The sequence below is a fragment of the Chrysemys picta genome, chromosome 17 (assembly GCF_011386835.1).
Source record: "Chrysemys picta bellii isolate R12L10 chromosome 17, ASM1138683v2, whole genome shotgun sequence".
Taxonomy (NCBI): Eukaryota; Metazoa; Chordata; order Testudines; family Emydidae; genus Chrysemys; species Chrysemys picta.
Genome location: NC_088807.1, coordinates 23504814 through 23629525, shown reverse-complemented (window position 1 = coordinate 23629525; position 124712 = coordinate 23504814). Strand labels below are relative to the sequence as shown.

Here is a 124712-nt window from a genome sequence, read left to right as displayed (position 1 = left end):
AACAGCCCCCCCCCCACCCCAGAGCCAGCCGCATCCCAGCGCCGGGCGAGGGGGTCCCCGTATACCCAGCCCCCGCGCTCCACCCCAGAGCCAGCCGCATCCCACGCCAGGCGAGGGGTCCCAGTATACCCAGCCCCCGCGCCCCACCCCAGAGCCAGCCGCATCCCAGCGCCAGGGCGAGGGGTCCCCGTATACCCAGCCCCCGCGCCCCACCCCAGAGCCAGCCGCATCCCAGCGCCGGGCGAGGGGTCCCCGTATACCCAGCCCCCGCGCCCCACCCCAGAACCAGCCGCATCCCAGCGCCGGGCGAGGGGTCCCCCGTATACCCAGCCCCCGCGCCCCCACCCCCAGAGCCAGCCGCATCCCAGCGCCGGGCGAGGGGTCCCCGTATACCCAGCCCCCGCGCCCCACCCCAGAGCCAGCCGCATCCCAGCGCCGGGCGAGGGGTCCCCGTATACCCAGCCCCCGCGCCCCACCCCAGAGCCAGCCGCATCCCACGCCAGGCGAGGGGTCCCAGTATACCCAGCCCCCGCGCCCCACCCCAGAGCCAGCCGCATCCCAGCGCCGGGCGAGGGGTCCCCGTATACCCAGCCCCCGCGCCCCACCCCAGAGCCAGCCGCATCCCAGCGCCGGGCGAGGGGTCCCCGTATACCCAGCCCCCGCGCCCCACCCCAGAGCCAGCCGCATCCCAGCGCCGGGCGAGGGGTCCCCGTATACCCAGCCCCCGCGCCCCCACCCCAGAGCCAGCCGCATCCCAGCGCCGGGCGAGGGGTCCCCGTATACCCAGCCCCCGCGCCCCACCCCAGAGCCAGCCGCATCCCAGCGCCGGGCGAGGGGTCCCCGTATACCCAGCCCCCGCGCCCCACCCCAGAGCCAGCCGCATCCCAGCGCCGGGCGAGGGGTCCCCGTATACCCAGCCCCCGCGCCCCACCCCAGAGCCAGCCGCATCCCAGCGCCGGGCGAGGGGTCCCCGTATACCCAGCCCCCGCGCCCCACCCCAGAGCCAGCCGCATCGCAGCGCCGGGCGAGGGGTCCCCGTATACCCAGCCCCCCCGCCCCACCCCAGAGCCAGCCGCATCCCAGCGCCGGGCGAGGGGTCCCCGTATACCCAGCCCCCCCGCCCCACCCCAGAGCCAGCCGCATCCCAGCGCGGGCGAGGGGTCCCCGTATACCCAGCCCCCCGCGCCCCACCCCAGAGCCAACCGCATCCCAGCGGCGGGCGAGGGGTCCCCGTATACCCAGCCCCCCCCCATCCCAGAGCCAGCCGCATCCCAGCGCCGGGCGAGGGGTCCCCGTATACCCCAGCCCCCCGCGCCCCACCCCAGAGCCAGCCGCATCCCAGCGCCGGGCGAGGGGTCCCCGTATACCCAGCCCCCGCGCCCCACCCCAGAGCCAGCCGCATCCCAGCGCCGGGCGAGGGGTCCCCGTATACCCAGCCCCCGCGCCCCACCCCAGAGCCAGCCGCATCGCAGCGCCGGGCGAGGGGTCCCCGTATACCCAGCCCCCCCGCCCCACCCCAGAGCCAGCCGCATCCCAGCGCCGGGCGAGGGGTCCCCGTATACCCAGCCCCCCCGCCCCACCCCAGAGCCAGCCGCATCCCAGCGGCGGGCGAGGGGTCCCCGTATACCCAGCCCCCGCGCCCCACCCCAGAGCCAACCGCATCCCAGCGGCGGGCGAGGGGTCCCCGTATACCCAGCCCCCCCCATCCCAGAGCCAGCCGCATCCCAGCGCCGGGCGAGGGGTCCCCGTATACCCAGCCCCCGCGCCCCACCCCAGAGCCAGCCGCATCCCAGCGCCGGGCGAGGGGTCCCCGTATACCCAGCCCCCCCGCCCCACCCCAGAGCCAGCCGCATCCCAGCGGCGGGCGAGGGGTCCCCGTATACCCAGCCCCCGCGCCCCACCCCAGAGCCAGCCGCATCCCCCGCGCTCGCAAACCCCCCCCCTCGAGCCGGGGAGAGAACCCAGGAGTCCGGGGTCCCACGCACTAGTCACCCCCTGAGCGAGGGGGGGCCGATCGGGGGGCAGCGGGGGCGGTTGTACCCACCGGCCCCAACCCCTGGCAGCCCCCCCCCCAACGCCCCCCCCGCGCGGGTCCCACCTGCCGCCGGGCGGGGGGCGCGGGGCCACCGTGGCCGGTCGGGCGCCTTGCATCAGCCGGGGGCGGGGCCGGGACAGGGACAGCGTCACCCCCGGCTCCGCCCCCCCGGGCTGCCCCGCCCCCCAGGCTCCCGGCTCCGCCCCCCCCGCCCCCCGGGCTGCTCTAACCGGCACTGGGCGGGGCGGACGCTCGGTCGCGAGGCGGGTGTAGCCGGGCCCGGCTGCGGGAGCCGTTGGAGCTTCCCGGGGCTACGGGGTCTCCCGGCGGCCCCTCCCCCCTCACACCCCCGCCCCTCCCTAGCCCCCCACTGCCCCCCAGCGCCTCCCCGCCCCCTTCCCTGCCCCCCACTGCCTCCCAGCCCCTCCCCCCCCTCACGTCCCCTTCCCTGCCCCCTTCTGCCTCCCAGCGCCCCCTCCTCTCCCTAGCCCCCCACTGCCCCCAGCGCCTCCCCCGCCCCCTTCCCTGCCCCCCACTGCCTCCCAGCGCCTCCCCCGCCCCCTTCGCTGCCCCCTTCTGCCTCCCAGCGCCCCCCGCCCCTCCCTAGCTCCCCACTGCCCCCCAGCGCCTCCCCCGCCCCCTTCCCTACCCCCTTCTGCCCCCCAGCGCCCCCCGCCCCTCCCTAGCCCCCCACTGCCCCCCAGCGCCTCCCCCACCCCCCTTCCCTGTCCCCTTCTGCCTCCCAGCCCCTCCCCTAACGCTCCCTTCCCTGCCCCCTTCTGCCTCCCAGCGCCCTCGCCCCTCCCTAGCACCCCACTGCCTCCCATTGCCCCTCTCCCCCTAACGCCCCTTCCCTGCCCCCTTCTGCCTCCCAGCCCCTCCCCCCTTCCCTGCCCCCTTCTGCCTCCCAGCCCCTTCCCCCTTCCCTGCCCCCTTCTGCCTCCCAGCGCCCTCGCCCCTCCCTAGCACCCCACTGCCTCCCATTGCCCCTCTCCCCCTAACGCCCCTTCCCTGCCCCCTTCTGCCTCCCAGCCCCTCCCCCCTTCCCTGCCCCCTTCTGCCTCCCAGCCCCTTCCCCCTTCCCTGCCCCCTTCTGCCTCCCAGCGCCCCGTCCCTCCCTAGCACCCCACTGCCTCCCATTGCCCCCTCCCCCTAACGCCCCTTCCCTGCCCCCTTCTGCCTCCCAGCACCCCCCGCCCCTCCCTAGCCCCCCACTGCCTCCCAGCCCCTCCCCCTCACGCCCCCCCTTCCCTGCCCCCTTCTGCCTCCCAGCCCCTCCCCTGCCTACTGCCCTCCCAGTACCCCCCGCTCCCCTGCCCCCTTACGTCCCCTCCCTAGCGCCCCCTACTGCTTCCCAGCGTCCCCAGTCTCTCCCTCTGCTCCCCAGCGCTCCCAGTCCCCCTCCCTCTAACCCCTTCAAGTCCCCCAGCCCCTCCCACTGCCCCCTGCTGCCCCGCCTCCCAGCGCCTTCCCCCCACTGCCTCCCCCGCGCCCTTCTCTGCCCCCTTCTGCCTCCCCACACAAGGCGACGCGAATCCACCTTAAGCGGATCCACCTTAAATCTAGGGTTGTGGGGGGGGGCAAGGAAATTTCGGAGGGCGGGGGCGATTATTAATTTTTAACGCCCAGGCATCGCCTGGACCAATCAGCTGCGAGCGGGGGCGGCGACGAGTCCAAGTTTTCAAACTTTGCTGGGGGGGGGAGAGCAGACAGAGCCCGAGCCTTTGCCCGACCCCGACCCTGCTCCTCCTGGGGGGCTCGATCCCGACACGCCAGGGCCCCCCAGTCCCCCATCTCGGTGAGTGACCCCCCCCCACACACACATGGGGGGGTTAAGGGACTGGCGGGGGGGCAGATGGAGTTGGGGGCCTGCAAGTGGGTTGGGGTTGGGGGGCGAATGATCAGGCAGGGATGGAGAATCGGGGGGTGCGTGGCCGGGGGGGGCCCATGGCACTGGGGTGAGGGCAGGAGGGAGGGGCCCGGTGCCCACCCGTGCCAGGGGCGTGCGAAGAGCGGGGGGCCCTGGGGCAGGCAGGGGGGGCCCTGGGGCAGGCAGGGGGGGCCCTGGGGCGCAAGGGAGGGGGAGGGGGGGCAGGCAGGAGGGCGAGGGGAGAAGCTGGGGGGAAAGGAGGGGGGAGCAGGCCAAATGAGTAAAGCCATCATCTTCCCCTCCCCCAACAGAATCCCCCCCCCAACCTCCAGCCGGGGGGACTGGGGGATCCCAGCAGATGGTGGGGGGGCTGGCCCTGGCCCATATCAGGAGGGTTTGGGGACTTTTGGCCATGGGGAGTTTGGGGGGGGGGGCGGCACTAGCTCGCCCCCATCTGGCCCCGGGTTCAGGTGTCGCTGCTGTCTGGGGAGGGGGGGGTGGGGACACTGAGCCATGAAACCTGCGCCCTGGAGTCCTCCCCCTTCCCCCCGCCACGCCCGGACGCCTGGGTTCGCCTGGTGCTGCAGGGCTGGGCAGGGTCCAGAGAGACGGGAAACCAGAACCAGATCGTTCCTGGAAGCGCCAGGGGGTGAGGGGCACCACCAGGGCTGGGAGGGGGCAGGGGCTGTGGGTCGGGAGTGAGGGGCACTGGCAGGGCTGGGGTGGGCAGGGGTGGGCGATCGGGGGCCTGCGGGTCGGGAGTGAGGGGCACCGGCAGGGCTGGGCTGGGCGATCGGGGGCTGCGGGTCGGGAGTGAGGGGCACCGGCAGGGCAGGGGTGGACGATCGGGGGCTGCGGGTCGGGAGTGAGGGGCACCGGCAGGGCAGGGCTGGGCGATCGGGGGCTGCGGGTCGGGAGTGAGGGGCACCGGCAGGGCAGGGCTGGGCGATCGGGGGGCTGCGGGTCGGGAGTGAGGGGCACCGGCAGGGCTGGGGTGGGCTGGGGTGGGCGATCGGGGGGCTGCGGGTCGGGAGTGAGGGGCACCGGCAGGGCTGGGGTGGGCAGGGGTGGGCGATCGGGTGGCTGCGGGTCGGGAGTGAGGGGCACCGGCAGGGCAGGGCTAGGCGATCAGGGGGCTGCGGGTCGGGAGTGAGGGGCACCGGCAGGGCAGGGCTGGGCGATCGGGGGGCTGCGGGTTGGGAGTGAGGGGCACCGGCAGGGCAGGGCTGGGCGATCGGGGGCTGCGGGTCGGGAGTGAGGGGCACCGGCAGGGCAGGGCTGGGCGATCGGGGGCTGCGGGTTGGGAGTGAGGGGCACCGGCAGGGCAGGGCTGGGCGATCGGGGGCTGCGGGTTGGGAGTGAGGGGCACCGGCAGGGCAGGGCTGGGCGATCGGGGGCTGCGGGTCGGGAGTGAGGGGCACCGGCAGGGCAGGGGTGGGCAGGGCTGGGCGATCGGGGGCTGCGGGTTGGGAGTGAGGGGCACCGGCAGGGCAGGGCTGGGCGATCGGGGGGCTGCGGGTCGGGAGTGAGGGGCACCGGCAGGGCAGGGCTGGGCGATCGGGGGCTGCGGGTCGGGAGTGAGGGGCACCGGCAGGGCAGGGGTGGGCAGGGCTGGGCGATCGGGGGCTGCGGGTCGGGAGTGAGGGGCACCGGCAGGGCAGGGCTGGGCGATCGAGGGCTGCGGGTCGGGAGTGAGGGGCACCGGCAGGGCAGCCCAGGGGAGTTAGGCGCACAGGGGTCCGGGCGGTTTCCTGTGTGGGGAGCGACAGAGGATGTGGGGATGGGGGATGGGGGGAGGGGAAGTTGCCTTATCAGCCTGAACCAGCAACTGCTGCGTATCAGCCCTTCCCCCCCCCACCCACCCCCCCCAGCTGGATGGGCTCCGGGAACCCGGGGGCTGCCTGGGGGGAAGGCCCCGTGTCCCATCCCCCGCATTGTGACATCACCCCCAGAATCCTGGGGTCTCCGTGGGGCTGGGCTGGCAGCAGCTGCCTCCGCCCCAAGGTACAGGGGGGGTCCATGTCTGGGGGGGCTGGGGTCCGTCCGACTGAGCAGTAACCCCCCCGCCTGCCCCCTCCCCCACAGGTCCAGCCATGTCTCCCCAGGGGTGTCTGAGCGTCACCAAATATTTCCTCTTCCTCTTCAACCTCCTCTTCTTTGTGAGTATGGGGGGGGCTGGGCCCGTACTTTGGGGGGGGGGGGGCCCGTACTTGGGGGGGGGGGCTGGGCCTGTGGGGCTGATGGGCGGCCGGGGGTGGGATTTGCTCTCACCTGCCCCTCCCTAGATGGGACCTGCATTAAGTGGGGGGAGCCTGCAGCTGGGGGCCGGTGGGGGGGGAGACATCTGTGTCTTGGGGCAACCACCAACTAGCCCATTAACCCCTCGTGCCCCGGGCTGGGGGGGGCTGTGCCAGGGTGAACCCCCCCACTCCAGTGTAACCCCCCTTTACTCCCCTCCCCCCCCAGATCCTGGGCGCCATCATCCTCGGCTTCGGCCTCTGGATCCTAATCGACCAGCAAAGCTTCGCCGCTGTCCTGGGTGAGCCCTCGCTCCCGACCCGCGGCGCCCCCCTCGCTCTCCCCCCGCGGCGCCCCTCACTCCCGACCCGCAGCCCCACGCTCCCCCCGCGGCGCCCCCCTCGCTCCTGACCCGTGCCCCCCTCTCCCCCCGCGGCGCCCCCCCTCGCTCCCGACCCGCGGCCCCCCCTCGCTCCCGACCCGCAGACCCACACTCCCCCTGTGGCGCCCCTCGCTCCCAACCCGCAACCCCCTCCCCCGCGGCGCCCCTCGCTCCCAACCCGCAGCCCCCCGCGGTGCCCCTCGCTCCCGACCCGCAGCCTTGCTCCCGACCCGCAGACCCACACTCCCCCCGCGGCGCCCCTCGCTCCCGACCCGCAACCCCCTCCCCCCGCGGCGCCCCTCGCTCCCGACCCGCAGAGCCACACTCCCCCCGCGGCGCCCCTCGCTCCCGACCCGCAGACCCACACTCCCCCCCCGCGGCGCCCCTCGCTCCCGACCCGCAACCCCCTCCCCCGCGGCGCCCCTCGCTCCCGACCCATGCCCCCCTCTCCCCCCGCGGCGCCCCTCGCTCCCGACCCGCAGACCCACACTCCCCCCGCGGCGCCCCTCGCTCCCGACCCGCAGACCCACACTCCCCCCGCGGCGCCCCTCGCTCCCGACCCGCAGACCCACACTCCCCCCGCGGCGCCCCTCGCTCCCGACCCGCAACCCCCTCCCCCCCCGCGGCGCCCCTCGCTCCCGACCCGCAACCCCCCTCCCCCCCGCGGCGCCCCTCGCTCCCGACCCGCAGACCCACACTCCCCCCGCGGCGCCCCTCGCTCCCGACCCATGCCCCCCTCTCCCCCCGCAGCGCCCCTCGCTCCCGACCCGCAGACCCACACTCCCCCCGCGGCGCCCCTCGCTCCCGACCCGCAGACCCACACTCCCCCCGCGGCCCCCCTCGCTCCTGACCCGCGGCCCCCCTCCCCCCGCGGCCCCCCTCGCTCCCGACCCGCGGCCCCCCTCGCTCCCGACCCGCGGCGCCCCTCGCTCCTGACCCGCAGACCCACACTCCCCCCGCGGCGCCCCTCGCTCCCGACCCATGCCCCCCTCTCCCCCCGCGGCACCCCTCGCTCCCGACCCACAGACCCACACTCCCCCCGCGGAGCCCCTCGCTCCCGACCCGCAACCCCCTCCCCCGCGGCGCCCCTCGCTCCCGACCCGCAGACCCACACTCCCCCCGCGGCGCCCCTCGCTCCCGACCCGCAAACCCCTCCCCCCGCGGCGCCCCTCGCTCCCGACCCGCAGACCCACACTCCCCCCGCGGCGCCCCTCGCTCCCGACCCATGCCCCCCTCTCCCCCCGCGGCGCCCCTCGCTCCCGACCCGCAGACCACACTCCCCCCGCGGCCCCCTCGCTCCCGACCCGCGGCCCCCCTCGCTCCCGACCCGCAGACCCACACTCCCCCCGCGGCGCCCCTCGCTCCTGACCCGCAGCCCCCTGCCGGCCCCACGGCGCCCCTCGCTCCCGACCCGCAGACCCCTGCGGTGCCCCTCGCTCCCAACCCGCAGCCCCCCGTCGGCCCAGCCCTGCTCTGAGCTCTGCCCGTGCCCCTTCCAGGTTCCTCCCTGTACGCCCTGAAGGTCTGGTCCTACATCCTGTCCGGAGTTGGTATCATCACCATGCTGCTGGGTTTCCTCGGATGCCTGGGTTCCCTGAAGGAGATCAAGTGTATGCTGGGATTTGTAAGTACACGGGAGAGCCCGGACTCCTGGGTTCTCTCCCTGGCTCCCGGAGGGGAGTGGGGTCTAGTGGTTAGACTGGGGGGGCGCTGGGAGCCCGGACTCCTGGGTTCTCTCGCTGGCTCCAGGAGGGGAGTGGGGTCCAGTGGTTACAGCGGGAGGGGCTGGGAGCCTGGGGTCACCGGGGGGTTGATGCGGGAAGTTTCTCTCTCCCTCATGAGCTCAGGGCCTGGTGCAATTTCCCATCTCAGCTGGCACCACGTGACCCCCCCCCCAGCGGCCACATCCTGCCAGGCTCTGCCCCCCGCCCGCGGATGGTGCCCGGCCCAGGCTGCTGCGGGGAGGAAAAGTGCAAAAGGAAAACGAGAAAAGCAGAAGTGCTGCAGCTGTTTCTGGTGGGGGAGGTCTGGGGGGGTCCCAGCCTGGCTGGGGGGGTGAGGGGATGTTGATCTCCCCAGGGTGGGGGGGCAGAGCTGGGGGTCACCCCCATCAGTTCTGGGGTGTCAGTGTCTGATGGTCTGTCTATGGGTGGCGAGGTGGGCGGGGGAGCAGGGGGTGGGGGTCAGAGAAGAGAGCTGGGGGGGCCCTGAGGCTGAGAAAATTCACTGACCCCCTTTCTCTCCCCCCCCCCCACACAGTATTTCGGTTTCCTCTTTCTCCTCTTCGCCGCCCAGATCACCATTGGGGTCCTGCTGTACACGCAGCGTGTCACGGTGAGTGGGGCGTGCCGGGGGCACTGCCGGGGGGAAGCTCACAGCACCCGGGGAGGCTCGGCCGGGGGCACTGCCGGGGGGAAGTGCGCGGTGCCAGGACCTTGGCTGGGGGAAGTCACCTCTCCTCTCCTCTCCTCTTCCCCTCCCAGCTCAGTGGCAAGGTGGGGGTGTTCGTGGAAGACGCCATCCGGACCTATCCGCTGGCAGGACCCCCCGGCGAGAAGCACCAGAGCTGGGACTTCATTCAGGGGCAGGTGAGAGCCCTGGGACCCGGCCCTGCGGGGACCCGGCCCTGCGGGGACCCGGCCCAGCCCCCCTGCAACCGGCCCCGAGTTCTGCCCTTCTCCTGGCAGTGACGCCTGGCTCCCGAGCCAAGCCCCGGCGTCGCTGGGCTCCCCCCAGGAGGGGCCGCGGCCCTTTTTCCCAGCGGGACGCCCCATTGACCGGCCTCCCCCGGTCCCTCCTCCCGGAGCCGTTAGCCGGGCCCTCGACCGGATCCATTTCTCGTCCCTCCCGCCCCTAGCCTGGGACCGACCCGGCTACGAGACACCAGCCTCCGGCCAGACCACGCTAGCAGGGCGGCTCCCAGGGACCCACACGCCGAGGGGCAGGCCCCTGGCCTCCCAGATGGGGCTGTTGGCACCAGAGACCCTGTCTCGTGACCGGTGGCCCGGCCAGACCCTGCAGGCTGGTACTGGGGTGTTACCAGATTTGCCCTTTACTTTGGGGTGCGCTCATTGATTAGGGTTACTCTTCGAGGGGGGGGGGGTCTGTACTTCTGTCAATGTGCTGCTTGTGTCACGTGTGTTTTCATATGGAGCTGTACTTCTCCCTGCTGCAAGTCCCCTCCCAATGGCGCGACGCGGCAGGACCTCGGTTCCCCAGGGCTGGGTTCCTCCAGCCCCAGAACTGGACGCACGCGCACACGCACACGCACACACACACACATTAACAGAGCAAGTCTGAGCAGACCGGGACAATCAGCCCTTTCAAGCTGACCCCTTATCTGCCCCTGGGCCGAGCAGCACTGCCAAGCTGCCCCCCTCGTCTGTCCCAGGTTCACACGTCCCTGTCCCCACGCTCCCGTCACAGTGGTACTGGCTGAGCAAACCCCACAGGATTTGGGGCGCTGCCGGGATCTTTAGCTTAGGTAAGAGGAGCGTTGCTGCAGAGCAAATGGGGGAAGCTAAAGCCACCAAAGAGTAAAGTTCAGAGAGGGGCAACCAGCTTCACCATACAAGTTATTTACTAGTTTTAATACTAGTGCTACCCACACAAGGAGGCTAAGTCAACATAACAGTCGCACTATTCAAGGTTACAAAAGTCAGCTATAGAAAACTCTCCCCGATCGAACAAGTCAGGGTTAGAAAGTCGGCCCTGAGGTAGAAAAGAAAACGGAGGGAGGGCGGGGGGATCTCACTGCTCCCTGAGGCTTGAACTGGTCGGGGTTCCCAGGGGATGGTGGGAGCTGGGGGCCTGAGAGCTGGAGCCGGGCAGAGCCCCCAGCACGACCAGGCAGGAGAAGATGGAGTCCCGGGAGAACGGATGCGGGTTCGGGTCCAGGCATCGGAACACACTGGAACCCAGGTCGGGGTTTTTGTCGAGACACTGCAATGGTGGAAGGGAGAACACTAGATTGGTTTATGGGTAAACTGATGACTCCAGGGTTTTCTTTAGGCTATGGGTGGTGTTAACCCTTTCTCCCCCGCAGGGTGGCAATGCACCGCCTGGGGGGAAACTGAGGCCGCACAAAATCGTTACCAACAATTCCCGCTTCGCCACTGACAGGCCTGCTTAAATCTGGCCCCTGCGGCCACCTTGCGCTGTGGGGAGAGACCCCACAGGCCGCCCCTTGGTGCCTAGCTATGTAGACATCAGGCCCCGGGGGCCCGCGAAACCAGGGTGGATTTGATTTAAATCTCGATTTAATCACGGTTTTCTACATAAAAGTGCATTCTTGTTGGCTGTTATTAATACGTATCCTTCACAACTCCGAGATAGATGTGGGTTTCATTTTTAGAAGGTGCACGCTATACATTTTTAAACAGTGATTAATTTTGAAAACTTTTCCGATGAGTTTTACAGCTGTATCAGAAAATGAATGAGTGTTCGGTTATTTCATTTACCAAAGGGAATTGAATCAGATATTTGTGAAGCCATTGGGAGGTGAAGTATCTCCAATTCAACAGGTTAATCATTAATATTTGGAGGATTTTCTTGCCAGGCTGTATTAGGAGGAGAACATCACCAGACAGACATTTCAGTTGTTTTATGTAACTAAAACAACATTAAGTGTTCTGGATTTTTTTTCTTCAACAGCAAACATATAATATTTGACCAAAACAAGCGTATGTCCCTTGCTTCTCACATTTACCTCCAGACTTCTTCTCCTGTCCAGATCTAGTCCGCCCCCAACAATCTTCGATTCACTGAACTTTTTGAAACTTTGCACTTTTAGAGAGAGGTCAGGGATTGACTCTGTGGACACAAATCTGCAGAGGGACAATAGGGTTGGGGTCTGTTATTTCACACCTCTATATATTATTTATTTATTTAAAACCATGTTTGCTGTTAACAAGCATGTTACCCCTGGAGACATGAATCCACAGTCTGAGAACTGCAACACAAAGCGTCGCCGATGGTCTCTTCTAGACTGAGCCCTGAGCCCCGCTGGGTCGATAGAAAGATTAGCCTCCGTAATCTCGACAGAAGCCCCTGGAGCCCCATAAGATCGGGGTCCCTAATCCACAAACTGTTGGAACTCAGTTACAAAACTTTCCTTAACCATGACATGAATATATTGTCTCACACTGTAGAATTAGGATTTATAATCCCTATTCCATGACGAGGTATCTTTGAGCTATAATGTGTTTTAAGTAAAACGATCTTTAGATAGTTTTTCCCCTCAAAAAGCATTTTGTCAAAAAAATCCAATTTAAATAAAAAAAATCCAATTTTTATCCACCCTGCTGGAAACCCCTGTGCACCCCCTCGCCCCCGGTGCCTCTGCTGGTTGGCACAAGGCACCTGGCTCACACATGCCCTCCCACTGTCTCCCCCCCTCCCCGGCAGCTCCAGTGCTGCGGCTGGAGCTCGTACATGGACTGGCACCAGAACCCCGTCGTGGACAACTCGTCTCGCAAACTGTACCCCTGTTCCTGTCACAACAGCTCCAGCCCTGGTGAGCGCGGCACCGGCACCAACACCACCGAGGTCCCGGCCGTGCAGGGGGCCACCGGGTTCTGCACCGCTCAGGGGGAGTGGCCGGTCTACAGGCAGGTGAGTGCTGCCTGGGGCACTGCTGCGGGGGAAGCTCGCAGCGCCGGAGTCCCCGGCTGGGGGCACTGCTGTGGGGGAAGCTCGCAGCTGGCGGCGGTGGTGAGAGAGGATTTTGTAGCAGGTGCCAGTGTTCTGACCCCACCTCCTCTCCCTGCTGTCATCCAATCAGGGCTGCGCGAACAGCGTCCAGGGCTGGCTGGCCAATAACATCATCAGCATCGTGGGCATCTGCCTGGGCATCGCCCTGATGGAGGTAATGGGGGGGCGAGGGCAGGGCTGGGGAGCAGGGGCCACCCCCAGGGATGGGGGGGTGCTGGGGTGGGGATGTGGGATCTCCCCCCCCTTGTGACTCAGTTTCCCCCCCCCCCCCCCGCCCAGTTCCTGCAGCTGCTGTGCCTGGCACTGGCCGGCACCCTGGAGTGCAGGAGACTCACCAGTGGCTCCCAGGAAATCCTGACCTTCCCCAGCAGGTGGTGCCAGTGTGCACGTGTGGCTGCAGTGCGTGGCTTGTGCATGTTTGCACACGCGCGTGTGTCGTTCTGCATGCGTCTTGGGGCCTGTATTCCTGCCCACTCCATGTCCTCACGTGTGTCGGTGCGTGCCTGTTCCCACACATGTTCCTGCAGCTGGGGGTTGTGAATGTGTGTTGGTGCATGTGTGTGAGGGGCTTGTGCACGTGTTTCCACGTGTGTCGGTGTGTGGGCCATGCATGTTCCTCCCTGTGTGTCCCTGCACACCTGTGTTACCTCACCCGCATGTGGTTCACAGGGCTAACACGTGTCTGAGCGTGTCCCGGGCCGTCCCCTCCCCGTGCTGCCCCCGCCCCCCTGCCATGTCTCTGCCCCACACTAACCCCGTTAACCCTTTCCCTCCTGCCGCACCAGCCCCATGTATCAGGAGTACTGGCAAGGTAACTTACCTTGGGGGTGGGGGCAGGGAGGAGGGAACCCGGGGGGGGGAGCTCAGATCCCCCCATCAGCCCCGTCTCCTCCCCCCAGATCCACGCCATGTCCATGGTGTGCTCCCTGCTCCGAGAGGAATCGTTCGGCGCCCCCCAGGGGCCAGAGCAGGAGACGCAGCAGCTCCCGGGCAGACCCCAGCCCAGGGGCTTGGCCCATCGCTGGGGGGGTCGGCAGCCCATCGCCTGAGAGCCCTGCGGGGGGCCCCCCCCCAGCATCCCCTGATAATAAAGTATCTGTGGAAAGAATGAGGGAGTTAGGAGCAGTGATTATTCCAGTGGAGGGCGCTCTCCCATGGGACAGGGCTGGCCCCAAAGCCCCAGGGTGGCACTAGGGGGCGCTGTGCTGCAGGGAGTGGGGCTGGGGGAGACAGACGGATTTCAGGGAATCAACACACCTGTGGGATTGAGGGGATTGACCCCTGAATGACTCCGCCCCCGATCATCTACCCCATCACCCTCTTCACCCCCAACCTCTTCCCATTCCCCATCAGACACTATCAGACCCCCCAGCTCCATCACAGCATTGATTTCAGGGGTGTGTGGCTACATTCTTGGGGGGGGGGGGCCTGACCCCACTCACACAGAGCTGCTGGCGTGGAGGGGGCAGGCTATGCTTGGGATGGTTGGTAGGACCTCTTATCTCCCCCCACAGTTCTATGGGGGTGGTTGGTAATAGCAGTGGGAACCCTCAATTAACTCTCCCAGCTGTGTGGGGGATGATTGGTGGGGGAAATGGGATCCCTCCATTAACTCTCCCTCCCCCTGACACCAGCTTGTCAGGGGCTGGTTGGTGTCAGGAGTGGGATCCCTTCAGTAACTCTTTCCCCCACCCCCAGCTTGTCAGGGGGTGGTTGGTGTCAGGAGTGGGATCCCTTCAGTAACTCTCTTCCCCCCACCCCCAGCTTGTCAGGGGCTGGTTGGTGTCAGGAGTGGGATCCCTTCAGTAACTCTCTTCCCCCCCGCACCCCCAGCTTGTCAGGGGGTGGTTGGTGTGAGGAGTGGGATCCCTTCAGTAACTCTCTTCCCCCCACCCCCAGCTTGTCAGGGGCTGGTTGGTGTCAGGAGTGGGATCCCTTCAGTAACTCTCTTCCCCCCCGCACCCCCAGCTTGTCAGGGGGGTGGTTGATGGGAGTGGTGGGCTGGTTGGTGTGAGAAGTGGGATCCCTCCAGTAACTAACTCTCTCTCTCTCCCCCCAGCTCTGTCTCATGATGTTATCGATGTTTCTGTTTAGAAACATGGGCCAGAACTACGACAAGCTGACCCGATACTCCTAGGAAGCCCCTCCCGCCCCAGGGGGTGGAGGGGGAGCAGATGGGCATGAGCCACCGCCCCCCAACTGGGACCATCCAACATGGGCTGAAGCAGCTTTCTTTCTCTGTCTGTCTGTTCCTGAGTGTTCTTGGCAGGGGGCAGGGCCCCTGGTCCATTTCCCCCCAACCCCAGTGTGTCGACCCCCGCCCTGTCCCTGGCCTGAGCTGTGCTCACCCTTTGGGGCAGTGGCGTAGGGATGGGGCAGCTATTTTGTTCTGTCTCTGGGTATCTATTAGTGGGGTTTGCTGCAGTAGGGAGGGGAAGGGTGGGGTGGGGGTGGGGGAGAGAGGTCCTGGTACCTTGGGGCAGGGGGGGCAATCGGGAAGGGGCAGGAGGTTGGGACGTGTGAATATGTCTGTGTGCCATTGAATGTGTTCTCCACGGGGGACCCCCGGTTCCCCGCTCCCCAGGAATTCACAACTTTTGTAAAATCCACTTTGTAAATAAAATAAAAATGTGGGGTCCCAGCCCTGAAAAATTGGTCAGTTTTGTTATTTGCAAAGGATGCTGGGAGCAAATTAACCAGGAGGGCGTGTCCCCTCCCCTCTCCCTGCCCCAGTGCCCCCTCCCACTCCCCCAATGCTGGGGACCCTATTGTAAATGCTGCCCCCAGTGGGGCTATTTGGTACTGCTAAATGCTCATTGCAAATGTGATAGTGCCCCTCGCCCTACCTGGGCAGGTGGCCGGGCGTGTACCTGGCGCGGTTCACACCTGTGCCCGAGCCCTGCCCCTTTTGCGGCGTGAGGGAGAACCTGGCGCAGCCCCTATTCCGGCTCCTCCAGAACCTCTTGGTGAGGTTCTGTCTGCACTTTTCCCCTGTTCCTCTTCGCACACCCCATCCGTGACCCCACGAAGTCACGAGACCTCCCCGACAACCTCCTCCTGGCCCCGGCCAAACACTCCATGGACACCACCAGGAGGAGGATGCTGTACGGGGGGGAGCTCTGCGATCGGGGGGCCTATTTCCGGTCCTCCCTCGTCTCCCGCATCCGGGCAGAGTTCCACTGGGCAGCCTCCGCTGGCTCCGACACCTCCCAGGAGCAGTGGGCGCTGTCTGGGGTTCTCGGCTCGGTGTCCCCATCGGTACCCTCATTTTGAACCTATGACCTTCACCTTGTCCCCTGTACTCATTTGGTCCATGGGTCTAGTGGTCCCTCCTGCTAGGCTGGGGGAGGGGCCTTTAGAAGTGGGCAGGCGCACCGCCCATCTCCTGGGTTTTCCAATAAGACAGGTTGGGGGGCAGTGGGTCCCCAAATAACCAGCCCCCGCACCCCACCCCAGAGGTGCTGCGTCCCAGTGCCGGACAAGGGGTCCCTGTAGGACCAGCCCCCACACCCTACCCCAGAGGGGCCGCGTCCCAGCGAGGGGTCCCCTTATAACCAGCCCCCGCACCCCATCCCAGAGGTGCTGCGTCCCAGCGAGGGGTCCCCTTATAACCAGCCCCCATACCCCACCCCAGAGGTGCTGCGTCCCAGTGCCGGACAAGGGGTCCCTGTAGGACCAGCCCCCACACCCTACCCCAGAGGGGCTGTGTCCCAGCGAGGGGTCCCCTTATAACCAGCCCCCGTACCCCATCCCAGAGGGGCCGCGTCCCAGCGAGGGGTCCCCTTATAACCAGCCCCCGTACCCCATCCCAGAGGGGCTGCGTCCCAGCGAGGGGTCCCCTTATAACCAGCCCCCGTACCCCACCCCAGAGGGGCCGCGTCCCAGCGCCGGGCGAGGGGTCCCCGTCTAAGCAGACAGGTGCCGGCCTGAGCAGCGCTGGCTCCCGCCGGTGTCTTTGCGACGTCGCTCTGCGGGCGGATTTCGCCTGGCCAGGGCTAGAGTCTCATCGGTTGCTAGCGGCAAATGTCAGTTTCAGGGGGTTGTGACCCTGGGGGGCCTGACCCAAAAGAGGATTGTGGTGGGGGGGGGTCACAAACCTGTTGGGAGTCGCGGGGTTGCCACCCTCACTTCGGTGCTGCTTTCGGAGCTGGGCCGTGGCGCTTCCTGCAGCCAGGGGAGGCTCCCGGGGCGGGGAGGTGAGTCTGATCGCCCCAGCCAGTGGTGGATTAATGCCCGGGGGCCTCAGCCAATTTTGGGGCTCCCTGAAGAAACGGGCGCCTTGTCCCGGCAGGAGCCAAGGGGGTGGAAATGCCGAGCCCAGCTCTAGGGCTGCTCCAGCCCAGAAGTGGGGGTGTTTCACCCTCCTTTCTGCGCTGCCTCTGGGGGTGGGACTGATCTCCCCACTGAGGGCGGCCGTGCAGGGAAAGACGAGTCCTGCCCCGCCCGGCCCACCAGCCGCACTCCTGGCAACGCGGGGAGATCGGATTTCCCAGTGAAGGGCTTATTTCACGGTCCGTGACACGTTTTTCACAGTTGTGAAATTGATAGGGCCCAATGCTTCATCATACCTCTGGATCGTTCTCGGTCAAAGTTATAAAATATAAACCGTATTCGCCCTCACACACCACCCCGTGAGGCAGGGCAGGGCCGTCCCCACCGCTCTGCAGATGGGGAAACTGAGGTCCTGAGGAAGTCTGCAACGGAGCTGGGTGTTGCTCTACGCACAGCTTCACCCCGCTGCCCGAGCCGCCGCCCTGCCCAGCCGCTGACGCAGAGGGGGGAGGCCGTGGGCATCTCCCGGCGAGTGCCCAGGTGGGGTGGGGCACCCTGTGACAGGGCCCCTCCATGCTGGCCGGTAGCTGGTTCTGGAATCAGAACCCCGTTCGAATCAGCGCCCCGGGTGAAACGGACCAGTGCGGGTCCCAGGGAGGTGGCTGGTCGGTGCTGGGGGAGGGACCCTGGGGCAGTGGGGGGAAGGTCCGGATGGGGGAAGGCGGGTGGGTTGGGGGGTTCTGGGAGGACTGAAGGACTGGGGTAGTTTTGGGGGGAGGGAAGGGAGTTCAAGAGGTTGCTGGGGTCACAGTGCTATGGGGCAGGATTTCATGGGGGTGCAGAGATTGGGGAAGTGTTGGTCAGAAGGGGGATAAGCTGGGGTAATTATGGGGGGAGGGCTGGTCAAAGATGGGGGCAACTACATGGGGAGCAATGGAGAGAGGTCGATGCAGGGGGAGAGGGACCCCCAAGGGGCAGTTGCAGGGAGAGAAAGGTGTATATGGGGGTGGAGGGATGTGGGGTGGCTAGAGGGAGGGGCGTGGGGAGAAGGGCTGGGGGATGGAGGAGGGTGCAGGTGTCTGGGGATGTAGAAACGGAGGAAGAGAGGGGTGTGGGGGAGGAATGGAGGAACGAGTGTGCGGGGGAGGGAGGGATGGGTTATGAGGGGAGGGGGCTGGAGGGAGGGATGGAAGGATGGGTTGTGGGGGAGAGGGATGGAGGAAGGGGTGTGGGGGAGGGAGGGAGGGATGGGTTGTGGGGGGAGAGGGATGGAGGGAGGGATGGGTTACGAGGGGAGGGGGCTGGAGGGAGGGATGGAAGGATGGGTTGTGGGAGGAAGGGGGACGGAGGAAGGAGTGGGGGAGGGAGGGAGGGATGGGTTGTGGAGGGAGAGGGATGGAGGGAGGGATGGGTTATGAGGGGAGGGGGCTGGAGGGAGGGATGGAAGGATGGCTTGTGGGAGGAAGGGGGACGGAGGAAGGGGTTTGGGGGAGGGAGGGAGGGAGGGAGGGATGGGGTGTGGGGGGAGAGGGATGGAGGGAGGGATGGGTTGTGAAGGGATGGATGGGGGAGGGGGCCGGGGGGACAGAGGGAAGGGGGGCAGGGGTGGAGCGGCGCCCCCCACCCACCCACCCACTCTGTCCCCCCGCAGACCCGCTCAGACGCCGCTGGCCGGGCCGGGCGCGATGTGGGCGCGGTGGTTGCTGCTCGGCGTCCTGGGCGTGCTGGCCGGGGTTGAGGGGCTCCTTCCTGCCGCTCGTCGCCCGTCGCCTGCTGGGCCGCTTCCAGCACCTGCTGGGGGGCAGCCGGGTGAGACTGAGTGACCCCCCGCCCCCCAGGGATCCCCCACCCTTCCCCTGGGGGTCCCCGGGGCCCCCAGCCATCCCCATTCCCCAGCGACCCTCAGCCACCCCATCCCCTGGCGGCCCCAGGGACCTCAGCCATCCCCATCCCCCACAGGGACCCCCACAACAACCCATCCCCACCCATAGGCACCCCCACCTGCCCCTCTGTCCCTCCCCAGACACCCTCAGCCATCCCCACCACCCCTCCCTGCAGCCCCTGGGACTCCCACCCTGCCCATCCCCTGGCGCCACCAGGGACCCCCACACCCTTCCCTGACAGCCTCAGCCGTCCCCGCTACCTGGGACGGGACTCCTGGGTTCTCTCCCTGGCTCTGGGAGGGGCGTGGGGCCTAGTGGTTAGAGCGGGAGGCTGGGAGCCAGGACTCCTGGGCTCTGGGAGGGGCGTGGAGCCTAGTGGTTAGAGCCGGGGGCTAGGAGCCGGGGCGGAGGCGACGGACTGTAACTCCCAGGACTCAGTCCATGTGGGTTGTTGCAGGCGGTGTTGGGGAAGGAGGAGAGGCGCTTTGAGGCCCCCATTGATTTCCGCAAGCTCCCCCCCAACTACCACACCGAGGAGAAGGAGCAGCGCAGGGTGGGGAACGCCACGGTGTACAGCCACCACGAGATCAACAAGGTGAGCAGGAGCAGGGGGGTGGCGCCCCCACCCGCAGGGCTCCCCCAGGGACGCCCGGGTCAAGAGGGGACCTGAAATCTCCATGTGGATCTTCACCTAGGAACGAACCCCCCTGACCCCAGCTCCCTGGCTAGTGGCGGGGGGAAGTAATGTCCCCCCCAGGGCCCAACGGGGGCATGGCCGGAGTGCCCTGTGCTGTGGCTGTTCCCTGCTCGGACCCAAGTTCCTTCCCCAGCCCCCTTCCTTGGGCTGAGCCGGTCCTGGTCCTGGTCCCGTGCAGGTGACGGACAACGAGACGGGCGCGATGCTGTTCTCCGACAGGACGGTGACCTCCGTGGAGCAAGGGGAGCGGGGCCTGGCGGAGAGATGGCAGGTGAGTGCGGAGGGGCTGGGACAGGCAGACACATGAGGGCACGGCTGGAGCCCAGAGCCGGCTGGGGATGGATGTGGGGTTGGGGGTGGGGACCCCGCATTTGCGTCATTGACGCGAGCCCTGAGTGACCTCCGCTGGGGGGTTGGCAGCGGGACTGCACCTCTAGGGACTTCTGGGAAGATGCTCGCAAGCCAGGACTCCTGGGTTCTGCTCTGGCTTGGGGAGGGGAGTGGGGTCTAGTGGTTAGAGCCGGGGCATGGGGGGCTGGGATCCAGGACTCCTGGGTTCTCCCCAGCTCTGGGAGGGGAGTGGGGTCTAGTGGTTAGAGCCGGGGCATGGGGGGCTGGGATCCAGGACTCCTGGGTTCTCTCCCCAGCTCTGGGAGAGGAGTGGGGTTTAGTGGTTAGAGTGGGAGGGGGGCTGGGAGCCAGGACTCCTGGGCTCTGGGAGGGGAGTGGGGTCTAGTGGTTAGAGCGGGGGGGGGGGGGGCCGGGAGCCAGGACTCCCGGGTTCTCTCCAGCTCTGTCAGTTACTATACACAACCCCCCCGCCCCGACGTGGACCCCCCTCCTTCCCTGGCTGGCTCCTTTAACACCCTGTCTCCTGATTCCCTGGTGCCTGCAGACTTGTGACGCTCTGTTGCGAGGCTGCGTGCAGGGCACCTGCCGCCTGTATCTCCCGGAAAACAGGGCGTTGGGGCTGCAGCCAGGGGGGAAAGAAGAGTCAGTGGCAGAAACTTATCAACTCCCTCCCCCCACCCCACCTCTTGGACTCCCCTCTCCCCGCCTGCCAGACCTTCGGAACCAGGTTCCGGGCCAGGGGACAGTGTAACAGACCAAAGGAGTCTGACGCTGGCCCCATGGCTACGCTCCTCGCTGTCATCACTCATTCATTGGTAACAAGCGGAGTCAGGATCACCAACTGCCTTGTATGGGAGGGGAAACTGAGGCACGGAGCGAGGAAAGGCCTGCCCATGCCCAAAGGGCACCCAGAGAGTCAGGGACACAACTGGAAACAGAACCCAGGAGTCCTGGCTTGCAGCCCCCCTGCTTGGACCGACTCCCCTCCCAGAGCCAGGGATGGAACCCAGGAGTCCTGACTCCCAGCTCCCCTGTTCTAACCACTCCCCTCCCTCTGAGGGATAGAACCCAGGATTCCTGACTCCAGCCCCCGCTCTAGACTCCTCTCCTCCCAGAGCCGGGGAAAGAACCCAGGAGTCCTGGCTCCCAGCCCCTGCTGCTCTAACCTCCTTCTCCTCCTAGGGGCATCTCCTCACCAGTCTGGGCCCAGGTACCATGTCCCACATTCCCCATTTACCTGTGTCTCTTCCAGGGAAGCCAGGCAGAGTCTAGCAAGGAAGGAGCAGGTGATGGGGCAGAAGCAGACCCTGTCCTAGGGAGACACGTCCTGCTGATCCCCCGCCCTGGGCTGACCTTCCTCATCATCCACTTACGGCGCAGAGCCAGGCCCGGGAAGGCCTCTGACACCAGCTGGCCGGACGGCGCATCCCTTAGCGACAGGAGGCACAGGCTGCTAGCGATCCGGGATGGGCTGATGGAAGCCCCCCGCCCTCTGAAAAAAGCTCCCCCCATTACTCAGGCCTGGCACAAAGCTGTAGCACGGAGGCCCCATTTTTTCTTCTTCTTCAGGAAGCTGTAGCAAAAAGGGAGAGAGAGATTTGAGTCGGCGATGGAGAGGATGCTGGCGGATCTGTGTATAAAGTCCTGATCCTTGGTTTTTCTTGCAATAAAAGTTCTCTCTCTGGCAGGGGGTAAATTGGAGAAATGAAATTCTAAACTCAGCTGCTTTTACGTAGGCATCACCCCACTAGATCTGTCCAGGACCCCAGTGCCCCAAGCTGCTTACATTGGCCAGTCCACTCAGCAGTTGGCCTCAAGAATGAGCCAGTGGCAATGAGTTCCGCAGGCTCAGGGTGGATTTTCTCTGCTCAGTTTTCAGTTCGCCCTGTTCAGCTTAGCTGAAGGTCCCTGCGGTTCAGGATCAGAAGGCAGGCGACTGCACCGCTAAGCCTTACAGCGTCCCACTCTGGTCTCAGGCCCCCAGCCCTCCCCATTTTTGGGGCAGGCACCTGTGATACTCTCCCGTCACAGCGGGGTTCAGGCTGATTCTCAGTAGATCTGACGTTAGCTTGGCACCAGCGATGCCAGTGAGCGCCAGCTTCATAAAGCAAAGTATCACTTATGCGGAACAAAAGCATTCCAGAGAAAATAGAGCTAACCAATCGACAGCTTCTATGCCACCCCGGCTTAGCCGGGGACACCCATGTTCCACACAGGGACCCTGGCAGGTTTGAAGGGTGCTTCGGGGTCTACTGCTCTGGTCTCACGGGGGGATCAAAGTTACTGATCTACCTTCTCCATCCCATTTGTTGCTGGCTGTAGCCTCTAGCGGCTGCCCGCATGTTCGTCTCTCCGTTTTTTCCAACGCTCTTCATCAGAAAGATTTCCCAGTCCCCTTGTAGTTGTCACCCGTCATCGAACCCCCTTATAAGGGTGTGTCTACATGACCGCCTCTGCCAGTGGGGGTATGAAGAAGGGTGATCCCTGACTGTGCCAGCAGAAGCCCCGAGTGTTGACACAGTTAGGCTGCCAAATTGCACTGGTTTCACTCGGTAGGGGTGGAATAAGCTACACCGGTAAAAGGCCAGCTTTGCTAGTGTAGCTGCAGCCAGCGTAGTATACCAGTACAATGCTCCTAGTGTAGACCTGGCCTGTTTGTACTAGATCCCTTTTAGGATGAGGTGATCAGAAGGAAACTCAGTGGGACTGGGACATATCCCCAGCTGGTGTCAATCAGCCATCGCTCCACTGGAGTCAATGGGGCTAGCTCCCTGCACCCACACCGAATTTTGGAGCCGCTGTGGGAAGGGGTGTTGGGAGTGGGGGGAATTGCAAGTTATTTAAACACAAGGCAGGTTTCCTCCGGTGCTCAGACACCTGTGGCAGACAGAATTCTTCACCCAAGTGGCAGCAGGATTGGGTAGCTTGGCATGTGGCATGTCAGTGATGGAGACGAAGCTGCTACAGGGAACAGGTCTCCACTGGATCGGCTGAACTTGTGTGAATGCTCTGCAGTCGGTATCAGCTTCTCAGATAACCCCAGTCGCTTGAGTTCTGCTCAACTCTGCAGAATATTCCCAGTGGTACTGAATGCAAAATCATTTTTCTTAGGTGTATGCCCCCCCCACGGAGTTTGGGGCCCCCTGCTGGGCCAGGTGCTGCACAGACACCCCCTCCCAAGCGAGATCAGGGCGCCCCTTGTGCCAGATATTACCCAGACACACCAGTTCACGTGATGGGAACACCAAGCCAGTCTTAGGTAAAATTGCAAGAGCAGCGTGATGAAGTGACACGCCCGAGGTCACACAGGGAGTTTGTAGCAGATCTGGGAACTGAGTCCAGCTCTCCAGAGTGCCAGGCCAGTATTGTGGCTACTACCCCTTTCCTCCTCTCCAGATGTTCTGACACCTCCTTTGTCATCAAAGGCGAATCGTTAGGGGCGCAGATTCATAGATTCTAAGACTAGGAGCCATTAGATCATCTAGTGGCCTCCTGCAGAGCACAGGCCAGAGAATTTCACCGTTACCCCTGCTCTGAGCTCACAACTTGTGTTTGGCTGACACATCTCCTCCAGAAAGGCAGCCAGTGTGAATCGGAGGACAGCCAACGATGGAAACTCCACCACTTCCCGGGGGGGAGTTTGTTCCAAGGCTGAATCACCCGCACTGGAAGACGTGTGGGCCTTACTGGACAAATTGGAATTTGTCTAGTTTTAACTGCTGGTCACCGGTTCTCGTTCTGCCTGTCTCTGCTAGATCAAATAGTCCTTCCACACCCAGGATTTCCTTCCCATCAAACATAGTCAAATCACCTCTTGATCTTTTTGATGAGCTGAACATATCAAGCTCCTTAAATCTCTCACTGTGAGGCATTTTTTCCCGCCCTCGTATCATTTTTGTGGCTCTTCTCTGCACCCTCTCTGGTTTTTCAGCATTGTTTTTAAAATGTGGACACCAGGACTGGCTCCGGGATTCCAGTATTGTCTCACCAACGCCGAATACAGAGGTAAAATCACCTCCCAGCTTCTACCCACTACTCCCCAGTTTGTTCATCCAGGGACGCGTGAGCCCTTTTTGATGAGATGGTTGGTGTTCTAACAGAAGTGAGAAATGGGGAGCAATCCTTCTGGGGCAGGGGACCATGCTGACAGGATCTCCCCAGCCGCCTTCCCCCCTTCACTCAGGCATGGTCCGTGGGATGATATAGATACCGGGGTGTCTGGATTAGGAAGGGCGTGGAGTCCTTGCAGCTGCTGCTGAAATACACCCTTCTCCCCAGGGCTGCCTGAGTGACCATGGTTGCCGGACGGCCCAGTTCTGCTCCTCTTCCCTCCTTGCCAGCCAGTGCCGGGAGTGAAAAGCTAAGGACACAGTGAGTGTGGGTGATGCATTGGGGCATCTTCTGTGCCAGAACGGGACTGGCTGGCTCAAGGGGATGGGGAATACAACACGGGGCCTATCCCCTCTAGGGGCCACCTGCTCCGATCCGGCCCCAGCGCAGGGGACTGGCTGTCTCAAGGGGATGATGAATAGGACACGGGGCCTTTCCCCTATAGGGGGCACCTGCTCCAATCCGGCCCCAGGGTGCGGGAGTGGCTGGCTTAGGGGGGCAGGGAATAATGGGCGCCCCTCCCCCCACACACACACCATGGCTTGCACAAAATTCAGGACAGACAGAAGCCAAGGCTGCTAAAAGATGGGCTTGCTGCAGGACCAACTGGGTGAATTGATCCAGCCTGTGTTACGCCAGAGGTCAGACTAGACCCTTCTGGCCTTGAAATCTGTGCCAGATTTACTTCTGCCTCCAGCTGCAATCAGGGGCTCCCACTGGGCCGAGGGACACACACCGTGCTAGCTCTGAAGAACTTACAGTCCCTATATTGAACAGAAGAGTTCATATCCCCTGTTTTACAGATGGGGGAGCTGAGGCTGGGTAGGTTGCTCGACTGGGAGGCACAGGTTTGAGTCCCTGCTCAGCTACAGACTTGGGCAAGTCATTAAGGCCTAGGTCCAGCAGGGGATTTAGGGGTCTAACTCCCATGGGATCCTTGGAGGATCTGGGCCTTAGCCTCTCTGTGCCCCACTTCTCAGCCTCAGAGGGGTGCTGTGAGGGATAAATGCGTTAAAGAGTGAGGTGCTCGGATGCTGTGGACCACAGAGTTGCCCTTAGATGGAGATAAAATGACTCACCCAAGGAGCTGGGAATCGAACTCAGAGCTCCTGGGTCCCTGACCCCACAACCAACCTTCTTCTCCAAGGATCTCCTGGATGTTTGATCACGTCCCTCCTCTCTATGTAGCTCTCCCATTCCCAGTCTGCCCCCTACCTGACAGAAGGAGAGACATGTCTGAGCCTGGATGGCAGCCTATTGAACCTGATGGCTTGGGGGATACATGGGAGGTCTAGGCGATCCTGTCCGTGCAGGCAAGAGCGATGGGTAAGGAAGGTTTGGGGGTCACCTCAACTGCATTGGAAGCAGGGAACCTTGTGATGTTTCGATGTGCTTCAGCTCTAATGCATGTGGTACAGGGCCCCAGGTTGTCACTTGCAAATGGAGACCGAACTTCCAGTCTGCCTTCAGGGCGTGGGCGTAGGTGGGGTGTCTTTTCCTTCGGGTCATGGCAGAAGAGCTGTGGATAGATGGATGGAGGGGTATGTGTGGGGAGGAAGGGATGGAGAGTTGTATGTGAGGAGGGATGGATGGATAGACAGTTGTGTGTGGGAAAGAAGGAATAGAGTGGGATGGATGGAGGGGAATGGATGCAGATTAACCTGAACCAGTTTAACACATCAACAAGAAACCAAAATCTGTGCTAGATTTACAGATTGCCTTTCAGACGTCCGGACATTGTTCACTCCTAGTTATCTGACTGGCTCCCCATTATTAGCTGACCGCTGTGACTCCAGAGTCCCTGAGCACACTTAGGGTTTGCAGTGAGGCATTCCTGTCAAGCAGCGGATATTATAGGAGGCTTGGGAAGTAGCCTCCATTCACTCTTTGCCACCATTTTGTTTCCCTCCAGATTCAGCACAATGTCCATACGCCACAGGCCAGAGGGCAACATGGATTTGAGGGGTTTGGGCCGACAGCTGTCTTTCCTCCAGCCAAGCCTGGTGCTCTGGGATGAGGAGGATTGGCAATTGGCCAATCAGCTGGGACAGTACTTTGGGCCTGGCTTTTACTGAGGACTCACGCTCAGCCACGGCTGTTAATGACTGACGTGGCTCATCCCTCCCTTCTCTCTTTCTCCTTCCCCTTTTCCACCTAAATCAGTAGCTTTTGCAGACAAATAGCCTGACAGTGACCGATCTCCGGCCGCTTTGCAGCAAATCAATTTCAACTATTTGATTGACATTAAACACGCAGCAGATGTATATTACCCCTGGGCAATGGCTTCTCAGTGCATGCAGTAATTGTGGTTTTTATTGCTTCAGGGGGCTTGAATCCAGTTTTGTACAGCAATCTATATAAAATCCTGGGTTGCTTTAATTAATCTGCACAACGTCCTATTGGATCTAGCTCTGTTTGGGGCCTATATTCACGTTTTTTGTATTGTCAGTGACAGCTTTACTGTAATGTGTTTTTGCGTGAGATCAGATGGTGTGTGTACGTGTCAGAGAGAGGGAATGCATGTGGGTTTTGTGGGAGAGAAAGATCAGGCACCTGCTGCTCCTACTTGTAGGAGATCTGTAATCAAGGCTGTATTTTGGGACTTCTGTTTCATTGTGTGTGCAGTTGTGGTTGGATTCATTATGGTGCCACTTCTGCCTGCCACCTGCTGTTCAGATGCACAAGCTACACAAAGAGTGTGTGGGAACGAGGGGAGCAGAACGACACATAAAACTGAAGCGCTGATGCTCGTTAGAGATTTCATGACACTTTTTGCAAGAGTAAATCTAGGCTGCTGGTGCAATTTCAGCTGTGGGCAATTCCATTCAGCTTCTTGTAAATGTGCTCATTGCTATTGCGTCAAAAGTGGGAGTGTTACTCTCCACTTCCTGTCCTAAACCACTGTCTACGGAAATGATTATTATCCACCTCAGAGTTTGGATTGTGAGGCCTTTTGCCCTAGATCAGAGAAGTGACCCAACTCTCTGATCGCTAGGGGCAGTTCTCAGCGCAGATCTGAGGACCGACTGGCTCCCACCACAAAAACTAGTGGTACTGTTAATCTGTCACCAGGCCCTGTTTGAAATCCCCCCCCACACACACTTGGAAGAGGTCTCCACAGAGTGTGAAATGTATTGGTGAAGGGACAGCTGTTGTTCATGCCTGTCTTGTTTGTGCAAGTATGTCAGGTGCGCAGGCCTTGAATGGTTACACATCTCCATGCCCATTACATGTCTTGGCATCCCATCCTGTCCGTTCTTCCAGAACTAGGCCGAGGTCATATAGAACCCCCCCACACCCCAAGACACCCCCTTTTACAGCCACTTTCCATTGAGGTGTGCCCCTTGGAAGTGTGGAAGCAGTTGGGGATTGGCTGGTCTCCTGGGGCACAAAGCTAACCATTTTCAGGGTTTTTTGGGGAAGTGTGTGTGTGTGGGGGGAATAGAGGGCATAATTGGACCCGTGTCATGGGTGGTGGGGAGAATTAATTTTACCAGGGAAAGCATTATGAGAGGATGGGCCGCCCGTGTGGGCAGAGGTCATGTTGGCGTAATGGCACTCCTTGCCTTGCTATTTACGGCCCGTAATATGGAAAGATTATTTCAGGTATGTAGCAGAATGAATTCACTTTGTTCTCAGGGGGGAGCTGCCTGAAGGGTCAAAGGTCATGATGCCACAGCAACGCCATATTGTGCACCCTATGGCGCAAAGTACAGCACACTGACTTTATTTATGTGGGGAAAGTTAATCCCCTTTAGTTTGGGGGAGCCCCTCATTTGGGGGTGTCCATGGGTCATCAGTCACAGTGGCATGACAGCTCCTTGCCCCACATGACCCATTTATTTCATGTGGATGAGGGGAATGAATTCATCTTCTTTTGGGGGAGATGCTAATTTAGGAGGAGGCCAGTCATTCATGGGCTCTGAAGGGGTCATTTTGTTCTGTGACCTCTGACCTCACCCTAAATTGCCACTGTGATTTCTGCTCCTGCGGGTAGCCCCCCAACCCTCAAAGGAGAAAGCCCCCCCTCTCAAGATGGCTGAAATAAGCATCTTCAAGAGGCAGCTAGTGGATAGATCCTCAGGAGAGCTGGGCTCTGTTTGAGCCAGGGCAAGTCATTTTGCCAAACCGTGCCTCAGTTTCCCCATCGGTGAGGCTCCCGATACGGCTCATTGGTAACATGCTTTGAGAACCGCAGGGGAAAAGCCCCAGAGCTGGCCCTCAGCCCCAGCTCGTTTTAAGGTCCCCGTCTCATTTGAAGGGGTGCTGCCCGCTTGCCACACGGCTTGCAACCTGTCAGTCAGTGTTTATTTCACCTGTGTGGGGGCACTCACTTTTTTGGGGGGTCCCTCATTGGGGGTGCCCTGCTCATGAGGGGGGGCAGCCTCTCACCCCTCCTCTATTTAACACATGTGGGGGTGATTAGCCCGGTTTATTTGGGGGACCCCCCCACCCCATAAGCCACTGGTGACATAGACCCGCCCCTCCCCCACCGAGCCGAAGGGGCTCGAGCCGCGACCGTTGCTCCCGCCCCCAACCGCCCCAGGTTTGAATGTTCCCGCCTTTCTCGTGGAGGGGCTGCAGCGTTCTGAGGCGCGCGCGCCGGCTGCTGCAAGTGCCGCGCTCCGCCCCCGCCCCCTCCCTGGGTCTCCGCCCCTCCCCCTCCGAGGGCAGCCTGCCCCTCAGCCACCAGGGAGATGGCTGCCCTGGGTTAAAGGGGGGGAGGGAGTGATGATGAGGTACTCCCCAAATCCCCCCCCCAGCTAATTTGTGTGTGTGGGGGGAGTAAATGTTGGGGGAACTTTAAATATCCCCCCCCAATAAACCCACAAGGAGCATCCCACGGCAAAGTGCCCGCGCCAACAGCCACCCAGACAGAGCCCTTGGTGCCAATCGCTCTCCCTCAAGGAGCCTGTGCCCAGCCACAGATATGATTTACACACACACACACACCCTGCGGTCCCTGCCTTGCCCCCTAACAGTCACGCCAACCCCAGAGAACCCCACAGACTAACTGCCCCCGTAAACCACCCAACCCCAAATCCCCAGCTTGCCCCCTAACTGTCACGCCAACCCCAGAGAACCCCACAGACCAACTGCCCCCGTAAACCACCCAACCCCAAATCCCCAGCTTGCCCCCTAACAGTCACGCCAACCCCAGAGAACCCCACAGACCAACTGCCCCCGTAAACCACCCAACCCCAAATCCCCAGCTTGCCCCCTAACAGTCACGCCAACCCCAGAGAACCCCACAGACCAACTGCCCCCGTAAACCACCCAACCCCAAATCCCCAGCTTGCCCCCTAACTGTCACGCCAACCCCAGAGAACCCCACAGACCAACTGCCCCCGTAAACCACCCAACCCCAAATCCCCAGCTTGCCCCCTAACAGTCACGCCAACCCCAGAGAACCCCACAGACCAACTGCCCCCGTAAACCACCCAACCCCAAATCCCCAGCTTGCCCCCTAACAGTCACGCCAACCCCAGAGAACCCCACAGACCAACTGCCCCCGTAAACCACCCAACCCCAAATCCCCAGCTTGCCCCCTAACTGTCACGCCAACCCCAGAGAACCCCACAGACCAACTGCCCCCGTAAACCACCCAACCCCAAATCCCCAGCTTGCCCCCTAACAGTCACGCCAACCCCAGAGAACCCCACAGACCAACTGCCCCCGTAAACCACCCAACCCCAAATCCCCAGCTTGCCCCCTAACTGTCACGCCAACCCCAGAGAACCCCACAGACCAACTGCCCCCGTAAACCACCCAACCCCAAATCCCCAGCTTGCCCCCTAACAGTCATGCCAACCCCAGAGAACCCCACAGACCAACTGCCCCCGTAAACCACCCAACCCCAAATCCCCAGCTTGCCCCCTAACAGTCACACCAACCCCAGAGAATGCCACAGACCAACTTCCCCCCCTAAACCACAAAAGAGGTTGGTATCACTAGCCCCACATGGGGAAACCGAGGCACGAGCTGAGGCAGGGATGTGCTGAAGCTCACCCAGCAGGCCAGTGGCCAAGTCAGAATAAAACCCATTCTCCCTAAATACACCCTCATGTAGGCCAGACATCCCAGATAACACCCCCCAAGTTACCTGGCCCATTGGTTCATCATGTCCCATTTCACCCCATTTTTACAGACTTTTGGGGGCTGCCTTGAGCTCAGGGCCCTGGTACAATTGTCCCCCCTTCTCTTTCTTTCGGCACTGCTCCCAAATACTCCTCTCAGATAAGCTGTCTACCCTAAATCCACCCCCTCGGGTAGGGAGGGTAGCCCTGGATAACCCCACAAATAAGCTTTAAATGGGCACGGGGGGGGGTGTGACTTGACCTCCACATTGCCCTCCCTTTGCTCTGTTTGATGGATGTCCCATTTGATTAGACAAGACGGTTTCCATTCTGAGAACGGGTCGGGTTCCCCTAGGACCTCTTCCAAAAGCGAACACAGTTTGGGGCCAAGTTCTGATGGCACCACTGGGACAAAACCCTCTCCTAGATACACCCGCACGTAATCTGAGGGTCTGGCTGTACTGGTGTAAATACATCAATTCAGCTAACCCAGTGGCTACCCCTGTACAGCTAGCCCGTCAGTCTAGGGAGTCCCTCGCTACCCGTTCTAACCTCTCTTCTCGTCTAATTTAATTAGATCAATCAATCTGCTGCAGTTTACCCCATTCCCAACAGAGAGCTTGCTTGGAGGGCATCACCTGTCTGTTTTATTGCAGGGCCAGCTAAGGTGATGGGAGACATGGCCTCGGGAGACATGCTTTCCCCGCAGGGGGACGCTTCCCCCTGGATCTCGGATGAAGTCAGCTGCTGTGGAGAAACAGGTCAGCCGGTGAACATGGAGACCACGTCTAACCCTGCAGCAGTTGCAGAATTGCCCATGGTCCAGTCGTCAGAGGGTATGTAGCGCCCTTTATGGGGTCTGTCTATCTACTCTATGTAATTGAGCACCTCACATTCTTTAACACTACCTTATGAGCTGAGGAAATGGCACCCAGAGGGTGCTTAAGTGCTTTGCTGAATGGGGGCCCACGTGTCTAACCCACACCGTTGCAGATACGACCTTGAAAACGTGACCCAAGTCGTCGAGTGAGCAGTACGGTCTGCCTGAGTCTGCAGCGATAGCTCTGAGAGATTCCTCCAAATGGGTTGTTGTTCTCTGAAACCTACGGATGACAAATTCACCGTCAACACTGTTAACGTGCCCACGGTCAAACAGCAAGACGGGGTTAGAACCCAGGTGTTCAGAAGGCCTAGCCTGGTGCTCTGCCTGCTAGACCATGGTGCCTCCCAGGTTAGGCCCTGATTCTGCAATCAGATCTGTACAGGAGCCCCAGTGGTGCAGACTAGATTTCAGGACCGGGTCCTTTCTGTGTGAGCTTACGGGTGAAGAGGAAAAGCAAGGAGCACATTTGCTATAATGCTGGGAGAGTTCATATAAGGTGCTCTGTACCTTGACTAGCACTAAATGCTGTGTTCTCACGCCAGAGGGACTCTTTTAAAAGAGATCGGTCCTGCTTTGAGCAGGGGGTTGGACTAGATGACCTCCTGAGGTCCCTTCTAACCCTGATATTCTATGATTCTATGAACGCTGATGCTGTCTTTGTAGGGTGCATGCAGGGCCGGCTCCAGCATTTCTGCCGCCCCAAGCCAAAAAAAAAAAAAAAAGCCGCGATCGGCGGCAGCGGCAGTTCGGCAGCAGGTCCTTCGCTCCTACAGGGAGTGAGGGACCTGCCGCCCCCGAATTGCCGCAGGTGCCACCCCTCTCCCTTGGCTGCCCCAAGCACCTGCTTGTTAAGCTGGTGCCTGGAGCCGGCCCTGGGTGCATGGGGGAGCAGCCTGGGTTTTATTTGAATTGAGGTAAGTCACAGAGGTGGATGAATCATCCTGTCCCACACAGCTGCCTCCCACCACGCTGCTCAGTAGGGCTTGCTTTAGTATGGAGTATGGACGCTGACTTGGTTATTCCAAGTTGTCAGGGTAAGAGATCAAAGAATGCTTGGGTACCGTGGTGGTTGCTGCATCACAGATAGATGGGGTGTGGGGGAGTGTATGGAGATGGAAAGATACATACCTACATATTTACTGTGGTTACGCGTATCAGCCTTTGTGAACTCAATTCTCCCCTGACTCACGTCCTGTGATTTGACCTGTCAGGCCAAGTTCTGCCCTCAGTTACGTCAACATAAATCCCGAGTAACTCAATTTAAGTCTGAGGAATTAGTCCAGATGTGGGCTGCTATAAGCAGAATCTGGTCTGTTGATATCCCTGGGCATAAGCATGGGATTTTTGTGGTGTGTGTCTGAATCATGGCATCTTAAAAGTTAGTGCAGGGGAAAAACCTATAGTATTAGATTCCTGGGAGACCATTCCCCACCTTTCTGCCCCCTCAGACAGGTCAGGATTGTTCCTTATAGTGTAATCGCAAAGGCAAGTTGTCCACTATCCCACAGCACAGTAATGGGATCATAGGACAGTCCAGAAGGGGGGTGAGTTTGCTTACGGGTAATTAGGTCTGGAACCAGACATGCAGTTCTCCGGAAACATTCACTCCATGTGCAGCAGCTCACGGTGTGTTAGAAACCATTAGGGAAGGGATTGATAGTAAGACAGAAAATATCATAGTGCCACTATGTGACGAACTGGGCCTGTTCTCACTGTGGTCTGTGAATGCTGACAGGGGAGTGTGCTGGGATAGTCTGCATTGGAGGATGGGATCGGCCCGGGGGCGCATTCCTGGGAGTGTAACATGAGAACCCAGGAAGGGGTTGAAGGCCAGGTGACTCCTTAGCCCGGGAAACTGGACAAAGGCTGTGGGAGGGGTCGCTGAAGGTAGTGTGCTGGAAGCGAGCTGGAGAGATGGCTGGGAGACAGAGATGGCTCTGACCCCCCCGAAGGGGGGCGGGCTGGGATGCCCTGGGACCCCAAGCTGGACTTAACCGAGGGGGTCCTGTTGTCTGTGCCTGCAAGACCTGTCTTGGACTGTATTCCTGTCATCCAAATAAACCTTCTGCTTTACTGGCTGGCTGAGAGTCATGGTGAATCGCAGGAAGCCGGGGGTGCAGGGCCCTGAGTCCCCCAATACTCCGTGACAACTCCCCCCTTCGAGACCGAACTGAGCAGGGTCACTTTAGCCAGTGACCCGGGGAAGTTCGAACCTACCCCCGTTCCCATGGATGCCCCCGCATCCCTCCCATTCCTTGGTGAGAATTACACCAGGCCCCTCCAGTTTCACGCCCCCCCTTAGGTTGGGGTGCTTGATGGCACTCGCAGTTCGCATGTGGGAAGGTTTATGCGGCCTGTGCCCTTTTCCCACCCCCATACCTCTGGGGCTCCAACTGGGCTGTGGTCTTCTCCCAGCGCCCCAGTCTGGAGGTCTGTGCTTTGGGCTCTCTTGGTTTAGAGCCGCCCTTTTTACCTTGGCCACCCTCCGGAAAGGCTCCTCTATGCTGGGCAAGGGTCCTAAAGCCGTTTTCCCCTTGTCCCAGGCCTTCCTCCCCCTCTGACAGAGGTCACAGGATCCGCAGTACTGTCGGACAGTAACAAAGACCCCAGGCCAGTAAAAGCTCCGTAGCAGCCTCTGCTGGGTACGCCAGGTTCCCTGGTGCCCTGAGAGAGGAATGTCATGGGCCCGGCACAGCAGCTGGCGGCGATACTTCTGGGGTACCACCAGCTGCCTCCTGATCCCCCCTGACTCCATTTTCCCTGGGGGAGCCCATTCTCGGTACAGGAACCCCTTCTCCCACAGGAACCTTTTCCGGCCACCTCGTCCCATGGTCTGTACCGCATTGAGGTCGGCCAGGTCCCTTATCTTCTGCAAGGAGGGATCTCTCTGTAACTCGGCCTGGAACTCAGCAGCTGGGACGGGGATGGCCACCTGCTCTTTCTCGCCCGCTGGGTCCGAAGCTGCAGCCTCCCTGAGCCGCGTCCCTGGGCGTTCCCTCCCCACCAGGTTAGGGTCCTGCGCCTCAGGCAAGGCACCCCCCTCAAGGCCAGGGCGCAGTGCCCCTCGCCGGCTCTGACTGCGGGTCACAACTAAGGCGGTCTGGGGGCTGCTTGGCCAGTCCTCTAGGTCCCCCCCCATCAACACCTCAGTGGGCAAATGGTGGTGCACTCCCACGTCCTTGGGGCCCTCCTTGGCCCCCCATTTCAGGTGTACCCTCGCTACGGGAACCTTGAATGGGGTCCCGCCCACCCCGGTCAGGGTCAGGAAGGTGTTGGGCACCACCCGATCTGGGGCCACCACCTCGGGCCGGGCCAGTGTCACCTCTGCGCCCGTGTCCCAGTATCCATAAACTTTCTTCCCATCCACCTCCAGGGGAACAAGGCACTCGCTCCGCAGGGACAGCCCCGCGCCAACCCTGTAAACGGAGAACTTTGAATCCGGAGCATCTGGCCCCCCAGAGAAGCTGGCCTGGGGCCCTTCTCTCTCTTGAGCAGTTGATAAGCTGCCAGCCCCTCTTGCGTGAGAAGCCTGCCCCCCGTCCGTCTGGGCCTCTACCAAGTTAACCCGGTGCGGGTTCGGTCTGCTCAGTCTGTCCTTGAGCTTGGGGCACTGGGCCCGAACGTGGCCTCTTCGGCCGCAGTAATAGCAGCTCAGGTCCCGTGGGTCCCCTCGAGCCGGTCGGTTGTCCCTGATGCTGGGCATTTCCCGGGGGAGGGGATTCCCAATATTCCCCCTTTGGGAGGTCCCAGGGTGACTCTCTCTCTGCATCGCGGCGGGCCTGTTCCTTTGGGGCTCCTCCCTGCCACCCCCTGACCGGCTCTTTACAAACTCATCAGCCAGCTGCCCGGCGTGTCGCGGGTTCTCTGGCTTTCTGTCCACCAACCACAGCCTCAGGTCGGATGGGCACCGCTCATACAGTTGCTCCAGTACCAGCAGTTTAATCAGGTCCTCCTTCGTCTGGGCCCCACCAGCCCACTTGCTGGCGTATCTTTCCATGCGGACGGCTAGTTGCAGATATGAGACCTCAGGGGTTTTATCTTGACTCCGGAACCTTTCCCGGTACATCTCAGGAGTCAGCCCAAACTCACGTAGCAGGGCCTTTTTGAATAGTTCGTAGTCCCCTTTCTCTGCCTCTCCCAGTTGGCGGTACAATGCCACGGATTTGGGGTCCAGTAAGGGGGTAAGGACCCGGAGTCTGTCCGCGGGATCCACCCGGTGCAGCTCGCAGGCCGTCTCAAAGGCCTCCAGGAAGTCATCCATGTCCTCCCCCTCCTTGTATGGGGCCATGATGCACTTATCAAAGCTCCGTGCAGTCCTGGGTCCCCCCTCACTCACCGCAGCCGGGGGTTCGCTGCCCTTCAATCTCGCCAGTTCCAGGTCATGCTGACGCTGTCTCTCATTCTCCTGTCTCTGTCTCTCTTTCTCCTCCCGTTCACGCTGATGCTGTCTCTCATTCTCCTCCCGTTCATGCTGTCTCTGTCTCTCTTCACGCTGATGCTGTCTCTCTTTCTCCTCCTGTTCATGCTGTCTCTGTCGTTCACGATCCTCCAGCTCTCTCAGTTTTAGCTCTTTCTCCCATTCCAGCCAATTCCGCTCCCCGGATGCCGAACGTCGCCGGGAGGATCCTCTGCTGGCCGGCGGGCTTCGCCGGGGGGACCCCCTGCTGGCCGGGGGGGTCACGGCGCCTTCGGTATTTGCTGGGCTCCTCCCCACCCTTCCCCTAGGCATAGGAAGGAGGGGTCTCGGGAAGCCCTCAGTAGCCGGCTGACCACTCCCAGCTGGGACAGACACTGGTGCCTGCGCTGCATTTGCCAGGCTGCTTCCCTGAGACACAGGGATCAGTTCATTCGCGCGATCTTCCGCCTCCAGCTGGGCAATGAGCTGTTCTTTGGTGAGCCTCCCAACGCGCAGCCACCTCTGCTTGCACAGCTCCACCAGGTCGCTCTTAAGCCGCTTGGCATACATCTTCCTGCTGGCCACTCACCGGCCTGTGTGCTCACAGCTCCCCACAGTTCCCAGGGGGCCCCCTAGTGTGCCAGCCCTTCTCGAGGTCACCGCCTCTCAGCCAGGGTCGAGCTGCAGACTCCTCCGCCCCTGGGACCACTCGCTGCGATCCCCCCGGGGGACCCTGTTACTGCAAAAGTCCTTCTCGCTGGTCACACACTCCCAGGGGTAATAACCGTCTCTCTCTCACTCTTCAGCACGCCTGGTCCCCGTCAATCCCCCTTCGTTTTACTGCTCCCCAGTCACTTACTGCAGGAAGCGCCGTCCACGGGGTGCAGTAGATCCCACCGCTGCCACCAGTTGTCACGGAGTATTGGGGGACTCAGGGCCCTGCACCCCCGGCTTCCTGCGATTCACCATGACTCTCAGCCAGCCAGTAAAGCAGAAGGTTTATTTGGATGACAGGAATACAGTCCAAGACAGGTCTTGCAGGCACAGACAACAGGACCCCCTCGGTTAAGTCCAGCTTGGGGTCCCAGGGCATCCCAGCCCGCCCCCCTTCGGGGGGGTCAGAGCCATCTCTGTCTCCCAGCCATCTCTCCAGCTCGCTTCCAGCACACTACCTTCAGCGACCCCTCCCACAGCCTTTGTCCAGTTTCCCGGGCTAAGGAGTCACCTGGCCTTCAACCCCTTCCTGGGTTCTCATGTTACACTCCCAGGAATGCGCCCCCGGGCCGATCCCATCCTCCAATGCAGACTATCCCAGCACACTCCCCTGTCAGCATTCACAGACCACAGTGAGAACAGGCCCAGTTCGTCACACACTATATAAGCCCATGGCACACCCACAACTCGAATATTGTGTCCAGTTCTGGATACCACATCTCAAAAGAGATGCATTAGAATTGGAACATATGCAGAGAAGGCCAACAAAAATGATATGGAATATGGACCAGCTTGCATAGGAGGAGTCAGTAAAAAGCCTAGGACTGTTCAGCTTGGAAAAGAGATGACTAAGGGGGGGATAGGATAGAGGTCTATAATATCAAGAATGGTGTGGAGAAAGTGAAGGGAAGTGTTATTTCCCCCTTCACATGACACAAAAACCAGCGGTCACGCAATGAAATGAACAGGCAGCAGGTTTGAAACATACAGAAGGAAGTACTTCTTCATATGATGCACGGTCAGCTGGTGGAACTCATTGCCAGGGGATGTTGTGAAGGCCAAAAGTATAACTGGGTTCAAAAAAGAATGAGACAAGTTCATAGAGGGTAAGTCCATCAATGGCGACTAGCCAAGATAGTCAGGGATACAACCCCGTGCTCTGGGTGTCCCTGAACCTCTGACTGCTAGAAGCTGGGACTGGCGGACAGGGGATGGATCATTGGATAATTGCCCTGCTCTGTCCATTCCCTCTGAAGCATCTAGCGCTGGTCACTGTCAAGACAGGTTACTGAGCTAGATGGCCCATTGGGCTGACCCAGCTTGGCCGTTCTTACGTTCTTAGCCTGTAAGTGTTACGTCTCTCCTCTTCTTCCTTACTAGAGTCATGGGAGAGCGCTGCCGTCTGCAGCAAGAGCCGATGCTCCGAGGAGCACGTACTGACCTGCACGTTTGAAGCCTGTGACCTGGAACGAACAGGTAGAAAGCTTTCTAGTGTCAGCTGGAAATGCACAGCCCCTGCAGAGTCCCAGCCACTTCAGTGCTGCCAGGAAGTCAACCCGTGCATTAGATTCGAAGGCTCCTTTCAGAGTGGAATCAGCCAGTGAGCGTTCAGATGGCAAATCCCAGCCCCTGCACCTACCTCCCATTCTCAAGACCTTTGAAAAAAACATCTTGTGTCCTAGTGTCCTGTACCTGGGATCTTCCACTCTCCTAGGAGTTAACAAGGCTGAGTTGAAAGCAGGCTGCATGGTCAACTTCCTGGAGGGGGCCGGGGGGGGGGGGGGGGCTATACTGCTATGAAGCAGAAGGGGCATAGATTACCATGTAGCTGCAGCAGAGATGGCCCCACCTGTTAATTAGAGGTTGCATTGACCTCAGTGGGTCACTTTGAAAACAAAGTCACTTTATTTAGGTGCCTTGATGTGGATTTAGGACAATGCACAAATCCATTGTCAACTACACAGGGATTCCAGCAACTCAAACACCTAAATCCCTTCGAGGATCTGGGCCTCCCTCCCATTGATTCCACTGGTCTCCAAACTCCCAGGCCATCTCTGTAGTCACAAGACGAACCTTCCATCTCTAGCAATGTTCCCGGTTTGCTAGGGGGTGAGTATTGGTGTGTCTGAATTTCTGATTGCAGGACAGGTGTCTGTTTTCCATATTATCGAGTACTTACAGTCTGTGACAGGGCAAAGCTGTGAGGAAGGGAGACTGCAGTTGCTTTACAAAATGCTGGACCCAGAAGAGAGGGGCGTCACTGTGGATTTACCGACCTTCCATGCTGTCATGAAGAACTGGATTGCAGATTGTCGGCAGGATGGGTGAGTAGATAATTTAGGAACAGCTGTGGCTTAGGTGTTAGAACCCCACAGCAATTTTCATCCACAGAAAGGGAAACTGAGGCACAGACAGGTGAAAGGCCAGATGTTCAAAGGTACTTTAAAAAAATGGAAACGAATGGGTGTTTAGCACCTAAGGCCTTGTGAATATCCGGCTATGCACTGGTCTGCATCTGCCAAGTGGCTTGGCCTTCCAGGGTTACCCAGGAACTCAGTGGAACCCAGGAGTCCTGACTCCCATTCCCTCCTGCTCTAACTTCCTAGACAACACAACACCACAGAGCAGCAAATAGAACCCAGGAGTCCTGCTCTGCCCTCCTAGTCTATATTCTCTCCAAGAGTTGGGGCCCAGGAGTCCTGACTCCTACGCCCCTGCGGGGACTTGATATACATCTCCCAGAGTTGTTCTAGGAGTCTCTTTCTCTTATCAGAGAACCACACTGCTGTAAGAATCCACGCCCTGTACCGTCCAGCTGTGTATCTATGTGATATGTGCCTCTTAGTCTTTAACAAACAAAAAAGGCTTCCAGAATCGTTATCAATATTAATATTTATGACCTCTGTTCCCTTCTAACAAAACAGCCACATGAAATGCATAATATAACCCTTCTCTGGGCTTTCTAACAGAGCTTTATGGATGACCCCTAAGGCTCACCTGTTGCGTGCATAGTTTTTCTGACTTAAATCATTAAAGAGACCTGATCGTTTCTTATCCCCGACTAATTAAGCGACCGTCCTGCCTTAATTACAGTGTGGTACAACACCCCCCACTAAACTTGAAGAACTATTTTCATCCTTGTGTTTATTAAGATGCGGGGAGTGAATAGGGAAAATATTCACCCGATACGCACAGAGCACACGATTCATTTAGTACGAATGGTGATAAAGTGGGAATTATGACTATTAATTTATGTTTCTTCCAGGGGATTAGACAGCACGAAGGAGCGAGACAAGTTTGTGGACAATATGTGCCTGTGGCCATCTGGTAAGTTGTGCTGAAAGGGATAATAAAAAAAGGACAGTGTATTTAATTCTAAATATAGATGGTTCGGTAATGCAGCCTGCTGTGCTACTGATTGGCCTGACTGAGACGTCTGTCCTTGCCCTTTCTGCTGGGGACACAGGAAACCACCCAGGTTTTGAAATACGCTCATAATTAATCCTTGCATAGCCCCTCTGTCGCTGTAGCATCTGAACACCTCCTGAGGGTTTATAAATAGAATAATCAACAGCGGTCTCTCTCTTCCTGCCTGGTCTGTAGGAGAAAGAGCTTGATTAGCTTATAGGGCTGAAGGGTTGTGTCTGATTGGGTTTGTCTGTGTATGTGAAGGCGTGTGGTTCAAGGGTCTTCTGGGACCCAATTCTGGGCTTCTGCAAAGCAGCCAGAAAGCTAGCGGAACTGGCTACCTGGGAGTTCTTAGGGCAATCTTCAGATTCATAGATTCTAGGACTGGAAGGGACCTCGAGAGGTCATCGAGTCCAGTCCCCTGGATGGGGACTGGACTCGATGATGGGACTGAACCCAGGAGTCTGGACTCCAATGGGAGTTAGGCGCCTAAATGCCTTTGAGGATCTGGTCCTAAGTGCCTTCCTCTGCCCTCACTTCTTTGGTGCTCTGCCAGTTTTGATGCACTCAAAAACTGCAGTGATGGGAGCGGAATAAGAGCCTACATTACACTTTGTATGAGGATAGACTGAGTAGGCCTGCCACGCCAGGTCTTTCCCCCCAGCCTCTGGCACAGGAAAGCGGGGACGTGGCCAGAGTATCTCTGCCTTCCAGTTATCCCAGCCACAGTCACAACCTCTAAGGGCTACCAGCAGCCATGGGTAAGTTAAAACAACCTCTGGGCTGCTCTATCTCATGCTGAAGACTCAAGTGCTCTCTGGATAGCTCCAGAATTGGGGAAACACAGACAGCATTCAGCCACCTTTGCACCCCCTACCCCCAGCGCAGCTCAGAAGCTGTGACATCCTCCCAGCCCAGGAGGGGCCAGTGGCCTTTCACAGACAAGAGAAAGACTCTTAAAGGTCAGTTATAACTTATTCCTCAGTTTAATACCCCTCCTAGCCGGTTAGTGGGAGCCAGGGAGCAGGTGTTCCTGGGCATAATTCGATATTGATCTTTAGGTTGCCATTTGCTTTTCCTACTCCTGGCAGCCGCGAGCGTCACGACCAGAAACCCATTGTAAGGCTGTGGTCCTGACATTGCTCTCTGGTTTTCCTCGTCAGGGAGGAGGCGGCCTGTCTCTAGTGCTGCTCAGTTGGAGGGATATGGCGGGGATGTCAGCAGTGAAAACTCGTAAGTATTAACTTCTAGTCAGCCAGATCAGGAAGGCTGAGATGTCATTGACCCATGCTGTAGGATATTAGCGGCTCATACCTGTGCAAGTTTCCAGAAAAGGATTAGATGCTTTACTGTATGCGAACAGCAGCCACAGGGACCATTCACATGCTTCAGGGAGCCAGGAAGGGAGAACTCTCCTAGGTGTGCTGTGTTCAGTAATGAGATGCATTCACAATCACGCCCTTCTCCCAACCAGCCAGCACAGGCCACTGTTAGAAACCGTACGCTGGCTTAGCTTGATCGCTAGCGTGATCTGGATTGATCACTCTCTGGTGGGTCTTACCAGGTGGTGCCGATCCAGGTCTCCTTTGCCAGCCTGTAGGCAATGCCATCTGATCGCCACCCAGTCAGGGGTGATATGGGGTGAGGGTGTTCCAGTCCATTTCCTAGTGGGGCTAAGACAAAAATCTCAGGCTCCCCGATCAGCGCTGGGCCTGTGGTGTGGAGACTGAGGTGGAGTGGGTGACGCTGTTTGGCGTGACGGTAGTGCAAGTGAGGCGAGATCTCCCTACCGACTGCCCCCTTGCCTTCATTCATGCCGGTCTCCAAGGGAAGAGGCTGCCGCCTTGATGAGCAGCATTGAAGACCTGGAGTACGGCAACAAAAAGTTGGCCGTGCAGAATGCCAAGCTGCAGAGGACCATCGAGGCAGCTGAGGAACTCAACTCCCGCCTCACCGAAGAGCTCTCCCAGCTGCAAGGCAGACTGAGAAGGTGAGTGGGATGGGAGGCAGCCGCGGGGGCTGCAGGGTGCAGGCTGAGGGGCACTGTCCCCCTCTCTGGGTTAGCGCTGACTTTGATGCCCCAGCATGGCTCTAGGGGCAGTGTGCTTCAGGGAGCTGTGTGTGACACTCAGGAGGGGGTGCTCTCCTCAGGCACCCAGTGTGGTACTGAAGGGAGTGGGGCAGGGGCTGAACAGGGGGCGCACTCCCCGGCACTCACTGCTGGCCCCACTGCTCCAGTGTGTTGTTTGGAGGTGATAGGGTGAGGTCTACATTAAACATGCTGATTGCTCACAGTCTCTGAGGTCCTGAGGCATGCTCACTGCAGGATAGGGCTTGCTCTTCCAGGTGTTGCTGGCTACATCCCAACCTGCCTAATCCATCCCGCCTCCCTAAATTCCCCTGCCTGAGGTGCGGACTGGGTACAGGATTCACCTTGTCTTCCCGTGCCCATCTGTTGTGCAGCCTCGGTGCGTGCTGAGACACGGCCTCCACGTCCCATTCCTGGCTGGCTGTATTTAAATGGCAGTTGAAGCGCTCGGTCTGGAGTTATTATTATTTGTTCGTTATATCACAATGCTTCAGCAATCTCCCCCTTCTGGGCGCTGGATATTTTAAACTGAGTAGCCGCTGTGTGTTTATGGAGGGGAATTTAGCAGCTGTATTCATTGCTCGGATTGGAAGCTCTTTGGGGCAGGGACCATCTTTTTGCTCGGTTTGTACAGCACCTAGCACACTGGGGCCCTGGTCAACCACTGGGCCTCTAGGTACTACCGAAATACAAAGAGTAATAATGAATACATCCATCATTTACCTCAACCATTGCAACTCCTAAGGCTTCCAAGGAAACTCAGATATCTTGGCCCTGTACTGCAGTTATTTCAGGCTACTTTGACTGTTGCTAATTAAGAGGTTCTGAATTACTGGCCTCTCCTAACCGGCTGCTCTCCTTGGTAGCACGCAACAGGCCCTGGAACAGGCTAAATCAGTGGCTAACGAACTAGAAGACCTGAAGGCTATTGCAAAAAGTCTGGAAGAGGAGAAGGGCAAACTTTACTCACAAGCCCGGCAGCTGGTAGGTGCTTGTGAGTCTTTGTTTCAGCAACATTTCCCTGGCTGGGGGTTCAGGCAGCTAGCCTGATTTCACTGGAGAAACGGTATTTCCTAGTGGCTAGAGCAGTGGGGCTAGGACTCCTGGGTTCTATCACTGCCTCGGGGGTGGAGGAGAATCAGGTTAGAGCAGGCAGGGCTGGGAGCCAGGACTTCTGGGTTCGCTACCTGAAACTGTAGCTGATTTATCATGTGGCTTTGCACAAGTCGCACTCTCTCTGCAGCTGTTTGCCCAGTTGTGAGACTATGTAACCACCCAAGAAAATCTCAACTTCCTTGCCTTCTCTTTGCTGAGAGCCTCAGAAAGTGACCATGTGAAACTGACACATCCCTCTCAAACCTGTAACAAGTTCATGGGGCTCAGCGTCCTGCCTAGCAGAACAGTCCTTTGCGTTATAAACTCACCGTCACCCCTGAGATCCAGGCTTGAATGGTCTCTAACTCCTAGGGCCTGATTCTTAGGTGGGGTGGATTGGCAGATGTGTGCTGATTTACACCAACTGATAACCCAGCAGTGCAGTGCGGAGGAAAATCAGCAGGGGGCAGCGTGGGGGAGAGCAAAACCTTTTCCCGGCGACTGCCCATAGTGTGCCCGCTTTGTGGAATAAACAGATTTCAGCCTGTCAATCTGGCGCTTTTTGCCAGCACTGAGTACACTTCCGTTTTTGTTGTCTTTCTTTAAACCCATGGGCATTTCAAAGTTCCCATCTGCTGCAGCCATGCGTGGTTTCTTGGCGTGGCACAGCTGTCGTGGGGCACTCGGCTCTTGATGCAAATTAACCTCCCGGATTGCAGGGGGATGTAAAAATAAATGTGTGTTGATAACAAGTAACACCCGCAGCCCAGTTATTGCAATTTATTGAACCGAGACGTGGCCATTCCTTTAATAACAGCATAGGCAAACTCTGGGGGATACAGCTTAGATCCATGTTTGTTTTGTTTTTTAAACTTATAGGAGAAGGAACAGCTGTGCCTCTCTCTACAAGTGGACTGTCTTCAAGAGGAGGTGAGGAGGGCTCTGGAGAGTAGCAAAAGTTTGGAACTGTCTTTGTGAAGTCAACCATGTCTGTACTTTAATGCCAAATCACCAAGACCCACGCAGGGGGCAGTGTGGGTGACTCAGTGGGAGGCAGTCTCCCCTCTGAGTCAGTAGTGAATTGAGAGAGAGCACAGAGGAGGTCTGGAAAATCTGCCTTGCTATGAAATACAATCTCCTTAGCTCATCACAGAGAAGATGAAGGTGACTAAAAGGTCTGTGAGTACCTAGAGAGCTCCTTGAGGTAGCAGCCAAAGGTGGACCAGAATCCAGGGGCTGGACGCTGAGGCTAGATCAGGGGCAAACTTTTTTGGCCCGAGGGCCACACTGGGGTTGCAAAACTGTATGGAGGGCCGGGTAGGGAAGGCTGTGCCTTCCCAAACAGCCTGGCCCCCGCCCCCTATCCAACTCCTCCCACTTCCCGCCCTCTGACTGCCCCCCTCAGAATCCCCAACCCATCCAACCCCCCCTTCTCCTTGTCCCCCTAACCGCCCCCTCCCAGGACCCCCCGCCCCTAACTGCCCCCAGGGTCCCACCCCCTATCCAACCCCCCTGCTCCCAGTCCCCTGGCTGCTCTGACCCCTATCCACACCCCCGCCCCTTGACAGGCCCCCAGAACATCCGCCCCATCCAACCGCCCCTGCTCCCTGTCCCCTGACTGCCCCCCGGAACCTCCCACCCCTTATTCAACCCCCCGGCCCCCTTACCATGCCACTCAGAGCAGCATGTCTGGCAGCTGTTTGGTAGGAGCGCGCAACCCTGCCACCCAGAGTGCTGCCCGCGCGGTGGCATGTCTGCGGGAGAGAGGGGACAGCCGGGGAGGGGCCAGGGGCTAGCCTCCCCAACCGGGAGCTCAAGGGCCGGGCAGGACGGTCCCGCAGGCTGGATGTGGCCCGCGGGCCGTAGTTTGCCCACCTCTGGCCTAGATACATTCAGGCTGGAAACAAGGCGTGCAATGTTAGGAGTGAGGATTATTAGACATGTCACTTTGGAACAATTTACCGAGGGGTAGGACAGAGTCTTTAGGACTTGGAGTCGTTAAATCAAGACGGGACGTCTTTCTGAAAGAGACATTTTACCTCAACCACTAGATACGGGGCGGGCGGTGGGAAATTCTGGGTAAAATACTCAGTGTTCTGCCGGAGGTCAAGCTATATTATCCGAATAGTCCCTTCTGGCTTCAACATCAATTATTCCAGTGTCCCAGCGTTGTGCTAGGGGGTAGGGGGCTCCGAGGGGACACTCTCCAGCATCAGTGCTGACGCCAGGGCCCCAGGACAGCAGCAGGAGGGGGTGCTGTGCTGCTGCAGCGGTCGTCTTTCTGGGGAGATGCAAAACTGCGTCTGACCCCTTATGGCCTGGCATTCTTTAATATGAACAGGAATTATTAACCCCGGTGTCCTGACCAGGTTTCAGTGTGGCCAAAATCCAGATCCTCAGAGATATTTAGGGTCCTAACTTCCACTGAAGTCTATGGTAGAACTGCGTTTAAACTGCCTTAATTGCTCCTGCAGTTTCGGCTGGATGTGGAATTCATTTTCACTTCCTGTGCTAAGCTGCTTGCACCTTTCAACTGCTTGTGCGTCCCACCCCAGCAGCGGCTGCATTTCATTGGCGAAGGGGCCAGAGGAGCAGCTAGAGAGCCCCCTTTTCATGTCTCTTTGCTATGGTTTGCTAATTAACCCTAAGCTTGACCTGCGGCTGCTTTACAGAACAGGAAGCTGCTCGCAGAGAGAGACAGAGTGAAGCAGAAGGTTGCAGGGCTGGTTGCTGAGAAGGCAGATCTGAAGGTACTAACAACCATTGCAAACATGCGTGTCACCTAAATCAGTTGCTAGGCTCTAAGTACCTCCTCCTAAACAGCGCTGAGAACCCGCAGCTTCTGGTGGCTTCCTTGAGTAGCTTGCAAGCAAGCGTGTGAAGCCCAGCAAAGACTTTTGCATCCGTACAAATCCTCCTAGCTGTTAAGCAGAGTGGTCAGAAATTTTCCGATCGAAAATGCTGATATGACAAAATCTAAATGTTTTGTGACATCGTCTCGCTTTCAACAGGAAATTATCAAAAGGTTCCATTTTGACTATTCTATTCTAAATTATTTTCATAGAAAACATTTTTTGGAATATTTGTTTTGTGAAAAATGATGAGATTTCTACTTTTAATTTTAAAATGTTTGAATTTCCCAACATTTTGGCCTGTATCACGTAGTGGCTTAGAGCATCTGAGTGGACATTAGGACATCTGGGTTCTATTCTTAACTCTGCCATTGACTTGTTGTCTTATCTTGGGGGAACACTGCTCTTTCCCCACCCTATGCCTCAGTTTCCCCTGCTGCAAAATGGGATTAATGCCATAGTGCAGGGGATTGGACAGGGGGAATTCCAGTCCTACATTCCTATGATCCTATACCACCTCTCTTTCCCACTGGGGTTTGAAAATTTACCAGTGAATGTCAGGTATTTTGAGATCTTTGATGACGGGCTAAGGGTGAAGTATATATTTCCTTTCTCTAGGCCCAGCTCTGTGAATATGAAACTCTCCTCTCCTGCAAAGACACTGCCCTTATTGAGGTGAGCAACTCTCCTGCAAAGACACTGCCCTTACTGAGGTGAGCAATTGGTATGTGACTGCGAACAGCATGGGTGTTGTTGTTTCTAGTACTGAATTTTCCTTTCTGTCCATCCTCCTGTTTGTTTGTTTCGCTGGACTGGCCCTCAGCAAACCCGGGTTCTGTTCCCGGCTCAACTGTTGGCCTGCTAGGTGACCTCGGACCAGTCACTTGGCCGCTCTGTGACTCAGTTTCTCCACCTGTACAGTGGGTGTAATGACACTAACCTCCTTTGTAAAGCGCTTTGAGATCTAGCGATGAAAAGTCATTGGTAAGAGCAGGTGTTATTAATGTCACTGATGTGTGTTGTGTACAGCTGCCTTTAAACTTCCAGCCAGCAGAAGTTATGGGTCTCGATGCAGGCATCTGGTTACATGAATACAATGGTCCCTCTGGCTTTAAAACTTATGCAAATCGCGGTTCTGGGTGTGCTGTCAGTGCTCGTCACAACCAGCGGGTGTCGCTGCAGCCTCACAATTAAGATCAAAGCTAGACCTGTGTCTAATAAGCAGCCACGCGGGGATAATCTGTCAGAGCCCCCTTTGAAGCAACAGAAGTCACCATGACAGAGGGGCCAAAGCTGTTTTTTTGGGGCTTTTTACAGAAAACAAACCGTGCCGAAGAACTGACAGTGATGCTGGCGGAGTACAGGACAGTGGTGCAGGTAATGAATGGTCCTGTCCATCTGCTCCGTTAGCCTCTTCACCTGATTCACCAAAGAGCTTGGATCGTCCCTGCCCAGCCCTGTGTGCTCTCTCTGTATCCTCCTCCTGGAGCAGTGAACCATGGAGGAGACAGGTGTCCTAGGCCAAATGGCCCCCAAAAGTATTCATGCCATTGTGCCAGGCACCGGCAGGGGGGTGAGTGTGGGAGGAGCAGGTTAAGGTGTCTTTAAGCCAGAGGTGGGCAAACTACAGCCCGCGGGCCACATCCGGCCTGCGGGACCGTCCTGACCGGCCCTTGAACTCCCGGCCGGGGAGGCTAGCCCCAGGTCCCTCCCCCGCAGATACGCCACCATGCGGGCAGCGCTCTGGGCGGGGGGGTTGCACACTCCTTCTGAGCAGCGCGGCAGCGTGTCTGGCTCTGGCCGGGCGGCGCGGCTGCCAGACATGCTGCTCTGAGTGGCATGGTAAGGGGGCCGGGGCTGGGGAGTTGGATAAGGGGCGGGAGGTTCCGGGGGCCGGTCAGGGGACAGGGAGCGGGGGCAGTTGGATGGGGTGGAGGTTCTGGGGGGCGGTCAGGGGATGGGGGGGTTGGATAAGCGTGGGAGTCCTGGGGGGCCTGTCAGGGTGCCGGGGTGTGGATAGGGTTCAGAGCAGTCAGGGGACTGGGAGCAGGAGGGGTTGGATAGGGGGTGGGGTCCTGGGGGCAGTTAGGGGCAGGGAGTCCTGGGAGGGGGCGTTGGATGGGTTGGGGGTTTGGGGTGGGGGGTGGGAAGTGGGAGGGGTTGGATAGGGGACGGGGGCCAGGCTCTTTGGGAAGGCACAGCCTTCCTTACCTGGCCCTCCATACAGTTTTGCAACCCCAATGGGGCTCTTGGGCCAAAAAAGTTTGCCCACCCCTGCTGTAAGCCATCTTTGCACTCCTTGTATTCCAGAGCTGTGGATAGGGGGCCCTGGCGTAGGTTAGAGTGACCTCAGGGCTGCTCTAACTTAAAGCCTGTTTCCTATGGTCCCCTCTGGCCATGCCTCCAATCTGGCTCCTGTGGGGCTTGGGTAGCGGAGAACAGCCACAATGCCGTGTGCTCCAGCCATGCCCCCCACCGGCCTCCTATGCCTGGGGCTATGGGGAGAGCCGTTATATTCCTTGCACAGTGGGGAGTTTCTGGAGGGCCATTTCTGCCCCACTTTAAGGACCCTTTACTGTGCCAGGGCCACCTAGAGGGGTGCAAGTGTAACCGAGAACTAGGCCCGTTGGCTGTAGCAATGCCCGATGAGCTGGGTGGTTTGGGAGAACACGGCTTATGTGGCAGAGGAAACTCCAGAGGATCGGTCCTTCCTCCACAGGAGCTGAGACTGGAAATAAGCCAGCTGCAGGAGCAGCTGTGCCAAACCACCGAAGACCTGGCCATGTAAGTCCTTCTGAGCAGAGTACCCAGCTCTGTTCACTGTCTGTACACCGGCCAGGCTGGCATGAAGGGCCGGGAGCATGTGTCAGAGACCGGGGCGTGGGCGGTTTGAGCAGGAGTCCGTAGCCAGGAAGAGGCGCCCAAGGTCAGAGCAGGAGTCAGAGGCCAGGTGCCCGAGCCAAGGGTCAGAGCCGGAGTCAGGAATTGGAGCTGAGGTCAGATCCGGGTCACCTGGGCTGAGGTGAAGTAGGAGCAGGGCTGGGTCCGAGGCTGGGGACAAGCAGGAGCTGTCACAGCCACCAAACGGCTGACCCCTCCTAGCCATCAGGCAGCCTGCTACAGGTCCTGATTCCTGACAGGACCCCCCCAGGGCACAGCCACCTGAGTAACAGCCCCAAGCGGGCTGGAGGAGGGGGGTGCGAGGGAGTGTAGCTGAGAGAGCCTTATTCCCTGGTTATCCTGTGCCACAGCTGAGTCCCATGGGGCCACCGGAGCATGGACATTACTGAGAGCAGCCCGTAGGGGGCGCCCTGCAATCCCTGAAGAAGTAAGGCAGGAGCTGCGCTGTGGGAGCTCACCGCACGCACCGTACAGTCCGATGCGTGCAGCTTCCCGCTCAGAGTGTTGGGGGTTGGTGAACGCTGTCCGTCCTGCATGGGAATTGCAAGGCCAGGGCTCTGTCCCGTCCCCTCCGGCAGCCAGCTGCTAGCAGGGACGGTCCTGGAATAACCTGCTCAGAAGGGAACCTCAGGCAGATGAAATGGTTTATTCCCTGAGCCATAAACTATCCCATCTAATCTGTCCCTGTGTCTGTCTAATGAGGGCAGACACACACACGCACCCTGAGGCCTAGGTTAGCTCACTCCAGAGCCAATGGATGGAAGTTGAAGCAGACAAATTCGGACTAGAAGTGAGATGCCGATTTTTAACAGAGTGTAATTAACCAGTGGAACAACTCACCTCGGGACGGGCGGGTCTCTCTATCAGTCTTTTAATCAAGACAGAGTGTCTCTTCATAAAAGCTCTGCCCTGGCTCAGGCAGGAGCGAGGGGCTCGTTTCAGGAATCCCTTCTCGTGTGCTCTGAGTGATGGTGAGACGAAACGGGAATCCTGCGGCCAGTTCTGATGTCGTCGTTTTAAAAAAGATGTTGCAAAATTGGAGGGGGTGCGGAGAAGAACTGCAGAAATGATTCAAGAGCTGGGCAAAACGGTGCCTGGCGGTGAGAGATGCAAGGAGCTCCGTCTGTTTAGTGTCTCCAAAAAGAAGGGCATGAGGTGGTTTGATTGCAGTGTCTGGGGAGAAAATCCTGGGTATTAAAGGGCTCTTTAATCTCATGGAGAAAGGCAGAATGAGAACCAGTCACTGGCACTTAGACGGACAGACCTAGATTAGATAGGTGGCAAAACTCCCGGGGTGTGTGTGTGCACATTGTGTGACCGGGGCCTTGCCCTGTCCTGCTGCGTACCAGGCTCCCTTTATAAAGGGCGAATCAGCGATCAGTAGATCTAATAAGCATGTAGCGGACGGGAGCAGCGTGGGTTAGAGACGGTTCTAAGCCCCTCAGTGCAAGGTGTTATGGACCGTTCTAAGGCACCTCCTGAGCTGTGGGGCTCTAACGACGGGTTAGCCATTCGGTAAAACCTCTGCACGCCCTTTATATCTGGAACCGTAACGTAATGCATGAACTGCTTGCCTTACCGCGATATGGGATGGCTGTAACAATTTGCCAGGGAGAGGTCAGGGCACTTGTCATTCTTTGGCAGGGGTGTCAGAAAGGTGGGAGGAGGAGCAGAGAGCATGGGAACGGGAGCTCGGGCTGCTCTCACAGGGCAGGGATGCTGGCCCCAAAAAAAACAGCTAGGGTTGCCAACTTTCCAGGATTGTCCTGGAGTCTCCAGGAATTAAAGGTTAATCTTTAATTAAAGATTATGTCATGCGATGAAACCTCCAGGAATACATCCAAGCAAACTCGGCAGCCCTGTCTCCAGCGAGTGCCTAGGGACAGCTCTGAAACCCGCATTTCCCATCTAGCCCATCCCCTGCCCCTCAGGGTGGGGCAGGATTGTTCCCTGTAGCCTCTTCCCCAGAGCTAGACTGAAATTCAGCTCCCCGCCTTGCTAAAGCCCAGGGCAGATGTGTAATGTGAGCGCTGACCTCACCGCTTCCCAGCTCAGACCCCAGTGCCTTGCGTAAAACTGGGTCGCGTGGCCGGGGACAGGACAAATTTCACCGGAGGCTGGAAGCTAGACTGCACCTGCTTGGAAAGGGCCCTGATCCACGAGCTACCGGGTGCATGCAGAAACACTCCTCCCAGCCCTACTCTCTGGTGATCTTTATCCAGCGAGTGTCGGGCTCCGGGGCCTGTCTCTCATAACTCGGCATGAACACTGCAGGCGCACCACGCTGTGCCGAGGTGAGGTGTGCGGTTTGAGCAAAGTCTCTTCCTGCCTCGTGCTCAGGAGGAAGCTATGGGGCTTGGACGCCACAGGAAGGAATGTTGGGGGCAGGGAGACAGTTCAGTTTGCTTAGCAGTTCTCCCGCACTGGGGATGGGAGATCCAGACGACCCCAGAGAATCAGGTTTCTGAGCTCTTCTCTGGCCCTGCCCATGTTGCATTGACGATAATAAAGGCTCAGAGTTATGAAGGACTGTGGGTAAGGCACCGAACTCAGGAGAACTGGCTTAGTTCCCAGCTCTGCCACAATTACCCTCATCTCTCTCTGCCTCGGTTTCCCCATCGGAGGATGATAATCCTTCTCTTGGCTGTTTAGACACAGGTACAGCACCTGGTCCCATAGGGCATTGGTGCTGCTGCCGCGCTCCTAGCAATTGGCTGGGTGTTTTCCCCCTGGGTCACCCAGGGCCCATTTTCGATGATGCAAACTGCTCTCAGATCACAACAATCAGGGATGGAAAAGTCACCGGGGCACAGGGGAGTCGGACCTGGCTTATCATTGTAATGTTTGTACAGCGTCCCAGGCACCATATAATGGAGCAAAATCCATTGCAGATAGCTAGCAAAAAGAGCTCGGTAGCCGAGGAGGCAGATCTGCCAGAGGCCGTATAGTCCCAGTTCTGCCACTGCTGACCTAAGGCAACCAACGCCCTCTTTCTGTGCCAGCCCCACGGTGCTCGGTGCTGTACAAACATTGAACATAAAGACCCTCCCTGCCCTGCAATTTTGAATTCAGAGCCGATTGCTGGAAATTTCATTGGCCTTAACTGTAATTAAACCATCCAGACTTCAAATGGTAAAGATTAAAAAATAACTTGCCAAGAGCTCTGGCCCACCTGAGTCTGGCCATGAGCTGACCTGTAACTACTGGGGAGTAGACTGTGGAACTCATAGCCACATGGTTCTGCTGGGGCCACGAATTTAGTACAATTCAAAGAGGGGTTGGATATTTATGTGAATAGCAGGGATATCCCAGAGGTTAGACGACTGAATGCTGAGGCTGGAGGAGGAAAGAGAACTGACTGTGTTTATACAGGCTGCCGGAGGAGCTGCCCCACGAGCTTAAAACCCACGTTCAGCTTCCTGTACAGCCGCTCTGCGTGGAGATAGACGAAATCCAGCAGGTAGGGGGAAGGGCAGCCTGGCTCTCTCATTGTTCTGGCAAGCCCAATTAACCTTGTGCTTTGATCCTGGCGGAGTTCAAAAGTCAAGCCAGGCTAGGCCGGCTCAGTAGCCGTCCGGGAGGCCTCAAAGGAGGGTAGAAGCGTTGGTGATGCAGTAGGGGGCACTGGCCCGCAGCATGCAGTAGGGGGTGCTGTGTCCTCAGACTCCATGCTGACCCCCAGTTCCCCAGCCAACTCGGAACAGGGAGGGGAATTAACCACTTGAAACGGCTCTGGTGGATTCCCCGTCCCAGGCCTTCTTTAAATCAAGAGCGGCTGTTTTTCTAAAAGATCTGCTGTAGTTGAAACAGGAATTAATTCGGGGCAGTCTTATGGCCTGGGATATACAGGAGGTTAGACCAGAGGAGCAAGGGGTCCCTTTTGGCCCTAGAATCTATGAATCAAGGCAGCGCGCTTGCTTACTACTACAGAAAGACCAGGGAAACATCTCCCCCAAAGCAGCTTTTCACATCCCTTCTGTGTGCAAAGCTCGATTGTAGCCGTCACTGCACTTGGGCTTGTCACTCGGACCCGGACAGCTCCACATCCCCCGGGGAAGCCGCCACCACTTCCTTCCAGAGACAGGGCGAGAGAACGCCGCAGTATCGCTGCAGCGTCAGCAGTCCCGGAGCATCTGCAGGGCGGGGCTGATATATCAGACCACAGACGAATTGCATTAGAAACGTCCCCAAATAGCTCTGACCTGGGAGGGAACGTCCCGGGGCTCAGTATTAGAACGATAAGGAATAACCGTGCGGGGTGCTCTCATCTACAGATCTCAAAGTGCAAATCCGTGTCCTCATCTGCAGGATGCCCAGGGGGTAAACTGAGGCAGGGGGCTGTTTAGTCCCTGTTTTTCACTGGCAGCCAGTTATTTCGGCTGCCTCGGCTAATTTGAAACACCGAGCACCTGCGTTTTAGAAGCCACATGGGCTTAGCGGAACGGGGCTCTGCCGATGTTCTCCAGCTGAGGGTTTGACCCTCAGTCCGCCCAAGGACGGTTCACACGAGGATAAATCACTGTTGTATGTGCACTTCCGCCCCGCCCCATTCTCCACGCAGGGACGAAAGGCCGAGGCCCGTCTGCCCAGCCCGCTGTGTGGGATGTGGCCAGGCTCAGCAGCGCCTGCGTCGGTACAGCTGCTGGTCGGGTTGAGTCCCGTGGATGTCAGGGCGGTGGCAGCGGAGCAGGTGAGGCCGGGAACCGTGGGAGGAGAGGGAAGCAATATTCAAGCTCTCTCGCCAGCTGGAGCCCTGCCCCTTTACTCGACCCCGAGAGCCGCCGTGCTGGGCTGACGGCAGGCCAGATGCTGGGCTAAATACTCAGATTAGTCAAATCTCGCAGAGCCGAACACGGGACAGGGCACGAGCTGGAAGGGAGGCCTTCAGCAAAAGCCCAGCTAAGGCCACAGGATGTCCTCCTGGTGCTTCGGCAGGGGGTGCTCTCCCTTATTTGTGCTGACTCCAATGCTTCTCGGTGCTGCAGGGGGCGCTCTGCCCTCAGTGTTGGCGCCAGGGGGCTTGTGCTGCAGGGAGCGGGGCGGGGGCTCGGTAGGAGGCACGCTCCGTTTGCAGGGGGCATTAAAAACTCTTGGGGTCTCCATTTCTTGCAGCGAGTAGAGTGTAGAGGTTAGGGCGGGGTGGGGGGGGGCCTGAGAGTCAGGAGTTGTGAGGCCTAGTCCCTGCCATGGAAGGGAATGTGGTCCAGGGAAGTGGGAGATATTTTATTCCCAACTCCAGGGGCCAGCGAGGGCTAGTGGTTACAGCGGAGGAGGGGGAACACGTGTCAGGACTCCTGGGTTCTATTCCTGCCTCTGCCCCTCATTCACAGCGTGAGCATGGTGAGTCTCTGCTCTTGTCTGTGGCTTAAAAGGAGCCAGCCGCACTCACATGGGAACTGCAGAGCTTAGCTGGCCCGGGGACGCGCTTTGGGAGCCTTGGACAACAGCCCCCCGATGTTTGCCTTACCCGGCTGTTGGCCGCACTGACTCAGGGACCTGTTTCCCCAGGATGTGGGCGCGGCTGACTGCACCCCAGCATGGCTGGCTCAGCCGAGCCCCACCGGGGAAGCCACAGTTCTGGCTGAGCAGCGACTGACGCCGGAGATGCCAGAAAGGTACGAAGCGGGGATGAGGGACGTGGGAGCTGCCTTCTGCCCGTCCCAGGCAGCCCGCTCTTCCCCCAGCTCCATCGGGCACGTCTGCACTGCCATAAGACGCCCACGGAACAGCCACCCTGGCCCAGGGCAGCTGTCTGGGGCTCACCCTGCAGGGTTAGAAAACTGCAGTGTAGACGTTGGGGCTGGAGCCCAGGCTCTGGGACCCTCCCCCTTTGCGGGGTCTCAGCTCCCAGGCTCCAGCCTGAGCCGAATGTCTACACAGCAATTTCATAACCCCGCAGCCCAAGCCAGCTGACCCGGGCTAGTCGTGGGTCTTTTATTGCAGTGGAGAAGTACCCGTCATTGACACACACCGGTAACTGACATAATTGGCAGCTACTTCAGGGAAACGCTCCTCCCTTTGGCCTAGGGGAAGTGCCCTGTGCTGGTACCACAGGTTCTGGTCCTGCATCATCATCTCCTGATCCATGTTAATACCTGCGCCAGTCACACGCTTAATTACTAGCCGAGGCCTGCAGTGTATGCAGATTGACCGATGCGCTAATTAGCTCAGCCAACAATTGGCAGGAAGTGTGACAGCAAACTTGGCCGCTGTCTTCATGGAGCATGTAGTGCTTTGGGTCAGGACGCCCGTCTCACAACGTCAGGGTGCAGAGACCGTGGTGCCAGCCTGGGCGCTGGCGTGAATAGGTGCGGCTCCATGGGAGCCACCCAGAACCCATCCTTGCTTGGCTTTAGCCGTGTTTGCAGCAGAGTCGGTGGGGGCGCCTTTTTCACTCCTTTACCACCGCCTGCGGAGAACGGAGCACCAGCTTTTTCGTCATAGCCCCTCGTGCTGATCTGGGTGCCGGCAGATAACCTTACTTGTTTTGTGCTTAACCCTTAACCCAGGATGGGGGGATGGGTATGTACACACCCACAGACCAATGAAGCCTGGGGCCTGATCCTTAATTGGGATTGTTAAGTGCGTCTGCAACATAAACAATTAATAAATAACAACGTTCCCCACTGCCAGCCAAGCTATCTGCCGAACTCCCAGCCGATCCGGAGCAGTGGGGCGTTTGCAAGGAGCAGCTGTGATCTCTTGGGAAACCTGTGGAATCTGGTGGTTCTTGATAGGCGTAAAACCAGACTTTAAATTATTTCCCTGGCAGACGGATCCGTTAGTGAAACGCAGCGTGGGGAGTGGATGGGGCACTCGGTTGGGAGTCAGGAGACCTGCATGCTAGTCCCATCTCTGCTGCAAACCTGGGCGAGTCCCTTCCTTGCCCCGTGCCTCAGTTTCCCCTCCCACCTTTTGTCTTGTCTTTTTAGCACGTAGGCTCTTTGGGAGAGTGACCCTCTCCCCTTGTGTATGTATTTGTACAGTGCCTAGCGCCGATCTCTGTTAGGGCATTGCTGCGATGATAAACAACCCCTCTCTTCCCATCTAGCACAGAGGAGAGGGGAGACTGGAGCTGCCCAGAGCTGTGTGCGCATGGCGCAGAGGAGCAGCTTAAACTCGCCAGGGGGACCAGTGAAGAGCACAGCTGCTTATCCTGCGTGGAGACCCATGTGCTCCCTCGGCCGGAAGGGAAGGTACAGACCTTCGCTAACGTGGGCTAGCTAAATCCAACCACCTTCGCTAGCGCAGACCCAGGGGAATGCCTTTAGCCTGATTGCAGCCGGATGAGTTACAGCCTTGGCAGGCGTCCGCTCCCAGTCAGGCCCTCTAGTTGCTATAAATAATAATGGCGCTGTCAGACCCAGGCGCGAGTGTCTCCATGCTCCGGCCAGATCCTGCGATGGTGTCAGCTACGCCAGCTGTAGAACCAGCCTTCTTTGTACAGGCAGCCGCCCAGCCAGCACATGGAACAGCAGAGAAGCTCAGATTTACTCTCCTCCCCATGGCCGGCAAAGGCCTATAAGATTTCATCCCCCAACTCCAATCCGTGCTCGGTTACAAAGTGGCGCCGGCGGTAGGGAAATTGATGGTGATGAACGCTCGCGCTGACAATGAACACCCGGCCAGGGGGCATTAGCCACTAACCGCCCCGTGGAGAGCACCAGCCATTTGAATAATAGGGTTCTGGAGATCATTTGCATTCTTGGAGCTGGTTGCTTTCCCTCCTTCTTCGAAAGAAATATTAAACACACGACTGGGCAAGGAGTGTGGGTGTAACACTTGTAGGGTTACGGTAGCACCCAGCTGTAATCGGGGCCTCATTGACTGGGTGCGGTACCTGCACACAGCAAGAGACAGCCCTTGCCCTGAAGAGCTTAGAATTGAAATAGGCCAGGCCGAGAAAGGAAGGGATTATCCCCATTTTATAGATAGGGAAAGTGAGTCCCAGAGAGACCAATTCAAGAAGGATGTTGATAAAGCCTAGAGCGACTCGATCACAGTCTGTAGGCACCCGCATGGGGAACATAAATTTGCGAATCGAGGGCTCTCCAATCCGGCAGACGACTCTAACTTGATCCAAAGGCTAGACGGTGAAACTAGACAAATTCAGACTGGAAACAAGGCGCCAACTTTCCCCGGCGCCAGTAGGTGCTCACGCCGCCCCGGCCCCGCCCCCAGTCCAACCCCTTCCCCAAAGGCCTCGCCCCAACTCTGCTCCCTCCCTGCCCCTATTGGACCCCTTCCCCAAATCCCCATCCCGGCCCCACCTCTTCCCTGAGCGCGCCACGTTCCCCCTCCTCTCCCCTCCCTCCCAGCCGTGCGAAACAGCTGTTTCGCAGCGCAAGGGCTGGGAGCTAGGGGGAAAAAGTGGGCAGGCGGTGTGCTCAGGGGAGAAGGTGGAGGTAACCTGGGCGGGGGGGGGGGGAAGCAGCAGGAGTTGCGTCTACAATAGGCCTTCCCTGGCCTGGAGGAGCTGCAGCTGCGCTAGCACCAGCACCAGCAGAGAGGAGTAGGAAGAGCCGAGCTCCCCTTGTGCAAGTCATTTACACTAGTGCACAATGCTTCCTGTGGCTGCAGGTGAATTGTGCAACAAGCAGAGACAAGGGGGTGGGGGCGGTGGTTAGATCAGACCATTCTGAACTTTACCCTTTATTTCCTTTATAACCGTGCCCCCCTCCTCTCCCACTTAAAGACAAATGAACATCTCTCTCTTAATGGGCTAATCTCCTCCATTGTGCTCGCTAATTACCCCTTTCCTGCTAAGAGGTTCTTATCAGCACACGGGGGCCCTGAATGGGAAGAGGTTCCTTTTAAAGAAAATTGTTTTCTGCCAGGGAAAAGGGAATAAAAAACCCACATGGCCCTTAACACTATTTATGTGTCTGCCTCCCGATTTCCCGTAAGGGACCTGTTTATGTGAACAGCCCCCACCATGAGGCAGGCCATTGCTGCTGCGGTCTTGTCGTAGCAGGGACGAATGGACTGCAGCAAAAATCCTACTTCCCCATAAGAGCGAACTCCAGCATTACTAACTGACCACGCCCCGGGTCTCACTTTTACAATCCATTTCCTTAAGGGTCCATTGCTTCTCCAGCTGGGCACCCCCAAGCAGTCTGACTGGAGCAGGACTCCTGGGTTCGCTATTGGTCTTAGACTCTCCCTACACCGCACAGCCTATGCCCACCATAGATACAACCTGCAGGGACAGAAGGAGGCGTTCTGCTGGAGTAGGAGCACCATCTGTCCAACTGTAGCACTCCTACGTGTGCATCAGTGTGTCTACACTGGGGGTGTGGTTTTGTCACACCCCCGACCCACACAGCTGTGCCAGTGTAAGTGCAGACCGGGCCGTGCAGTGTGCTTTTAGGTGCAAGCCATTTTTGTGCCTATGGCACTGTCCATAAAATGGGCACAAGGCTGCCAGACCTCCCAGAGAGACAGGACTTGTGCTCGGAGATTGGCAGCAGAACAAGCCTTTTAGATGAGCAGGTGGTGCAGTATAGATCCCTCCGCTCTTTACCCGGCTCGCTAGAGCAGGGGTGGGCAAACTTTTTGGCCTGAGGGCCACATGGGGGTTCCGAAACTGTATGGAGGGCCGGGTAGGGAAGGCTGTGCCTCCCCAAACAGCCTGGCCCCTGCCCCCGACTGCCCCCCTCAGAACCACCCCACCCATCCAACCCCCTCTGCTACTTGTCCCCTACCGGGAACCCCCAGCCCTGATCGCCCCCTCCCGGGACCCCACCCCCTATCCAACCCCCCTGCTCCCTGTCCCTGACTGCCCCCCAGGACCCCACCCCCTATCCAACCCCCCTCTCCCTGCCCCCTTATCATGCTGCTCAGAGCAGCTGGACTGGTAGCCGTGCCGCCCGTCCGGAGCCAGCCACGCCACCGCACTGCTCGGCAGGAGATCGCAGCTCTGCTGCCCAGAGTGCTGACCGCACAGCGAGCTGAGGCTGCGGGGGAGGGGCCGGGGGCTAGCCTCTCCAGCCGGGAGCTCAAGGGCCAGGCAGGATGGTCCCGCAGGCCGGATGTGGCCCGTGGGCCATAGTTTGCCCACTTCCACGCAACGGTCCTCAGCCAATTGAAATGCCAACTTTGCCTACCACATGCCAGCTTTCATGCCCGTTTTAGGAACGTAGGAGAATTGCCAGGCTGGATCAGACCAGTGACCGACCGAGCCAGCACCCCACAGTTACGGGATATCCTACCCCACATTGTTTAAACGCAGTCTCTGAACCATGAGGGTTTACATCCCCTCTAAACCAGACAAGGCAGATGGTCCCGTGGTTTGGGCCCTCACTTAGGCATTTGGCAACATGGGTTTGAATCCCTGCTCTACCCCTCTTTACATGTCCCTCAGCTGTAAATGGGGGATAACAGTCTTTCCCTCCCTCCTAGGGGGTTGTGAGGCTAAATCCCTTAGTAAGGAGCTCAGCTAAAACTCCTGGTTAGTTTTTTTTTTAATTATCTTATTATCCAAGATATTCTTATCTGTCTAAATGTTCAGCCCCTTTGGAAAACCTGCCCAGCTTACAGTAGATCACGGAGCAAATTATGCCCTAGGTGAAAGAATACGGATTTCAAGCAGTGTGCCTCCTGGCAACCCTCTGGAGCCAGCAGAGAAGAGAGACCCCGGCTCCCTGCTGGGATAATCTGACCAGCACCCCACTGTAAAACCCACCCTGCTGCCAGGGCAGCTCTGTGTCACAGCACAGCCTGAGGTCTGGCAGCTAAGCTCTGCTGAGCAGGGTGGGGACAGCTCTGGAACAATAGCCTGTTCACTCCTCATTGTGTCTGATTGTTTCTCGCAGGCAGCAAAACCTATCTGTCTGGAGACCTGGCCCGCAGACCCTCTATTGTCCAGTGCAGCAGAGAGGTAAGCCTGCGGGTGACCGAAAGCTGCTGAAGCGGCAAGCTGGCATTTTAACCGGGGTGGAGAGCCGTTACAGGGCTCCGGTTACACCCCTGAGCGATGGAACAGTCTTGCAGCTGGCACACGGAGCTCTGCTGACTTCCCGGTAGCTAAGATCATTTCCAGCAGCTCAGAGCCACAGAAGGGACGTCCAGAGGTCATCTACTCCACCCCGCACACTGAGGACAGACCCAGTAAACCTAGACCGTCCCTGAGAGGTGTTTGTCCAAGCTGGTCGTAAACGGGGTTTCCACAGCCTCCCTTGGTCACCTGTTCCCTTGCTGAGCACGTCTTAAAGCTAGAAAGCTTTTCCTAATATCCAACCCAAACGGCGCTCACTGCCGACAAAGCCGGTTCCCTCTTGTCTTACCCTCGGCGGTAAGACCTACCAACCTCATCCATATTGGAAGAGTTATTCCCCCCTCAGCCTTCTCTACACTAAACTGCCCAGTTCTTTCAGCCTTTCCCCAGAAGGTCACATTTTCTAAGTCTCTGATCACGTCTGGTGCTCTCCTGCTCTCCCCGACTCCAGCAAAAGCCCGATGGCACCCTTAGAAATGGGGGCGTTTGCCATTCCCCCATGGGCCAGAGCACAGTGTGCAGCCTGCGTCTAGAATGCTTTTAGTCGTCCTGCCGGGCTGGATCTCACCGAGCTCTTCTCGCTATTCCTAACGGGCTCTGTGACTTTCTCAGCTTCTGTGCAGGTGAGTGGCCCTGCCTGGGTATCTCCCTGCTGCAATTAAAGACCTGTGGCTGGCCTGGGTCAGCGGAATTGGGCTCACAGGGTTCGGGGCTATAAAACCAGAGTGTATTTAGCCTCTGATACCCCACAAGGGGGAATGTCTCAGAGTCCAGGCTCCAGCCTGGACCTGAACCTCTTATAGCCCCGCAGCCTGAGTCAGCAGACCCAGAGCCACAGGTCTTTTATCACCGTGTAGACGTACCGTGTGTCTGGAGCACGTAGCCTCAAGCTGTCCCTCCCCACAGTGCCCAGCCAACGGCCTTGTTCAATATCCCTCATCGTGACGATGCACCGGGATTCAAAGCTTGGCTTCTCTGTTCCAGGAGCCCTGCGGGAGGCCTGCAGCAAGGTGCACTCGTCCCCGTGCGGAATCAGCTGTCCCCCGTCAAGCAGAAGCAGCGGCAGGACTGCTGGTTCGAAACCTTAGCCCCATGGTGAGTAGCTCCCTGCAGAGTTCGGTCTAATCCCAGTCCTCCACCCCGCCCCCGTGCTACACAGTGCCACTCTCCCACCAAAGAGCTCTGTCCGGCCAGCGCCCGGGTGTCCCAGAGAATGCGTGGGGGAGTCTAAAATGGTTTTCCTGCTGTATCACACACAGCACCAGGATGTATAAACAGCAGGAACCCCAGGAGGAGCAAGGTAGTTATATTCCTTCTGTATTTGGCCCTGCTGGAATCCAGTGCCCAGTTCCGGTGTCTGCAACTCAAGGATGTCGATAAATTGGAGAGGGTTAAGAGAAGAGCCCCCGGAACGGTTAGAGGATTGGAAAACACGGCTCCAGGAGCCACGTCTATTTAGCTCCCAGAGATGGTTAAGGGGTGACTTGATCACACTCTGTCAGTACCGACATCACAGGCTCTTCAGTCTAGCAGACAAAGGTCTGTAACACGATCCAGTGGCTGGGGGTCAGTTCTCCATCACTGGCCACATGTAACTCAAGCCTGGCTGTTTCGCTCACGGGCCTGGTCTGTTTCAGTCAGCAGTTAAGGCAGGGTGGTCCTTCAGGCAGCCGGCCACAGGAGCTCAGAGTGGATCACAGGGCCGTGCTGACCTTGCAACGTAGGAATCCAGACGGAAAGGGAAACGGACAAGGCTCAGGGCTCGCCCCGGAGAAAGTGGCACCAGGTTGCCTAATGGAGCGAATTTCACTCGGTTTAGATGGCTGCAAACTGCAGGGTGGACGCTCTCCTTTCACGTCAGCTTAAACCGCGTCCTGAAGGATTTAAGCGAAAGTGAAATAAACCTGGTCTAAAGTGAAATAAAAATATCCGCCCAGGGTTAACGGAGAACTCTGAACCGCGTGTGCAGGGGGGCGTTTGCCAACACTGGTGGTGGTAATTCTTCTCTGCTACAGCCCCCATGCATAGATCAGACTTGGGGGGATGGGACATCTTCGACCCCCACTTTATCTTGGTGGGAGCTTTCTTCCCGAGGGATTGATGGGGGGGGCACCTCTGGTGCATTCTGGATGAGAGGGAGAAAGCCGCAGCATCTCTCCTTTGTAAAAGCAGCATGTTTCTTTGTGCAGGTTTCGCTTGGGCCTGATTTGCCTTCTGCATCGGCCGCAGCCCCACCTCCTCCCCAGCCGCCTGCTGCTGGCCCTGCTTGCGACACTCCTCTTGCTGCCAGCACTGTGCTATCTGGCGCTGCCATGCAGGCAGCAGCCTGGCTGGACCATGCCGACAGGGCTGGCGTGGCCACACCTCCAGCTGCGGTACCTGAGGCCCCCACCTTTGTGACCCCTTCCCACCCCGACTGGAGAAAGCAGCTCTTTGGGGGCCAGGGAAGGTCCATTTTAAGCTGCTGGCCGTCCTCGCTGGGAGCAGCTCTGCCTTGAAGGCAAATAAAAAGCCAGTTCAGGCCAATGAACTGGGAGCGTGGCTGTCAGTGCGGGGGCAGCCTGAGCCGTCACGTCCCTGCTGGGTCCCCCCACAGACAGCCCTTGTTCTCGGTCGCCCGAGGTCCCTTCGGTGCTGCTCGGGCAGCTTTGAGTGGCCTAAGGGCCTTGCTGCCAGCCCTTGGCATAGGGGATGGGGCAGGGGTGTGGCCGGGGCTCCCTGCACGGTGCCTATTCCCTGCCCACAGGGCACAGCAGGGGCTTAGCGGAGCAGGCTGTGGCTGGAATGTCCTGGCGTGTGGCTATTCTCTGCCCCACAGGCTCTCGAGGGGGCATGGCCGGGGGGCACTGGGCTGCGCTATTCTCTACCCCCAGGGCCCAGCGGGGGCAGAGCAGGGTTCTGTGGCTACTCCTTAGGGCCAGTGGGAATCACAGTAAGTGAGGGCAGAGCTGGGGCTGCTTTATTGACAGTGGGGCCCAGGCAGGCCCCAGCTCTGGGGATCACAAAAGGTGGTTTTAAACTCCCTGCCCATCCCTGCCCCAAGCAGCCCAACCGAAGGCCCCGCTCCGGCAGCCAGACCTCCTGGCCTCGAGCTCCACAGCTGCAGAGCCCTTGCTGTCAGCACTCGGGGTTACCCCTCACCCCAGAGCCTTGAGTCTAGTGCTCAGCTCCCACCCTGGCACATCCCACCCTGGTCCCGCAGGCTCGGCGCAGCCACAGCGAGCAAGCGGAGACTGACACCTTTAAGACTCAGCCACCCTGGGACCTGGAGCGTTTGTGTAGAAGCAACAACTGTGGACAAAAGCTAAATGACGGTGGACTCAGGGTCTGTCTCCTAGGGATCCGCCCGTTCTGCCCGCCCACCTTCCTCCCCCGAAATCAAGCCAGGCTCCCCCCTCAACGTCAACTACGATTTTTCAGCCCGAGACACGAGAATTGGGAAATGCAGACCGACTGGGCACGCGGGTGGCTGGGTTAACTTCTTCACTGGTTTATTTGCAGCTCCCATTCTCTGCACAGCGCATCGGGGGAGAAATGCCTTTCAGTGGGGGGGGGGGGGGGCCCAGGAACAGAGCATCCGTACACAGCTGAGCCCTTTCCACGAGCCGCTGGATCCGCTCCCAATCACCAAAACTTACACGGATTTCCCAGGAACAGCCGGAAGAGAGGGTAACCCCAATCTATCACTCCCCTCAAAACACAGCTATTGACCTTCTTATCTCTCTGCTCTGAGGGACCCAAACCCCACCGTGGTCCCTGGCTTCCCACCCACCAGGTATGCCAATGGAGTGGGGCCATCCCCAGAACCTGGCACCCTTCTTAACTGCAGGACTTACAAAACCTCCAACTGTTGCAAAACTGCACTCGGCCTGGACGCTCTTATTTCTGTGGGGAGCAAATGACCCTTTCCCTCCATCGCGCCCACAGGTTGTGCGCTAAGGTGGCACAGCTGTTCTTGTCCCGGTGAAGACCTGCTCTCCAACTGGAGAGCAAACCAGAGGGCCGTGGATAGCTGCTAACAGGACCAGAGATTCAACCACACTAGTATCTGTGTTACCACAGCCTGGTGTTTGATCGGACAGGGAGGAATTACAACCCCTCAGCTGGGGTTTTGCTGCCCGCGCTTCTGTCTACAGTCGTTCCAGGGGATGTTTCCTTCTATGAAAAACAGCCAGGAAAACGAAGGGCATCTCTGGGCCGACGTCAGGGGGTAGGGTAGATCGGTGCAGTTTTGAAACTTCTTTTTAGTTGGAGCTTCAGGGACGAATGGAACCACGAAATCAAAAGAGTCACATCCTAGTCTCTGCTGCCTTCTCCTCCCGGCTGCTCCAAAGCCAACCAAGCATCAGGATGTTGCTGGACGCTGCGCTGCTGGAGTTTACAAACCAAAAGGGCTCAGGAGGGGAAGGGTGGGGGGCGGAAGGATCCTCGCCACTCCCGCGCCAGTCTGTCCCTCAGAGGATCACGCACTTCTTCTTGGAGCATTTCTTCTTGCGTCCGTTGCTGATCTTCTCCTTGTGTTTCCGGATCTCCCGCACCAGCGTGTAGAAAGCGTCCTCCACTCCCTGGCGTGACGAGAGCAGAACGGGCGAGAAGAGAAACACACGCAGCTAAATGGAGGTTTAGACAAAGTCCCCGCCCGAAAGCACGGCTGGTGCAGAGTTAAGGAGCCCTAGCGCGGATGACAAACGTGCCAAAACGCGGACGCTGGCATCTACCCCCAGATGCTAGGTCTCCTCCTCGCTCTGATGCACAAGGTCTTTAATATCCCTCCCAAAACGCGTTAGAACAAGACTAGCCAGAAGTCTCCAGTCACTTCTGGAATCGGGCACCCAGGGGACCCAGCCTAGCAAGGAGAACATGGGTAGCAGCCGTCCCCAATCGAAAGATTTTGCATTTTCCACTTATTTTAAAAAATAAATAAAATAAATAATTCTCCGGCCAGCTCTGGGGCCAAGGGAACAGGCCAGTGTCGCTTTGCATCCCCACCGCCAGCAGGGTCCCCCACGCACCTGCCTGGTTTTGGCCGAGGTCTCAATGAAAGGGATCCCGTAGTTCTTCGCCAGCTCCTGCGCCTGTTTGGTGTCCACCGTCCGAGAGGGCAGGTCGCACTTGTTACCGACCAAGACCATGGGGACGTCGTCCGAATCCTTCACCCTGCTGATCTGCTCCCTGGGGCAGAAGGAAAGGGGCCATCAGAGCTGAAGTACACAGCCGGGGGCTGGAGAGAAGACCGACCCCACCACCATCCGCCCCCAATCCCGCAGCTTCGGCTGGGGCATTGCTGCCCGGCAGAAAGGACGCCAGGCTGGACAGAGGAGGTTGGGCCAGACAGCACCTGGGCTCCTGAGGGGCCACTGACTAGAGGCGGCTGCTGTTCTGGCTTCAATACAGAGCCGGAGCCAACGCTCACTGGTGCCAGCGGGTCCTGAATCGGCAACCCAGCGCGCCGCCACAAAACGGGGGACAGCATGATCTACAGCCAGGCAAGGTGTGCGAAGGTCTGCCGATGATCCCCAACGCACAGCCCCCCATTATCCCAGCCCTGGGCTCCCCCCAGCTCTGCCGATGATCCCCAACGCACAGCCCCCCATTATCCCAGCCCTGGGCTCCCCCCAGCTCTGCCGATGATCCCCAATGCACAGCCCCCCATTATCCCAGCCCTGGGCTCCCCCCAGCTCTGCTGATGTTCCCCAACGCACAGCCCCCCATTATCCCAGCCCTGGGCTCCCCCCAGCTCTGCTGATGTTCCCCAACGCACAGCCCCCCATTATCCCAGCCCTGGCTCCCCCCAGCTCTGCTGATGATCCCCAACGCACAGCCCCCCATTATCCCAGCCCTGGCTCCCCCCAGCTCTGCTGATGTTCCAACCCCAACCCCCAGCCCCCCATTATCCCAGCCCTGGGCTCCCCCCAGCTCTGCTGATGTTCCCCAAAGCACAGCCCCCCATTATCCCAGCCCTGGGCTCCCCCCAGCTCTGCTGATGTTCCCCAAATCACAGCCCCCCATTATCCCAGCCCTGGGCTCCCCCAGCTCTGCTGATGCTCCCCAAATCACAAGCCCCCCATTATCCCAGCCCTGCCCGCCCCAGTTCTGCTGATGTTCCCCAACCCCCCATTATCCCAGCCCTGGGCTCCCCCCAGCTCTGCCAATGCTCCTCAATCTCAACCCACAGCCCCCTCTTTATCCCAGACCTGCTGGTGTCCCTCAACCCCGACCCGCAGTCCGCACATTATCCCAGCCTGGGCTCCCCCACAGCCCTGCCACATCGGTACCTCTCAACTCCAACCCGCAGCCCCCCGTTATCCCAACCTACCCACGCGCCGCCCCGGGCTGGGGAAAGGACCCCGCTGACCTGTAGTGGTGCACGTCTTCGAAGGACTTTGCGTTGTTGATGGCGAAGACACAGAGGAAGCCCTCGCCCGTGCGCATGTACTGGTCGCGCATGGCGCTGTACTCTTCCTGCCCGGCCGTGTCCAGAATGTCCAGCAGGCACGTCTCGCCGTCGATCACCACCTGCTTCCGGTACGAGTCCTGGGAGGGGACGAGACAGGCTTGGAGTGCCCCAGCGCCTGACAGACGGGGCCCCTTGGGGCACGCGGGGGCACCTCTGGGGCAGGCATACGGGGGCTGGGTAGGCGAGGGCCCCTTGGGGGGGGGGGGGGGAGGCCTGGGGGCTGGGCACATGGAGGCCCCTCTGGGGCAGGCACACGGGCTGGGTAGGCGAGGGCCCCTTGAGGGGGGGGAGGCCTGGGGGCTGGGCACATAGAGGCCCCTCTGGGGAGGCACACAGGGGCTGGGCAGGCAGGGGCCCCTCTGGGGCGTGGGGGGCTGGGCGGGGGTCTCACCTCTATGGTGGGGTCGTACTCGTCCACGAAGTGGTTCTGGATGAGCTGGATGGTGAGCGCGCTCTTGCCGACGCCCCCAGCCCCCACCACCACCAGCTTGTACTCGGTCATGGCGGCCGGGGCGCAGATCAAACGGCCCCCCCGGGGGTCCCGGCCCCGATCATCGCTCCAGACTGGCCCTGGAACCGGCCACAGCGTTAGAGCGGGGAGCCAGGACGCCTGGGTTCGCGCCTCTGCCACCTCCCGCGTGGGGAACCCCAGCCCGGCCCTGAGAACTGCCTCCCGCACTGAGTACCAGCCCTGCAATCCCCCCGCAGCCCCCCAACACCTCCCCCCAGCCTAGCCCTCCCCCCACAGCCCCCCCAATACCTCCCCCAGCCTAGCCCTCCCCCCCACAGCCCCCCAAAAACCTTCCCTCAGCCTAGCCCCCCCCACAGCCCCCCCAATACCTTCCCGCAGCCTAGCCCTCCCCCCGCAGCCCCCCCAATACCTCCCCCCAGCCTAGCCCTCCCGCCAACACCTCCCCGCAGCCTAGCCCTCCCCCAACACCTCCCCGCAGCCTAGCCCTCCCCCCACAGCCCCCCAATATCTCCCCCAGCCTAGCCCTCCCCCCGCAGCCCCCCAATATCTCCCCCCAGCCTAGCCCTCCCGCCAACACCTCCCTGCAGCCTAGCCCTCCCCCCACAGCCCCCCAATATCTCCCCCAGCCTAGCCCTCCCCCCGCAGCCCCCCAATATCTCCCCCCAGCCTAGCCCTCCCGCCAACACCTCCCCGCAGCCTAGCCCTCCCCCAACACCTCCCCGCAGCCTAGCCCTCCCCCCACAGCCCCCCCAATACCTCCCCTCAGCCTAGCCCTCCCCCCACAACCTCCCTCCAGCCTAGCCCTCCCCCCACAGCCCCCCAATATCTCCCCTCAGCCTAGCCCCCCAATACCTCCCCCCAGCCTAGCCCTGCCCCCACAGCCCCCAATACCAAACCCCAGCCTAGCCCTGCCCCCACAGCCCCCAATACCAAACCCCAGCCTAGCCCTCCTGCTGCCCCAATACCAAACCCCAGCCTACCCTTCCCCCACTGCCAATGGCCTCACCCCCAAACGTGACCCCTCACCACAGCAGCTGCTCCCCATCCCGCATCATGCCCCCCAGCTGCCCTCTCTCCCCCCAGCCCCTCATCAGCCCTCCCTCCAGCATCCCCACCGCACCCCCCACTTCAGTGCAGCCACCTCCCCTCCTCCCAGCCCCCTTTAACGCACCCCAAGGCAGATCCCCCCTCCCTGCTGCTACACCCCATACCCCCCACACCACCCCTCCACTCCCCACGCCACCCCTCCCCCTCCCATGCCACCCCTCCCCAAGTCCCAACTCCTACACCCCACCCTCAACCCTGAAAGCTTCCCCACTGTATACACCCCCCTCGCCTCCCCCCGAGGCAACTCCCACTGCAATGCAACACAGCCCCACCCCCCGCACCCCCCCAGTGCATCTCCCCACGCTAAAGCCCCCCCCGGGCACCATCCCAGCCCCCAATGCACCGCCCCGCCCTTATGCATCTCCTCCGCCCCGGCCACCAATGCACCCCTCCCCCAATGCACCGCCCTGCAAACCCACCCGCTCTCCCACGCGTGGGCCAGACCCCGCCTCACCTGCAGCCGGCTCAGGGGCTCGCTGCCCCCCACGGCCCCGCCCTGCAGCCGCTCCCGGGCCCAGCACGGGACAGGCCTCGCGCCGGACACCTCCCCCGGCAGCCAATGGCAGCGCCGCCCCTCCCCCCACGCCACGCAGCAGCCAATCAGCGCTGGGGGCACCATAGAGAGGGAAGCGGGGGGGGGGGGTAGAGAGGTTGCGGGGGGGCAGATAGCGCCCCCTAGAGGGGCCCCGCCCCCAGCCTGGCAGGTGCCCCTCACTCCCGACCTGCAGCCCCTGCTAGCCCAGCCCCCACCCCCACCCCACCCCCGCTCTGCCAGTGCCCCTCACTCCCGACTCGCAGCCCCCTGCCCACCCAGCCCTGCCCCCTCCACCCCCCAGCTCTGCCGGTGCCCCTCACTCCCGACCCGCAGCCCCTGCCAGCCCAGCCCTGCCCCCCACAGCCCTGCCGGTGCCCCTCACTCCCGACCCGCAGCCCCCTGCTAACCCCCCCGACCCCCCCCAGCTCTGCCAGTGCCCCTCACTCCCGACCTGCAGCCCCCGCTAGCCCAGCCCCCATCCCCACCCCACCCCCGCTCTGCCGGTGCCCCTCACTCCCGACCCACAGCCCCTGCTAGCCCAGCCCTGCCGGTCCCGACCCACAGCCCCTGCTAGCCCAGCCCTGCCCCCCCCAGACCTGCCGGTGCCCCTCACTCCCGACCCGCAGCCCCTGCTAGCCCAGCCCTGGGCTCCCCCCAGCCCTGCCGGTGCCCCTCACTCCCGACCCGCAGCCCCTGCTAGCCCGGCCCTGGGCTCCCCCCAACCCTGCCGGTGCCCCTCACTCCCGACCCGCAGCCCCTGCTAGTCCAGCCCTGGGCTCCCCCCAGCCCTGCCGGTGCCCCTCACTCCCGACCCACAGCCTCTGCTAGTCCAGCCCTGGGCTCCCCCCAGCCCTGCCGGTGCCCCTCACTCCCGACCCACAGCCCCCTGCTAGCCCCCTCCTAACCCCCCCAGCTCTGCCAGTGTCCCTCACTCCCGACCCACAGCCCCCTGCTAGCCCCCCCCTGACCCCCCCCAGCCCTGCCGGTGCCCCTCACTCCCGACCTGCAGCCCCCTGCTAACCCAGCCCCCACCCCCACCCCACCCCCGCTCTGCCGATGCCCCTCACTCCCGACCCGCAGCTCCTGCTAGCCCAGACCTGACCCCCCAGCCCTGCCAGTGCCCCTCACTCCCGACCCACAGCCCAGTGGCCCCCCCCAGATGTGTCTCCGAGCCCCTGAAGTCACTCGTGAGCTGGTGACGCACTCAGTAGGTGCCCTGGGCCCTTGGCCAGGATTCACACGGATGCTCTAATTGTGCTGATGGGGACAAGGCCTGAGGCTCTTACCCAACCTCCCTTATGAGAATAAAGGACCATCCGCCAACGTGTGTGGGGGGGGCCCTGGGAGCCAGGACTCCTGGGTTCTCTCCCTGACTCAGGGAGGGGGTGGGGTCCAGTCAGTGGTTAAAGCGGGATGGGACCCAGGTCAGGACTAGGCTCATTAGCGTCTTTTCAGTAATGGGGAAACTGAGGCATGGTGAGATGTGCCCAGCCCCCCCCCCCCCCAATATATGCAGGTAGTGCCTGGAATAGAACCCAGGCATCCGGCTGCCCCCGCCAATTTCCCCTTGAGCCCCCGCGCCCCTAGAATCCCCCCAGTTCCCCACTCCTGCCCCCCCCACCTGTGTGCTGGAGTCAATTAGAGCTAATTACACCAATTTTCAGCCCATTTTCTGACTAAGTGGAAAAGAGAAATTAGAGGCAAAATAAATGAACAAGCCCCCCCCCCCCGAATCCATGGGGGGCGATTAGCTACACCCCCCCAGGCATGACGCACCCATCTGCCTGCAGCCCCTGCCCTGTATAAATCCGGTGCCTGATCCCCCAGCCACAACCAGAGCGGGGCAGAATTTGAGGTGAGATTCCCCCAGCCCCCCAGAGTCGGGCCCTGCCACAGGTCAGGACTGAGGGGCACCGGCAGGGCTGGGGGGAGCCCAGGGCTGGGCTGGCAGGGGCTGCGGGTCGGGAGTGAGGGGCACCGGCAGGGCTGGGCTAGCAGGGGCTGCGGGTCGGGAGTGAGGGGCACCGGTGGAACTGGGTTAGCAGGGAGCTGCGGGTTGGGAGTGAGGGGCACCAGCGGGGCTGGGGGGTAGCCCAGGGCTGGGCTAGCAGGGGGCTGCTAGTCGGGTTTGAGGGGCATTGGCAGAGCTGTGGGGGCAGGGCTGGGTCAGTGGGATGGGAGGGTTTTTTTGCTGGGGGGAGGACAGAAATATCCTATGGTGCAGTGGGCTGAGGGTAAAGCCAAGTGTGTGTGTGATGAACAGCGAGTTTGGGGGGGCAGAGATAGAGGGAGCCCGGACGCCTGGGTTCTATCCCAGCTCTGGGAGAGCAGTGGGGTCTAGTGGATAGAATGCGGGGGCGGGGGGGCTGGGAGCCAGGACTCCTGGGTTCTCTCCCCAGCTCTGGGAGGGGAGGGGGGGTCTAGTGGATAGAATGGAGGGGGGGGGGCTGGGAGCCAGGACTCCTGGGTTCTCTCTCTCTTTCACAGATGGGGACCCCTGCTGTGCTCTGCATCTCTCTGGCCCTGTGGGGGCTGCTGGGCGAAGTGCACCGGGATCCCTCTGATGGTGAGAGGCCCCCCAGACCCCCCCTCCTGCCAGCCCCTCCCCAGTGCCCCCTCCTGGGCCTGTCTCCTCCATCCCCACCTATCGCCACTGAGGTGGCAGAAGCCTGGACCCCCGGAGCCCCCTGAATGGTACGATCCCCACCAGGCCTCTGCTGGGGTCCTGGGCTATCCCAGTCGCGGGTGGGGGGAGCTCAGATTGGGGGGGGGGGTAGAGCTACTCGATTAATGGGGATTTTTTCTGCAGCTCAAAGACAAACGTGGCTGGACCCTGAACAGTGCAGGCTACTTGCTGGGCCCTCGTGGAGTACCCCCCCCACACGCTGCGCCCCCCCCCCCCGGGAGAGAACCCAGGCGTCCTGGCTCCCCTTCCCCTCCCCGGGAGAGAACCCAGGCGTCCTGCCCCCCCCAGGAGAGAACCCAGGTGTCCTGGCTCCCCCTCCCCTCCCCGGGAGAGAACCCAGGCGTCCTGCCCCCCCCAGGAGAGAACCCAGGCGTCCTGGCTCCCCCTCCCCTCCCCGGGAGAGAACCCAGGCGTCCTGGCTCCCCCTCCCCCCCCGCCCCGGGAGAGAACCCAGGCGTCCTGGCTCCCCCTCCCCCCCGCCCCGGGAGAGAACCCAGGCGTCCTGGCTCCCCCTCCCCCCCCGCCCCGGAGAGAACCCAGGCGTCCTTGGCTCCCCCTTCCCCCTCGCCCGGGGAGAGAACCCAGGCGTCCTGGCTCCCCCTCCCCCCCGCCCCGGGAGAGAACCCAGGCATCCTGGCTCCCCCTCCCCTCCCCGGGAGAGAACCCAGGCGTCCTGCCCCCCCCAGGAGAGAACCCAGGCATCCTGGCTTCCCCTCCCGCCCCGCACCATGCCACCTTCCCACCCTCCCTGGGAGAGAACCCAGGAGTCCTGGTTCCCAGCCTCCCCTGCTCTAACCACTAGACCCCACCCCCTTCCCAGAGCCGGGATAGAACCCAGGCGTCCTGGTTCCCAGCCCACCCTGCTCTAACCACTAGACCCACTCCCCTCCAGAGCCGGATAGAACCCAGGCGTCCGGGCCCACAGGCCCCCTCACCCTCTCTCTCGCAGACGCCCACCGCCCGCTGATGGATAAGGGGGCCTTAGCCGGGAAGCGGGAGGCTGCGGAGGAGCCGGTGCAGCTGGAGGTGGAGGTTCGATGGTGAGTCCCTGGCCACGCCCCCCTGCCCCCTTCAGGGCCCCTCTCTGCACCCCACTCACCCGCGCCTCTCTCCTCCAGGTGCCCCCCTGCCCCCTTCAGCGCCCCTCTCTGCTCCCCACTCACCCGCGCCTCTCTCCTCCAGGTGCCCCCCTGCCCCCTTCAGCGCCCCTCTCTGCACCCCACTCACCCGCGCCTCTCTCCTCCAGGTGCCCCCCTGCCCCTTCAGCGCCCCTCTGCACCCCACTCACCCGCCCCTCTCTCCTCCAGGCGCCCCCCTGCCCCCTTCAGGGCCCTCTCTGCACCCCACTCACCCGCCCCTCTCTCCTCCAGGTGCCCCCCTGCCCCCTTCAGCGCCCCTCTCTGCACCCCACTCACCCGCCCCTCTCTCCTCCAGGCGCCCCCCTGCCCCCTTCAGCGCCCCTCTCTGCTCCCACTCACCCGCCCCTCTCTCCTCCAGGCGCCCCCTGCCCCCTTCAGCGCCCCTCTCTGCACCCCACTCACCCGCCCCTCTCTCCTCCAGGTGCCCCCTGCGCCCCCCGGCCGAGCGCGGCCTCCAGACCTTGCTGGATTTCCTCTCCTCCCTGTGTCTTCCAGGTGAGTGCCAGGGCCAGACCCTGGCGGGGTGAGGGGGGTAGTGAGTAAAAGTGGGGGGGGCTGGGAGCCAGGACTCCTGGGTTCTCTCCCTGGCTCTGGGAGGGGAGTGGGGTTTGGTGGTTAGAGCAGGGGGCGCTGGGAACCAGGACTCCTGGGTTCTCTCCCTGGCTCTGGGAGGGGAGTGGGGTCTGGTGGTTAGAGCGGGGGGAGGGGGGGGCTGGGAGCCAGGACTCCTGGGTTCTCACACTGGCCCTGGGGGGCGGGGGCTTGCCCATGGAGCTAACCAAGGGGTCTCTGTCTCCTTCCCTCCTTCAGAGCTGGGGCCCTGGATCGTCTGCCCTCCCCAATGCCGCTGGGCAGCCCTAGCCCCCGGTCCCCGCCAATCTGCCTATGCCAGGAGCCCCCCCTCACGGTGACAGGCGCACACCCCAGAGCAGTGCCCCCTGCCCTGGTGTGGACATGCTCAGCCCTCCCCCATCTGCCCCCCCACCTCGGACACCCCCCCATCTCGTGGCCTTCCACGCAGACCTGCCCCCTGTCCTGTTCTGCCGCTGCCAGCCCCCTAGTGTGATGCCCCCTGGCCAAGCAAGGGGGAGTCGCCCCCGGGTACCCCATTCCACTTCCTGCCCTAGTGTGATTCTGGCAGGGGAGTGCGGTTAGTGGTTAGAGCGGGGGTCTGGACTCCTGGGTTCTCTCCCCGGCTCTGCGACTGCTTCCGCATGTGTCTTTGGGGGTACGTCCCTTCTCCGTCACTCATTGCCTCAGTTTCCCCTCCCATGGCCCCCCAGAACGCCCTAGTCATCATGCGGCATGGGGGACAGTGACGGGGCTGTGGACTCCCGGGAGACTCCCCCTCTGCAGTACAGGGCACTTGACACAGCTGCAGCCAGCGCCTCCCCGCGACGCATCCCGGAGCTGGATGTCAACCCGACGCTCCCTGAGCACGGCGGCTGGGACCGCCGGCGGCCCGCGACGGAGGGCACAGATGGGGCCGGGGACCCACGAGTCCTGCGGGGATCCTGGGGGAACAGACCCTCCCCAGACTCAGCCCCCCACCTCAGGGGGGCGAGGTCGCCCTAAGCAACCAGCCAATAAATATATTTCACTGCTCGATATACCTGTGTGGTGCTTGGGGTGGGGCGGGGGGCTGGGAGCCAAGACTCCTGGGTTCTCCCCCAGCTCTGGGAGGGGAGTGGGATATAGTGGTTAGAGCAGGGGGGCTGGGAACTAGGACTCCTGGGTTCTCTCCCCCGCCCCTGCAAGAAGCTTAGGAGTGATACAGCAGGAATCTGTGGGTCGGCAGCCTCCTCGGGGTCGCTCTCACTGGGGTGAGCCCTCGGCTTCCCGCCCCCTGGGAACCCCCCCCCCGGGTCAGTCCAGAGCCCCCTGCAGCAAGTGCCCCAGGCTGGGCCCTGGGGCTAGACGGACCCCCCCAGAGGGAGCCAGGCCCCCCAGCTCCGGGCTGGAGAGTGACTCAGCCGGGGGGGGGAGCGCAGGGGGTAGTTGTGGGTCTGGGCGCAGAGCGGAGAGTCCTGGGTTAGCGCCGAGAACAGAAATTACAGCCAAGGCCGGCTCGGTCGGGCCTGAGCCCAGAGGCCCCCCCCCCGACCCCTTAGTGCCCGGTGCCCCCAGCTGCCCCACATGGAGCAACCCCCCCCGGCTCCTCCCAACACTTTGTCCTGCAGCTGGTCGCACCCGGCCGGCTCCCTGCCCAGGGGGCGCCCACGGGCGTTAGCTGCTGGGTGCCAGCGGGCCGGGCTGGGCTCAGGTTGCCAGGCTCAGTCATACCTGGGGCTCTGGGTCACTGCAAAGGGGGAACCACCTTCTCCCCCTCCGCTAGCTAACCACACAGCTCGTGGGGAAACTGAGGCACGCACAGACTATTGTGGGAAATTCCCACTTTATCACCAGGACACCAACAGGGCTGGGGGGAGGCCCAAGGGCTGGGGTAGCAGGGGGCTGCAGGGCGGGAGTAAGGGGCACCGCCAGGGCTGGGGTGAGAGCCCCCCCATGGGGCAGAATCGGGAGACCCCCGGCCTGGCAGGGGTGAGAGACTGGGGGTCTTGGGGGTCACAGCAAGGGGGCTCCCGGCACTTCCACGCACCATCTGGGAAGGAGGGAATGGGGGTAAGCCCCCCAAAGACCCCAGCCCATGGGGAGAAGGGTACAGATGGGGGTAGGGGGACCCTCAGGATGGGGGGAGGATGGGCAGGGAGCCCATGGAGATGGGGAGCAGGTAGCAGGTGGGAGGGAGCCCCAGGGCAGGGGGGAGCCCAATGGCAGGAGCAGGGAGGTCTGGGGGTGCACAGAGACCTGGGGGAGGGGAAGAGCCCCATGGGTTCCCCGCCCCCCAAGTCCATCCCCCCATTTCCAGCACACCCCTCAAAGCTCTGACCCCCACCTTGGGCTCCGTGGAAACTGCTGCTAGGAACGCCCCCGCAACCAGCCTAGGGCCCTGACACCCCCAAACTCCGTGACAGTCCGTCTGTGTGTGTGTGTGTGTGTGTGTGTGTGTCCGTCCATCTGTGTGTCCTTCTGTCTGTGTCTGTCTGCGTGTGCGTCTGTCTGTGCTGACCTGCAGGAGGGGGGGATGGTCTGCGGGGGGCCGGGGGGGCAGTTTCTCCTCACCCACAAATCCTGACCCAACGTCCATCCAGGGGTCCCCAGGATTTGGCACGGGGGGGGGGGGGGCGTCGACTGGGATGGAATCCAGCTGGGCCAAGCCCCAGATATGTCAGCCAGCCCCACACAGAGCCCCCCAGCCCTCCATGCCCCCACCCCTCACAGCCAGCCCCACGGACCCCTCCTTCCACCCCCACCCCCTCTCTCCACACACCCCATCCCTCCCCAATGAAAACACCGGCCACTGGCTTTAGGCTCTGAGTCACCAGACGGAAAGTAAAGATCCTTTATTGGGGGCGCACGGCCCCCGGACGGCGGGACAGACGGATGCGGCCCCCCCCCCTCAGTCGGGGTTCACCACCAGCAGTTTCTGCATGTAGGAGTTGAGCCATTTCTGGCGCTCCATGGCCGTCAGCATCTTGCTCCGCTCCCGGAAAGCCGCGTCGTCCGCCACCACGATGCTCCTCTTCCCGCCCCAGCCCGGGGCCAGCTCCGCAGGCGGGACTTCCTGGCTTGGCCCGCTCCAGAGGCGGGACTTCCTGCTTCGCCCCTCTCCGGACAGCATCCGGAGGCTCCAGTCCTGCAGGGTGATGGACGGCAGCTGCAGGTCCCAAGCCAGGGGGCGTTCGCCGGGGTCGGCGGGGTCCTGTGGGGCATCCCGCATCCACAGCCTAGGCAGAGAGAGAGAGAGAGAGAGAGAGAGAGACAGAGACAGCCCCGGACTCCTGGGTTCTCTCCCCAGCTCTGGGAGGGGAGTGAGGTCTAATGGTTAGAGCGGGGGGTCTGGGAGCCAGGACTCCTGGGTTCTCTCCCCAGCTCTTGGGGGGGGGGGGCTGTACCTGTTGGGGGGATACGACGGGGGGAGCCGAGCCCCTGAGCACAGGAGCAAGCAGCAGCCCAGGAGGAAAGTGACGGGAACCAGACTTCTCCCAGTGCCGGGTGGGGCGTCATCTCCAGCCCTGGGGGGACGGAAACAGGGTCAGAGGCCCCTGGACACAGCCCCCCACCAGCCCCTCCCCAGGCGGCCGAGCCCAAGATCTCCTCCTCCGCTCCCAGCCCCCACCTTGCCTGGCTCCGCTGGTACCAGCACCTCCCCCAGCCCAGCGGCACCCCCCCAAGCTGAGCCCAGCCCCCCAGCCCAGCCCCCCAGCCAAGCCCCCTCTCCCCCAGCCCAACGGCACCCCCCAGGCTGAGCCCAGCCCCCCAGCCCAGCCCCCTCTCCCCCAGCCCAACGGTGCCCCCCAGGCTGAGCCCAGCCCCCCAGCCCAACCCCCTCTCCCCCAGCCCAACGGCGCCCCCCCGGGCTGAGCCCAGCCCCCCAGCCCAGCCCCCTCTCCCCCAGCCCAACAGCGCCCCCAGGGCTGAACCCAGCCCCCCAGCCCAGCCCCCTCTCCCCCAGCCCAACGGCGCCCCCCGGGCTGAGCCCAGCCCCCCAGCCCAGCCCCCTCTCCCCCAGCCCAACGGTGCCCCCCCAGGCTCAGCCCAGAACCCCAGCCCAGCCCCCCGGGCCCCCAGCACCCTCCGCAGGTTACCTGTGATCCCCGAAGCGGTGCACAGCCCAGCAACCCCCCCGTCTCCCTGGCCCCAGCTCCCCGGCGCGATTTATACCCGTCCGCCAGCCCCCCCAGACCCCTCCCCGCTCCCGGCGTGACGCAGGCCCGGGCGGCCGGCGGGGGTGTCGGGGGCGTGGATCGATGGCGCCGCTGCCGAGCTGGGGGGGGTCCCCGACCCCGTGCGTGGACCGAGATGTTAATGAACCAGCTGGGGCGGCGGGGGGCTCCTGGGACCCCCAAGTCTGACGCCTGGGGGGGAGGCTGGGAGCTCAGAGTCGATGGGACAGACGGAACCCCTTGGCCTGCGGCTTCTAATTGCCCGCCCCTCCCCCGCTCGAAGGCCTCGTTAGACGGCGTCGCTAACGAAGCCCCCGGCCCCCGCCCGTGATTCACTGCCGGCCCAGCCGGCTGTCGATGGCGAGTGGGTGGTTCCGGGGGGTGTCTCGCTCTCCAGGGCTCATTAGCGCCGGACTCGTTAGCCGGCACCCTAACGAGCTGGCGGGGAAAGGGGGGCTGGGCCGTGTCTCCCAGCTGGGGCGGGGGGGCATCCTCTAGGACGTGGGCCCAGAGGCAACCGTCCCCATATTGCGCCCACTCTGGGGGGCCCAGTACCCCGTGGGGGGGCAGCAGGGCTCTGGGGATCTATGGGGACCCCATGAGACTCCCGCCCCAGGCCCATGTCACAAGGGCCGCAGCTTGGGTGGCCCAGCCCTGGGAAAACCCTAGTTCCCCCGAAACCTGTTTATCCCCCTGGCTCTGGGAGGGGATGGGGGGTCTAGTGGTTAGAGCAGGGAGGGCTGAGAGGATCCCTGGCTCTGGGAGGGGAGTGGGGCCTAGTGGTTAGAGCAGGGGGGGGGCTGGGAGCCCGGACTCCTGGGTTCTCTGTGCATTGCAGGGCCTGTCGATGCTGAAGCCCCAGGATGGATCCGGGGGGGCTGATCGAGGGGGGGAATGCAGACGATGCTGGGTTATTTCCAGAGAGGCCAGCGTGGGGCAGAGGGGCCGGGCCGGGAAGGGAGGCCTGGCGGGCTGTGCCAGGCGGGCAAGCCGGATATCAATCGCCCGGCGCTCGCCCCCAGGCGGTTAATTGGGACTGGAGAGCGGGGGGCGGGGGGACCAGAGAGGAAAATCGTTTCATTAAATTAATGGAGCGACGCGGCCAGGGACACGGAACCGGGGGGTGGGGCTGCCGGCGGCTGGGGGGTTTGGGGAGGTGAGATGGGGGGGTTAACCCCCCCTCGCAGGGAAGAGACAGTCGGATGGGCATGGACAGGGGGGCGGGGTGGGGATGGCGGATCAGTATCCCAGGGCACAGACAGAGGGATGGGGGCAGGGGGTTGGGGGAGGGGGATGAGTCCTCCCTCCCCCCCGGGGCACCCACAGCCAGATCACATGGGCGGGGGGGGGGGGGGTCTCTTCCCATTTAAATCTCAGCTCTGGGGGCCCCGCCCCACCCAGCTGCCCCTGATGGGGGCAGGATTTATTTATTCCCCCTCCCCGGTGGCTCATGGTAGCTGTTGCTGGGGGTGGCCGGAGCAGCTATGGCGAGCCAGTGTTTGGGGCCCCTTTTCCTTCTCCTCTGGCTGAGTCTGGGGGCTGTCTCGCTGCCTCCCCTGGGTGAGTTGGCCTGGGGCCCCCCCCAGCACCCTGGCCCCTCCCCGTGCAGCTGGGGGCAGAGAGGAGGGACTGGCCACAGCTGAGCCCTGTCCAGGACTCCTGGGTTCTTTCTCCCACTCTGGGAGGGAAGTGGGGTCTAGTGGTTCGTGGGGGAGGGGGCTGGGAGCCAGGACTCCTGGGTTCTCTCCCTGGCTTGGGGAGGAGTTGGGCTGCTCTGGGCAGGCTCTCACTTTGCCCCCCTCCCCCCATCCTGCCCCCCAGATTACCCTGTGAGGCTGTACTCCGAATCCTCTCGCCTCTCCACCATTCTGCGCCTGCGCCCTGCGTACTGCCTCTACGAGCGATGGCGCCAGGTGAGCGTGGACCCCAGCCAGGCACCCCGGGCATCGGCCACGATCCAGGTGCACGTACAGCCTTCAGGTATGGGGAGGGGAGTGGGGTCTTCTGGTTAGAGCAGGGGGAGGGGGCTGGGAGCCAGGATTCCTGGGTTCTCTCCCTGGCTTGGGGAGGGGAGTGGGGTCTAGTGGTTAGTGCTGGGAGCCAGGACTCCTGGATTCCTGGGCTGTTACTCCATGTTGCTGTCTGTCCCCAGGGGACAATGCCACCTACAAGGTGCCCCAGGGCTTCCTGGTGCCCCCCTGCAGCCCCCTGTTTGAGGAGCCCCCCCTCCCGCGGGAATTTGCCTATGACGTGGGGCCGGGCCTGGCCTGCTTGAACGACACCTGCACCCGGGACCTGCTCCCTGGCCGGAGCTACAGGTAGTGTGGGGGGGGGGTGCAGGGAGGGGGAGCCTGGGGTGCTGCCTGGGAGGGTTGAATCTCTGGGGTGCAGGGTGTGGGGAGCATATAGGAGTATCTGGGGCTGGCTGAGATTGTGGGGGTGAGGAATGGGAGTGGGGTCTAGTGGTTAGAGCAGGCGGGCTGGGAGCCAGGACTCTGGGTTCTCTCTCCTGGAAGGGAGTGGGTCTAGCGGTTAGAGCCCGGGGGCGGGGGGAGGGTCGTGAGCCCGGACTCCTGGGTTCCCTCCCTCTTCATAAGCACCAGCTGCCTTGCTTTCTGCAGGGTGCGGTTTGCTCTGTACGGCCGAGCCGTGACCCCGGTGACACTGACGAATTGGTCTCGACCCTTTGAGACGAGAGGTGAGACTGGTTTGGGGGGGGCGCGGAGGGAATGGGACACTGGGCCTTTCCCCCTCCAGGGGGCGCCGGCTGCCAGATCTGGAGATGTGGCTTAGTCTGGCCACGCCCCTCCCCCTGCATGGCAGGACTAAGCCCCGCCTCTTTGCCCCTGCGGCTTTCCCCCCAGGTCTCCCCCGCAGCTTCCGCGCCATGGAGCCCGGCCCCGGCGGGCGCTCGGGGGCAGGGTGATCGTCACCGTGCTGCTGAGCGTCTCCCCTCCTGCTGCTGCTCGCTGCCATGGGGTTGGCCCTGGTCCTGGGGCGCCGCTGACCCCTGGTGACCAGAGAGATGCCGCCTCTGCTGGGGGGGACGACCCCCCCTCGCGTATCGCATGGACTCCCTGTCACTGCATCAATAAATACTTGGCTTTCTACCTCCCGGTGTCCGTCTATCTGTCCAGCGTGCCGGAAAGGAGCAGAAACCGCCGTGCTGGGCCGGCCCCACAGGCTGTCCGGCCCCCAGGCTCCTGTGGGGTGCCTGGTTTGGGGCAATTCTGAAGTGATCCGTCCCCCACTCCCAGCTTCTGCCAGTCAGAGGTTCAGGGACACCCAGAGGATGGGGGTTGGCTCCTGGCCCCTCTTGGCTAATAGCCATCAATGGACCTATACTTTAGGCCTTCACAACATCCTGTGGCAGGGAGTTCCCCAGGTTGACAGTGCGTTGGGTGAAGAAATACTTCCTGCTGGTTGTCTTAAACCTGCTGTCCATTCATTTCAGTGTGTGGCTGCTGGTTCTTGTCAGGTGAAGGGGGGGGGGGAATAACATGTTCTCCAAACCAGTCCTGATATTACAGATCCCAGCATATCTCCCCCCTTCGTCATCTCTTTCCCAAGCTGAACGCTCCCTGGTTTTTCAATGTGTCCTGGCCAAGCTGTTCCATCTTCCAGATCACTTCTGGGGCCCGTCTCTGCACCTTTTCCAGTTTTACCAGATCTCCGCTGCCGGCCCCACCCAGAGCTGCCTGTGCCGGGGGTGGGTGGGTGTTGGGTTCACCCAGCGCTGGCAGGATACTGCCTGGCTCCTCCCCCTTTCCTGGGGTTCTGCGTCCGCTTAGCTTTCGGGGGGCAGGTTTCAGAGAAGTCCACGGGGCCTCTAAGATCCCTTGTGTGAGTGGGAACAGCTCCTTCAGACCCAGCTGGGATCCACCGGCCTGGTGCTCCCGCCCGGCCCCCAGGCGGATCCCGAACACCTCCTCAGGGTTGCTCTCACTGGGGTGAGTGCCTTGGCTTCCTGCCCCCAAAACCGCCCCTCAGAGCCTGCAGCCCCCTCCCCTGGGGTCGGCAAGTGCCCCAGGCTGGGCCCTGGTGGCTGATGGGGACAGCCCCCCCCCCCCGAGGGAGCCAGGCCCCCCAGCTCGGGGTGACTCGGCCAGCGGGGTTGTTGGGGGTTAGCGCCGAGAACAGAAATTACAGCTAAGGCCGGCTGGGTTGGGCCAGTGCCCCCAGCTGCCCCACACAGCACCTCCCCAGCCCTTTGTCCTCCAGCTGGTCGCACCCGGCCGGCTCTCTGCCCAGGGGGCACCTAAGGGCGTTAGCTCCTGGGTGCCAAAGGGCTGGGCAGTGGGGGGCACCATTGTCTTCTGGGCCCCTTCCTGGGCATGGGGCAGGGCCCCAGGCAGCCGGCGTGGGTCACACGTGGGTCTGCGCAGCAAGCGCACAGCTTCTTCTCCCCACCTCCGTGACCACGTGGTACATGGGGAAACTGAGGCACACATTCTGCAAAAGTCCTTCTCGCTTACCAGCCCCCATCAGGTTATACGTCGAGCTGGGCTCATGGTTCCAGGGTGCGTTACTTTGAGTTTCATCTGCCACTTCGTGGCCCGGTCCCCCAGTTCGGCGCGGCCTCTTTGTAACGCGCTGCATTTAACAGGCTTGAGTCGTTTTGTGTGGGCTGCAACCTCGGCCACCTCCCTGGTTCCCCCTTTTCCCAGCTCCCTTATACCCATGTTGAGCAGCGCTGGGCCCGGTGTAGCCCCCTGGAGGACCCTGCTAGTCACCTCTCTCCGGCCTGAAAACTGCCCCTTTAGTCCCTCCTTTGTTTCCTGTCTTTCCCCAGTTACTGACCCGTGAGGGCCTGTGACGAAGTGGGGGATTTTCTTCTTGTTTCCGTGTTTTTCCAATGGTTTGCAGGGCGAGGGGGTGGGACTCGGTGTCCCTGGGTGTTGCTGGTTTAACGAGGGGAGGGGGAGTTTGTGGGTACACAGGACCGGAGAGGGAACGTGGGACCCCAGCCAATAGCCTGGAGAATGGACACCCCAGCGACTGGTGACCCAGCTCACGAGTCGCAGCCGGTTCTGGCCAGTGGGGGGACAATGGGCTGTGGGGACAGGACCCCGGGGACCGGTTCCAGCCAGAGGACGGAAGAGGGGAGAGGAGGCCCAGGCGACCCTGGTTACGTGGAGAGAAGATAATGGACAGAGGCGGGATTTGGGGCCGTGATCTCAGATGCCCAGCTGGGAAGCAGGGGGGCTCGGGGCTGGAGAGGGGGAGCGGGAGTCACTCCGAGCTAGAGAACGGGGTGGGGGGGGCCCCGGGGGTCCAGAGCGAGTGGACTCCCTGAGGGGGCCCACGGCAGAGACAGGCGTGCTAAGGCTCAGAGAGGTGCGGCTCCAGGAAGTGGAGGGGCCTGACCCCGAGAGAGAGTGGACCCCCGAGAAGGGCTGTCGCACTGAAAGGGGCACCCCCCACGGACTGCACGGGGCCAAGAGTGGGCACAATCTGTGAGTCTGTGACAGGGACGTTCCCCCCTTAACCCAATTCCTGTCAGCTAATAACACCGCCCCCCCCCGAGAAGGCGTTGCATGGATGGGGGCTCCTCCCAGGGGCCGTACAGAGCCAAGCAAGCGCGGGGCCTGGGAGTCTGGGACACAGGGTCTAGTGGTCAGAGCAGGGGGGGCTGGGAGCCAGGACTCCTGGGTTCTCTCCCTGGCTCTGGGAGGGGAGTGGGGTCTAGTGGCTGAAGCAGGGGGGCCTGGGAGCCAGGACTCCTGGGTTCTATTTGCAGCTGAGCCAGTGGTGCTGGGGCTCCCCCCCTCCTTGCTGGCTGCCCCTTGCCTGCCTGAGGTTGCTTGGGCCCTTTGGGGGGGAGGGGCTGGGCCACGAAGGTTTTTGCGGGGCTGGGTCCCATTCGGGAGCTTGAGACAGCTGCTTGTGACGGGCTCACCCCAAAGCGGGGGCTGGGGGGTGTCTCCCTCGCCACCCCTGGGTGCGAAACTCACGGGCCTTCACCGTGCCCGCCCTGTCTTCCCAGAGCGCCCGGGCCTCCACGGGGGGGGGGGTCTGATGGGGCATCAGGTCAACAGTCCCCCCCCCCCCCAGTCCCAGAAGCTGGAGCGGAGCCACGGTTGTTATTGCTGGGTTGTTAGCAGCGTCTGTGCCCCCCCCGGGAGCACGTGCGTCATACCCCCCCCATATCCCGGGGGGGGGCTGCTAGGGAGGAGCTGCCCCCCCCCCCCGTCCTGGCTCATTGTGCATCTCTCCCTCCCAGCAACAGCGGGAGGTTCCCCTGCTCTCTGCCCCCCACCCAGGTGAGTCAGACACGGGGTAACACGGAGCGCCCCCACCACGTGGGCTGCCCTGGGGGGGTCCTAGCTGGGGTGGGGGGGGCTGGAGAGGGGACCCCCCCTACATTTTTGCCCTCATGTATTTAGAAGGCCAGTGCCCCGATTTCTATGGGAGTGGATCTGTTTGGGGGGGGGGCGCGCACCCCTTAGCTATCTGGGGGGGAGGCTGATTTCTCCCCTCCCCCAGCAATTTAAAGGGACAGTGCCCCATTTTGGGAGGCGGCCGTGTACCCCTTTAAACACCAAAGTGGCTGGAGCTGTCACGCCCCACCCCTTGTATTTAAAGGGGAAGTGTGCAAGTCCATCCTGGGGGTGTTGATAAGGGGAGAGGGGGTGTAGGTACCCCAAATTTGGGGGGGACAGAGGGTGGCACACCCCAGGACGCGGCTGTAACCTCAACATCCCAGTGGGGATGAGGGAAGAGCCCGGCCTGGCTCCCCCCAAAGGGACAAGGGGGCCGGGAAAAGGCTGGCGGGAGGCCTGGTTCGCATTTCCAGCCGGGGGGGTGAGAGTAAGAGTGGGGATGGGGCAGGAAGAGCTGGGGGGACCCCCCCCCAGTCTGCATTGGGGGGCAGGTGTCTGAAGGAGAATCAAAGGCAGGCGGAGAGCCCCCCCACCCCCGCTGAGCCCCCCCTGCTGAGCCCCTCGCTTCCTGCCCCCCCATAGCCGAGACCCCCGTTGAGCCCCTCGCTTCCTGCCTCCCCATAGCCCAGCCCCCCCGCTGAGCCCCTGTCCCGCGCCCTGCAGCCCGGTGCCCCCTAGCGCCCAGGGCTGGGGAGACAGTTTGTTTGCTCTGGGGCAGCGGGTACCACACCCGCCGCCCGGGAGATGTTGCCAACAACGGAGTCTGGTAACCAGCAGGAGCGGGGGGTCCCGTGGGGGGGCCCTGCCGTAGCTATGGTTACACCTGTGTCGTCTCCATCCCACCGGGGCACGGGGTTCGCAGGGCTGGTGCCGATACCCCAGGATGGTGCTAGGGGGCGTTAGGGGGTAAGCAAGGGGCCAGCAGGGGGCGCTGAGCTCTGGGGTGCAGGGCAGGGGGCCAGGAGGGGGCGCTGGGGTCTGGGGAGCGGTGGGGGCAGCAGGGGGCTCTGAGCAGTGGGGAGCGGGGGGGGCAGCAGGGGGCGCTGAGCAGTGGGGAGCGGGGGGGGCAGCAGGGGGCGCTGAGCTCTGGGAAGCGGGATGGGGGGCCAACAGGGGGCGCTGAGCAGTGGGGAGCGGGGCGGGGGGTCAGCGGGGGGCGCTGAGCAGTGGGGAGCGGGGCGGGGGGCCAGCGGGGGGCGCTGAGCAGTGGGGAGTGGGGCGGGGGGTCAGCAGCGGGCGCTCAGCAGTGGGAGGCGGGGGGCCGACACCCCAATTTAACCCCTTCTCACCCCTCGCAGGTGCTGGTTCCCAGAGACACCCAGCGCCGGGTGATGCTGTTGCCGGCTGCCCTGCTGGCCCTCGGGGCTTGTCTCGCTGCCGGTGCCCCCCAGCCCCCGTCCCCCTCTGCCCCTTGGCCCCACCCCTCCCCCCTGGCTGACAGGGCCCCCCCCTCCCCTCCCAGCCCTCCCCCCTCTCCTGACACCGGATGGTCCCCCGAGTCCCCCTCTGCCCCCACCTCCCGTAGCCCCACGGGTCCGCGCTCTGCTCCCCCCAGCCCCTCCCTGCCCCCCAGCAGCCTGGCCCACCCCACGGCAACGCTGAGCCAGCGGACCCCAGGTGACGGTGCCCCCCAGAGGCCCCCCGGGGCTGCGGCAGGAGATTCCGGCCGGCAGGGGGCGCTGGGGCACCGGGGGGTCGAGATGGTTCTGCTGGTGGAGCGGGTGGAGCAAAGAGGTAAAGAGGGTGTATGGGGGGGCAGGGGTTGAGGGAATGGGGGCGCATGGGCAAGGAGTTGGGGGCTAGGGTGGGGGTAGGAACGGGGGGTTCATGGTGCATTTAAGGGCGGGGAAGGAGTGTGGAGGTGGGCCATGCGCTTAGGGATGTAAAAGGGGGTGCAGGGTGAGGCATGGGGGTGCAGGAGGACAGGCTGCACAAGGAGAGTGGGGGTGCAGAAGGGTGGTGCATGGGGCAGGTGGGGTGCAGAAGGGGGGTGCATGGGGAGGTGGAGTGCAGAGAGGGGCACTGTGGGGGGCAGAAAGGGGGTGCATGGGGCAGGTGGGGTGCAGAAGGGGAGCTGTGGGGGGCAGAAAGGGGGGCATGGGGAGGTGGGGTGCAGAGAGGGGCGCTGTGGGGGGCAGAAAGGGGATGCATGGGGCAGGTGGGGTGCAGAAGGGGAGCTGTGGGGGGCAGAAAGGGGGTGCATGGGGCAGGTGGGGTGCAGAAGGGGAGCTGTGGGGGGCAGAAAGGGGGGCATGGGGAGGTGGGGTGCAGAGAGGGGCACTGTGAGGGGCAGAAAGGGGGTGCATGGGGCAGGTGGGGTGCAGAAGGGGAGCTGTGGGGTGCAGAAAGGGGGGCATGCGGAGGTGGGGTGCAGAGAGGGGCGCTGTGGGGTGCAGAAAGGGGGGCATGCGGAGGTGGGGTGCAGAGAGGGGCGCTGTGGGGGGCAGAAAGGGAGTGACTGCATTGGTATAGTGCAGAGTGACTGGGGCAGTGCTTGGCGAGGGGATCCGGGGGGAAGAAGCAGAAGGGAGGGGCGGCAAGCCGGACGCCTGGGTCCCATCTCACCGCTCTCCCCCTCCCCCCGCAGGCCGGCCGGCCGAGCACCAGGGGGCCGGGGGGGCCCAGGCCATGGGCCTTTTCCTCTTGGCCTCCGGCCTCCTGCTTTGCCTCTTCTCTGGGATCTACTGCGCCTACCGCCGGGGGGCTCGGGGGTCGTCCTTTGCGCACCGGCGCCTGCAGGACGGGTCCCTCGAAGACCTCGGTGAGCGGGGTCTGGACGCCTGGGTTCTCTCCCTGGCGAGGGGAGGGGAGGCTAGTGGTTTCGGGGGGGGGGTTGGGAGCCAGGACGCCTGGGTTCTCTCCCCCTCTCTGGGAGGGGAGTGGGGGCTAGTGGTTGGGAGCCCGGACGCCTGGGTTCTCTCCCCAGCTCTGGGAGGGGAGTGGGGTCTAGTGGTTAGAGGGTGGGGGGGTTGGGAGCCAGGACGCCTGGGTTCCATCACTGACTTTTGTCTCCTTCCCCCAGCTCTGCACCTGGACAGCCCAAAGGGTTCCTATGACTGGTTCCTTTACGAGACGGACGAGAACAAGTTCCCGGCCCCCCCGCAGCCAGCCCAGGCCCCGCCCTGGCCCTGCCCCCCACCGCAGCCCCCCCTCCCTGCCTCACAGACCCCCCCTGGGCACAAGACCCCAGGGCCCACCGGCTCCGAGCAGCCCAAGCCGAGCCCACCAAGGCTGGAGTGTCTATCCCCAGCTAACCTCCCCGGGGGGAACTACCTTTGAGACCCCCCCTCAAGAGAACCCAGGCATCCTGGCTCCCAGCCCGGCCCCCCCCTGCTCTAACCACTAGCCCCCACACCTCTCTGTCCTGCCGTGGGGGGAGCTCACCCTGCCCCCCCCCCTCGGGCTGGGGTTATTTCTGACCCAGGGAGGGTCTGGCTCTGTCTCCCCAAGGGGCAATCTGGGGGTCGGCTCTTCAGTTGCTCTTAGATCTAATGTGGCTTGTGTGAGTTTAAATAAACGGGTTCCCACCCCCAACTCGCCCGCCGGCCTCCTTTGCTGGTCAGGAAACGAGGGAGACCCTACAAAAACAAACTGACCCCCAGCCCAGCCCTGCACACCCCCACCCTCACACCTCTGCCGGTGCCCCTCACTCCCGACCCGCAGCCCCTGCCAGCCCAGCCCTGGGCTCCCCCCAGCCCTGCCGGTGCCCCTCACTCCCGACACGCAGCCCCTGCCAGCCCAGCCCTGGGCTCCCCCCAGCCCTGCCGGTGCCCCTCACTCCCGACCCGCAGCCCCTGCTAGCCCAGCCCTGGGCTCCCCCCACCCTTGCTGGGGTCCCCTCTCACCAGCCCAACACTGAGACTTGGCCGGCTGACGCCCTGGTGGCTTATTATCCCATTTAACCCCCCGCCCACCGCCAACATCTGCCCAGCACCTCAGCTCCACCCCAGAGCCAGTGGCTGCAGACTCCTTTCCAGCTGGTGGGATCAACCAACCCCCCCCCCAACCATCACCTCCCTCCCTTCCTCCCCCCTCCACCAGCTGCTCCCCCCACTCCTCCAGTTTTCAGCTCTTTAATCCCAACAGCTGGCCTGGCGGACCGTGAGTCACCCCAGAGCTGGGCGCAGTGGCCGGTGCTAGCAGCTGCCCCATGCCTGGACACCGGCCACTCAGCTTTCGTTAAAAAAACATGGGTGTAAAGACCCCCCCCCTCCCGCACCCCGCGTTGGACTGAGCCTGTCGCACAGCTGTGAGCCCCCACCCCAGGGTAACCGACACAGCGCCGCTGCCTGGGTTTGCCGAGAGCCTGAGCCGTCCACGCCCCATCTGAGAAGTGGGGGGGTGGGAGGTGGGCAAAGATCAGGAGTCCAATGGCAGGGCCTGCTTGTAGGCGGAGCTTGGAAGAGGCCCCGCCCCATGATTCGCCCCCCACACGGAGCAGGGCCAAGCCCGAAGCTGGCGGCAGGTTTCAGTCGTTTATTACAAATCCTGAGGTTCCCCCCCAGTGTTGCTGGGCTGGTGACGATGGGGGGCGGGGGTCAGAACTCAGCGGGGCGGAGCCAGGGAGTGGGGTGGGGGGGCATGAGTCAAACAGCCCCCCCAGGGTGAGGGGGGCAGTCTGTCCGCCCCCTGATGGCTGGGGGGGGGAGGGGTCAGTCCCTGCTGGCGTGAATGGGGGGGCGGGGGGGATAAGGCCAGAGTAGGGAGGGGCTGGGCCTTTGGGAGCCTCTGTAAAGGGGGGGCAGGATGGGAGGAAAAGCTGCTAGACGGGGGGGGGCACAGACCTGGAATTTTCCTGCTGGGGACCCCTCGTCTGGGGCTGGGACAGGCCCCTCTGGGTGTGGGCGGGCTGGGTACATGGGGACCCCTCGCCCGGCACTGGGACGGGCCCCTCTGGGTGGGGAGGGGCTGGGTACACGGGGACCCCGTGCCCGGCACTGGGGGGGGCCCTCTGGCGTGGGGGGGCTGAGTAGAGAGCACTGGTGGGGGGACGAGGGGGGCCCCCACCCAGTGATTTGGGGCAGAACTGAATACAGAGAATTAATCCCTCTTCCCACCCCCCACCCCCACCCCCCGCTGGTGGCAGCTGCTCCAGCCGGGGCCTGGTTATTCCTCCTCTTCCTTCTCCTCCTGGTCACTGCCCGGCCACCCCTCGGGCCCCTCGGCCTCGGCCCCCGGCTCCCATGACGGCGTCTCCGCCTGCTGGGGACAGGAACCAAATTACCCGGGGCACTGTCGCAGGGAAGCTCGCAGCGCTGGGGGCACTGTGGCTGGGAAGCGCGCCGCGCTGGGGGCACTGTTGTGGGGAAGCTCCGCCATGCCAGGGGCACTGTTGTGGGGAAGCTCGCAGCGCTGGGGGCACTGTGGCGGGGAAGCTCGCCGCGCTGGGGGCACTGTTGTGGGGAAGCTTGCAGCGCCAGGGGCACTGTTGTTGGGAAGCTCGCAGCGCTGGGGGCACTGTTGTGGGGAAGCTCGCCGCGCTGGGGGCACTATTGTGGGAAGCTCGCAGCACAGCGGCCTCACCTGCTCCTCCTCCTCGCTGTCAGCGGCGGGCAGGGCCGTGTACCCCACCCCGGCGCCCTCGGGGGGCCCCTGGTGGTTGGGTAGCGGCGGGACCTTGGGGCTGGGGGGCTCGGGCGGGCGCCCCTCGGCCCGGGCGTCGACGGCCGCCAGCTCGGCCCGGGACAGGTAGTAAACGATGCCGGCCCCGAACGAGTCCCCCACCACGTTGATGGAGGTGCGCAGGCGGTCCCTGGGGGGTGGGGCCAGGGGTCAGCGCTGGGGGGCACCCACATGGGGGGACCCCTCCCTGCCCCCTAACTCCCTCCCATCCCTCCTGCCCCTAATTCCCCCTCCCCATCCCTCCTGCACACTCCCTGCTCCCTAACCCCTCCCCATCCCTCCTTCACACTCCCTGCCCCCTAACTCCCTCCCATCCCTCCTGCCCCTAATTCCCCCTCCCCATCCCTCCTGCCCACTCCCTGCCCCCTAACCCCTCCCCATCCCTCCTGCCCCCTAACCCCTCCCCTTCTGCCCCACCCTGCCCCGCCCCCCGGCACTCACAGCAGCCAGTCCACGGCGATGAGCAGGCTAATGTCCTGCGTGGGCAGCCCCACGGCCGTCAGAATGAGCAGCATGGTGACCAGGCCGGCGCTAGGGATGCTGGCCGCGCCCACGCTGGCCAGGGTGGCTGTCAGGCTAGGGGGCAGGGAGGGGGGTGGGGGTCAATGCAGGGGGCAGGGGACCCTTCCCCGCTGTGGGGCCCAGGAGGTCGAGGGCCGGGGGTCTGGGGATAGGGTTGCCACTGGTCTAATCACACAAACACCCTGGCCCCGCCCCCTACACTGAGGCACCGCCCCTCCTTATAGACCCCGCCCCTTCTCCGAGGCCACGCCCCCTTCTCAGAAGCCCCGCCCCGCTCACTCCATCCCGCCTCCCTCCGTCGCTCGCATCCCCCCTCCCCTCCCTCACTTTCACTGGGCTGGGGCAGGGGGGTTGGGGTGCAGGAGGGGGCACCTGCAGGCACCGCTCCCCGTAGCTCCCATTGGCCGCAGCTCCTGGCCAATGGGAGCTGCGGAGTCGGGGCTGAGGGTGGAGGCAGAGTGCAGAGACACCCCCCCACACACACACCAGGGGCCGTGCCGGCCACTTCCAGGAGCGGTGCGGGGCCAGGGCAGGCAGGAGCCCGCCTCACCCCACAGCGCCACCGGACTTTTAGCAGCCGATCTCCTGGGTTGGGGTCAGTAGCCGCCGGGGGACCCGGCCTGATTCCAAAGGGGCGGCAACGCTGTCCGGGGTCTGGGGGCCCAGGAGTTTGGGAATCTGGGGGAGCTGGGGGCCCGGGGGGCTCACCTGACGGTGGCGATCTGCCCCCCGTCCAGGGCGATGTTGTTCATCTGGGCGATGAAGATGGCGGCCACGGCCTCGTACAGCGCCGTGCCGTCCATGTTGATGGTGGCGCCGATGGGCAGCACCAGGCGGGTGACGCGTCGATCGACCCCCAGGTTCTCCTCCAGGCACCGGAACGTCACAGGCAGTGTCCCCGCGCTGGGGGGAGACACACGGAGCCCTGGATAGCCCCCATAGCCCCCCAGACACCCCCCGATAGACCCCCTGACACCCCCCGGCCCCACGCTGGGGGGAGACACGCATGGCCCAACACCCCAATAGCCCCCGACATCCCCCAGTCCCACGCTGGGTGGAGACACACACACATTCCCCAACACCCCCCGACATCCCCTGGCCCCGCGCTGGGGGGAGATATCCATGGAGCATGGAGCCCCCCGACACTCCCAATAGTCCCCAACACCCCCATACCCCAGATCCCTCTGACCCCCCTGTAGCCCCTGATCCCCCCGGATCCCCTTCAACTCCGCCCGGCCGCAGAGATCCACGGAGCCTCCAATGCCCCCCGCTCGGTGCCCCCTGCCCCCCACCTGGAGGCGGTGCCCAGGGCGGTGAGCCAGGCCTGGAAGATGCCGGCGTAGAAGGCGAAGGGGTTCTGGCGCGTGACCCCGAAGAAGATGAGGGGCAGGACGAGGGCCCCGTGCAGCAGCAGCCCCAGGGCCACCGTCACCATGTACATGCCCAGCTGGCGGGCGACCAGCTCCAGGTCCTGTAGCCCCGCCAGCTTCCCGCAGATCAGGGAGGCGATGCCGAAGGGCGAGTACCTGGGGGAGGCCGGGGAGACCGTGAGGGGCGGGGCCGGGGGGAGACCCTGAGGGGCGGGGCCAGGGGGAGACTGTGAAGGGTGGGGCGGAGCCGGGGGCAGACCCTGAGGAGCGTGGCAAGGGGGAGACGGTGAGGGGAGGGGTGAGGCTAGAGGGGACAGTGGGGGGAGCGGCGACACTGCGTGGGGTGGGGCAGGGAGAAGGTGAAGGGGACAGTGAGGAAGGGAGACTATGAGGTGGGGGCTGAGGGGGGCCAGTGATGACGTGGGAATGTTCCTAATGTTTTCTCTGAATACTGGGTGGGTGCCTCAGTTTCCCCTATGCTATTCTCAAGGATCTAGGGGGTGGGATAACGGGGTGTGATTGGTGCAGAGCCCGAGAGGGCAGGGGAATGGCCGATGCCCTGTCTCCTGGCAACGGATGGCCTATCCCCCCCCCCCCCCCCCCGCGACTGAGGGCTCCTGGTCTGTACCCACAAGCTCTGGTTTGGGCTGTTCCTGTCGGCTAATAAACCATCTGTGTTCCCGGCCGGCGGAGAGTCCCGGTGCATGGCAGGAAGTGGGGGTGCAGGGCCCTGACACCCCCACACTCCATGACAGGGACCATGGGGCTGAGAGGAGGAGGGGATGTAAGGGAGATGGGGGGTGGGGGAGGGGCTGGGGGCATGTGGGGGGACTCATGCATGGGGAGAATTGGGGGAAGTAGTTTGTGAGGGGGGAAAGGCTGCGAGGGGTGGCCCTGGGGGGAGATAGTGGGGGAGGGACAGTGAGAGGTGTCCTGAGGACCCCCCCCCAGGTCAGCTAAAGAGTGGGGTGGGCGATGAGATGTGACACCTCTCCCCACAGCCTTTCCTCATCATACCCCCACCCCCAGGCTCCTCCCTGACCCCCAGCATGGCCCCGCCCCCCAGGCTCCTCCCTGCCCCCCATCATACCCCCACCCCCAGGCTACCCCCTGCCCCGCATCATACCCCCGTCCCCCAGGCTCCTCCCTGCCCCCCACCATAGCCCTGTCCCCAGGCTCCCCCCATCATACCCCCGCCCCCCAGGCTCCCCCCCCATACCACATGATCATGGAGACCAGCTGCATGATGATCTCGTTGAGGATGTTGAAGAAGTCGGCCATGGGCTTGGCCTGCTCCCCCATCTGCCCCATGACCACCCCGAAGGCGATGAAGAACCCGATCAGCCCTGTGGGGAGGGAGCGGGGTGTGTGTGTCAGGGCCGTGGTGGGCTGCGAGCTTCCCCCAGCAGTGCCCCAACGCAGCGAGCTTCCCCCCAGCACTGTCCCAATGCTGCGAGCTTCCCCACTGCAGTGCCCCAGTGCAGCGAGCTTCCCCACGGCAGTGCCCCAACGCTGCAAGCTTCCCCCAGCAGTGTCCAATGCTGCGAGCTTCCCCCAGCAGTGCCCCAATGCTGCGAGCTTCCCCCCAGCACTGTCCCAATGCTGCGAGCTTCCCCACTGCAGTGCCCCAGTGCAGTGAGCTTCCCCACAGCAGTGCCCCAACGCTGCAAGCTTCCCCCAGCAGCGTCCCAATGCTGCGAGCTTCCTCCAGCAGTGCCCCAGCGCAGCGAGCTTCCCCAAGCAGTGTCCCAACACTGCGAGCTTCCCCCAGCAGTGCCCCAGTGCTGCGAGCTTCCCCCAGCAGTGCCCCAGCGCTGTGAGCTTCTCCCCAGCAGTGCCACAGTGCTGCATGCATCCCCCCTGCAGTGCCCTCAGATTGACACTCTGGTTGCTGCGAGCTTCCCTGCAGCAGTGCTCCAATGCCGTGAGCTTCCCCGCAACAGTGCCCCAGCACTGCAAGCTTCCCCCAGCAGTGCCCTCAGACGGGCACTCCGGTTGCTGCGAGCTTCCCCACAGCAGTGCCCCAGCGCTGTGAGCTTTCCCCCAACAGTGCCCTCAGATGGGCACTCCGGTTGCTGCGAGCCTCCCCGCAGCCGGGGCCCGCCGGGGACTTACCCAGCACGTTCATGCCCGCCTTGAACTCCAGCCGTTTCTGGGTGAGGGTGCTGGGCCCCAGGTTGATCTCTGTGACGGTGGCGTTGAGCAGGGACAGGTTCCCCGGGAGCAGCCGGGTGATGTTCTCCTGCCGCACCACCTGGGGCGGGACCGGCACCTTCTGGGACACCGTCTGGACCTGGGCAAGGGAACCAGGCTCAGCCCGGACTGCCTGGGGAGAGCGCCCCTGCTGAGCCCCCCGGCCCCACGCCCTGCAGCCCAGCGCCCCCTAGTGACTCCCTGGGGCATTGCCTGCCTGGGGAGAGCGCCCCCTGCTGAGCCCCCCGGCCCCACGCCCTGCAGCCCAGCGCCCCCTAGTGACTCCCTGGGGCATTGCCTGCCTGGGGAGAGCGCCCCCTGCTGAGCCCCCCGGCCCCACACCCTGCAGCCCGGCGCCCCCTAGTGCTGCCTGCGTGCACTGCCTGCCTGGGCGAGCGCCCCCTGCTGAGCCCCCCCGCCCCACACCCTGCAGCCCAGCGCCCCCTAGTGCCTCCCAGGGGCATTGCCTGCCTGGGGAGAGCGCCCCCTGCTGAGCCCCCCGGCCCCACACCCTGCAGCCCAGCGCCCCCTAGTGACTCCCTGGGGCATTGCCTGCCTGGGGAGAGCGCCCCCTGCTGAGCCCTCCAGACCCACACTCTGCAGCCCAGCGCCCCCTAGTGCTGCCTGGGGGCACTGCCTGCTGGGCGAGCGCCCCCTACCTGTTGGAAACAGGCCTGCACCAGGTTCTCGGGGAAGAGGTTCCGGATTAAATCCAGGAAGGCGTCCAGGCTAGAGACCTCCTCGTTCCGCTCCGCCGCGCCCGTCGCCGTCTTCAGCTTGGGGTTGCCCGGGTGGATGGACAGCACCAGGATCACGCCCAGCACGGCGGCCAGCACCGTGGTGGACATGTAATACACCATGGCCCGGGTGCCCATGTGCCCGCTCGACTTGGCATCCAGTCCTGCCAGCCCTGCCCAGGAACAGAGCGAAAGCTACACGGGGACCCCTCGCCCAGCGCTGGGATGTGGCTGGCTCTGGGGTGGGGCACTGGGGCTGGGTATACGGGGACCCCCTCACCCGGCGCTGGGATGCGGCTGACTCTGGGGTGGGGCGCGGGGGCTGGGTATACGGGGACCCCTCACCCGGCGCTGGGATGCGGCTGGCTCTGGGGTGGGGCGCGGGGGCTGGGTATACGGGGACCCCTCGCCCGGCGCTGGGATGCGGCTGGCTCTGGGGTGGGGCTGGGGGCTGGGTATACGGGGACCCCTCGCCGGGCGCTGGGATGCGGCTGGCTCTGGGGTGGGGCGTGGGGGCTGGGTATACGGGGACCCCTCGCCCGGCGCTGGGATGCGGCTGGCTCTGGGGTGGGGCAGGGGGGGCTGGGTATACGGGGACCCCCTCGCCGGGCGCTGGGATGCGGCTGGCTCTGGGGTGGGGCAGGGGGGGCTGGGTATACAGGGACAATGCCCCATAATGAGTCCCTCGCCCTGCTCCATGCAGCACAGCACCCTGTGGGTGGTCGGTCTAACCCCTCTCCCCCGGTGGCTAGGCTGGGTACCACAGCCCTGTGCTGCTCCCGAGCGCCGCGAGTTCGAATCCCATGAGGGGGAACGAGATTCAGCTTTTGGCCCCAGCCGCTGTCCCCGGCCCCCCGCCCTCACCTGAGATGAGGCTGGAGATGACCAAGGGCAAGATGAGCATTTTCAGCATCCGCATGAGGATGTCTCCAGGGAAGGAGATAAGGACCAGCAGGTCTTCGTCCAGCGGGGGGAGCAGCCGCAGGAGGCCCCCAAACACGGCGCCCAGAATGACCCCTAGAGACGAGGGGACGGAACCTCAGCACGACCCCCAATAGGGTTCCCCTCCAGCACTGAGATGCAGCTGGCTCTGGGGTGGGGCGTGGGGACTGGGTATCCGGGGACCCCTCGCCGGGCGCTGGGATGCGGCTGGCTCTGGGGTGGGGCGTGGGTATATGGGGACCCCCTCTCTGGGGAGAGCGCCCCCTAGCCTGCATTGGGGCTTACAATGATCCCATATGTGAACCCGCCCACTTTGCGGGGGGGGGGGGGGAAGGTGACCGCGTGGGTGGGGGGTCAAGCCAACAGCCGCTGGGGAGGGGGGGGATTAGACCATGTTTAATTTTCTTCCTCCCAGGTAGTGACGTAAACGACACAATGAGACGATAATCACATGCCGCCCCGTGGTCTGGGTGTGGGGGGGTCACATCTGATCCCCCACCCATTGATCACCTGTTTGTGTGTAATGATAGAGACGGGGGGTGGGGGTGGAGAGATGTGGGGGAAGGCTGGGGGGGGGGAATGGGTAGGTCCCCTACTCCACCTTCTGCCCCTGCCCCCTAGCTCTGGGCTTCCTGCCCCACCTTCTGCCCCCCAGCGCCCCCTGCTGGGCCCCACCCCACCCCCGACACCCAGCGCCCCCTACTGGCCCCAGCCCATCCCCCGCACCCCAGCGCCCCCTGCTGGGCCCCCCACCCTGCTCCTCGCACCCCAGCGCCCCCTACAGGCCCCCGGGGCTCCCACCTACCCAGGATGGTGAGGGTTAGCAGCAGGTTGCGGGTGAGCCAGCCGCAGCGCTTCGCCAGGCAGGCCTTGGGCAGCGGGTCCAGGCTGAGGTGGGGCCCATCCCCCAGGGCCAACTCCACCTGGTTGGTCATCGCTGGGGTGTGGGTGGGGGGGATGGAAGGAGAAACCCCAGGCCTGGTCTGCGGGTGAGGAGAGAGCGCACGCTGAGCCGGGGAGAGAACCCAGGAGTCCTGACTCCCAGCCCGCCCCTGCTGTAACCACTAGACCCCACTCCCCTCCCAGAGCTGGGGAGTGAACCCAGGAGTCCTGGCTCCCAACCCCCACCCCCATGCCCTGTTTCCCTCAGAATCCCCTAATCCTGTCATCTGGGGCTACTAAGGGACCCCTCGCCCAGTGCTGAGACCCAGTCTCTCTGGGGTGGGGCGCGGGGGTTGTTGGCCAGCCACATAAGCGTTTAGGACAGGAAGTGCTGGATGATGTAATTTCTCAGGGGCGGGGGGGAGGAGGTTTCACCAGGACACCTGGGTTCCTGGCCTGGCTCCTTTAATGGGGTCATGACTTCACACTGTTTCTTTTCTGAGTCTCGGCTTCTCGCTCCAGAGAGTCCTCAGGAGTTGAGCCCTGGGGACGGGAGATGGGGCCTGTCCCCTCTGGGGGGCACCGGTTCCCATCCGGTCCCAGGGCGGGGACTGGCTGGCTCAGGGGAGGCGATTGGGGCCCGTCATGTCAGGCACGGCCCAGACACAGCCCCGCGCCAAACAGCGTCCACCCCACTGCGACCGAGGTTATTTTGCCCATTATAGAGATGGGGAAACTGAGTCCCAGAGAGATACAGGGAGTCTAGGATAGAGCCAAGGATAGAACCCAGGTGTCCGGGCTCCCCCCACGGAGCCGGGGAGAGAACCCAGGAGTCCGGGGACTCTCAGGGTCCCCGCAGGAATTCCTGGGGTTATTTTGTGCACAACTTTTCCCTCCGAGCGTTAAGTTTCCATCTGGCCTGGACAGCAGCTGGGTTCCCCCCCCCCCCCCCCCCCCCGTTAATCCATATTACCGTAGAGGATTTTTCAATTTCTTTTCGCGCGGCATTAAATCATCTTCACAATAAAATAACGGGAGAGGAGGCAGCAGGAACATAATCCCCCCCCCCGGGAGGGTGACCGGGCGGGGGCATTTCCGACCCCAGGGGCAGGAGACCATGGACACAAGAAATAAAAATAGATCTTCTCAGAGTGGGACTATGCTGGGGCTGGGTGGGAGTCGGCGCCCCCTAAAGGGGAACACCCCAGATGTAGAAGTTCGCCTTGCGGGCATGGCTGCCCCCTGCTGGACAGAACCCAGGAGTCCTGGCTCCCAGCGCCCCCCGCCCCCAACTCTGTTCTAACCACTAGACCCCTCTTCCCTACCCAGAGCCAGGGAGAGAACCCAGGAGTCCTGACACCCAGCCCACCCCCCTGCTCTAACCACTAGACCCCACTCCCTTCCCAGAGCTGGGGAGAGAACCCAGGCATCCTGGCTCTGGGCCCACAGAGACACTCTGCTGGAAGGGAAGGGGCCTAGCAGCGCCCCCTATAGAGCCATGTGTGGGTTTGGGCAGGATGCACCCTACTACCCCCCAACGCACCCCTCCCTCCCCCCCTCCGGCTATCCCTCCAGCCCCCTGGACAGGCCTTACCTGGGGCTGGCGCCCGTCTGGTCCGGAGGCGCTGGGGGAACTGGTGCCAGCAGAGGCCGGGGGGGGGGTGTATGGCTCCCCCTCTGCCCCCCCCCCCAGCGGCTTAGTGGCCCCCGTCAGCCAGCGACGTCAAGCGTCCAGGGAAGAACTCGGAGCGGGGGGGATTAAAGGGAGGGAATGAAGGGGGGGCTGGGAGAGCCAGACGGTGCCCCCCCCACTCCTGGGTTTAATCAACCGACTTGGGAGGATGGGGGGGTAACAGGATTAGGGGGGGAGGGGCGGGGTGATGGGGAGGTGGCCGCAGGGAAGGGGGGGGTCAGTCATGGGATGGGGGGGGATGAGGATTTGGGAGGCAGTGTTTTGCTGGCTGTAACCACTAGACTCCGCTCCCCTCCCAGGACCAGGTAGAGAACCCAGGAGTCCTAGCTCCCCCCCCCCCCCCCCGCCCAAAGTGGGACAGTATGAAATCAGCCAGGAGAAATTTCAGGGGGCAGGGGAGCCCCCCTGATTGTGGGGTGTCATTTGGGGGCCTGAGAACACCCAGACCCATAAACCCAGCTCCAATGATCAGACCCAGGGTACGGGGGGGGGACCCCCCATAGGACCCCTAGCCTGGCTCAGAGGTGCACTAGCCACATCCGCCACCAGGGGGCAGCAGACGCCAAAGGATGGCAAACAGCCCCCAACCCCACTTGATGGGACTTGCCCCAGTGCCGGATCCCTGTATAATCCCAGAGGGGCTGTCTGGGGGACCCACAGGCCCGGTGCTCTCCCCGGGCCTGGCCCAGCCCCAGGGGGGTCCCTGCAGCCCCCTCGGGGTCGCTTTCTCAGTGGGGTGAGCCCCTTGGCTTCCTGCCCCCTAGGACCCACCCTTGCCTGCAGCCCCCTCCCCTGGGTCAGGCTGGGTGCCCCCCGCAGTGAATGCCCCAGGATGGGCCCTGGAGGCAGGCAGACCCCCCCCCCCCGAGGGAACCAGGCCTCCCAGCTCCAGGCTCGGGAGTGACTTGGCCAGTGGGGGGAGCACAAGGGGGTTGTTGGGGGGTCTGGGCGCAGCGGCAGTGGGCAGGGCCATTGTCTTCTGGGCCCCTCCCTGGGCATGGGGGGGGCTCATAGGTCACACCTGGGTCTGTGCCTCCCACTCAACCACGCAGCACATGGGGAAACTGAGGCAGACACAATATTCATACAAAATATTATGAATAATTCCCACTTGGCCACAGTGCTCCTCCCCTGGCGTCAGGGCGGGAACTCAGGCATCCGGGTCCCACCCGGGCAAAGGGTCCTTGTATAACCAGCCCCCCACGCTCCACCCCAGAGGAGCTGCATCTTGGCACAAAGGCAAATCCATTGGTTTCCAGTGACATTTCGGGGCCTGTTGTGGGGGGGGGGAGGTCTTTCGCCTATTCCTGGTGGGCCATCTGTCCCCGCAGACCCCGGTCCCCGCTCCAGCCCTGGAGGCGGCTCGACGAAACACGGCTTAATACAAAGGAAAAATCCATCTCCGGCTTCCCCGGTGCTGCAGATACAAGGTCCAGACAGCGGGGGCCGTGGGGCTGGGTTGGCGCTGCACAGCGCCTCCTGGGGGCAGATGCCGGCCCCGCGGCCTGTGGGGAGCCGGCCTCCGGGCTCAGCTCTGCAGTCCGTTGAGAGGCGCGGCCGATTCCACCCTCTGCTTGGCTGGTGGCAGTGGCGTGTGAAAAGCAGCGTCCGGCTCCGGCGGCCCCGGCCTGCACCAGTGCTGGCCGCCCGCATCGCAGAATCCAGAGCAGCGGGACCGACCGTGACTCCGGGGGTCCTGGGAGGAGATGGGGAAAAGGGGAGAGAGTAGAGAGAAACGGAACCCAGGAGTCCTGGCTCCAGGCTCACCCCCGCTCTAACCACTAGACCCCACTCTCCTCCCAGAGACAGGGAGAGAACCCAGGAGTCCTGGCTCCCAGCCCCCCCTGCTCTGACCACTAGACCCCACTGCCCTTCCCGAGACTGTCCCCCGGAAAAGGGCCCACACCCCACATGTGTTGGGGGGAGGGGGGTTTATACCTGAGCCATCTCTTTCCTATCCGCTCCTGCACCCTGCTTGTTCAGGTGTCCGACCGCTCGGACTCCTGGGTCCCCTGGGGGGAGAGAGGGAAGAAGCGGCTGCAGGAGTCCCGGGATCTGCCCTCCCTCCCACCCGCCAGGAGCCTCGTCCCTTCCGCCCCCTACCTGGCCACGGAGCCTCCTCTGACGCTGCCACACGAAGGCCAGAGACCCCAGGATGGGCACCAGAAGAAGCAGCACCGGCAGGTGGTTCTGGTGCAAGGAGCCGGCCCCGGATGCCTGGGTCCCCGGCTGCTTCTGGCTGGAGAAGCCGGGCTGCGGGAGCCCGAGCGGCGCGGGCAGCAGAGCCGGGGCTGCTGGGGGGACACGGAGAATGTGGGGAGAGAAGGGAGGGGTGATTCCCCGCTGAAAGGGGGGCTGTGTGGGGGGCAGGATGGAGCGGGGTATTGGAGGTTGAGGGCAGTGAAGGGGATGAGGGAAGGGGGGGTTGGAGGAGGTGCCAGATTGGCAGCGAAGATAGGTCCGGGGGGGGGGAGGGGGGCTGTACCTGGATGGCAGTGGATGCGAGGCCAACCGGGGTGTGTGTGTGTGCAGTAGGGGGGCTTGATAGGGGTGTGGGGGGGATGCCAGAGGGTTGGTGGGGCCGGGGGAGCCAGGGGCCACCAGTGGGTACCTGGCTGGCAACAACTGCAGGTGCAGTGGCTAGGGGAGCAGGAGGGGTTGGGGGAGCGGGCCATGGACAGGGGTCGGGAGGACCGGGGGGGATCTCAGGGGGGACTCAGGGGGTACCTGGCTGGCAGCGGACGGGACGACCAGGGGGGTCTCAGGGGGGTACCAGGCTGGCAGCGCTCGGGGCTCGGGAGGACCAGGGGGGGTCTCAGGAGGGTTCGGGGGGTACCTGGCTGGCAGCGGACGGGAGGTCCGGGGGGGGGGGGTCCTCAGGGAGGGCTCAGGGGGTACCTGGCTGGCAGCGGATGGGGGTTGGGAGGACCGGGGGGGTCTCAGAGGGGTACCTGGCTGGCAGTGGACGGGAGGACCAGGGGGGTCTTAGGGGGAGTTCGGGGGGGTAACCTGGCTGGCAGCGGACAGGGGTCGGGAGGACCGGGGGGGGGTCTCAGGTGGGGTTCGGGGGGGTACCTGGCTGGCAGTGGACGGGGGTCGGGAGGACCGGGGGGGTCTCAGGAGGGTTCGGGGGGTACCTGGCTGGCAGCAGATGGGAGAACCGGGGGGTCTCAGGGGGTTCGGGGGGTATCTGGCTGGCAGCGGACGGGAGGTCCGGGGGGGTCCTCAGGGAGGGCTCGGGGGCTACCTGGCTGGCAGCAGACGAGGGTCGGGAGGACCGGGGGGGGTCTCAGGGGGAGTTCGGGGGGGTAACCTGGCTGGCAGCGGACAGGGGTCTCAAGGACCGGGGGAGTCTCAGGAGGGGTGCCTGGCTGGCAGCGGACAGGGGTCGGGAGGATCGGGGGGGGGGGGGGTCTCAGGTGGGGTTCGGGGGGGTACCTGGCTGGCAGTGGACGGGGGTCGGGAGGACCGGGGGGGTCTCAGGAGGGTTCGGGGGGTACCTGGCTGGCAGCAGATGGGAGAACCAGGGGGGATCTCAGGGGGTTCGGGGGGGTACCTGGCTGGCAGTGGATGGGGGTCGGGAGGACCGGGGGGGTCTCAGGAGGGTTCGGGGGGTACCTGGCTGGCAGCAGATGGGAGAACCGGGGGGGGGGTCTCAGGGGGTTCGGGGGGGTATCTGGGTGGCAGCGGACGGGAGGTCCGGGGGGGGTCCTCAGGGAGGGCTCGGGGGTACCTGGCTGGCAGCGGACAGGGGTCACGAGGACCGGGGGGGTCTCAGGGGGGTACCTGGCTGGCAGCGGACGGGGGTCGCGAGGACCGGGGGTGTCTCAGGGGGGTACCTGGCTGGCAGCGGACAGGGGTCGCGAGGACCGGGGGAGTCTCAGGGGGGTACCTGGCTGGCAGCGGACAGGGGTCGCGAGGACCGGGGGGGTCTCAGGGGGGTACCTGGCTGGCAGCGGACGGGGGTCGCGAGGACCGGGGGGGGTCTCAGGGGGGTACCTGGCTGGCAGCGGACGGGGGTCGCGAGGACCGGGGGGGGTCTCAGGGGGGTACCTGGCTGGCAGCGGACGGGAGTCGCGAGGACCGGGGGGGGGAGTCTCAGGGGGGTACCTGGCTGGCAGCGGACGGGGGTCGCGAGGACCGGGGGGGGGGTCTCAGGGGGGGTACCTGGCTGGCAGCGGACAGGGGTCGCGAGGACCGGGGGGGTCTCAGGGGGGTACCTGGCTGGCAGCGGACAGAGGTGCAGTTAGTGAAGTTGACCGGCCCCGCCTGACGCAGCATTTTGCTACTCAGTGCCACCAGGTGGCCGTTCAGGGCGCTCAGCATCCGCGACACGTTGGTGCGTTCCCGCCCCACGCAGCCCACGGCGTCCTGGGGGGCAGAGGTGGGGGGGCAGGTGTCATTGCACTGGGGGGGAGGAGTCCCTGGAGCCCGACCCCCACCACCACCACACACCTAGAGGGGACAGGCCCCGGGCCCCATTCCCCGCCCCCCTGAGCCAGCCAGTCCCCGCCCTGAGGGTGGATGGGAGCCGGCGCCCCCTAGAGGGGACATGACCCCTCCCATACCCCCCCCCGCTGGCGCTTACGGTGATGGCGCATTCCTTGACGAATTGGACCTGCTTGGTCACATTTGCCACGAAGGGCTGCAGGGCCGTGCCCGCGACGCCCCCCATGTGCCCCAGCTCCGCCGCCAGGAAATGGATCCGCCACAGCTCGGCACACCAGGCGTCCTGGGGAGAAACGTGGGGGGGGGGGGGGGCGTTAGAGGGACTATGGGGGGAGGAGTCTTGGCTGATGGGGGAGGGGGCTCTGGATATCGGGGGGACCCCCCTTTCTCTTACCGGTTCCAGGTTTGACGGCATCGAGACGGGATAATCGTGGAGCAGATGTTGGGTCTGAAGGAGAGAAGAAGGGGGGGTGAGTTGGGGGCGGGGCTGTGCTTGGGGGGGTGATGGGGGGCTCCTGGGGGCCCAACGGGGGCATCGCTCACCAGCTCGTCGATGGCCATGGAGAACGTCGTGCTCAGTGGATGGAACGAGAAGACGCAGCCGCGGCCCGGGGGGACCAGGACCAGCAGCAGTAAGAGGGGGACCTGGGGGGGGGCAGATGTGAGTCAAGGACTCCCCCAGGCCCTTCCCTGCAAGTTCAGATCCCTCCCAGGCAGCGCCCCCCCCCCCGGCATTCCCCAACCCCCCCCAGCCAGCCCATCCCCCCCCCACCCCCCTAGCCAGCCCATCCCCCCCAGGCCCTTCCCTGCAAGCTCAGATCCCTCCCAGCCAGCCCCCCCGTCATTCCCCAACCCCCCCCCAGCCAGCCCAGCTCCCCCCACCCCCCCAGCCAGCCCAGCCCCATCACCCCCTCCCCTCTCCCCGAGTCAGCCCATCCCCCCCAGGCCCTTCCCCGCAACCTCAGATCCCTCCCAGCCAGCCCCCCCGGCATTCCCCAACGCCCCCCCAAGCAGCCCCAATCCCCCCCAAGTCCCCCCTGCAGCCCATGCCCCCAGCCTCCCCCCAAGGCTGTTCCCTGCCAGCCAAGATCTCCCCGCAGCCCCTGGCTAACCCCAACTCCCCTCAACCAAACCAACCCTGATCTACCTCAACCCAGACCCCCCCTTCCCCCCACTCACCACGGAGGCTCCGGGTGGGGGTGGGGCGTCGGGGGGCGCATGGCGCCAATTCATCTCCTCACTGGGGGGTGGGCGGCAGGCATGCTGGAGGGGGGCACTCGGTGTGGGAGCTGAGGGGGTCCACGAAAGGGCAGGTGTGAGACCTGGGCTGGCAGCGAGCTGCGGTCGGGAGTGAGGGGCACCGGCAGGGCTGGGGGAGCAGGGCTGGGCTGGCAGGGGCTGTGGGTCGGGAGTGAGGGGCACCGGCAGAGCTGGGGGGTTCAGGGCTGGGCTGGCAGCGAGCTGCGGTCGGGAGTGAGGGGCACCGGCAGGGCTGGGGGGAGCAGGGCTGGGCTGGCAGGGGCTGTGGGTCGGGAGTGAGGGGCAGTGGCAGGGCTGGGGGGAGCAGGGCTGGGCTGGCAGGGGCTGCGGGTCGGGAGTGAGGGGCACTGGCAGGGCTGGGGGGGGACAGGACTGGGCTAGGAGGGGCTGCGGGTCGGGAGTGAGGGGCACCAGGAGAGCAGGGGGAGGGACAGGGCTGCAGGTCGGGAGTGAGGGGCACCGGCAGGGCTGGGAGGGGGGGCAGGACTGGCCAGGGGCTGCGGGTCGGGAGTGAGTAGGGTGAGCAGACAGCAAGTGTGAAAAATCAGGACGGGGCGGGGGGAAATAGGAGCTTTTATAAGAAAAAGACCCAAAAATTGGGACTGTCCCTAGAAAATCAGGACATCTGGTCCCCCTAGGAGTGAGGGGCACCGGCAGGGCTGGGGGGGGCAGAGTTGGGCGGGCAGGGGGCTGCGGGTCGGGAGTGAGGGGCACCGGCAGGGCTGGGGGGGGGGGGGGGACAGGGCCAGCGATTGGCGCAGGATCGGAGCCAGCTCCCCACCCCTGTCGCACCCAGAATAGTTACCGTAACGGGAACCACGTGCATCACCCAGACCAGAGCCCCCCCCCGTTGTCTGTGCAGTGGGGCGCTCCCCCTCCCTGCCCCCCCCGCCGTCCGTGCCCTGGGGGCTGCTCCCCCCCCCCGCTGTCTGTGTCCTGGGGGGCTGCTCCCCCTCCGCTCCCCGCTGTCTGTGTCTTGGGGGGGCTGCTCCCCCTCCCCACCCCCCTCGGTCTGTGCCGCCCCCCCTCACCTCTCCGGGGATCGTGCGGGGGTGCCCGGCTCAGACCCCCCAAAACGCAGCCGCGGCCCCCAACCCCCCGGACTGACCCGCCGCTCACAGCTACTCGGATGGGATCGAAAGTGAAAGTGTCGGAAACCATGTGGGGGGGGGGGCGGCGCGGGGGGAGGGGCCGGGGCGGCGAGGAGCATCCGAGGTGAGGGGCGCTGGGCGGCGGGGGAAGGAGCGGGAGGGGGGTGAGAAGCTGCTGGGGGGGCCCCAAGCTGCTGTGAGCCCCTCCCCCCGCACCACGCCCTGGCCACCGCCCGGCCAATCTCAGCAAATATTGACTCGCCACCCGCAGCCCAACGCCCAGCGACACGGTCCTGGGAGGGTGCGGCTCGCCCCCGCCCTGCCGCCCCCCCCACCCCCCTCTGCGCCCCCCCCCGCGCCTCACCCCGGCCCTGCAGCCCCCCCCGCGCCTCACCCCGGCCCTACAACCCCCCCACCCCCCTCTGCGCCTCGCCCCCGCCCTACAGCCCCCCCACCCCCCTCTGCGCCCCCCCGACCCCCCTCTGCGCCCCCCCCGCGCCTCACCCCGGCCCTGCAGCCCCCCCCGCCCTACAACCCCCCCACCCCCCTCTGCGCCTCGCCCCCACCCTGCCCCCCCGTGCGCCTCCCCCCCGCCCTGCAGCCCTCCCCCCCGCGCCTCATTCCCGACCTGCCCCCCCCCCCCGTGCGCCTCACCCCCGCCCTGCAGCCCTCCCCCCCGCGCCTCATTCCCGACCTGCCCCCCCCCCGTGCGCCTCACCCCCGCCCTGCAGCCCCTGCCAGCCCCGCCCAGACACAGGTCCCGCGGCGCTGCGGGGTCCTGTCCTGGGCCGGGTCCCCGGGGTGGGGCCGACACCCGGCCATGGGGCTCTGCGGGCAGCCGGAGCCGCGTCAGACGGGGGGGGGGGCACTGAGAACCAGGCAGCTCCATTCATCGGGTCAGGACCCCCGCCCAGGTCCCTATAGCCCCGCCCCCTGCTGCCCCCCCCCCCGCCGAGGCCTGTCACCTCTCCCCCCTGTAGACCAGCGCCCCCCACCCCTCCCCCCCCAGCTGAGCCCCCCCCGCAGCCCAGCACCCCCAGCTGAGCCCCCCGCCCCCCCCGCAGCCCAGCGCTCCCTGCCAAACCCCCCACTCCCCGCAGCCCAGCGCCCCCACTGAGCCCCCGCCCCTCCCCTGCAGCTCCCCCAACGGCCCAGCGCCCTGTACTGACCCCCATCCCGCTCCCCACAGCCCAGCGCCCCCTGCTGGCCCCCTGCCCCAGTCCCTGCAGCCCAGTGCCCCCCTGGGGCCAGCCCTGCCAGCTGTGCTAGCGAGTCTGGCGCTCTGGGCCTGGGGCCCGAAGCCCACGCGTGAAGCGGCGCGAGCCCAGAGAGTGGTTTGAGCATTGGCCTGCTAAACCCAGGGTTGTGAGTTCAATCCTGGAGGGGGCCACTTAGGGATTTGGGGCCAAAATGTGTCTGGGGATTGGTCCTGCTTTGAGCAGGGGGTGGGACTAGAACCTCCTGAGGTCCCTTCCAGCCCTGATAGTCTATGATTCCATCCTGATGTATCTTCTGGTCCCTCCTTTGCGGCCAGACGCGTCCCAGCTGCGCTCGTCCGAGAGAGGCCAATGGCTGCAGCCGGCGCGCCGGAGCCGGTGGAGGAAGCCAGCTGTAGACAGGAAACGCGTCAGCCGGGCGTTCCCACGTGTGCGACTCAGGGGCTGAATGTCGGGGGGCCCGGAGCTGCCAGGAGCCTGTGGGGACGCGGGACGCCCCCCTGTCTGCGCTGAGCGGGGCTGCGAAAAGCATCAAGAAACACCCCCCCGGGCGAATGGGGTGAGTAATGCCTCCCCTACCGGCGGTGACACTTCCTCACGTCGAGCTCCGGCCCGGGCGCTGGCTCAGGAAGCTGTGGCAGGATGTCACCCCTGCAGAGCAGCTCGCTCGCACGGCAGCGGGCGACCTGACCCGGGGAACAGAGACGGGGGCGGGGGGAGGATGGGGACGGGGCCCCGAGAGCTGGGGGAGGAGGGTTGGAGCCCGGCAGCTTTGAAGGGGAATCGCCTCATTGCCAGAGCCGGGGTGAGAACCCAGGAGTCCTGGCTCCCAGCCCCCCCTGCTCTGAGTGCTGTGGGACCGGGGCGTGGGGTGCTGACACTGGCCTGGCTCGACTTCCCCAAACCGTCCGTCCGGGGGTGGCGACAGGCCTGGTGCAGCTGGGCCCAGAGACCCAGGGCTGGGACCTCGGCCGCAGGCCCCGGGGAGAGGGCAGGGGGGCGTCACCCCAGCTCGGCCCCCAGATCCCTTCGGACCCCAGACTCCCTCGGCCTGGCCCAACCCGGCTTCGCTCCTGTCCTGCCTGTCGGCTCGGAAACCTCCCACCCTGCGCCGCACTCCTCCGCTGGGGACTACTTCCTCCCTCCTCTTCTGCCTCCATTTCCCCCTCCCTGCGTCCCCTCCCCCATTTCCTCCTCCCCTCCCCTCCATTTCTACCATCCCGGCATCCCCTTCCCTCCTTCCATCCCCTCCACCCACCCGTCTATTCCCCCAACCCCACATCTCTCACTGCCCCCCCCAGTCTGATACCCCGTGTCCCAGACTGTGGGGGAGACAGGGCCCCGCACCCCTCACTTCCTGCGATTCACCGGGACTTGCAGCCGGCCAGTAACACAGAAGGTTTATTAGCCGACAGGAACACAGTCCAAACCAGAGCTTGTGGGTACAGACAACAGGACCCCCCCAGTCAGGTCCATCTTGGGGGGTAGGGAGCCCAGACCCCGGTTCTGGTCCTCCCCCCATTTCCTCAGCCGGCTCCAAACTCAAACCCCTTCCCGCTGCCTCCCTCAGCCTCCCACTCCAGCCGAAGGTGTCACCTGGCCCCAGCCCCCCCGCCCCCCGAGATCCCAGCACCAATGGAAAACTCCCCCACAACATCCCCAGGTCAAGACACCGCTCCCTGCTTCGGCCCGTCCGTCCCACCCCGTGGGAGCACCAGGACTCCTGGGTTCTCTCCCTGGCTCTGGGAGGGGAGTGGGGTCCAGTGGTTAGAGCAGGGGGCTGGGAGCCAGGACACCTGGGTTCTCTCTCAGCAGGGGGGGCTGCTGATCAGGCTGGAGGGGCACCAGCCGAGCTGGCGGGGGGGTGGGGGTGGAAACACTGTTGCTCTGACTGTTCTCGCCTGCCCCTGGGCTGGGTTGTAGCTGAAGGGGCCGATCCGGGATCAAGCAGTGGCTCTGCTCCCCCCAACAACACGCGTCCTGCTGGAGCTGGGGTCACCGGCCCCTCGGCTGGCGTGGGGGCGGGGCAGCTCAGGGGCGGGGCTCTGCTGGCAGCCGGAGGCCTTTTGGGAACAGAGGTACCTGGGCCAGGAAGAGCCCCTCCCCCTTCTCCTCTAACCACCCGCCTATCCACCCCCCCCCCTTTCCTCCCTCCCCTGTTCCCCCACACACACTTTCCCTTCTATTCACCCCCCTCCCCCAGGCTGGGATCTCCTTCCCTCATCATCGCTGGGAGCCATGACTGCCCCGGGCTCCTGGGTCCCCTTCCGGACGCTCCTCAAGGTGACCGTCTGCCTGCTGGCCATCATGACCTTCTCCTTCCTCATCCACGTAAGCAGCCGGTTCCCCTCCACAAAGCAGAGGCTCCCCTCCATGAATGTAATGGAGGGGTCCCCGTCCCTCCCCACGGAGCAGGGCATGTGGACCGTGAACTCCGCCGGGCGCCTGGGGAACCAGATGGGGGAATACGCCACCCTCTACGCCCTGGCCAAGATGAACGGGCGCCAGGCCTACATCCTCCCCGAGATGCACTGGCAGCTGGCGCCGCTCTTCCGCATCACCCTGCCCGTGATCCCCGGCGACATGGTCCAGAGCGTCCCATGGAAGGACTATGAGCTCCACGACTGGATGTCGGAGGAGTACGGGCACATCGAGGGGAAATACGTCCGGCTGATGGGCTACCCCTGCTCCTGGACCTTCTACCACCACCTCCGGCAGGAGATCCTCCAGGAATTCTCCTTCCACGACCACGTCAAGAAGGAGGCCAACCAGTACCTGGCCGGGCTGCGTGGGCAGCGCCGGAATGTGACCTACGTGGGCGTCCACGTCCGGAGGGGGGATTACATCCAGGAGATGGCCAAGCACTGGAAGGGGGTGCTGGCGGACAAGGCCTACCTGGAGAAGGCCATGGGCTACTTCCGGGCCAAGTACCAGGAGCCGGTCTTCGTGGTGACCAGCAACGGGATGGAGTGGTGCCGGGAGAACATCAACGCCTCGCGGGGGGATGTGTATTTCTCAGGGGACGGGAAAGAGTCGTCGCCGGGGAGGGACTTTGCTCTCTTGGTCCATTGCAACCACACAATCATGACCATCGGGACCTTCGGCATCTGGGCCGGTTACCTGGCTGGGGGGGAGACCATCTACTTGGCCAACTACACCCTCCCCGACTCCCCCTTCCTCAAGATCTTCAAACCTGCAGCCGCCTTCCTGCCCCAGTGGATCGGGATCAACGCCGATCTCTCCCCACTGCGCAGTGGGACATCTGGCTAGAGGAGCTCAGCCGGTGGCCACAGGCTGCCATTGGGATCCACTCACCAGGACCTGGCTGGTCGGCCGAGGAGTGGGCACCTGGGACCCCCGGCTGGTGCGGGCTGCGCTGGGGAGATCGGGGGCGATTGGAGCTGGGCTGGCGGGATTCAGAGCCCCACACGGAGCAGCCAATAACCTACATCGGACAACTTCTCATAGGAGTGTCCTGAGTGATGGGACCGTCTCCATCTGTTGAATGGTTAGAGCGGAGGGGCGTGGGGCTGGGAGCCAGGACTCCTGGGTTCGAGTCCAGCTCCGGGAGGTGAGTGGGGTCTGTGACGAGTCGCCTCCCCCACTGCGGGGTGCCACGTGATGTACTGGGGTACCACTGAGCCCGCCTGTTCCACCAGCCTGGGCTCCCTCACCCTGTCCTGCTAAGCCAGGCCCTCAAGCCTCCTCCAGCCCACGCAGGTAGGGACACGCCCAGCCGCAGAAAGACAGACACGGAGATCAGCTCTGCGTGGGAAGCCTTCAGCTAGGGAATAGCCCAGCACCCCAGTGCTCACCCCCTCTGGGGTGCAAACCCCAAATTGTGTTGCACAGAGACCTGCACAGCGCAAGCTCCGGAAATCCGCCCCCTCCCGCAATGGGGAGGAAGATCCGCACAGCGTTTCGCCCCCCAGTTACAAATTCCACAAATTGGTTTTAGAGACAACAAAAACAAGTTTATTAGCTGCAAAAGACAGATTCTGATGTGGCAAATTGCCAGCACTACTCTGATGGGTCCCACGGTTTCTCTTCTTGCGGGTTGGTTCAGGGCGTCGTTTCTCGCCCCTGATCTGGGGTATTAACTGTCCTACTAGTATCCCAGAGAAGGGGAGTTTGAAGAGGGAGGGACCCGGCCCCGCCCCCTACTCCAGGTCCCAGCCCAGGGGCCCTAGGGATAGCGGCAAACACCTGAGCCAGCGATTCCTTCCCTTGCGCTCCTTCCCTCTCCAGTCCTTCAGTATGGGGGGCTTCCTGCCCTCTCTCTGCTTGGGCAAGGTTTCTCCCAATCCCTTCTGCCTGTGGAGTCCCTCGGCTCTGCACAAGCCGGGTTTCCCTTTACCTAGAGTCTTGGTCTTCTGGCCCCACCACAGCATTTCTCCAAAGTCTCCTCTGCTTCCCTCCAAACTGCTCTCCTCCAAACTGCTCTCTGCTCCAGCGCCAAACCCCTCCGCTTCAACTCCTCCGAACTGCTCTCTGCTCCAACGCCAAACCCCTCCGCTTCAACTCCTCCAAACTGCTCTCTGCTCCAACGCCAAACCCCTCCGCTTCAACTCCTCCAAACTGCTCTCTGCTCCAGCGCCAAACCCCTCCGCTTCAACGCCTCCGAACTGCTCTCTGCGCCACCGCCAAACCCCTCCGCTTCAACGCCTCCAAACTGCTCTCTGCTCCAGCGCCAAACCCCTCTGCTTCAACTCCTCCAAACTGCTCTCTGCTCCAGCGCCAAACCCCTCCGCTTCAACGCCTCCGAAATACTCTCTGCTCCAGCGCCAAACCCCTTTGCTTCAACGCCTCCAAACTGCTCTCTGCTCCAGCGCCAAACCCCTCCGCTTCAACTCCTCCGAACTGCTCTCTGCTCCAGCCCCAAACCCCTCCGCTTCAACCCCTCCGAACTGCTCTCTGCGCCACCGCCAAACCCCTCCGCTTCAACGCCTCCAAACTGCTCTCTGCTCCAGCGCCAAACCCCTCCGCTTCAACTCCTCCGAACTGCTCTCTGCTCCAGCGCCAAACCCCTCCGCTTCAACTCCTCCGAACTGCTCTCTGCTCCAGCGCCAAACCCCTCCGCTTCAACGCCTCCAAACTGCTCTCTGCTCCAGCCCCAAACCCCTCCGCTTCAACTCCTCCAAACTGCTCTCTGCTCCAGCGCCAAACCCCTCCGCTTCAACTCCTCCAAACTGCTCTCTGCTCCAACGCCAAACCCCTCCGCTTCAACTCCTCCAAACTGCTCTCTGCTCCAACGCCAAACCCCTCCGCTTCAACGCCTCCGAACTGCTCTCTGCTCCAACGCCAAACCCCTCCGCTTCAACGCCTCCGAACTGCTCTCTGCTCCAGCGCCAAACCCCTCCGCTTCAACTCCTCCGAACTGCTCTCTGCTCCAGCGCCAAACCCCTCCGCTTCAACGCCTCCAAACTGCTCTCTGCTCCAGCGCCAAACCCCTCCCCTTCAACGCCTCCTAACTGCTCTCTGCTCCAGCGCCAAACCCCTCCGCTTCAACGCCTCCGAACTGCTCTCCGCTCCAGCGCCAAACCCCTCCGCTTCAACTCCTCCGAACTGCTCTCCGCTCCAGCGCCAAACCCCTCCGCTTCAACTCCTCCGAACTGCTCTCTGCTCCAACGCCAAACCCCTCCCCTTCAACTCCTCCGAACTGCTCTCTGCTCCAGCGCCAAACCCCTCCGCTTCAACGCCTCCGAACTGCTCTCTGCTCCAGCGCCAAACCCCTCCGCTTCAACGCCTCCGAACTGCTCTCTGCTCCAGCGCCAAACCCCTCCGCTTCAACGCCTCCGAACTGCTCTCTGCTCCAGCGCCAAACCCCTCCGCTTCAACGCCTCCGAACTGCTCTCTGCTCCAGCGCCAAACCCCTCCGCTTCAACGCCTCCGAACTGCTCTCTGCTCCAGCGCCAAACCCCTCCGCTTCAACGCCTCCGAACTGCTCTCTGCTCCAGCGCCAAACCCCTCCGCTTCAACGCCTCCGAACTGCTCTCTGCTCCAGCGCCAAACCCCTCCGCTTCAACGCCTCCTAACTGCTCTCTGCTCCAGCGCCAAACCCCTCCGCTTCAACGCCTCCTAACTGCTCTCTGCTCCAGCGCCAAACCCCTCCGCTTCAACGCCTCCTAACTGCTCTCTGCTCCAGCGCCAAACCCCTCCGCTTCAACGCCTCCGAACTGCTCTCTGCTCCAGCGCCAAACCCCTCCGCTTCAACGCCTCCGAACTGCTCTCTGCTCCAGCGCCAAACCCCTCCGCTTCAACTCCTCCGAACTGCTCTCTGCTCCAACGCCAAACCCCTCCCCTTCAACTCCTCCGAACTGCTCTCTGCTCCAGCGCCAAACCCCTCCGCTTCAACCCCTCCGAACTGCTCTCTGCTCCAGCGCCAAACCCCTCCGCTTCAACGCCTCCGAACTGCTCTCTGCTCCAGCGCCAAACCCCTCCGCTTCAACGCCTCCGAACTGCTCTCTGCTCCAGCGCCAAACCCCTCCGCTTCAACGCCTCCGAACTGCTCTCTGCTCCAGCGCCAAACCCCTCCGCTTCAACGCCTCCGAACTGCTCTCTGCTCCAGCGCCAAACCCCTCCCCTTCAACCCCTCCGAACTGCTCTCTGCTCCAGCGCCAAACCCCTCCGCTTCAACTCCTCCGAACTGCTCTCTGCTCCAACGCCAAACCCCTTTGCTTCAACGCCTCCGAACTGCTCTCTGCTCCAGCGCCAAACCCCTCCGCTTCAACGCCTCCGAACTGCTCTCTGCTCCAGCGCCAACCCCTCCGCTTCAACTCCTCCGAACTGCTCTCTGCTCCAGCGCCAAACCCCTCCCCTTCAACTCCTCCGAACTGCTCTCTGCTCCAGCGCCAAACCCCTCCGCTTCAACTCCTCCGAACTGCTCTCTGCTCCAGCGCCAAACCCCTCCCCTTCAACCCCTCCGAACTGCTCTCTGCGCCACCGCCAAACCCCTCCGCTTCAACGCCTCCGAACTGCTCTCTGCTCCAGCGCCAAACCCCTCCGCTTCAACGCCTCCGAACTGCTCTCTGCTCCAGCGCCAAACCCCTCCGCTTCAACGCCTCCGAACTGCTCTCTGCTCCAGCGCCAAACCCCTCCCCTTCAACCCCTCCGAACTGCTCTCTGCTCCAGCGCCAAACCCCTCCGCTTCAACTCCTCCGAACTGCTCTCTGCTCCAGCCCCAAACCCCTCCGCTTCAACTCCTCCGAACTGCTCTCTGCTCCAGCGCCAAACCCCTCCGCTTCAACTCCTCCGAACTGCTCTCTGCTCCAACGCCAAACCCCTTTGCTTCAACGCCTCCGAACTGCTCTCTGCTCCAGCGCCAAACCCCTCCGCTTCAACGCCTCCGAACTGCTCTCTGCTCCAGCGCCAAACCCCTCCGCTTCAACTCCTCCGAACTGCTCTCTGCTCCAGCGCCAAACCCCTCCCCTTCAACTCCTCCGAACTGCTCTCTGCTCCAGCGCCAAACCCCTCCGCTTCAACTCCTCCGAACTGCTCTCTGCTCCAGCGCCAAACCCCTCCGCTTCAACTCCTCCGAACTGCTCTCTGCTCCAACGCCAAACCCCTCCGCTTCAACTCCTCCGAACTGCTCTCTGCTCCAGCGCCAAACCCCTCCCCTTCAACGCCTCCGAACTGCTCTCTGCTCCAGCGCCAAACCCCTCCCCTTCAACTCCTGCGAACTGCTCTCTGCTCCAGCGCCAAACCCCTCCGCTTCAACTCCTCCGAAATGCTCTCTGCTCCAACGCCAAACCCCTCCGCTTCAACGCCTCTGTCACGGAGTATTGGGGGACTCAGGGCCCTGCACCCCCGGCTTCCTGCGATTCACCATGACTCTCAGCCAGCCAGTAAAGCAGAAGGTTTATTTGGATGACAGGAATACAGTCCAAGACAGGTCTTGCAGGCACAGACAACAGGGCCCCCCTCAGTTAGGTCCAGCTTGGGGTCCCAGGGCATGCCAGCCCACCCCCCTTGGGGGGTCAGAGCCATCTCTGCCTCCCAGCCATCTCTCCAGCCTCCTTCCAGCCTGCTTCCAGCACCCTGCCCTCAGCGACCCCTCCCACAGCCTTTGTTCAGTTTCCCGGCCCCGGAGTCATCTGACCTCCAACCCCCTCCTGGGTTCTCATGTTACAAGCTCAGGTATGTTCCCTTGGGCCGGCTCCCATCCCCCGATGCAGACCATCCTAGTCACACTCCCCTGTCAGCATTCACACACCCCAGCAAGAACAGTCCCAGTTCGTCACATCTCTCCCCCCTTCGAGACCGAACTGAGCAGGGTCACTTTAGCCAGTGACCCGGGGAAGTTCGAACCTACCCCCGTTCCCATGGATGCCCCCGCATCCCTCCAGTTCCTTGGTGGGAGTTACACCAGGCCCCTTCCGTTCCACGCCCCCCCTTAGGTCGGGGGTGCTTGATGGCACTCGCAGTTCGCCTGTGGGAAGGTTTATGCGGCCTGTGCCCTTTTCCCACCCCCATACCTCTGGGGTTCCAACTGGGCTGTGGTCTTCTCCCAGCGCTCCAGTCTGGAGGTCTGTGCTTTGGGCTCTCTTGGTTCAGAGCCGCCCTTTTTACCTTGGCCACCCTCCGGAAAGGCTCCTCTATGCTGGGCAAGGGTCCTAAAGCTCTTTTCCCCTTGTCCCAGGCCTTCCTCCCCCTCTGACAGGGGTCACAGGATCCGCAGTACTGTCGGACAGTAACAAAGACCCCAGGCCAGTAAAAGCTCCGTAGCAGCCTCTGCTGGGTACGCCAGGTTCCCTGGTGCCCTGAGAGGGGAATGTCATGGGCCCGGCACAGCAGCTGGCGGCGATACTTCTGGGGTACCACCAGCTGCCTCCTGATCCCCCCTGACTCCATTTTCCCTGGGGGAGCCCATTCTCGGTACAGGAACCCCTTCTCCCACAGGAACCTTTTCCGGCCACCTCGTTCCATGGTCTGTACCGCATTGAGGTCGGCCAGGTCCCTTATCTTCCGCAAGGAGGGGTCTCTCTGTAACTCGGCCTGGAACTCAGCAGCTGGGACAGGGATGGCCACCTGCTCTTTCTCGCCCGCTGGGTCCGAAGCTGCAGCCTCCCTGAGCCGCGTCCCTGGGCGTTCCCTCCCCACCAGGTTAGGGTCCTGCGCCTCAGGCAAGGCACCCCCCCCAAGGCCAGGGCGCAGGGCCCCTCGCCGGCTCTGACTGCGGGTCACAACCAGTGCCTTTTGGGGGTTGCTTGGCCAGTTCTCCAGGTCCCCCCCCATCAATACCTCAGTGGGCAAATACGGGTGTACCCCCACATCCTTGGGGCCCTCCTTGGCCCCCCACTTCAGGTGTACCCTTGCCACGGGCACTTTGACTGGTGTTCCGCCCACCCCGTCAGGGTCAGGTAGGAGTTGGGCACCACCTGATCTGGGGCCACCACCTCGGGCCGGGCCAGCGTCACCTCTGCGCCCGTATCCCAGTATCCATTGACCTTCCTCCCATCCACCTCCAGGGGAACAAGGTACTCTCTCCGGAGGGACAGCCCCGCGCCCACCGTATAAACCAAAAACCCTGAGTCTGGGGCATCCAGCCCCCTAGAGGAGCTGGCCTGGGGCCCTTCTCTCTCTTGAGCAGTTGATAAGCTGCCAGCCCCTCTTGCGTGAGAAGCCTGCCCCTCGTCCGTCTGGGCCTCTACCAAGTTAACCCTATGCGGGTTCGGTCTGCTCAGTCTGTCCTTGAGCTTGGGGCACTGGGCCCGAACGTGGCCTCTTCGGCCGCAGTAATAGCAGCTCATGTCCTGTGGGTCCCCTCGAGCCGGTCGGTTGTCCCTGACGCTGGGCATTCCCCGTGGGAGGGGATTCCCCATATTCCCTCTTTGGGAGGTCCCAGGGTGACTCTCTCTCTGCATCGCGGCGGGCCTGTTCCTTTGGGGCTCCTCCCTGCCACCCCCTGCCCGGCTCTTTACAAACTCATCAGCCAGCTGCCCTGCGTGTCGCGGGTTCTCTGGCTTTCTGTCCACCAACCACAGCCTCAGGTCGGATGGGCACCGCTCATACAGTTGCTCCAGTACCAGCAGTTTAATCAGGTCCTCCTTCGTCTGGGCCCCGCCAGCCCACTTGCTGGCGTATCTTTCCATGCGGACGGCTAGTTGCAAATAGGAGATCTCAGGGGCTTTATCTTGACTCCGGAACCTTTCCCGGTACATCTCAGGAGTCAGCCCAAACTCTCGTAGCAGGGCCTTTTTGAATAGTTCGTAGTCCCCTTTCTCTGCCTCTCCCAGTTGGCGGTACAATGCCACGGATTTGGGGTCCAGTAAGGGGGTAAGGACCCGGAGTCTGTCCGCGGGATCAACCCGGTGCAGCTCGCAGGCCGTCTCAAAGGCCTCCAGGAAGTCATCCATGTCCTCCCCCTCCTTGTATGGGGCCATGATGCACTTATCAAAGCTCCGTGCAGTCCTGGGTCCCCCCTCACTCACCGCAGCCGGGGGTTCGCTGCCCTTCAATCTCGCCAGTTCCAGTTCACGCTGATGCTGTCTCTCATTCTCCTGTCTCTGTCTCTCATTCTCCTGTCTCTGTCTCTCATTCTCCTCCCGTTCACGCTGATGCTGTCTCTCTTTCTCCTCCCGTTCATGCTGACGCTGTCTCTCTTCATGCTGTCTCTGTTGTTCACGATCCTCCAGCTCCCTCAGTTTTAGCTCTTTCTCCCATTCCAGCCAATTCCGCTCCCCGGATGCTGAACGTCGCCGGGAGGATCCTCTGCTGGCCGGCGAGCTTCGCCGGGGGGACCCCCTGCTGGCCGGGGGGGTCACGGCGCCTTCGGTATTTGCTGGGCTCCTCCCCACCCTTCCCCTAGGCATAGGAAGGAGGGGTCTCGGGAAGCCCTCAGCAGCGGGCTGACCACTCCCAGCTGGGACAGACACTGGTGCCTGCGCTGCATTTGCCAGGCTGCTTCCCTGAGACACAGGGATCGGTTCATTCGCGCGATCTTCCGCCTCCAGCTGGGCAATGAGCTGTTCTTTGGTGAGCCTCCCAACGCGCAGCCGCCTCTGCTTGCACAGCTCCACCAGGTCGCTCTTAAGCCGCTGGGCATACATCTTCCTGCTGGCCACTCACCGGCCTGTGTGCTCACAGCTCCCCACAGTTCCCAGGGGGACCCCTAGTGTGCCAGCCCTTCTCGAGGTCACCACCTCTCTGCCAGGGTCGAGCTGCAGACTCCTCCGCCCCTGGGACCACTCGCTGCGATCCCCCCGGGGGACCCTGTTACTGCAAAAGTCCTTCTCGCTGGTCACACACTCCCAGGGGTAATAACCGTCTCTCTCCCACTCTTCAGCGTGCCTGGTCCCCGTCAATCCCCCTTCGTTTTACTGCTCCCCAGTCACTTACTGCAGGAAGCGCCGTCCACGGGGTGCAGTAGATCCACCGCTGCCACCAGTTGTCACGGAGTATTGGGGGACTCAGGGCCCTGCACCCCCGGCTTCCTGCGATTCACCATGACTCTCAGCCAGCCAGTAAAGCAGAAGGTTTATTTGGATGACAGGAATACAGTCCAAGACAGGTCTTGCAGGCACAGACAACAGGGCCCCCCTCAGTTAGGTCCAGCTTGGGGTCCCAGGGCATGCCAGCCCACCCCCCTTGGGGGGTCAGAGCCATCTCTGCCTCCCAGCCATCTCTCCAGCCTGCTTCCAGCCTGCTTCCAGCACCCTGCCCTCAGCGACCCCTCCCACAGCCTTTGTTCAGTTTCCCGGCCCCGGAGTCATCTGACCTCCAACCCCCTCCTGGGTTCTCATGTTACAAGCTCAGGTATGTTCCCTTGGGCCGGCTCCCATCCCCCGATGCAGACCATCCTAGTCACACTCCCCTGTCAGCATTCACACACCCCAGCAAGAACAGTCCCAGTTCGTCACAGCCTCCGAACTGCTCTCTGCTCCAGCGCCAAACCCCTCCGCTTCAACTCCTCCGAACTGCTCTCTGCTCCAACGCCAAACCCCTTTGCTTCAACGCCTCCGAACTGCTCTCTGCTCCAGCGCCAAACCCCTCCGCTTCAACGCCTCCGAACTGCTCTCTGCTCCAGCGCCAAACCCCTCCGCTTCAACTCCTCCGAACTGCTCTCTGCTCCAGCGCCAAACCCCTCCCCTTCAACTCCTCCGAACTGCTCTCTGCTCCAGCGCCAAATCCCTCCGCTTCAACTCCTCCGAACTGCTCTCTGCTCCAGCGCCAAACCCCTCCCCTTCAACCCCTCCGAACTGCTCTCTGCGCCACCGCCAAACCCCTCCGCTTCAACGCCTCCGAACTGCTCTCTGCTCCAGCGCCAAACCCCTCCGCTTCAACGCCTCCGAACTGCTCTCTGCTCCAGCGCCAAACCCCTCCGCTTCAACGCCTCCGAACTGCTCTCTGCTCCAGCGCCAAACCCCTCCCCTTCAACCCCTCCGAACTGCTCTCTGCTCCAGCGCCAAACCCCTCCGCTTCAACTCCTCCGAACTGCTCTCTGCTCCAGCCCCAAACCCCTCCGCTTCAACTCCTCCGAACTGCTCTCTGCTCCAGCGCCAAACCCCTCCGCTTCAACTCCTCCGAACTGCTCTCTGCTCCAACGCCAAACCCCTTTGCTTCAACGCCTCCGAACTGCTCTCTGCTCCAGCGCCAAACCCCTCCGCTTCAACGCCTCCGAACTGCTCTCTGCTCCAGCGCCAAACCCCTCCGCTTCAACTCCTCCGAACTGCTCTCTGCTCCAGCGCCAAACCCCTCCCCTTCAACTCCTCCGAACTGCTCTCTGCTCCAGCGCCAAACCCCTCCGCTTCAACTCCTCCGAACTGCTCTCTGCTCCAGCGCCAAACCCCTCCGCTTCAACGCCTCCGAACTGCTCTCTGCTCCAGCGCCAAACCCCTCCCCTTCAACCCCTCCGAACTGCTCTCTGCTCCAGCGCCAAACCCCTCCGCTTCAACTCCTCCGAACTGCTCTCTGCTCCAGCCCCAAACCCCTCCGCTTCAACTCCTCCGAACTGCTCTCTGCTCCAGCGCCAAACCCCTCCGCTTCAACTCCTCCGAACTGCTCTCTGCTCCAACGCCAAACCCCTTTGCTTCAACGCCTCCGAACTGCTCTCTGCTCCAGCGCCAAACCCCTCCGCTTCAACGCCTCCGAACTGCTCTCTGCTCCAGCGCCAAACCCCTCCGCTTCAACTCCTCCGAACTGCTCTCTGCTCCAGCGCCAAACCCCTCCCCTTCAACTCCTCCGAACTGCTCTCTGCTCCAGCGCCAAACCCCTCCGCTTCAACTCCTCCGAACTGCTCTCTGCTCCAGCGCCAAACCCCTCCGCTTCAACTCCTCCGAACTGCTCTCTGCTCCAACGCCAAACCCCTCCGCTTCAACTCCTCCGAACTGCTCTCTGCTCCAGCGCCAAACCCCTCCCCTTCAACGCCTCCGAACTGCTCTCTGCTCCAGCGCCAAACCCCTCCCCTTCAACTCCTGCGAACTGCTCTCTGCTCCAGCGCCAAACCCCTCCCCTTCAACTCCTGCGAACTGCTCTCTGCTCCAGCGCCAAACCCCTCCGCTTCAACTCCTCCGAACTGCTCTCTGCTCCAGCGCCAAACCCCTCCCCTTCAACTCCTGCGAACTGCTCTCTGCTCCAGCGCCAAACCCCTCCCCTTCAACTCCTGCGAACTGCTCTCTGCTCCAGCGCCAAACCCCTCCGCTTCAACTCCTCCGAACTGCTCTCTGCTCCAACGCCAAACCCCTCCGCTTCAACGCCTCCGAACTGCTCTCTGCTCCAGCGCCAAACCCCTCCGCTTCAACTCCTCCAAACTGCTCTCTGCTCCAGCGCCAAACCCCTCCGCTTCAACTCCTCCAAACTGCTCTCTGCTCCAGCGCCAAACCCCTCCGCTTCAACGCCTCCGAACTGCTCTCTGCTCCAACGCCAAACCCCTCCGCTTCAACTCCTCCGAACTGCTCTCTGCTCCAGCGCCAAACCCCTCCGCTTCAACTCCTCCGAACTGCTCTCTGCTCCAGCGCCAAACCCCTCCGCTTCAACTCCTCCGAACTGCTCTCTGCTCCAGCGCCAAACCCCTCCCCTTCAACGCCTCCGAACTGCTCTCTGCTCCAGCGCCAAACCCCTCCCCTTCAACTCCTCCAAACTGCTCTCTGCTCCAGCGCCAAACCCCTCTGCTTCAATGCCTCCAACTATCTGATTGAAGCAGGGGGGTTTATCCAGGGCTGGCTCTGGCTTTTTTGCCGCCGCAGGCAAAAAAGTTGCCGGCCGCCCCCCCCCCCCAGCGCGGCAGGGGAGGGCGGCCGCAGCCCCGGGGGGAGGGCGGTGAGCCCGGTTGTGGCTCCGCTCTCCCCGGCGGCCCGGGGGGAGGGCGCCGGGAGCCGTGGGAGGAGGGCGAAGTGCCCGGTCGGGGCTCCGCTCTCCCCGGCGGCCAGAGCGCTGAGGGGAGGGCGGTGAGCCTGGCCGGGGCTCCGCTCTCCCCGGCGGCCGGGCGGGAGGGCGGCCAGAGCCCTGGGAGGAGGGCGGTGAGCCCGGACGGGGCTCCGCTCTCCCCGGTGGCCAGAGCCAGAGCACCGCACCCCGCCGCCCCCCTCCAGGTTGGCTCCAGGCTTGGTGGGCTTGTGCCTGGAGCCGGCCCTGGTTTTATCAGGTGACTGGCTTCAGGTGCCCTAATTGGCTTCTGGTGTAGCAGCCTCTCTTCCCTCTACAGGGACTAAGGCTCTCCTCATCCTGGGGTTTACAGATCTCCCATCGATCACTCGCCTGCTCCCCTCAGGCCGTGCTATGTCACACTGCTGACAAGGGATCGCCAGCAGACCAAAGCAGATCACCCAGCCAATAAAACCACACGCCATATGAGCTTAGATCCTAAAGTAGCTGGTTACAAGCAGGAATTTCTCCCCCGAAATGTTGCCTTCGACAGATTGCAGAGGTTCTTGAAGGCAAACTGCTCTTCCTTGCAGCTTAAAACTCCAGGTATTCCTGTCACAGGCCCGACACCTTTCCCAGCCCGGGCTCAGACCTCCGCCCCACCTTGGTCTTTGTTTCTTAGATGTTCTCAGCAGTCAGCCTGGGCGGGGATTCAGTGACGAATGAACCAAGATTAACTCACTCCCCTGCCTTACGTAGGATTGACACATGGGGTGTGTGGGGGGGAATCCTTTTTTCCAGTGTCGTCCCCCGCCCCTCCTGGTATTCCATCATGGAGTCCGGAACCAGGGGCCGGGATCACGTGATCAAAGCAGCCAGGAGACAGAGGCGCTTTGTCCCATCCCAGGCAGGTGGGAGAGGAACATCTTCAAGGACGTATTGTTCTTCCCAACGGCCCAGCCGGACTGATGGCTGCTGTCTGCTGGGCGTTCCCCAGGGGGAAACCCACTGGTCATTGGTCCAGCGTCGATATTCCTGATATTCAGGCCTGGTACGTTCACACCAATAGCATAATCACATTCAGCCAATCGTCACCCTTCTATTGATACCTCACATGCCTCGTCTTGCACAAAATATGTCACAGTGATGCTATAATTATATTGTAACACTAGTTCTATGAAGAATATGGGGTGTGGTGTCATAAGGTCTGGGAGGTTGCGGGGGGTGGGCTAGGAGCCAGGACGCCTGGGTTCTGTCCCCGGCTCTGGGATGGCAGTGGGGTCTAGAGGTGAACTTAGGCTTATAAGAAGCCCACGGGGTCTTTTTAAGGGGAACAGGCAAGACGCCGCGTTTATTGAAAATACAACACTTAGCGCAGGGATTCTCAAACTGGGGGTCGGGAACCTCAGGGGGTCGCGAGGTTATTACATGGAGGGGTTGCGAGCTGTCAACCTCCACCCTGAACCCGGCTTACCTCCAGTATTTATAAGGGTGTTAAATATATTTTAAAGGGTGTTTAATTTATTGGGGGGGGTCACACTCAGAGTCTTGCTGTGTGAAAGGGGGCACCAGTAAAAAAGTTTGAAACACACTGACTTAGCCTGTGCATTCAATCTTTCTCTCTTGCACACACACACACACACACGCGTGCGCATCCAGAGGGGGGATTACATCCAGGAGATGGCCGAGCACTGGAAGGGGGTGGTGGCGGACAGGGCCTACCTGGAGAAGGCCATGGGCTACTTCCGGCCAAGTACCAGGAGCCGGTCTTCGTGGTGACCAGCAACGGGATGGAGTGGTGCCAGGAGAACATTGACGCCTCGCGGGGGGACGTGTATTTCTCGGGGGACAGGAAGGAGTCGTCGCCGGGGAGGGACTTTGCTCTTTTGGCCCATTGCAACCACACGATCATGACTATTGGGACCTTCAGCATCTGGGCCGGTTACCTGGTCGGTGGGGAGACCATCTACTTGGCCAACTACACCCTCCCCGACTCCCCCTTCCTCAAGATCTTCAAGCCTGAGGCTGCTTTCCTCCCCGAGTGGATCGGGATCAACGCCGATCTCTCCCCGCTGCGGAGTGAGACATCTGGCTAGAGGAGCTCAGTTGGTGGCTGTCGCGGAGTGTGGGGGACTCAGGGCCCTGCACCCCCGGCTTCCTGCGATTCACCATGACTCTCAGCCAGCCAGTAAAGCAGAAGGTTTATTTAGATGACAGGAACACAGTCCAAGACGGGTCTTGCAGGCACAGACAACAGGATACTCCTCAGTTAGGTCCATCTTGGGGTCTCAGGGCACCTCAGCCCCCTTGGGAGGTCAGAGCCCTGTCTGCCTCCCAGACATATCACCCAGCCAGCTCAAAACTCTCCCTTCAGCGACCCCTCCCACAGCCTTTGTTCAGTTTCCCGGGCCAAGGTGTCACCTGGCCTCCAACCCCTTCCTGGGTTCTCATGTTACATGCTCAGGTATTCTCCGTGGGTCACTCTCCCATCCCCCAATGCAGACCATCCTAGCCACACTCCCCTGTCAGCATTTACAGACCACAGTAAGAAAAGTCCCAGTTCGTCACAGTGGCCACAGGACAACAGGATTCACCCGCCAGGACTGGGCATCTGGGCCCCCCGGCTGGTGCGGGCTGCGCTGGGGAGATCGGGGGCGATTGGAGCTGGGCTGGCGGGATTCAGAGCCCCACACGGAGCAGCCAATGACCTACATCGGACAACTTCTCATAGGAGTGTCCTGAGTGATGGGACCGTCTCCGTCTGTTGAATGGTTAGAGTGCAGGGGAGTGGGGGCTGGGAACCAGGACTCCTGGGTTCGAGTCCAGCTCCGGGAGGTGAGTGGGGTCTGTGATGAGTCGCCTCCCCCACTGCGGGGTGCCACGTGATGTACTGGGGTACCACTGAGCCCGCCTGTTCCACCAGCCTGGGCTCCCTCACCCTGTCCTGCTAAGCCAGGCCCTCAAGCCTCCTCCAGCCCACGCAGGTAGGGACACGCCCAGCCGCAGAAAGACAGACACGGGGATCAGCTCTGCGTGGGAAGGCTTCAGCTAGGGAATAGCCCAGCACTCCAGTGCTCACCCCCTCTGGGGTGCAAGCCCCAAATTGTGTTGCCGTGCGCTGCACAGAGACCTGCACAGCGCAAGCTCCGGAAATCTGCCCCCTCCGGCAATGGGGAGGAAGATCCGCACAGCGTTTCGCCCCCCAGTTACAAATTCCACAAGCTGCTTTTAGGGGAAACAAGAAACAAGGAAGCAGATCGCCCAGTGGTAAGAGCAGGGAGGGGCTGGGAGCCAGGACTCCTGGGTTCTCTCCCTGGCTCTGGGAGGGGAGTGGCGTCTAGTGGTTAGAGCAGGGTGAGCTGGGAGCCAGGACTCCTGGGTTCTCTCCCCGGCTCTGGGAGGGGAGTGGGGTCTAGTGGTTAGAGCAGGGGGGGCTGGGAGCCAGGACTCCTGGATTCTCTCCCCAGCTCTGGGAGGCGAGTGGGGTGGGATTAATATGTTCCAAAGCCAGACGGGACCGTTTGGATCTCCTAACCCAGGGCTGTCGAGCTCCGGTAGCTACAGCAACTGGAAACTGCGAGCGAGGCCCAGGCCGGGGAGCCCAGACTCGGCTCTGTCCCTGCCTCCTGCAGCCCGTCAGTGCAAACACCGGCGCGGGGCATCGCGCCGCCCTTGGGACCAGCTATTCTGAAGCAACAGCCGGGCGCTGCAGGGAGGGGGCCGCTGCTCTGCTCCCCCTGCCAGGCCTTGGACGCTGTGGTGGCTGCATTCAAGAAACACGGCTCTAGGCCCCCGGGCCCGATCCAGAGGTCGAACCACCTCTCTGCTCCCACGCGGGGATCCCGGTTGCTGCGTCCCCAGGTCCCGTCAGGCCTTCGGCCCCAGCGCCGCCTGGGGAACTCAGGTGCGGCTGGGTCCCCACCACGACTCCAAATCTCTCCCGGAGTCCCGGCTGCCCCGGAGGGCGACCCCCAGCCTGTGCGTGCGGCCGGCGTTCTCCGCTCCCGGATGGACTTGCTGACACGTCGCCGTAGGAAAACGCCCCCAGTGACCCCCGTGGCTCCGTGTCCCTGCCCCGGTCTCGGCGTCCTGCCCCCAGACCGTGCATCTGCGGGAAATGTGACCAGGGACGATGTTCTGGTTTCTCCATAAAGCTGGGAACTCGCGCAGGGCCCAGAACCGACCCCGGCCGGACCCCGCAGGAAACACCCTCGCTCGATGGCGCTTCCCCGGTCACAGGCGCCAACTTTATAATGTGCCAGGGGGGCCTCGCCCCCTGGCTCTGCCCCAGGCCCCGCCCCCTCCACTAAGGCCCCACCCTACCCCGCCTCTTCCCGCCCAGTTTCACTCCTTCCCCTGGGCGTGCTGCGTCCTTCCTTCTCCCCCCTTCCCCCAGTGTCACAGAGTTTGGGGGAGTCGGGGCCCTGCACCCCCGGCTTCCAGCGATTCACCGGGACTCTCCACCGCCCAGGAACACAGAAGGTTTATTTAGCCGACAGGAACACAGTTCAAGGCAGGTCTTGCAGGTACAGACAACAGGACCCCCTCAGTCAGGTCCATCTTGGGGGGCCAGGGGAGGCCAGAAGCCATTCCCCCAGCCAGCTCCAAACTGAGACACTCCAGCCCCTCCTCTGGCCTTTGTCTCTATCCCGGGCCAGGAGGGCACCTGATCTCTTTGTTCTCCAACACCTTCAGTTGGCACCTTGCAGGGGAGGGGCCCAGGCCATTAGTTGCCAGGAGACAGGGTGTCGGCTATTCTCTGTGCAGACAGTATCACAGGGGCCTTCTTGGGCTCTGCAACAATCACACACCCTGATCCCCCCACCTAGATACCTAAGAAATGCATAGGGGAAACTGAGGCACCCACCCAGTATTCAGAGAAAACATTAAGAACATTCCCACGTCGTCACGTCCAGAGCCTCCTGCATGCCGGGAAACAGCTGATTGCGGTGGGCAGGAGGGAGGGGGAGGTGCTGATCCGGGACCCGCCAGCGGGCGGGAGGTGCTGCGGCGGGTGGGGGAAGCTGTGGGAGGACTGTGCTCGGCCCCCACCGTTTTTTCCGCCGTGGGGGCTCCAGCCGTGGAGGACCCACGGAGTCGGCGCCTATGCGTTTTGAGACCCATCAGTTAGCAGTTTTTAATTCATTTCACGTGCGCCATGGTCATTTGAAAGCGTCCCAGTTTTTTAATCGCCACGTCATGCGGTACCACGGCAAATGCTGCCCCCACGTCGACACTGCTGTTGTGTCACCCAAACCTGTCGCGTCATCCAAAAAAGCTACCGGGTTAGTCTGCCAGGCTCTATTCTCCATAAACCCAAACTGCGCGGCGTGAATTACGTTACACGCCTTTCGGGCTTTATTAAGCGAGTCCCGTAGCAGCTGCTCCGTTAACTTGCCAGGGACGGATGTCCGGATGAGACACCTATAATTGTGGAATGGGCCTCTGGGGTCGTCCCGCTGACCCTGTCTAAATCTTGGCCCAACGTTCGCTTTTGCCCAGGCTTCCGGAATTGCCCCAGGGCTCCAAACCATATTCAAAAGCAACGTTAACCATCCTGCGAGTTCCTCGGCCTGCTCTTTTAAAACTCTTAGAGGCAAGTTATGCAGATCTGCTGATTTAAAAAATGTCTGACTTTAGTAGCAGCTGTTTGACTTCTGCAGCGGTACCAGTGGAATGGAAAGAGGGTTCTCATCACCATCTGATAAGACTGCATCAGCTGCTCTTCCCACCAGATACAGAACAGAAATGTTTATTGCCTTTCTTCGTTATTAGTGATAATTCTGCCATTTCCATCTAGTAATGGACCAACACCATTGGAAGGGTTCTTTTTGTTCCTAAGATACTTAAAAAAGCTCCTTATTGTCCTTAACGCTGGTGGCCGTACAGTTCTCCTTGTGTCCCATGGCTTCCCTTATCAATTTTCTACAATTCTTCGCTTCTGATTTATATTCATTACTACTATC

At 62.5% G+C, this 124712-nt stretch overlaps 9 protein-coding genes across 25 annotated transcripts in view; 5 read left to right on the top strand and 4 right to left on the bottom strand.

Moving 5' to 3' along the window:
• Nucleotides 1–3646: 3646 nt before the first annotated feature.
• On the top strand, nt 3647–14889 carry LOC101931652 (leukocyte antigen CD37). Of its 4 annotated transcripts, none has more exons than XM_065571084.1 (10): nt 3647–3833; nt 5991–6064; nt 6372–6444; nt 8025–8149; nt 8785–8859; nt 9009–9113; nt 11932–12138; nt 12308–12391; nt 12517–12608; nt 14297–14889. In XM_065571084.1, exons 2-10 carry the CDS (start codon nt 5999–6001, stop codon nt 14307–14309), a joined length of 840 nt encoding a protein of 279 aa, XP_065427156.1. In that variant the 5' UTR covers nt 3647–3833; nt 5991–5998; the 3' UTR covers nt 14310–14889. The 4 variants fall into 4 exon arrangements, with proteins under 4 accessions (XP_065427156.1, XP_065427157.1, XP_065427154.1 ...); XM_065571082.1 differs by lacking the exon at nt 3647–3833 and adding an exon at nt 4404–4554; XM_065571085.1 differs by lacking the exon at nt 12517–12608 and having other exon boundaries at nt 3678–3833.
• A 13283-nt stretch (nt 14890–28172) lies between these two features.
• On the top strand, nt 28173–63114 carry KASH5 (KASH domain containing 5). 7 transcript variants are annotated; one of them, XM_065571055.1, is made up of 20 exons: nt 28173–28289; nt 30284–30463; nt 37001–37096; nt 37764–37944; nt 38886–38947; nt 40192–40261; nt 40857–41018; nt 41984–42101; nt 43092–43142; nt 44885–44962; nt 45683–45739; nt 46382–46441; nt 47784–47848; nt 51338–51425; nt 52527–52655; nt 53474–53580; nt 55017–55161; nt 58780–58844; nt 59946–60056; nt 61151–63114. In XM_065571055.1, exons 2-20 carry the CDS (start codon nt 30298–30300, stop codon nt 61359–61361), a joined length of 2022 nt encoding a protein of 673 aa, XP_065427127.1. In that variant the 5' UTR covers nt 28173–28289; nt 30284–30297; the 3' UTR covers nt 61362–63114. The 7 variants fall into 7 exon arrangements, 5 of the variants coding, with proteins under 5 accessions (XP_065427127.1, XP_065427128.1, XP_065427130.1 ...); XM_065571056.1 differs by lacking the exon at nt 44885–44962; XM_065571058.1 differs by lacking the exon at nt 52527–52655.
• On the bottom strand, nt 62428–67585 carry LOC101951310 (GTPase HRas-like). Of its 3 annotated transcripts, none has more exons than XM_005312820.4 (5): nt 67452–67585; nt 65810–65988; nt 65317–65495; nt 63974–64133; nt 62428–63526 (listed from the first exon to the last, which is right to left on the bottom strand). In XM_005312820.4, the coding sequence occupies exons 2-5, from the start codon at nt 65918–65920 to the stop codon at nt 63416–63418; spliced, it is 561 nt and encodes a 186-aa protein (XP_005312877.1). In that variant the 5' UTR covers nt 65921–65988; nt 67452–67585; the 3' UTR covers nt 62428–63415. The 3 variants fall into 3 exon arrangements, with proteins under 3 accessions (XP_005312877.1, XP_065427170.1, XP_065427169.1); XM_065571098.1 differs by having other exon boundaries at nt 62428–63522; nt 67452–67583; XM_065571097.1 differs by having other exon boundaries at nt 67417–67454.
• A 1015-nt stretch (nt 67586–68600) lies between these two features.
• Nucleotides 68601–72965, top strand: LOC112060920 (galanin peptides-like). The gene is made up of 6 exons (XM_065571111.1): nt 68601–69387; nt 70020–70098; nt 70342–70396; nt 71168–71258; nt 71779–71852; nt 72168–72965. Exons 2-6 carry the CDS (start codon nt 70096–70098, stop codon nt 72266–72268), a joined length of 324 nt encoding a protein of 107 aa, XP_065427183.1. The 5' UTR covers nt 68601–69387; nt 70020–70095; the 3' UTR covers nt 72269–72965.
• A 1770-nt stretch (nt 72966–74735) lies between these two features.
• On the bottom strand, nt 74736–75485 carry PTH2 (parathyroid hormone 2). The gene is made up of 2 exons (XM_065571112.1): nt 75314–75485; nt 74736–75145 (listed from the first exon to the last, which is right to left on the bottom strand). The coding sequence occupies exon 2, from the start codon at nt 75136–75138 to the stop codon at nt 74818–74820; it is 321 nt and encodes a 106-aa protein (XP_065427184.1). The 5' UTR covers nt 75139–75145; nt 75314–75485; the 3' UTR covers nt 74736–74817.
• An 11263-nt stretch (nt 75486–86748) lies between these two features.
• Nucleotides 86749–95673, bottom strand: LOC101931098 (excitatory amino acid transporter 2-like). 2 transcript variants are annotated; one of them, XM_065571061.1, is made up of 10 exons: nt 94659–95673; nt 93776–93928; nt 92834–93084; nt 92097–92274; nt 91201–91327; nt 89904–90137; nt 89320–89514; nt 88531–88665; nt 87991–88219; nt 86749–87669 (listed from the first exon to the last, which is right to left on the bottom strand). In XM_065571061.1, exons 1-10 carry the CDS (start codon nt 94786–94788, stop codon nt 87574–87576), a joined length of 1728 nt encoding a protein of 575 aa, XP_065427133.1. In that variant the 5' UTR covers nt 94789–95673; the 3' UTR covers nt 86749–87573. The 2 variants fall into 2 exon arrangements, with proteins under 2 accessions (XP_065427133.1, XP_005312885.1); XM_005312828.3 differs by having other exon boundaries at nt 86751–87666.
• Nucleotides 95674–97504: 1831 nt separating this feature from the next.
• Nucleotides 97505–104088, bottom strand: FLT3LG (fms related receptor tyrosine kinase 3 ligand). 5 transcript variants are annotated; one of them, XM_065571076.1, is made up of 9 exons: nt 103947–104087; nt 102057–102166; nt 101421–101522; nt 101272–101325; nt 101017–101160; nt 100649–100799; nt 98532–98722; nt 98367–98440; nt 97989–98124 (listed from the first exon to the last, which is right to left on the bottom strand). In XM_065571076.1, the coding sequence occupies exons 2-8, from the start codon at nt 102108–102110 to the stop codon at nt 98408–98410; spliced, it is 729 nt and encodes a 242-aa protein (XP_065427148.1). In that variant the 5' UTR covers nt 102111–102166; nt 103947–104087; the 3' UTR covers nt 97989–98124; nt 98367–98407. The 5 variants fall into 5 exon arrangements, with proteins under 5 accessions (XP_065427146.1, XP_065427145.1, XP_065427147.1 ...); XM_065571074.1 differs by lacking the exon at nt 98367–98440 and having other exon boundaries at nt 97505–98124; nt 98532–98719; nt 103947–104088; XM_065571073.1 differs by lacking the exon at nt 98367–98440 and having other exon boundaries at nt 97505–98124; nt 103947–104085.
• A 279-nt stretch (nt 104089–104367) lies between these two features.
• LOC101950859 (galactoside alpha-(1,2)-fucosyltransferase 2-like) lies at nt 104368–107855 on the top strand. Its single transcript, XM_065571080.1, has one exon. The coding sequence runs from the start codon at nt 106684–106686 to the stop codon at nt 107713–107715; it is 1032 nt and encodes a 343-aa protein (XP_065427152.1). The 5' UTR covers nt 104368–106683; the 3' UTR covers nt 107716–107855.
• Nucleotides 107856–119714: 11859 nt separating this feature from the next.
• The window catches only part of LOC101953988 (galactoside alpha-(1,2)-fucosyltransferase 1-like), a 28656-nt gene continuing 23658 nt past the window's right edge, over nt 119715–124712 (top strand). The window contains 3 exon segments of the mRNA XM_065570980.1: nt 119715–119797; nt 120327–120493; nt 120496–121517. Coding sequence (XP_065427052.1) covers nt 119715–119797; nt 120327–120493; nt 120496–120842 — 597 coding nt within the window. The 3' untranslated portion in view covers nt 120843–121517.

What these genes read in the sequence shown, in the direction of transcription:
- LOC101931652 (XM_065571082.1), top strand. Translation starts at nt 4,419, where the DNA reads ATGAAACCTGCGCCCTGGAGTCCTCCCCCTTCCCCCCGCCACGCCCGG. An exon ending in TGTACACGCAGCGTGTCACG is followed by an intron (nt 8,860 to 9,008) that starts GTGAGTGGGGCG and finishes TTCCCCTCCCAG; the next exon opens with CTCAGTGGCAAGGTGGGGGT. An exon ending in AGTGGCCGGTCTACAGGCAG is followed by an intron (nt 12,139 to 12,307) that starts GTGAGTGCTGCC and finishes TCATCCAATCAG; the next exon opens with GGCTGCGCGAACAGCGTCCA.
- KASH5 (XM_065571055.1), top strand. Translation starts at nt 30,298, where the DNA reads ATGGGAGACATGGCCTCGGGAGACATGCTTTCCCCGCAGGGGGACGCT. An exon ending in CATGGTCCAGTCGTCAGAGG is followed by an intron (nt 30,464 to 37,000) that starts GTATGTAGCGCC and finishes CTTCCTTACTAG; the next exon opens with AGTCATGGGAGAGCGCTGCC. An exon ending in GGGCGGTGGCAGCGGAGCAG is followed by an intron (nt 52,656 to 53,473) that starts GTGAGGCCGGGA and finishes CTGTTTCCCCAG; the next exon opens with GATGTGGGCGCGGCTGACTG.
- LOC101951310 (XM_005312820.4), bottom strand. Translation starts at nt 65,920, where the DNA reads ATGACCGAGTACAAGCTGGTGGTGGTGGGGGCTGGGGGCGTCGGCAAG. An exon ending in AGTACGACCCCACCATAGAG is followed by an intron (nt 65,496 to 65,809) that starts GTGAGACCCCCG and finishes GTCCCCTCCCAG; the next exon opens with GACTCGTACCGGAAGCAGGT. An exon ending in CCTCGGCCAAAACCAGGCAG is followed by an intron (nt 63,527 to 63,973) that starts GTGCGTGGGGGA and finishes TCGTCACGCCAG; the next exon opens with GGAGTGGAGGACGCTTTCTA.
- LOC112060920 (XM_065571111.1), top strand. An exon ending in AGGCTACTTGCTGGGCCCTC is followed by an intron (nt 70,397 to 71,167) that starts GTGGAGTACCCC and finishes TCTCTCTCGCAG; the next exon opens with ACGCCCACCGCCCGCTGATG. An exon ending in CTCCTCCCTGTGTCTTCCAG is followed by an intron (nt 71,853 to 72,167) that starts GTGAGTGCCAGG and finishes TCCCTCCTTCAG; the next exon opens with AGCTGGGGCCCTGGATCGTC.
- PTH2 (XM_065571112.1), bottom strand. Translation starts at nt 75,138, where the DNA reads ATGCGGGATGCCCCACAGGACCCCGCCGACCCCGGCGAACGCCCCCTG.
- LOC101931098 (XM_065571061.1), bottom strand. Translation starts at nt 94,788, where the DNA reads ATGACCAACCAGGTGGAGTTGGCCCTGGGGGATGGGCCCCACCTCAGC. An exon ending in GCTAACCCTCACCATCCTGG is followed by an intron (nt 93,929 to 94,658) that starts GTAGGTGGGAGC and finishes CCTCGTCTCTAG; the next exon opens with GGGTCATTCTGGGCGCCGTG. An exon ending in GGGCAGATCGCCACCGTCAG is followed by an intron (nt 88,666 to 89,319) that starts GTGAGCCCCCCG and finishes CCTGCCCCCTAG; the next exon opens with CCTGACAGCCACCCTGGCCA.
- FLT3LG (XM_065571075.1), bottom strand. Translation starts at nt 103,298, where the DNA reads ATGGTTTCCGACACTTTCACTTTCGATCCCATCCGAGTAGCTGTGAGC. An exon ending in CCCGCACGATCCCCGGAGAG is followed by an intron (nt 102,167 to 103,168) that starts GTGAGGGGGGGC and finishes GGACCCCCTCAG; the next exon opens with CTCCCACACCGAGTGCCCCC. An exon ending in CCCCACCCGGAGCCTCCGTG is followed by an intron (nt 101,523 to 102,056) that starts GTGAGTGGGGGG and finishes GCCCCCCCCCAG; the next exon opens with GTCCCCCTCTTACTGCTGCT.
- LOC101950859 (XM_065571080.1), top strand. Translation starts at nt 106,684, where the DNA reads ATGACTGCCCCGGGCTCCTGGGTCCCCTTCCGGACGCTCCTCAAGGTG.